Source organism: Labrus bergylta, chromosome 1 (genome assembly GCF_963930695.1).
Source record: "Labrus bergylta chromosome 1, fLabBer1.1, whole genome shotgun sequence".
Classification (NCBI taxonomy): Eukaryota; Metazoa; Chordata; class Actinopteri; order Labriformes; family Labridae; genus Labrus; species Labrus bergylta.
Window position 1 is genome coordinate 19,720,840 of NC_089195.1, and position 110,027 is coordinate 19,830,866.

The window sequence follows — 110,027 nt, forward strand, 5'->3', positions numbered from 1 at the left end:
AATCAGTCTTCCCATGCAGCAACATTTACACACACACACACACACACACTCGCTCAGGAGGTCACCAACTGCGATAAGTGTCATGTGCTGTGAAATAGAAAGTGTCTTTTAGCGAGAACAGTTGGTTCTCACACACTGGAGGTCAGCAGACAGTTAAATCAGATCTGTATGTTTAAGATTGAATGACAGCTGTAGATTTATTAGTCCATGGAGGCAAACAAAACCTGATCTTCTGCTTCATTTTGCCATCACCCTCCTGTCCTCTCACTTGATTCAGCATTCAGTTTTTAAATTAATCTCCATTTCTCTGCCAAATATGAGTTATTAAATCAGTCACAAAGAAAGTAGAGACGTCACAGATTTGCAGTTACCTTCACAGAATAAAGACTGGTCTTTAACCTGTTTCAATTTCACATCAGTTCAGCAGATTCACTTTCAGACGCGGACAGTGACAGCGTGACCGAGCTGAGGCTCCAAACAGACCACAGGCTCCTCTGCATTTGTCATGGCTCAGAGTCGGTTGGCACGATATTACAGAGCCTGGGGAGGAGGGTTTAAAGTTCTAAGTTCTTGAATGTATGTGTGTGACAGTCAATGTGTGTCAGAGGAGGTTAAGGCAGGCGGTGTGGATTTCAGGGACCAGGAAAGGCAGGGGTTACGGGTCAAACACCATGGGAGGGGAACCATTAGATTTGAAGAGCTGCAGGGAGAGAGGTGAAAGCAGTGACCAGCTGAGGTAAAAGTCAGCAGGGTCAAAGTTTATAGTTAAAGGTGATGAAAACAAGTTTAACCTCTTACACCCCTGATCAAAACCATGTTTGTTGTCATTGGAGATCACAGTTATGCAGTTAAAAATGCTGATTATTTTGCATGAGAAACACAACACCTCTCACCTTATTTTACACACTTAAAGACTGATTTAATCATTCAGTTTCCATTCTATTTTTCTTCCCTCTGCTGATAGTCATTACTCCTGCAAAACTCTAACCTGTAATCTCAATATTTCACAGTTTCAACAAAGGGAGGGAACAAGAGCATACATACATACATAAAGAGTATGAAGCAGCTGTATTGCATGCACAAAGATTGCACTGGTGTCTCACCAGTCAAATGATATACAAGTCATTACTCCCCACTTGCTTGCTCGCAGTGAATTTTCCTTAATTTTTTCTCTGCTGGACTATGTGTTTCTTTCCTTTGTTCTGAGTCCTGGGAAGAGTTATTATCATCAACACCAGACACATGTTTTATTTTCAGTCATTTGTTATTTTCCCCTCACCCTTTCCTCCCCTGTGTGTGTGTGTGTGTGTGTGTCTCTGTCTGTCTGTCTGTCTATCTGTTTTTTGGCTCAGACCCAAATGAAACAGCAGCTAATTTCCTCCCATCTTCATCACATTATTTGTCCTCTTCAGCTCTGTTTGTGTCTCTTACACTCACTGTTAAGATCACTTGCACACAGGGCCAAATCACCATGTGGCTGTATTTGATTTGTGAGATAGTGCAGAGTTGATGTGCTGTGGGAGCTGTTCTTAGATCGTGGGAGAGGTGATGTCAGGAACTGTAAAAGGTGATGAGACAAAATAAAATCATATTTGACTCTGTGGTGTCGTGTTCTGTATTACAGGAACATTAATCACTCGAACATTTACTGCTCCTCTGAATGAATTGTATCAGCCCTGCCTTGCGCCTTTTAAAGTTTTTACTACATTTATTACCCAAGAGTTCTAGTTTCATAAACCCATGAGTGATTACAAAAGCTTCTTTTATAAGAGCTTGCACTGTTCAGAAACTTGAGAGCCATATTCAGAGTTACTGCATGAATGCAAAGGATAAAATACAAAACATATTGCATAAGTAGCATGCAACTCCAAGGTACCTGAAAATCCACAAAAAGAGAGGAATTCATATTTGCTATAGGTGGAGATGAGGTACTTTATGTAGCTGACAATGACAATATTTGATTTTCAAAGTTCAAAAATGCCAATCAAGCAAACAAAACAATATGAAAACATTATTAGAAATGGTTCACCTACAATTTAGGCCTGCCCCCTGAAGAAGGTCAAGAAGGGACACAGGTGATCTTACTTTTGTTTTGTTTTTTTAATGCTGCATTGTTGTACTGAGAGCAACACAGGGACAACATCGAGCAGGTTGTAAACTTTGAAAACAAATTGAAAAATTGCATTCACTGTTGTTATTTTTTAAAATTTCTTTTTTGGAGCCAAATTGCATATGTAAATCTGGGGTATGAACAAAACATGATGTAGGTAATCCACAACATGTCCATAATGATAGAAGTTTGCATGTAAACATACTAAATGGTACTAGAAAGAGATGCTTCTTTTGTAAGGTTTCCTCGCCAATACTACTCTTGCATTTTTTCTTCTCACTTTGTTGAGTTTCTACAATTCTACTACAACTCTACAATTCATTTAGCAGAGGTGGGAACAAAGAAATCTCAGAAATTTCAGAATCTAGATAGTGGACAGACGACCTTAGATATAAGGCCACCTCAGGGGCAGGCGGGGACCAGGAACACTGAGGCAGACCTTGTGGTCAGACACAGAAGACTGTGGCTAATTCTGAGATTAGGACTGGGCCAACAGGTCAAAGACAAACATGGTCAAAATCAGGGAATAAGTCCAAGTGAGATTGCTAGAAAGTTTCACATATAGTGCAAATAACAATCAGGCAAGGAGTAAGTGAGCAGGAGAGGCTTATATGCTGCCTTGATTACTGATGAGTAGCAGCTGTGTACACTGGTGAGCTGAGTTAGTTTATGAGGTGTAAGTGGCTGGAAGTCGGCGTGGAGCAGAGGCAGGGTGAGTGGAAAAATACAGAGATAGGGAAGATGAGCAGAACTGTGGCACATACATGAAATATTTTTAACACATGTAGGTCACGTTCTTCTATCTCTCCCATCATGTGCCTGCCTCAATTTCTATTTGCCTCTCAAACAGACACTCACACGCACGCACAATGTAACACACCACATAACACACACAATGTACACAGCAGACTCATTAAGGTAACTTCTGTGAAATCTTGTGATCAGGGATTCCGCGCTTCAATTCCCCGCGGATCATACACTGTCTCCAACAGCTCTTTGGAGGCACCTTTGACACACACACACACACATACACACATAACACACACACACACAGACAGACACATGGGCAGATACACAAAGAAATACGCACACACATTGGGTGGTATGTGCAGTCGCGATATTATTTAATGGACTCACATGGTCCAAGTTAATCAGCTTTGCGTAAGTAGCTGCCAGGTCATCCATGAAGATTTTTCCTTGTTTTTTTATTAATCATATGATTTTGACACACTTTTTTTAAGGGTCTGGAAACTTTAGTGGCTCGGAGCATTTTGTTATCTCCATCATCATTATTAGCTTCATCATCGTTACAATGAGAAGCAGCAGCAGCAGCAAAACTATGATCTATAATTTAACACCATGTCCACTCATATCATTGACAGTTCTTTATGCCGGCCGAGCTACAATAATTACTTTAATATAGAAACAGTAAGATAAAACAAAGACCACACACACCATTAACATATTGACTGAGTAGTATCAGTCCTTCTATCTCAAACTAAAGGAATTATTTTTAATGAGAAGCACATGACTGTACAATCCTGGTTAAGATGACAAGGCCTCTTGTTGTAGCAGCCAAGTGCACGCACACACACACACACACACACACACACACCCACACACCCACACACATAAGCTACTGGAAATTGTCAAACATCCTGACTGCTAAAAGGGAAATGTCTCTTGTCTTTAGGTTTATTTGCTCAGGAGAAGAAACAGAAGGTCTCCGACGAATTATAAACATATTTCACTTTTAATAAGCCTCTGAATGCAGTAAAGAATGAAAACAGGCTATGATGTGAAGTACAAGCAGTGAACAAGGAGCTTCTGGTTGACCACACAGTTGGCTGTATCCCTCTTTTGTTCACTGTAAAAGAAGCTATGATGGCGCAGAATCAGAGAGAAAGTGAAGTTCAGAGGTGTGAGATAATGAATGTGCGGGGCAAAAGGGAGAGGATTCAGAGAATTTCTAATAATTATAATAACTGTATTCATAAAGCACTTCATAAAGCAAAAAATAAACAAGTTACACTTTGCTTTACAACTGAAACATAGGAAAAACAAATACACATGTCGATGAATAATCAAACTAATAATAGGCACATAAACTGGTAACTGAAATGAAAAAAGATAACTGTGCCTAATCAACGGACAAAAGCCCAGTAAAGAAATCCCCCATCTCAACCAGGAAAAGAGAAGAGGGGAAAACAGTAAGGAGATTATACTGAGACAAGGCATAGCTATGACGAGAACCTGGTTTAGGCTGGAGCTCAGCACTGCCAGGTTAGGCTGCAAGCTTTCAAACTTTTTATTCTAAACCTCACAGGTAGCCAATGAAGGGAAGAAAGGACAGGTGTAATGTGGTCACTTCTCTTGGTACGTGTTTGAAGCTTGGCAGTGGCATTTTGAATGAACTATACGCTTGCTAATGCCTGAATAAAGAGCCTTACAATACTGTCAACTCTGGCAGATGTAAATGCATGGATGACTTTTTGTCACAAGGAGAAATAGATGACCTGATTATGGTTACTTGTATTAGTTGTGCAAGCAGTACTGCATCACCTTGGTCACCTGGGCATGAAATATAGCTCTGAGTCAAACCCCTAGTTTTTGGGCCGCTTTGCAAACATTATGGGAGAGAGCACCCAGACTGGAGGAGAGATTATTATTGAAGCTTGTACTGGAGCAAGAGGGAGTAATAATAAGCACATCAGATTTGGAGTCGTTGAGCTGCAGAATACTTTTTGACATTAAACTCTGCTGAACAGGTATATGTGAAAGATTGGTGCCAGGTTTTAGCAGGACATGCAGTTAAGTGTCATCGGTGTAACAATGAAAGTCTTTGCCATGCCTACGCAGGATTTGTTTGGATTTGATTTAGAAATGAACTGAGGATGACAAGTGTAGGATGGATACAATTACAGAAAAATACTTCATCCAGATTGTCTCTATAAAAGACATGTGTTTGTTATTGTCTGCCCTGAGAAGAGAAAATTCACTGCCCTCTGTTAATGTTAAAATTCTGTTTTCTCTCTCTCAAACACACACCTAGTATTGTTTGTCTTTCACGATCTCTGCTGTGTTTTTCTATTATGGTGCAACATCCAAAGAGGTCATGTGCTACAGATTCCAACAGAAACATGTCTTTGAAGCCCTGAGGAGGCCAGAAGGTAATGAAGAAGATGTGAATTAAGGAACATCACTTGGAGAATATTGCGGTGGTTTTATCTGCAGGAGCTGTTTACAAAGTTCCTGAGGACCTTCCAGTCCATAGTTTCTGTCTACTTAGACGCCAAATTGAAAGTTACAGCAGTTAATGGGCAAACAATTGTTGTTTGGACCTGAAATAACCCACAAGTGATGTTAACCAGACTCTGGCTGTATTACTTGCCTGGCTAGGTTTACCATTTCCCCTCTCCAGAAATGAACTTAAAGCACAGACCTACCATTGCATAAATGTATATATTTATGTATGTATTATTGCATGTATAAATTTAACTATCTCTTGGAAAGAAATTGGGAAGTGTATTTTTCAAGAAGTGCAGCCATCCCTACATTGCACGTTAGAAGTGTTTAATTCCAAATGTTTGCAACTCATCAATTGCCAACTAGACTCTACCACAGTTTATAGCCATGCTAACAACTCTATGGTTGTTTCCTTAAGTAATGCACAATGTTACATTAAACTAAATGCTTGTGTCAATGTTACCTTCTTGATATCTAGCACGTAAAATGCACGGAAATCATCCTAAATATTATCATCATTAATATCATTAAGTGCATATAGGTGTTCATGAAAGAGCTTGGTCTTTATTTTTTATTTAAAAGTGCAAAGGGACTGCAGATTGAATGGAGTTTAGTAGTCTGTTCCACCACCATGGGGAGAAGAGTAGGTCTCTGTTGAAAAGGTTGGATCAGCGTAGTGGGCGGGAGGGAGTGTAGACCTGGATGAGAAAGTTTTGGTAAGAAGGAGCCGATTTTGTTGCTGTTTTGTAAGCGAGCAGAAGTGTTTTTCAATTGATGCGACTATAGTAACTGGGAGGCAGTGTAGGGATGAACAGCAGAGTGAGGTGTTGTTTTGGGTATAGGTTGAAGACCAGTCGCACTGCTGTGTTTTGGAACCTCTACAGGGGTATGATAGTACATGCAGGAAGACCTGTGATAACATAACTGAAACGTATCTCAGAAAGTAGGCTGCTTCTGATTCTTTTACCCCCCAGGGGGCTCTGAGGCTTTAAGAAATAATCTGATTATTTAGCAGCAAGATGGTTTTTTGACAAGTTTTTCCTGACATTAATGGTTTCAATGAGAATCCAACTACTGTTAATCCAAGCTAACTACAGCTGCCGACAAAGAGCCTTTGATTCATACTTAAAAGTAAGATTTTCAGTCAGGTTTCTTTTAATCACAGGCTCAAGAACAGATCAATGAAATGTTTCCTGGTGTCTTTCCAACCCAGTAAAGCTTTAATCAATTTCTTTTTGTTGACCGGAATCCCCTGAAACTGACGCCATACCCACAAAGCTCTGTGTCAGTCTGTGACCTGTGACATATGACAAACTCCCCCTGCTCCTTCAACTACTTTCCACGCCCTCACCAAGATGTGGTCTCTGAGCGATTCTTTGCTCTGGAGAGAACAAAGGAAGGAAACATCCTTGTTGTTTGGAAACCACACAGCTCCATGGTTCATGGTTTTTTCTGCAGGGATAACCACACTGAATCAGCATCTGATCCACTATTAATTTTAATGAGAAGATGAAAGAAATCCAAGAATGTGTAGGCTTTTCTTTTCTTCTTCTGTCTTGTGTGTGTGTGTGTGTGTGTGTGTGTGTGTGTGTGTGTGTGTGTGTGTGTGTGTGTGTGTGTGTGTGTGTGTGTGTGTGTGTGTGTGTGTGTGTGTGTGTGTGTGTGTGTGTGTGTGTGTGCGTGTGTTGGGGGGGGGGGGCTGGTTTTGCAGATCGATGAGTGATAGGAAACCCGGGGAAAAGTCCTGACTTGAGGCTTGGAAAACTGTGACATTGCACTTTGAACCCTTCACCTCATTGACAACAAATACAAAAAGAGGAGAGATGCAAGGAGGGAGGGAAAGCAAAGAAGGATGAATGGGAAGAGGTTTGAAAGCAGAATTCAAAGGGAAGGGGATTAAGCCAAGCTGAAAAAAGAACAGGGGATTTCTACAGATGAAAGAGAAGGAGATGGAGGAACAAGCTCATCTGTTCTTGTATGTTACAGTTGCACATATCAAACACACTCACATTCAGCCAAACTGAATCATCATAAAGCTCTCAACACAGAAGAAAAACCCAGTGAGCATTTTAGATTATCCTAAAAAGATGTTAAAAACAATACAGGCAGAAGTGACAAGACATTCAAAAGTGGTTCAAAAGTCAAAGCTTTCCCCCCAATCTTTAAAGATGATGTCTGACTCTTTAATACTCCATATTTCACAAGGATTTACATTACATTTTTCATCCTGTATAGTGTTCAAATAAATGCATGCAGTCATTTGACTGTAAACATTTATGACTGTGTGCATAAAAGTCAGTGTTTTAAATTCTGACAAAATATGGTCTCAATGTAAACAAGAATTGATATTAATATACTGTTGTGCTGGAAAATGTGTTATTTTGAAATGTCTTTTTATCTTTATCATTGCTGCAACACACTAGCATGCTTGAACGTGCAGCTCCTGCTTCTTCTTCTTCTTCTTCTTCTGCTTTGAGATTTAATGGAAGTTGGATTCCAAGTTGTTGCCTTACTGGCATCCTCAGGTGAGCACGACAATTACGCCATTAACGCAACATCCAAATATACATCAATTTTCAAAACTACGCCCATGTCTGGTAACCTTCTAGTTGGCGCCACACGGCCAATATAGGACCATATTACTTTCATATGAAACTATGAATGCACTAAAACAGGTCTTTGTGTGGACTACATTCTTCTCACTTCTTCAAAATGACTTTTGAGAAAATGCACTCTAATACATTTCATTCACCTTTCAACTTTAAGATGAACTTTTAGACAGTTGAAGATTTAGTGTAAAGAATTTAGTGTGAGACTGGATATCCCCCTATTTCCTCAAACATTTACAGGATTAAAGCCAATCAGCTTCTCACAAGACTATAAATAGAATCTTCTATCCACCACTATTGAAAAACCACAACATTCTCCAGACACACACACACACACACACACACACACACACATACAGCTCTAGCTCCCACTGTGGATACACTGGTATAGTTTGAGAGGAAATTAAAGCCATCATAGAGAGGGGAACTTGTGTGAGAGTGCATTGGCAGTTCAGCTGTTGTTCTCTTCACGGTCTCCAGGATAAAAGTAAAGAAGTTAAGAGGTTTTCATGACAAAGCCAGACAAAGAGGACATACAGGAGAGGGAATAATGAGAGGTCTGGTTTTTATCCTCTTCCACTGATTCTCTTAATATGTGTCTTTCTGTAAGACAACAGCACAATTGCTCTTTATGTCTTACAGACTACAAAATCTAACATGGTAATAAGAAACAAGAAACAAAGGGGATGTTTTTTAAGGCAAATTTTATAGTCTCCAAGAAGTCCCATTCCAGTTAATTTTTTTTTGATCTATTTTCAATTATTGTGTTTTATACTTTTGGGCCCACAGCTAAAATTGAATTAAAACTTATGACTTGAAGCAAACTTGCAGGTCATGTGTTGTCTTCCAAATACACACAGTAGAACTGCCATGACCTGCCTTAAGTACTGGGTTTAGGTCAGGGTTAGGTTGATCAGGTGGAATCCTGTGAAATCACCCATTTTTAATGCTGGGTGCTTATCAGCATGATGTTACAGTGTAACTCTATTATCCTAAACAGACTTCATGAAGTGTCTCTCTTAGTCATCGCAAAAGACCTAAACTAATTTATTGGTGGAACTGCTTTTGCATATTTTCTCAAATGTAACACAACACTGTCAGTGCTTGAGGGATCAGCACAGATTACACAGCACAGACAAACTTCACATTATGAGAAGGAAAACATTCCTCAGATGGTTGGCTTGGCACGTCTGTCTTTTCTGTTTGTGTAAGTGTGTGTGAGTGTGTGTCATTAGCTGGAAGCACTAAAAACAGCCCAATGTCACGGTCATCTTTAACATCTGTCCTCTTTGAAACTTACCCACCAGGCCTCCACACAGACAAACTCAAGTACGTTTCGTTCTAACCAGAAAACAATTCTGCTTTTGCAAAACAAAATTACACAAACACACACAAAGGGCAGACCAAGCAACATGAAAGAAAAAATGAATAGCCTATTAAGCAGATCATGCAACATACCGAGCACTAAATGGTTAATGTAGTATGAAAATGATGAATATATGCCTTTACAGTTACCAGTCTGTGAGATATTATGGTCAGAAATGTTCAACAGGACCCTCCATCACTGTCATGAAACACCAAAACAGTCCATGTGCAGCTCCCCCAAAGAGTAAGAAGGAGACTGCACAGCAAAGTTGTGTTTTCAGTTGGTTCAGCATAATGCAACCCTCAGGTATAAAGTAGGCTTTATGGTGGAATAGCACAGCGGTTGTGTCATGTCGCATGTACAGAGGCTAAAGTCCTCATCATAGCGGCTGTGGGTCTGAATCCGACCTCAGCCCTTTGACGCAAGTCATCCCCCAATATCTGTCCCAACATTGTTCTATATAGCTGGCCTATCCAATATTTGCAAAAATGGTCCAACAAATATTTTGGGGGAAAAAAAAACACATTTTGTTTTTGTCTTTTCATGAATTTGTCCCCAATACACTATTTGAGTGCAGACCTAATGCACATCCCACATCGTCAAAGCATTTAAAAACATCAGTTCCTTCTGACTTTAAAAGTGGTGGATAAAAAGCCTATACTCATAATTTCATTTTTTTTTTTTAAATATCTTCATTGCTGCTATTATTTTATGTCTGAATTCCTCTCGAAATATCTCTTCCACGCTTACTTTCATATGAATTCTGTTAATAGAAGTAGCCTATAAGTTAATGTTCTGCGGCTGCCATGTGGACGTTCATGCGGAGCCCTCACCGCCTCTGTTGGTTAATCCCGCCCACTGAGAGCGCTCAAGACTGCCATAGGATGAATAAAAAAAACGCCGCCCCGCCCACTGGTGGAGTTTCTAACTTCACACACAGTTAAAGTAGACAATCACTCAGTGGGGTCACCCACTCCCGTGCCTAAACCAAGAAGATGCTGTAGACTGAAGCAGACAGTTTCTTAGACTTTCTTAATGGTCCATGAAGGAAACTGTGAAGCCTCACAAACAGACACAATGTGGAAACCCGCGTGCACATTCAGCTCCGCAGTAGAACCACGCGCCGCGGCAGCCGCAGTCACCTGCCTGCTAGTAACCGGGATGCTGGTCTTCACCGTCGGACAGCCGGGCAGCGCTGACCCGGCGGAGCCTCCGGCAGCTGCAGAGGCGGCCGGCGGGAAAGTTTTTTCGGCGTATTTCAGGAAGTTGACCCGGGAGAGAAGAGCGACTACGGGCCCCTCGAGGAAAAGCGCTCCCCCCCTGCCGATGGAGCTCTTGTTCCCGGAGGACGTGTTCATAGCGGTGAAAAGCACCCTGAGATATCACCGGCAGAGGCTGGAGCTGCTGCTGGACACCTGGATCTCCAGAAATATGCAACAGGTGAGCTACTGCCTAAAGCCTACAGAAGATAGGACTACATGTCAAAGTAAACTAAAGTTTTTACAACAGAAAGGCCTGTTGTTGTTTTTTTATCTTACCAAATCTTAGAAATGTGATTATAGCCTAACTTTAAAAGTATAGCCTCCCAAAACATAACAGCTGAAACAGTTTAAACCCTGGAGAGTCATAAACTACAGCGAGCTTTTTATAAGATTATAAGACAGTATAGTTCCAATTCAATGTTGTGCTTTATTCGCTGTTTACGGGTCAAATTACTTTATGTTTAAAAAAAAAAAGGTCAAATTGTGATTTTGGATACATCTCAGTTCCAAAACTGGGGAATAAGTCAATCAAGTAGAACCTGCATTAACTTGTAACTCACTGTTGTAGTTGTTGTTGCTGCTGCTGTTGTGTTAACGTGGTGTGTTAGCTGATGACTGGTCACCTGAAGGAAAATGTGAACCAGTAAAACATGGACTGATACTTTTAAGATCACAGCTGTACTTCATCTGTCCTTGTGAATAGGCTACTTTCTATCTCAGTGTGTGTCCCTCATCTCCTGCTGCAATTTCAGTCAAGTCATAACTCCCCCCTGAAATGTTCTGGCCTCTTTGATCTCTCCAGCCAGTCAATTGTAAAACAGAGATTGAGGCCTTTTGTCATGCATGAGAGGGAGATCTGAGGGGCTAAAACAGGCCGACCTCACTGCTGCCCATGTGTTGACAGACCAGGGGGGGGGGACATGTAGACAGGAAGGGCAATACTATAATAGGAGTCAGATGGATAAATGAATTTCATTAGACAGCCTCTATGAGATGCAGATTTGTCTGTGGTCTGCAAAAACAAAACAATTGTTTAGTGGGGGAGATCTGACTGTGATTTTTGAAAAAACACCCCCCTACATCATAAATACTGGTAGATCTGAAATCTGAGAGGAGGAAATTACATTTGAAAGTAGTTTGCAATTTCAGAGTTGGAAAGTAAAAAAAAAAAAACACCAGTGCAATTTAAACGCTTTTCTTTTTCTAGTTCATCTTTCCACCACTGCTCCACGAGATAGGGAAGCAGCACTTACCACTCCCATGTTATTTCTGGTACATCTTCTATAAGTGCACTAAAATACCTCTCACAATATGATGGTATAATCAACCCATTAATTTAAGTAATAAAGGAGTCATTCTTAAGTCTGAGCACTTTCAACCCTGGTACTTCACAGCTTATATTACTGTGTAATATAAGCTGGTGATTATATTACACTTGGTGATTTACACAAGTGCTTTGTGAGTGTCTGACTTTTATGTCGAATAAAGTGTTGAACTTTTGTGTCTCTTACACCAGTAAACAACCTGAATACAGCTACGACCAATGATTATTTTCATTTTTTTCTTGATTAATTGCAAAATTGTGATATGGCCTATGACCAGTTCCTTGAGTTTAAAAAATGCTTCCCAGGGTCTTTATCTCTCTGAAGGTAACACTTTAAAGTTAATACTGACACATTTGAAAACCTGCCCCTGAAATCTTTGTGAGTAGCTTATTCACAAACATCAGGACATTTTCCCTGTCATCATGGCATTGCGTACGAGTAACAGAGTCTGCAGTTATGATGACAGTTTAATGCTATTATATCAATGTTACGTTGAATAGGACATAGTCACACTATCAACAAAAAAAAACCATAATGCCTAACTAAAAGAGCATGAAGCAGCTTTTAGAAGTGCAGGATGATCACACCAACCGCTGGGATATAAATGTTATCAAATCCCTCCCACTTAATTGTGGCAGTGAATATTTCCTACTGCGTTCACACATCGGTTCCCCAGATGCGGAAATTTTAGTCAGCAGCTGAGTAAAATTTGGATACAGTTTGGAAATTTGACTGTTTGTGTTTCCTCATGCAGCTCACCCTGAATATTTCAGGACATTTTCAGGAGTTGCAGATGTGAACAGGGCTTACCATTGTGTGAAAATTAGTTAAATATCACAGAAGATTAAAAAAAAAAAAAAAAATATGACCAATTGGAATACTTTTTTTTTCTGGTTCAAAGAAATTCTCGTTTGATTAACAATTAAGTTGCTTAAAAATGTTTGTTTTGACCTAATCAGAAAACCTGCACTCTCCTCCTGCCACTGATCATCTGTTCCAAGTTAAACGTTAGACACAGTCTCATAGATAAGTATTTCAGATCAAACAGTAGAACAGACAACATTTTGGGTCTGATTCACTGTGGTGAATGAGTCAAAGACAAATCTGTTGCTACAAAACACATGGGTCTGTGGCAAGCTGCACCCAGCCGCTTCAAAGCTCCTAATCGAACGCAGACGTGAGTGTGGAGATGACAGCGGTCGCTCTGATTCCCATTTAAACCTCTGAGAGTCGTTCATGTTTCATCTGCTGCAACACACAGACGCGCGCACACACAAACACACTGTTGACATGAAAATAGAGCTTATGTCTGGGAAATCAGCTGGTGTGTGTGTGTGTGACGCATTCTTGCATTGGCTCTCACGGTCAGGTGTGTGTAACTCTACCTGTTTCCCAGGCACACCTCTATCCTATAAGACTGCTGAGTAATGGAAACACAGCAACACACACACACACACACACACAAGTTCTCACAGTGTTACCTACACAAACACACATGCCCTGGGAACTCTTCAGATTTCTCATTGGAAGTTTAAAATGCACACACACATGCGCACTCACACACACTTTCTCCTGCCCTGATTGTTGTTGTTGCTGCTGTTTCCTGTGTCGTAAAGCGCAACTTCTGGCGGTCTACTGACCCATTACCCCCCCCCCCCACTCCTCGCAGCCACATTTTTTTCTTCACACACACACACCCTCCCCACCTTCCTCCCCTCCTCGTACAACACAGACAGACACCAAACCAAGAAGCTGACTTCTCTCTAGAGGCTCAAGAGGCAGTAGTGAAAAAACAGGCTGACAAAAAGTCACAGCTGTTTATCCCCCCCCCCCCTCTCTCTCTCTTGGAATACAAGACTTGTAGCCAAGATTTTTTTTGACCGAGTTTGTGCAGCTTGGCAATGAAGCTGCAAAGTGGAATCATCAGGGGAGTGTGTTCAGTGTAGTTGGAAAATATTGAAAAAAAAAAGTATTCTCTAGCTCCTCAGATTCATCATATTATAAATTAAACAATGTACATGAGGTTGCAGTGCAGACCTTTACATCTAAAGTGAGATTTACGAAGAGGGATAAATAAAATTGGTATATTTTTTTATCTAAACAGCACCAAATCATAACAAGGACAGGACACTTATAAAAGAGCAAGTCCAGAACACATTCTTAGTTATGTTATTTAAAGAGACACACACCCTTTTGCTGCAAACGCCACATTACAGAAGCACAACCAGACTTCTGGCATCTTTCCCACTGATCTACCCCCAGGCTGCACTGCAGCAAACCATTAAGTATTGATCAGAGGATTTGCATGTTCAGAGTTCTCATGCAGTCTCACACTATTCATTTTAAATACTTCAAGGACCCATGCAGCGTTGCTGAAATTAACTTGACTGATTTAATGCCTTAGTGAATGACTTGCTGCAATCTAAGAATACCGTCCATTAAACATGGACATAGGCCCAGTGATGTCACCCATTGGCTACTGAAGTGGTGTTTTGAAGCCCAACCATGGTGGTTGCCGTATTGTAAATGCTGTCTCAACATATCACCCCTTATCTATGGTAGATTAGCTTAATTAAATGTTCCACCCTACAATGTGTGCCAATAAAGACATGAGACATGAGATTTTCAGTTTTTTTGGGTGTATGTGATTCCCTGGGCTTTTGGAGCCAGCCTCAAGTGGACACTTGAGGAACTGCAATTTTCCCATTTCTGCATTGACTTTATTTTCAACACTGAAGGTTGTCTCTTAAAGAATACAGCTCCTTGTTATCCCAGCCAGGCTTTCTTTCTGATCAACCATTGATCAGCATCCAACTTGGACCAACTAAAATAATGACAACAAACTTGGCTCCTTCTTCCCCGAACTCCCTCATCCAGGTCTACAATCCCCCCCCCCCCCCAAGCTCTGCCAATGAAAGGCGTCTGATCAAACCTTCAGAACCAGGCCCCAAGTCTTCTCCTCAGTAGTCCCCCCAGTGGTGAAATGAATTACCAAAAATTCTTCTATTTTAGGACTATTTGTGCCAAGGAAAAACGTCCTTCACTGTTCTAACAATACAGATTTAGAAAGTCTTACATAAAAGCTGAGATGCAATAGTGTAACCTCATTGTCTTTGTTTCATTTCACATCTATTGTCCTGGAGCCAACACAATATTTACAGACAGTTCTTTGTGTGCACCCGGGGTGTGTGTTCACTTCCTGTGGAAATTTGAGGGGTCTACATGGCTTCCTGAGTGCGCAGTGACCCTCAACCCCTTCACTCATCACATAAACACACTTACACACGTGTGTGCACACACACACACACAGCTGCTCGGCTGCTGATGAACAAGATCAGAACTTTTGTCTTGGCTTCCATCCAATTTAGCGGCGTCACTTGCTAGCTTGTGTGGTGTTGTACGTAAGCATGTGTGTGAGAGACGGAACAGTGGGATCTTTCACCTGAGATCATAAACAATCGTCTACAATCAAAGATGGCGGAGCAATGAGTACTTCTGTGTGACAGTGTTTTTGTTTCCCTGCTGTTCACTACGGGCTGCTGGAATAACATGAACTGTGTTTGTGTTCTTTTCCATAGACGTACGTGTTCACTGATGGAGAGGACGAGAGGCTAAGGAAAAGGATGGGTGAGCAGCACACACACACGCACACACACACACACACACACACACACACACACACACACACACACACACACACACACACACACACACACACAAAACATAGTTTTAGCTGAATAGCTGCAGTGTTATCTGCATAGTGCAGGAACCAGGCTGCTGACTGGGCAATACTGTGTTTCCACGAGGTGCAGGAAGTCAGTCTAATCAGTGGGCCTTTCCTCATCTCAGTAATACAGTTGTTTAACTTTCAATGAGGTATTCTTCTTAAATATCCACATTACAGATTACAGAACTTGATCTGTAATGTGGATATTTAATAAGTTGTTATCAAGCAGTCAGGCTATAATAGGATCCAAATGTCTGACTTGCTTGTGAAACAAACATTTATTCAAATTTTCTTCATCGAATCCATACTGTTCTTTTTTTAATATTTCCAACCCCTCTGTTTGAGATATTGGTTATTGATTTTGTATTTTATTGATTACTAGGAGCTCACCTCATCAACACCAACTGTTCAGCTGCCCACAATCGTCAGGCCCTCTCCTGTAAAATGGCTCTGGAATATGATGCCTTTATCACCTCTGGCAAGAAGTAAGACATACTTGACACACGCAGTAACAAAGTCTTGTCCTAAACATACAGGTATTCTTTTACTAACTTTAAACAACCTCTGTTGCAGGTGGTTCTGTCACGTTGATGATGATAACTACGTGAACGTCGGCTCACTCCTGAAACTCTTGTCTCAGTACAGTCACATTCAGGACATTTACATTGGCCGGCCCAGCCTTGAGAGACCAATAGAGGCCATGGAGAGGCTCAGCCCCACTGAAATGGTAAGCTTTATTTGGTCATGTCTCCCAAAACTTCATTGTGAAACTACAGTTTCTGGAACTACTGTATTGGATCAATTTGTCGTCCCAATGGTTGCCTATATTTCCTTTAAAAATGTAAATATGTTATTTAAGGGATCATGTCCCTGCACGGTGACTTAATCCTGTGGTTAACCCCCTTTGGTAGTTAGTCCCTTGCTTCTGATGAAAGTGTCCAAAGAAAAATAAAGATGTTTATCTCCTGGGTTTGGCTAAACACAAAGTCAGATCTTCACTGGCCTCAAAGAGAGACACAATACATACAGCAAAACAAATGTTTACTGCAGCTTTATTAATAATAATGATAAGATGTTGTCTGTGTGTGTGCAGAAGCAGGTGCGTTTCTGGTTTGCCACAGGAGGAGCAGGCTTTTGTCTCAGTCAAGGCCTCGCGCTCAAGATGAAGCCCTGGGCCAGGTAAATATTCACCTCGATGAGCGATGAGATTGTTTGAGAGATATTGTAGACTCTCCTCTAATGTAACTCTTGTTTTTCTCTGTGTAGTGATGGTTCTTTCATGACAACAGCTGAGCACATTCACCTTCCAGATGACTGCACTGTAGGATACATTGTGGAAGCTCTGCTTGGTGTGAGCCTCATCCGCTCAGCGTTGTTCCACTCCCACCTGGAAAACCTCGGACTGGTTTCAGATGCTCACAGCCAGGTACACACACATTCACACACACTCACACAAACAGACTCCCTTATCTGCCAAATGTTTAAACAGCTTGTGTATTTGTTTGTTCACCCTTCTTTAGGTGACACTCAGCTACAGCACTGTAGAAAACAGCAAAAACACTGTGAACCTGAGAGGACCTTTGTCATTAAAAGAAGATCCTACAAGGTAAAAAATTAGTTTGGTGGAGCTTTGCTTATATGCATGTATGTAAAATAGACTGCATTAAACGGTTGAACACCTAACAACTAGCATCATTTCACGGTTAATGATACAGTTTGGGGGGGCCTCACAAAACAGCCAGACAATTTTCAATAGCCTTGGTTTTTTTCTGACCATAACACAAAAGAAAGCAAAAGATACTCACAGTAACTTAGAGTTTTTAGCTTAATAAATTAATTATTAAAAATTATCTTCTGTAAAGTGAGTGGTTTTTTTGTGACCGGTCCTGAATCAGGTGGTCTTGTATTTTCAAAAGACAGCCTGTAATGTGAATTAAGAGGCCATAACAGAACAGTGAGAGGAAATACCATAGATTGTAAATACCAATAGTCAAAGCCTGAATGATCTAACGACAGGCTGAGAGCTGAAGTTTTAAGCCTACAGAAAAAAATGCCCAGCTATAGATAACATGTTTCATTCATAAAATCAAAACGGATGTGTTATTAAGAAATATTCACCTCACGTACAGCGTGTGCCCAGGAGGACAACAACTAATCCGACCAATATTGTGTTTTGTACCATGCTGTGAACATGTTAAGTTCTGCTGTAAAAACAGGCTTTTTTTGAATATGGTGTGTATGTGACTTTTGGGGATCTGCAGGGTTTTGCACTTCTGCATTGGCTTCATTTTTCAACACAGTATATTGCTGCTTGGGGAAAGACATATAATCCAAAAAGGCAAACAAAACAAAACAAAGAAAAACCTGATCTTATCTCCAGGCTTCCTGATATAAAGCAGGTTTATTTTTTATTAGTCCCTCTTCCCTTCTTTCTTCTGTTTGGTGTTGTCCTCTGTTCAGTCATTGTGTTATTGTGCAAAGAATCTGGCTAATTGTCATTCTTGTGTACCTTGACACTGATGGCATTGTGCTACAGGGAGGGATGGAGGGTGAGATGAGATAATCATGAGATAAGCTTGTTGACATACTGGCATGTAGGGGTTAATTGAAAAATGTGGAGAAAAATAAAAATCATTGGTACAATCAATAGTACACACTGTGTGTTTTTTTTAATTGTCAGTTCCAGGAAAGGCTTGAGTTGTGCAAACGTGTACTACAATCCTCCTTTATGTAAGGGCTTCTCGTTGTGAATGTTTTACTACTACGACAAGTTTCCTGGCTTTGTTTATTGTGTGTTTGTTGATGTATGCACAAGACTATTTGTATTCATGATCTAATGTTTGAAATCCCCAGTGGGCAGCTTCCAGGCATTGTGACACTCATTTCCCTCTTTTTTTCAGGTTCAGGTCGCTCCATTGTCTGCTGTACCCAGACACTCCTTGGTGCCCAAGATCCCAGTGACTTTAACACCCATCAAGAGAGACACACAGACTGGTGGAGGACAATTATTAAGTGCCTTAACTCAATATTCTCTTATGCTGGGGGAATTCAATGCAGTTGCACTTTTAAAAAGAGAAGAGGAAAAACACAAGTGTGATTTTGATGGCTTTGTAGAATCCAGACTCCATATCTGAAGTTTTATGTTGTCAGTGTTCAGTATTATCCTTTCTCTGATATCATGATGACTGAGCACTTTGATGTTTTCTTTCTGCTGCATGAAATTTATCATGTGATACAAAAACATTTAGGGGAAAAATGTTTTTTTTTTTTTTTTTTTTAAAGAAATGTTGAGAACAAGCATCTCAACATTTATAGTATTAAGCTAGCGGTTAGTTTTGCTAACAGGAAACAGTTAGCTTGGAATTTGTCCAACGTAACATATATGTAAGTGTGTGTAAACTAACAATGCAAAACGTTTTAATACGTGACTTAAATCAGTGCTGGATAAAACAAGATAATCCAGACAAAACCAAGCTAGCTGTTCTCCTGTCGCCAGTCTTTTTGCTAAGCATTGGATCAAGCTTTGAAGCATCTATGTTTTGATAAGAAGGCAAATAATGGTATTTTCCAAAAATGAACAAACTGTCACCTCTGTGACAAAACATTCTTCCTTTATCAATTTAAATGGGTGGATTATGAATGTGTTATGCTGTTTGACATTTAAAGAGTTATACAGTAGCACTATAATAGACATAAACTAATAGGTTTATTAGAGAAATGACTCATGTTGGGTTGTCCTTAATCTTTCTGTGCTTTAAAAGCAGCTGTTACAACTGAACGCGAGACGTTGAGTTGCATTCTGTACCTAAATAAATAAATGTACAATAAAATGAAGAATCTGAAATGTTCATGATCTTTCCAGTATCTGGACTCTACGTAGATATCAAATTTGGAGTTAATAAAAACAGTTTTTTGGTCAAATACTTGATTGTGTTTCTGAGATTGTGTTCTTGTTACATTACATACATACTAAGAGACAGGGCTTTGACCTTTTGTCTTTGACCTTTTGTCTTTGACCTTGTTTATGAGCTACTGGGTTCCTGTCTGGAGACAGAACCACCACTGAACTTACAAATTCCAAAACACACGCACACGCACTAAAACAACAGCAGTCCTCTTATCTGATCAAGCCTAAAACACGGCCCAGTAAAGACAAAGGCAAAACACTAGCTAACAGCATGACTTTCTATGTGTGGGTACGACATGGCCTAATTTCAAGGACATTTTTCAGAATAAAGACCAGTCAATTGGGGTTGGTCCTATCCCATCAGAGAAAAAACATTTGTGGACTTTTTGGTGACAGTAGGGTAGGGTTTGAGGGTCACGGTTAGTTCATGTTAGTTAATGAAAATCTTTGTGGGCTAAAGTGACCTGAGTAATCAGTGTGTTAATGTGGGCTTGTTTTACTCTTTTATGCTGTGGGGACTCAACTTCCTTAACGGAACAGACTGAAGTCCCGATGTGTACATGTTTGTGTAATGGCCTCTCTCCCATTGTGCAAACCAAGTGTGACATCTGTTGGCTGCATGCAGTAGTGCACATACTAGCAACAAACAATGGGTGTATTTAATACAGTAATACAGTGAGAGTAAAATGACACATGTATCTAATACAAGCAATCGTCAAGATTAATCCAAAAACAAGTTCACTATATTATATTACTATATAGATTTTATGAGCTTTTGCCATTGATTTGAAAGCTGAAGATCAACAGGGAATATGAGGAGAAATAGTGGGAATTATGCACCAATTACTGACAGGACCGGGAGTTGAATCTGTGCCTCTGTAGATGGGGTGCCTGTTTCACTGTCTAAGACTTGCTAAACCAGTGCCCGAAGATGCTGATTTTAAGAAAATTTGGAGAGGGAACAACTCAAAATCTTATTCCAAGAAATGCTGGTTTCTCATCTAAAACATAAGTATTCTATATTAAAAAAAATGTTAAAATGTTATCTCAAGATACCTAACAAAAATAGTGGGTATAGATCATACTCTTCATTATATTATTTATACAAACTAAAAAAGCCTTTCAACAGACAGAAGCCTGTTGAACAGGCATCAGTCGAATCTGTGCTGCTTGGAAAGTGGGATAAAGAGATGCCGAAAGAAAAGACACATACAGTAGAGAATAACAGAGCAACAACAATAACAACTACTACAACAATGAATAAGATAGATTTATAGCTACAATGCCAGTGAGAACGTGTTGTATTAGTAGTAACAACAAAGTATTATAATAGATTGATAATTAACATCAGCAACTATAATGAGTATGCAGTTGAAGTTGAGCAGCTCTTAGATTCATATTAACATTTTAAATGATAATAGAATAAGGCTGATATTAATAGGTGTAGCAATTGGAGTTGGGCAGAACAAAAACAAGTAGAACCAGAGAAAATCATATTTTTCCGGTAGTCCTTTAACACTCTCCCGAGCTGTATGATCATTGCAGATTAAGAGTAATTGTAGCTTAATTGACACTTAGAGCACTGCACCCTGATTGTGAATTACAAGTTACATCAAGACAGAAACCTCTTGTCTTTCATCGGAAAAAAACACAGCTTTCCTCAGTATGTTAAAGTTGCTTTAATTCCTTTTTTTAAAACATTTATTCCAGAATGATATCATAACCACAGTTTTGACATGTACATCATTAATATCTTAGTTAATTCATCAGAAAATAAAAACAGCCATAAAAAACATTGTTTGTCTGACACATCTGGACCAAGGTGTATTGGAAGTCCTGTAATACCACATATACACGCAAAAACATGACTTACCCTTAAACTTGAGTGTTGCTGTAATTTAAGACACACTGCATCCGATGGGTTTCATCCCAGAATTCATTGCACAGGATTTAAAATACAACCTCTTAAGTCAGGTGTGCAGACGACACTGGAATAGTCTTATTAAAACATTGCAAGACAGAGTCATTCACCATTAATAAGAGAGGAAAAACGCTGCCCTTGCCTTTATTCTCCTACAAAACAGCTAGCTATTATTTTATCTTTAAAGTTTGATTTTTACAAGACAGAGAAAAATAAAAAAACATGTTGCGATATGAAGTGTTGTAAGAGTTTAAAAACATTATGAAAGGCCATTAATCAGTGACTAGTCCCACAGATCTTAACATTGTTTCCATCGACGTTGCAAAAAAAAACACTGTAAAGTTCTAGACCATAGGTAGCATTGTTACCATAACATGGACATTTTCTTTCTAGTATAATCACACAGGTAAGATTGTCTCGCTAATACGAGAAGTGGTCATTGATTATTAATAGTAACATATTAAAATGCTGTACAGGAATGGGTGGTTGACATGTGTTTGAGAGAATGTGCTAATTTCTACATTCCAGGTTTTTCTGAAACGATGCCTCTACATACTACATCACCCAGAATGCAAACAGATACCAGTGTGATGTCACAGTTGAGTAAGGGGCTTGTAGTTACTACCTCTCTAGAAGTGAATGTAAACAGGTAAAAAGTTGTAAAAGATGTATTTTGGATGAGATCATGTGTGTGTTTTTAACGAAGATGCCTGTACAGCAGGTGTGTTTGTGTGTGTGTGTGTGTGTATTTGTGTGTATTATAATATGCGTGTATGAGAGCATGCGTAACATCTGTGTTGTATTGACTCAGGCTAGATAGGCTGGCCCTTGCTTGCTGCCAGTCAGACACACTGACCACTGTACTTACACACAGTAACACTGAGATAGAGCAATAGCCAATCAGGCTGCAGTGATGTCACACACACACAGGTTCACGGATACAGTTTTTATACACTGTACAGAGAGCTTTATAGCGGGAGGAAAAAAAATCCACCGGCAGTGTCCCAGGCAGTGTGTTTTTACTTCTCCATCGTGCAGAGTCACCTTGAGGAGAAATTGTGCTTGTGGGTTAAAAAAATAAAAAAATAATAGAAACAAATGAAATAGTGGCTTCGGGTCAATCAGAGGCCACCATTTGAAAAAAAAAAAAAAAAACACAGGAAGTAAATAATAAAAACAAAACACTACAGTTTGTCACAGTTTCACATCCCGAATTCCAGCTTATGATAAAACGTAAAAAAAAAAAAACCTCCTCTTACTTGACTTTCCCTGTAACACTTTTATGTAACATTATATACCAGGGACATTAATTTTTTTCTACAGTTTTCTGCACAAATTTTCCATTAAGGATTGATTACGTCTTTTCCTTCATCTGATTACATCCCTGAATGAAAACAAAACATTAAGGTAACAAAAGAAAATCTGCTCTCCTCAGACCTGATCATCTCAATGGACCTCAACTGGCTTATTTAGCACCTTGCAAAATGTGTAGTCGCAATATTTCTAGTGAGTCTTATTCCACTTCTGTCCATCGTTTTCCTGTTTCAAGTGTCTTTTCCGGTTACAGTCTGAGGGAAACATTCCAAGTCAGTATTTTTTTCCCTTTTCTGAGACATTGGAGTAGGAGACGAGGACAGAATCAGGCATCTCACAGTTTTTTAGAGTTTTTTGGCACAGGTTGAGCCTTCTTATGCCCTTTATCTCTCACTTGGTTCCCACAGTCCACTTCAGGATTCCTGGCTCTTGTTGGAAATGTGTTTATCGACTCATGTACTGCATGTGCGCCTAAACAATTATGAAGAAACATGTGGGCAAACTTTTCAAGCTCACAATTCAAGTCTTAGTTCGACCACAAAGTTAGGCTATAGAGAATGTGTATGTGGTGGTAACTTTTTTATCTAAACATGGCTTTCTGATTCACTGGCTTGTTAATTATACAGATGTGTGGTCGCCTGTGTGTGTGTGTGTGTTTGTGTGTGTATAAGAGATACAGCAAAGGTTTCCATGATAAACACACAGCTCACCACATCACCAGTAATGATTCAACAGTCTACTTTTTATGATATCAGAGTAAAGAACATGTTTACTATTTACAGCTCTGTACAGTGTGTGTGTGTGTGTGTGTGTGTGTGTGTGTGTGTGTGTGTGTGTGTGTGTGTGTGTGTGATCTTGTTTGTGTCAGCGTGTGGTGGTCTGAATAGTACAGGGGATTGAGTGGTGGGAGTGACTATCTCCATTTGAGGGCAGTTTGCGGATCCCAGTGGACGAGATGAGCATTGAGGAGAAAAAGAAACTCGAGGCGGAGCCAAGGCGCTCTACCCGCAGTGCATTGTGGGTAGGATGAGGAGAAGAAATTGAATTTCTTCTGTCTTTTTTTTTCTTCTGATAAATGTGGTTGAGAAGTAGAGTTGGACCATCAAAGTGTAGTCCCTTGCTGAGGCGTTAGGTTGATGAGTCCTGTGTGGCATGTTGACAAACTGTGTGTTGCTTGATACTCTCATCTTTGTTGAGTTGGACCTTGTGTATTGGCTTCAAGAACTTGATTTAGGCAGTACTGGGATGAACTGGTGGGACCCTGGTCTCTAGTGGACTGAGGACTGTGGACGGGCAGTGGGGTGAGGTCGGCTGGCAGGGTCCAGTTGGTCGTTGGGTACAGAGCGTCGGTTCTGGTCTGGTCGGTTGGTTGCCAGGTACTTTGCCCTCATACTAGAGGTGTACTGAGGAGAGGAAGGACAGTGAGGAAATAAAAGGTAGGAGAGGGTATAGCGAATGAGTGAAGGAGGGGAAATATGATGGGGAAGAAGACAACGAGGGGGAGATATCAAAGTGGGAGACAATTAGAAGCAGGAAAAATAGTCAACACCATAAAACAAGCATTCTGTATCCAGAAGAATACACAGAGTAATGTTTAAACAGTCTTAATAATCATCGGATCAGAAAGTGAGATAGTGATAGAAATTATAAAAGAGAGCGATAGAGAAAGACATTGATAGAGAGATATAAGGAGATTGATATGTATGACATAGAGAGAGATATATGGAGACAAAGAGAGAGACATATAGAGATACACAGCGGTAGACTCAGCTGGAGAGGGATGGAGAGATAGAGAAAGAGAATTAAAGAAAGACAGATAGGCTAGAGATGAAAGGATGGATAGAGAGAGAGAGAGAGAGAGAGAGAGAGAGATGTGGTGTGAGGTGATGTGAGAAAACACGTACACACAGGTACAGCAGAAAAACTTTGACCAGTCATTTGGACAGCCGGGGGTTTGATTACAACAATCACTCAACAGCTGATTAGGTCTGGATGATGTTATTGTAAATTAGCAGATATGGTCCAAAGTCAGTGGTTTGTAGTTAGTGCTCTAGTTCTGATGTAGTAGGTTAGCCTGGTATGAGTTAGTGGTCGCTCGTGAGCAGCTAGCTAGTTACTGTTGGAGGTCTCTCTCTAGTCCACATCAGTGCAGACCCTGATGACGGCTGAGCACTGCAGCACAGGATGGAAGGCCAGGTCGACACTAACAATGATGAATTGTGGCCATTTTACAGTTCATCAGTGGAGGTGGGAAACATGTGCTCCTGTGACTGTTTAATGGTGAAGGGTGAAGGGGCAACAGAAACAGAGGAGACGTGACACCTTGACAAGAAAATGCAAACAGAGACACATTGTGGGAACAAGGGAGGGAGCAGGAACTTTAGAGGTTTGGGCTCAAGATTACTCAGGGACAGAAGATTTTTCAGCTGCAACCGCAAGGGACGGCCAGGTTACATGGAGCAAGAAATGTATCGCAAAAAGGTGTTAACATGTATTTATTATCATTCTAAATACATCTTTGGAGTTTACGGTATTTAAGTCCCAAATGCATGCAGTTGATACTGCATATAATATATCCACTTCTTCAGGCACAGTAGCACCTTCTCAAAGGTAGATTAATCAACCTGTTTGAGACAAATATAAAAACAAAAATGTGAAATACAGACACCTGCAAGACTGGCAAATGTATGTAAATTGGTATTGAAGAAAAGCTTCCAAGAGGTTTTGCAAATGACGCTTCTGAGCTGTTCCGTGGTTACATGTTCCCCTAAGCTCTACCCAACCAGACTTTTTACATCAGAAATAGAGGACAGCTTTGTGTCTACCATAGCCAAACAATCACACTTATTAGAAGAGGGGTGGCTCTCTTTTGAGGCAAATTCATATAATATGTACAACAGACTTCTTTTCAAGCTTCCAGTTATCCCAGGCTGCCAAAATGACCTTCATAAAGACGACCCGTGATCACAGTCTAGTATGAGCACAAAGTACACTTGCAGTGGTGTAGGGATAAGGGGACTACCTTCCAATATCCACACTAGCATGCTATAAAAGCAAAGGATATAAGATCCAAGCACATTTATCAACACCATGCTTCTTTCATTACATTTTGAGATAATAAAATGTCATCCCTGAGGGTTCTGCGTTTTGAATACCAGATGCATTGTGGGTATTGGAAGGTAGTGGAGGGAGAGTGTGTTCTAGAAAGTGTGCACTTACAGAGGGTGGAGGGGACTCCCTGCCAATCAGGGGGGTGTTCTCACACCGAGGGTTCTGAAAGTTTGCGTTCTGGCTCCTGCATTATAGAATAAGAGGTTACTGCATGTGGTCACCCTGCCACTGGTGCCCAGTTGTAGCTGCTGTAGTTGATCTGTGGTCTGGTTGTGATACGGTCTTAATGCCTCTCTGACAAATGACCTCAGTAATAATTAGAGATCAGAGACTAAAGCTCTGTGGTGCCTTATGGCCTGGGGTCAAACACCTCTGCCTCAGTCCAACATACTTAACATTCCTTCTTAACAATGAACAGAAAAGAAACATTTCCTCACACAATGGGACACAGAGTCAGTAAATAAGTAATACTATCAGTATAGGGATCCTCAGAAAACTGATATTGGACATTACATTTTAAACCTGCATATGAGTTAGTCAGCTGCCGAAAATATAACAAGATTTAAATTATATATTTTTTATTAAGCTACAAATGTCTTTGAAAGGAAAGTTTGAAAGTTAACCAAAGTAAGACGTAATTTCCTTTCATTTTGCCATTTTTAACAATGCGCCTGATCACAATCCCTGGGTTCATATCAATAATAGAGCGGCCTGAAAAAACGCAGGGAGTATTGCAAATTTACAGTATCAATGTAAAGAGATACAGTATGAAAAGTATACTGTAGCAGGTAGCTTCATGTAAACAGCAAACATTGCTCATTTTTCAGTAAAAACTCTGTTTCCGTTTAAAATACATTTGAAAAATTATATTTGTTTTAAAGTCTCCATAAAATCAAAAATACATGTTCCCAACGTATATATTATCTGTCAAATGCATCTCAATAAGGTAATATCTACAAAAAAAAAAAAGCTTCTAAAAAAAGCTATGCCAAAGTGAGGCTAACAATCCAATCAAAGTCGTCCCAACATTACGTCCCGCTTTTTATCTTGTGATTGGTTCTATCCTGTTTCAGTGGGAAATACGTCAAGACACGGCAATTTAACACTCTCTAAGTTCCATTTCATGGGGACTTCAAAGACCAGTTAGTGGGTTTCTATGTTTGATCCATGAACTTTATATGTCTAGTTTATATTACTGCCAAGAAATGTTCTACTGTTAGATATTTAGCTCATTTCCAAAGAGATTGAACATCTGATCATTTTGCTGCTAACAGCAGACTCTTGATAATTAGGTTCCATTAGCACAAATAGGACAATCATTTTCCTTGCTGAATAATGGCTTAACTTGGACTAAGAAGCTAAAATGACTTCAACTTCACTGTTAAGGAGTACCTTACCAAACTGACCAAATCTGACTACAGGGCCAAGGGAGGTAAATCTCTTTTAGACCTGTTGTACCCTTTAGACTATAGACAACGTACTGCCAAGAATGCAGGATTTGTTTATGCCCTTAAAAATAAAAAGTAAGTCCTTGAATTGTCCAAAAAGACAAAAAAAACAACAACTTAAAATGCCACAAGACTTTCAGAATAAAGGCAAGATGTATCTCCTTATTTCTTGCTGAAGAAGTGTATTTACTGGTATTTCTTCAGCAGCACTAGCACATAGTCTATAAGTAGTGCTCAAACAGAAGCAAGCAGTGGCAGACTACAGAGTTATATATGATTGTTTCTTTTGTTTGTACTCATGGCAAACAAGACTGTGGCAAACTGTAACACATAGCAAGCAGGGTGAACATTTGACCTTACGGTATGGCGAGTGCAAACCTAAATCATCTTTAATATGGTTTTGGTCTAGATTGTGGACTGAAACAGGCAGGCAAGCTGATACAGCAAGCAAGATTTTTATCAGCATCAAAGGGACAGCTAGTGAAGGGCTCTGGCTCACTTAGTGAAAATAATGTTGACTGTGTCACAAAGGACATGCAGACTCTAGCGGAATACAGTAAAAAAAAACAACAACTAACTATTCTAACTAACAGTATCACAGGCAGTGGACGTTGCTATACTGCTGATCTGGGTCAAAGGGGCAAGCAGCTACCAATAGCAAGCAGTGTATTGATCCTGCTAGCCTCTAGCTAGCAGGGGATGCTAACTCACATGTATTCAGTGACGGGGGCATTGCTGACAGTGTGGGCTGTAGCGGGCAGGCTAGCTTCACTACCGTAGCTGGAGCCACAGCTGTAGAGACTGGGCATGTGAACACGGTACAGGTTATCGTGCACACCGCCCCGTGAGGCACCCGACTCGTCCTCTCCGTCTTCCTCATCCGTCCTTCAATCGGTCAGGGTTAGGGCAGGGCACGAGAGGGCACGATGAAGGGGGAGGGGGAAAAGGTAGAGGGGAGTGAGATCCAAGAGAGACAAGAGAGTGTAAACAAGTGGCTGAAGAGCAGCTTAGGAGAGGGGAAGGTGCACTCGTACTATATGGAGTCCCCTGATTAAAAAGATTGTGTAAGGCCACACCTTCAGCCTCAAAGCAGCTAAACAGGAAGACAAGGACCATGGGCAGCGTTCATCTACGAAAAAAAACAGGTCCTTCTTTAATTCAGCAGAATCTCTGTTATGTCTACACAGCCTAGAGTGGACCCGTGAAGCTGTATTTAATTGTTGTGTACAGTTACATGTCAAACTGTATAAAGATAGTTTACTCTTGTATATCATCCTAAAGCTCTCCAGTAATGTATGAACATGCAATTATTTTCTTCATGCAGACAGCTTTTATTAACACACAGAATTTGCTCACGTTCGTCCATCTAAATGTCCTTTTCAAATAGTCCAAAGAGAATCAAAAGTCAAAGGTCCATTTTCTTCAAAGTACTTCATGCATTACTGAGCGCTCCATGAAACTCAAAGCAAAAAAATCAGAAAAGAAGGTAGATAACATGGCTTGTTTAAGAACCATTTTCAGGCATAAAATGGTTAAAAAATGTAAAAAAAAAAAAAAAAAAACGGCCAGCAACGTAAGAGAATGAGGCATCAAATAAGATATGTGCTGATTTGGAAGGTGAATCTCTGGCTACAGAAATGTTTTGGCTTTTCAAATGCTTTAATAAACCATAAAATACATTAAATGTGCATATGCAGTTCTTATTGAGTACTTTTAGACTACTTTTGTTTTTCTTTGTTGTTTTTTTTAAGTCTAATCCAGCTGTTCAGTTGCTAACAAAGTCCCAACAAGCTGGCCGTGGTTCTTAGAAGTAAAGAATTGGGCAGGGTGTATGAAGAACACTTTAACAGAGCCCCTATGTTTACAGAGACAAAAGACACAGAGAAGTTATTGTATTGACTGGCCACTAGATGGAGATGTTTCACTCAGGCAACCAAAGAGGAGCGTAGCTGTGCAGCCCATTAGACACAGTCAGACTTATAGCAACCGAACCCCCATGAACATTTACATTGGCTTAATCCAGGGACTTTATTTGTTTACCCATGCTTGGATATACATAAACATCAGTGGTCATGCACACACAACAAATCAGTGTACAAAACGTGTCATTATGGCACCTTTATGGCAGCCTGGTTTCGTAACTCAAATCTTTCCCCCAACGATTAATTAAAAAATAAAATAAAGGGTTGTTTGAACGGGCGCTTGAATAGACCATAGGGCCCTTTAACGTCCGATATTCACCATCATTCGCTGAAGCCCAAAGCATTTTCCAAATCAGGACAGGGAGAGAGGAGGAAGGGACGGAACAGAAGGAAGAAGTGGGGCACACAACAAAAAATAGAAAAAATGGGGTGATACAAAATCTAACACAACACTGGTTCTTCAAGTCCACAGCGGAGAATAGAAAATAAGAGATATGTACAAACATAGAGTCAGCCAGACTGGCAGTGCTGACGGAAAAACAATAAAAGAAACAAAAAAGTTGCTGAGAAAACCGGATGGATGCAAAGATAGGCAGGAAGACTATAGAAGGATACAAAGAGCTCAGGAGGCAAATACATTTAGAGAGTGACATGCATGGGCACAGAGGAGATTCTTGATTGGCTTTCCCGATGTTCTCGGGCCATAGGATGGATTAATTTAACCATCAAGGAAGTGGAATTAGCATCATGTTAGCTGTTAGTGTACAGATTAGCTAATCAGATAAGCGAATGTAACAGCTGTTAAGAGTCTTTCTTGTGTTTGCGAAGGAAGCTGTGTGTGTTTGTGTTTGTGTGTGTGTGTGTGTGTGTGTGTGTGTGTGTGTGTGTGTGTGTGTGTGTGTGTGTGTGCTACCTCTTGCCAGGCCAGGTGTGTGGCACGCTGCACACAATGGAGGAGAACATCAGAGCAGTGACAAAAGAGAAGAGAACCAGGTAGATGACACCTTCCACACCATCATAACAGAGCCCGGTCAGAGCCTGGACGTAGTCCTACACGTCAGGAAATAGCAGAGGAGTGAGTTGTGTAAGAAAGTGTTGGATTTTAGGTTTTTCTTTACCACAACACTCAAAGTGACTCACCATGTGTAGGCTGCGACAGTCCACCAAAGCGGTCAGCTGGTGAAGGCCGACCTCAGTGGAATTGAGCACAGACTGGATTTGCTCAAGACTCCCCTGGGAACACAACGCAACGCTTAAATATGCATGCTCAAATATAGACATCCACCTTCACACACACTTTATAAACACGTGTGTTTCTAACCGCCACTTTCATCTTTCTCTGAAGGATGCAGATCCACTCATCCGTGAAAATAAAGACCTAAAGATCATTGCACACAGGAACAGCACACAAACCTTGGTGTTGGCATAATCACGTGCTGCTGATCTCAGTAGCTCTGCCACATCATCCTGCATCTCTACCAATGCTTTGTGACTCCCTGACAGCCTCTACAGAACATACAGAGACACAAGTGAAACAAACAACACACACACACACACACACACACACACACACACACACACACACACACACACACACACACACACACATACACACACACACACACACCAACACAAGTCCAACTTCTGGTTTTCAATTTAAAGGGTGCTGGGTTAATCTGGTAAATCAGCTGAAACTGAGAAATTAATACAGAGAGCGGTACTTTACCTGCTGGAATGGGTTAATTTGGCCAGAGCTGCACCTCAGATAATACTGCAGGATATCTGAGAATGCACAAAAGAATACTTATCAATATAATGATAATAGATTTAATATAAGCGGATCATTCACTACATGTATAACTTTCTAAGATCATTACTGTTTATAGAGCGGTGTTAAAAAACAGATAATCATGTATGTGTGTTTTGATGTGTGAATGTGTGTAACAGAGGCAACATCTGCGTTCTACTGAGCGGAAACAACTGACAGACAGCAGGAGTCATTAGACAAGCGCAAAGAGGGAAGTGAAGGAGGCAGGAGAGGAACTGGAGCCGCAAGAGAAGTAAAGAGGGATATAAAAGGATGAAGAGAGAGAGAGAAAATCAGATAATGATCCTAAGTGAAAAGCAAAAATGTGCTCTGAATATTTCATTAATTAATTTATTTTTTACATCTGGGAATGACAAGGAGGAAGAGCAAGTGGGGTGGGGGGTGGGGGGGTGTAGTTGCAGGATTGCTGGTGCATTGCAGTCAGCAGAGACAGAGTAAGAGCTTTTGGAAACCAAAGTGTCAGTCTAACCCAATCCCCTTGGATACACACACACATTCATACACACACAAACACACACACACTGGTTTCTTAAAATAGAAGCAACATGTCAGGGTAAAGGCAACTGTCAGTGGGAAAAAGTTTATTAAAGATGCTTGTGCTTGTTTATAAACCCAAAGTTCCATATTACTTGCATTATATTTGTTGTTTTTAATACTCGTGCTTCTAAATTTTCTGCTTGCTCTTGCAAGATTGATGTTTCAAATGAAAAGTGTGTGAAAAATAAACGTTTTATTATTACTAATACTGAGATAATAATCACGTGTGTGTATGCAGGTAGAGTCTGCACTATTTTTATGCTTCAAAGTTCTTAAGGTCTTCTTCACCCCCATCCCCACCCAAAAAATGAAATGAAAATTAAAAAGGCAGCTAGCAGTTCACTTGTCGTTCTTTTCATCCTTTATACCTTGGTTGATGACAGCATTTTCCTTGGTAACCCTGGTGATGTAGGTATCCGGGGAAACACAGAAGTCGCTGGCTGACTGTAAGACGTAAGCACACATGACACATCAAGCTACAGCAACATTTGTGCTGCATACACTCACTCCCTTGCAGCAGTGGGAAAAAAAAAAAGATTACATCATTGCAGAGAGAGAGCCAGAGAGCCTGGCGATGTTGCCATGGTTATACTTACAGCAGCGACAGCCAGTTCCAGGCCCAGAGACCCCCAGCTGATTATCAGAGTCAAAACCCCAAGCAGACACACTCTGAAGGACAAAAAATACACAATTTTAAGTCCACATTCTGCTGAAAATCATGACGTGCAACATGCAGTTCAACAGAGTCCATAGAAGATATGACTCATCCAATAGGAGGATTTTTTAGGGTGTGATGTAGAGTACCTTACCCAATCAGAGTGCCTCTAGAGTTGCGTATCAGGCCGAACAGCACCAGAAGGCAAATAAGGACATCAAACAGCAGCAGGCTAAGATACCCCAACCACCTGTGAAAGGACGCATTTACCACTGTTTTTATACAAATAGAGAATATTTCATGATGGTTTTAATCACCCTGGAAACAAACACTCACCAGTAAGCCAACAACAAGCCTTGCCTTGTTGGGACAGTGCTAAAGAAACCTTTTACATGAAATACAAAGGATGCTTAAAATATACCAAACTCATAATCTCTTTGTAATCACTCATTTATGTTTTTTATTTTTCCAAAAATGGCAGGTAATAATGCAAAAAAGGAAGCTATCAGTTAATTTATTCAACATGATTTTTGTTTCAGTAGTTTTCATGCTTAGTTAAAACGTTATGTTGAGACAAACGTAGGTGATTATGTAAGGGACCATGTACCGTACAGTGAGTGGGATAATGTAGAGCCAGGGTACATGCCTGACCCTTTAAGGGATTACTTCAGCTATAATGACCTGCTCACTTTATATAAGCCTGTTTAATATATATAATGATTTAAAGGTGATCTTACTGCTTCTGCTAGAATATCTCGTTAGATTCTACTTTTATAGATTCTACTTTTCTTTACTTTGTCCAATGCAATAATAATACATTTGCAACCTTCTTAAAATGAGCCCACTTTGTTACAACACATTTAATTTGAAGGTGAAGTGAGACAAGGTCAACAGGAGCTCAAACATGACTGTGACTGTGAATTTTTATCCTTATTAATGTCTTTTATTCCAGCTTTTATGTATTTCATCCCTGGCTTTTCTGCGCTTTCAAAATAAAATTGTGTTCTATTTTAAATTGCACTAGTGCACAAGTACTTTAGATTGGTATGATTAGACTTAGTTCTTCAGAGTCTGTGGTCATAGCTGGGTCCATAGCGGATCTAAATTATTCATAGTAGCGGTATACTAAACAGAATTTGCAGAAAAAGAATGCCATGATTGACCCAATCAGAATTGAGCAGCCAACACCGCAATGTAATAAATGTTAAGTTGAAGCCACTAGTAGGTCCCAGATCATCATACTATACATATTATACAAGACCTTCTGTAGATGAATATGCAAGATACAGTAAAAAAATCAAATACATTTATGTAGAATAAAGTTACATTATTTTGTAAAGCTTCTTTGTTAAACTTGGCTTTCCTTGTTTAGACTTGAGAGCTGTTTCTGTTCTTTCTGTTGACATGTTAACTGTTCTCATAGCAATGTATAACGTTGAAGGCCATTTGAAACTGGATTCTATTTCTCCTACACTTATTTGGCCAATAAGGCTTATTTTAAATATCTAGTTGATCCGCTTTGTTTCAGATTCTGTATAGATACTCACCTGTAAAAATCAAAAGCCTCCGTCTTGCGAGCCAGGTCCTCCAGTGAGATGTCAGTATTGGACCAGAAGGGGATATCCCTCATCAGCTTCACCAGCTCGTCCAGCTGTCCCTGCAGCTTTTGGACTATAGAAACATAATCTGTCTGCTCCTGGAAGGCTGTTTCTAACTCGACCAGGTTCTCCTCCACTGTCTGGTTTAAGGCTAGGGCGCTGTCTGTCACCTGACATTCACAGGAGAGCAAAAAGTTAACAAACAATAAAAATGCCGTTTGACATATTTTCTTATTTTTTTCTTTAAGGCAAGTAACCCACCAGTTTCTCCACCCCAGATACTGTGCGGTTGGCATGACGGAGGGAGTACGCCAAACGATTGGCTCCATCACTTGACTCCCCGTTTCCATAGAATCCCACAGCAATACCAGCACTGGGTGGAAGAAAACATGAAGGGCCAAATGTTAACACATTGATTCACCCAACAATCAAATTACATCAAGTTAATTGAACATGGATGAATTTCCATGTTCAACAGAAAGAGAAAATAAAACAACTGAAGAAACTCTGGAACAGCCTGCCAGAGGAGACCAGACTTGCAGAGTCAGTCCCTCATTTTATTTCTCTACTCAATGTATTCTTTTATAAAAAAGCTTTTAGTCTGTGACTTTATATATCTTTCATATTTAATTCTATGTGTCTGAATGCTTTTATTAGTTCTTTCTTTTTATTGCCTGCTGTGGAGCACTTTAACTGTATTGAAAAGTTATTGAAAAAAGTTAAGTTATTTACGCAGTTACACTGTTAACCAGCAACAGGCAGCACTGAGCACTTTGTTCTTTGCATTGGTGTCACCATGGGGCCTCAGGCAAGCACAGGACAACCAGGAGTGATTCACACACACAAACACACACACACACACACACACACACACACACATTCACACACAGGCAGAGGCTACACAATAATTGGGTCACCAGACTGCACATAATATGATCCTTATGCAGCTCTGCTTCCACATTCACACACAACTCATGCCATAATATCTCAGGTTCATGGCCCCTTCACCCTTTTGTCAAAACAACAACTAATACCAAACTCTTCCAAATCTAACACAGCCACTCATTTGACAAAATCTCATCTGCACCCCTTACTTGGTTGCATCCCTCCCTCCCCCCCATCTATGCTTTTATTTTCTTACTCACTCTGTAAAGCTATAGTATCCCCCTCCTCCCTCTCTTTGTACTGTGTGTGTGTGTGTGTGTGTATGTGTGTGTGTGTGTGTGTGTGTGTGTGTGTGTGTGTGTGTGTGTGTGTGTGTGTGTGTGTGTGTGTGTGTGTGTGTATGACTGCACTCTTTGTATTGATGATGGCTCCGCCTGCACAGTAGACGCAGCAGACGGGTTTGTAGAGGGAAATTTATGGCCATTGTTAGGGCAATTCATTCTAGCCCATTAGATCTTGAGTACCCCTGTGTTACAGTGGATTTACACACACACAGTTCATTGTGTGGATGTGTGTGAGTGTGTCAGAGAGCTCTAAAGTGGACTTTATGTGCACATTTGTCTTGAAATAATAAATACAAAGAGGAACGACTTTGATAAGAGGAGCAGAATAAAGATGAACACACACACACACATGGAGGTTGCCCTTGGTAGATTCTGCTTTTATCTCTCCATTTTCCTGCCCATCCTTTCCTCTTAACATGTCCCTCCATCCTCCATGTCATCTCAGGGTTTCCAGTGAATCATCTCGCTCCTTTCCTGTTTACTCATCCTCTTACTCTCGCCCTCCACCCATTACTTCTCCCATACCTTTCTCCCTCCAATTCCCTTCATCACTATAATTTTCTCCATTTGTTTATTCCTGCTGGTTTAACACTTGCTGATACAATCATTATTTCGGTACACGCACAAAAGGCTATAAGGAGAAAGTTTAGAAGTCTAAAAATACTCTGACACAGGAAAACAAATATGAAATTGTTAAGCTTCGACTGCTGCTTCAATCCGTTTTCAGCGCTGGGCGACAGTGGCCTAGAGGTTAATCCGTGCACCCTATGTGTGAAGCAGGCGGCCCGGGTTTGAATCTGACCTGTGGCTCCTTTTTCACAAGTCATTAACCACTCTCTCTTTCCCTACTTTCCTATTCAATTATCTATTGTATTATTCAATGACTATCCATTCACTCCAGTGCCATCTATCTAATCAGGAGATAGAGCTGGTAGTCCACTAATCAGAACAATAGATCCCTGGCTTATCCAGTCTACATGTTGAATTTTCCACTGGCAAGAAACTGTATCTCAAAGTGTGTAAGAATGTGAATGAGAAATATAATAATGTAAATCCACATCTTTACAATCAGTGTATGAATAAGGTGAATGGTAGTGCAAAGGTTTTGGTCTGCTGAAACTCTTATAGAGCACTTCAGAATCACCCGGTTAAACCTTTCTGTACTCGTGACATGTCCTACCTGCACCCCCAGGGATCGTGAGTGTGGCAATTAAGGATTAAAAAAAAAAAGAACTAAATGTTAGCAGTTAATTTGAGTTGATCACTACCTGCAGCAGAACAAGTCCTTTTTGCAACAGCATCCGATTGCCTCATGTGAACTCACATCAAATTTAATCAAATCAATGTGTCACAAAGAGTTTAAATACATTTGTTCAAATCAGTTATTCGGGTCTTGATTGATATAGCCCCAATTATTTATATTAGGAAATTATTTTGAATTTTTATGTTTTGTTTTAATGTAAAATTGCACAGGTCTACTCTGAAAAGTATATGCATATGGTAAATGTCCTTTAACCTAAACAGACTAAACTCAATTAAAGGCTAAAGCTATAACAATGATTTGGTTGTTCTTGATAATTTACTTATGTATTAATGGAACATCAAACATTTTTGGTGAATTACATTTTGTATGGTCTATATTTGTATGGACTTCACAACCACATTCACAACCACAGCTTCTTCTATTCCTTACACTCTGCACCTGCACACAAATGGAGGATGTCCACATGTGGTCGGTGTTGTGCCAAAAATAAGAAATGACGTCATATCTGATTGTGAACAAAGAATCACACCAGCACGCCTGCACTCGCATTTACACAAACACAGGCACACAAACACACACACACACACATACACACCCTCAGATTCATATCAAATATTCAGTAAGAAATATTATAGCTAATCATAAAATATTAAAACCGTCAAAAACACTCTTCAGTTCTGAGTCACGCGCACACACACACAGCTCCCCCTGACTGTATAATTTATTTCTCGTCTCTGCATCAAATCTGCTTCTGTCTCCATGGCAACCTTTCTAGGCCAGGGAGAAGGACAGAGAGAAATGATAAATAACAGAGGGGAACTCACAAAGATGGAGAAAGGGGGAGAGGAGAAGAAAGCATGAAGAGATGGGAGGCAGAAACGTGTATTTTTTTGTATGTTAATGTGTTTGTGTTTGTGTTCCAAAGGGAGCAGAGTCCATGTTGCCTCGGTATCACTATCCTGCTGCTGGGTCATTTGGGTGAAAGAGCTCAGCTTGTACTGTAGCCCTCAGTCATGTTAACACAAACAGAAGCTGTCCTGCTTTAACCCAACTGAGTGAAGTGAATATAGATAGATTTAAAGTGTGAAGTGAAAACCTTGAGTCGGCAAAATGATGACATTGCCGTGAGAAAAGCAATAGAGAAAAGCCTTGTAGTTGTGTCCCTGTTTACTGAACCAAAAATATACACAACAACACTTACTTTTTCAGATTGTCAGGAGGATCATTTATTCCTGACATTTCTTCAAAGATTGCAGAATTAACTGGGCTTCAAATAAGGGATTTGCACTTTTTTTGGCACAATTTTGTTTTTCTTTTTAGTTTGAATTTTTGTCTGTTATAAATTACAATCAACCTATATCAGCTTATTGCTGATAATATGAAAGAGAGAAGGGCGACATGAAACAAAGGCAGTTAGGCTCAGAGTGAACACTAGAATAAGCAAAAGTAAGTATGATGACATCAGGGCTTTTTCCATCAGCCATTAAGGCATTTTTACCTCACTGTTGAAGTGTGACTCTGGAATTTGAAAGGCTAAGTTCAGATCCAACACAAAAAAAACGCACAAAAGTAATGGTATAGGTTGACAAGGAAGTCCTTCAAAATGACAGTTTTTGTCAGTGGTTTCAGGTTGCTTTGAGGAAGGTAGGTACTATCAGCAGCTATGTCCGATACAGACATCACTTGGCTTAGATGACTTTCTGGACCTGGTAAAGCTGCGAAAAACAATGACGCCAATAACAATACAGCTTAACGTTAAGTCGCAAATTGTTATGAATAATATCTGCAGGGATGTTCCCTCAGCTTCTCGCGCTGTCCATCTCTCTTTTTTCTTTAATTAGCTTCATCCACCACTGTCCTCTTCTGTCTCTTACCCTCAGCCTTTATATCAAACAGTATAGAGACAGGCTAACTGACTGCAGCCTGCTGCCAAACTTACGTAGAGCTATAAGCAGGTGACAGGGCAATCTGTGGAAATGGGAGAGACGCTATTCTTAACTTTGAGAGTACTATTTTAAGCTGGTTCATATATTCATATATCCATATTGTTACATAAATAAAGCGGTTGAACACCTTTATCGCACATTAATTTAGTGTATTGAGATGTTACTCTGGTGGGGATAACCTCTCACCTGCAGACGAGCGTGGCAATGATAACACACCAGGCGGTGCAGCAGCAGTCGGCACTGGGCTGCTGGGAGTGCGAATGGGAATGCGAAGAGTCTTCACTCTTGCGTCGCCGGCAGCAAAGCCAGAAAGAGTAGAAGAGGAGGAAGAGGAGGTCCAATCCCAGACACAGCACAGCCACAGCACCCAGCAGCAAAATGGACTGAGGACAAGAGGGATAGAGAAATACATAAACAAGTTAGTGGCAGCTAGACATGTATGCTTTCAATCTAATTTATCTTACACTTTCACTTTTGGCTTCATCATTCAGTAAACAAATATGAGAGAGGTGGCCTTATCCTAGGGAAGGGGACAATTTAGGAAGCAGGATAGATAAACAGGAAGTGAATTAGCTGATATGAGCAGAAACCAGATACACAGACAGACCACATGATGTGGTTTTTCCTGCGTAGACAGAAACTTACTGATACACAAACTGTGTTCTTCTCTCCAGCTATTTGAGGCCAGAGAATAGTAGCTGTTATATTGGTGTCTGATGGATACCATGAAAAACACATTTGCACACCATCAAACACGCACACCTCCATGGAGTGAGCGGAAGCAATGTATTTGGGGAGCAGTGTGCGTTAGAGACCCACCACACAGATCACACACCCTCTTAAAGCTTTGAAGTGTAAAAGAAGGGAAGGAGGGGTGGAGGCAGACAAATGGAGGGAGGAGGTGAGGATACATTTAGAACAAAAAAAGGGGCTGGAGAGACAAAAAAGGAAGAAAATGTAAAAGAAGATGAGTGGAGTGAACGCTGAAGTGGGGGAATGGAAGAGAAATGACAGAGATGAGGCGGGCTGTTTCAGCAAATGCCAAGAACAGATTAAATCTGTTTTAAGACGCACAGACACTGCAATGTTAGTTTTTCCTCCCCCCTGTGGAATTGTCTGGAAACGTCATTGTACTGCAGGACCCTGGAGAGACAAAGGCATGTTTCTGGATCACCAATATCTCCACCTGCTAGACTACTTACAATAGACAAAGGAATACTACAGTTCTTCTGCACAGGCAGAAACAGCACCAGTGGGATTCTGGGGACTCCTCCGTGGATGATAACAAAATTTGGCTCCACCTCTAGGATCATCACAGACTTCTTGGCTTCCCAGGCCTTCAAAGAGCTAGTCTTTTGTGCTGACCTAAATTTTTCCTTGCTGCCAGCCAGCATTTTCCTCACCCTGCAGCAATCTGTGCACCTCCACTGTAAATATGCATGTGAATTCTAAGCGTGCATGTGGGCCAAAACTGACATCATATTTAAAAATGCATTACATTTGATGGTTTTTGGTTTCTTAAAATATATCAGAATGTGCAGTAGGTCCTATTTTAGACCCCTCAGTCTCAGCTGGGGAATCAATGTTCTTCTATTGTCTAAGGTCAAGGGGTACAACCCTGAAGATATGAAGTGCAAGGATTTAAATTCACTTTGAATATTTATACTGCCCAGGTAGAAATGACACTCTTCAGTATGACAAAGCGACTTTTTCTCTGTGCTGGTAAAACTTAGGTTTAAACTTGCACAACAATCAGACCTAAATGACCACATTTCTGTGTTTCTTCCATTACCACAGTTTCACAGGAGGAAGCAGTTGGTAAATCAGTGCTGAGGGAGAGGAATTCAGTTGATTGCTTTTTCCCAGCTTTTCTCCAACAGGCTAAAGACGAAGAGCAGAAGCAAGAGGATCCTGAAGGGAGAGGAGGGGGAGATAAGCTCTGTAGATGGCCTGGCATTATTCTGTGTTATTATCTGTGGACTTACTGCTAGAGACGTCGTGCTATGGTTCAGGAGGACTGGGCCTTGCTAATGCATTGTTTGATCTTTTGTGCCCTAATTCTTTAAGCTTTGTTTTATGAAAGTGAAACCTCCCGCTATAGAAAGAAAGGTTTTCATGACACCCTCTCATCACATATGATGCTTTCATGCTATTAGAATGCAATTTGGATGACCCAGATTATACAGTGATATGCAGAGAGGTGAAATGATGAAGTGTATCTTTTTGATTATGAAGTAATCTTTTCCTTTAGATACCAAGCTTTTATTTATTATATTTAATATTCATCTCTGTACATGTATGTTTTTTATAACTGTTGGTTGAATACATTAAGCCAAATAACCTTTGACTTGTAGCATGAAGGCATTAAAAATATAACAATTATTTTTTATTCTAGCATTTTATGTTAAAAAAACCCATAACCTGATAATAATAACCAATAGTTACGTTAACTGTTGAAGTCGTATAAACCAGTTGTAGTCCATTACTTTAACAATTATTATGTATTGTGAATAAATGCTTATCATAATTTAGTAGAACGTTATGCCAATGGCAGCTAGTCACTTTGCAATTTACATCCATCAGTGTTTCACATTGGATGAGAGTGTAGCTGTGGACTGGATGAGAGATATTTGTTTATATTTAAAATATCTGAAGGAATAAGTTAAGCTTAAATCTAAAAAGTGCTACTAGTAGGCCTGTATTGAAGAGAGGAGGCTGCACCACAATCACTCACAGGAGGAAAAAACACTCGCAAAGAACGAACAAAGGCAAAAAAAAAAAAGTTACATCGGAGGGTAAAGCTAGAGAGATTGACCACTATTTGGATGCAGATAGTCTTGTTAACTAGGACTGAAGTATTTAGGTCATTAGATCACATTGACCTTGACTTTTGACCAACTATAAATCAGTTCATCCTCCAGTTCAAGTGAAAAAGCCCAATTTGAAGCAATTCCTTCAGAGCGTTCCTGACATATCATGTTCACAAGAATGGGACTGACCAACAGATGGAATCAAAAACATATTATTATATTATATACATGTTAATATACATAAAGTACTGGGAAGACTTTTTATTTTGCTTTACCCTGCATCTTTTTTAACTAAAACAAAGAAGAGGAGATTTGTTATTTTTACTGTACAAATGATTTTAACCATTGGTAGACACTAAAAACTATAGATATATACATATAAAACAAAAAGCAACTGATCCAGGACTGTCGATGGCCGCTAGATTAGCTGTTGGCTGTAGGCTGACAAACCATGAGTGCAGATTACGTGTGGATCAATTAGCTACTAATAAGCATGGTGAGTTTGGCTGTGGAGTTGTTTGTGTGTGTGTGCGTGTGTGTGTGTGTGTGTGTGTGTGTGTGTGTGTGTGTGTGTGTGTGTGTGTGTGTGTGTGTGTGTGTGTGTGTGTGTGTGTGTGTGTGTGTGTGTGTGTGTGTGTGCTTAGTAGTAAGTGAGTTTGTGTGTGCACATCTACACTACTGGAGATCAGCTTGCAGGCTTGGAGGAGGGGCTAAACGTTAAACACCCAGGCACAGTGATCTACTTTCAATCTGTCCATTTAAGTGTGTGTATGTGCGCGTCTGTGAATTCGTGTGCATGTGTTTGAGCTGACAGGATCAATCACTTCCACTTCAGCGGGTTGTCCTTGCACTCTCCCTGCTCGTGTGTTACTAGTCCGGCCTTGCCCACAATGATCTGAACTTATTTCCCGAGGTGCTGACTGACCTGAAGTTCATTCTACTGGTATTTATCTGTATCACAGGGTCAAAGAACAACCAAAACATAAATAACAAAAATGCCTTTTTAGACAAGGGATGGCATGTAGTCGTTTTGGACAACAGTAATTGCTCAACTGCTCAAAAGAAAAAGTTAAACTAAACAGCTAGAAAAACTTTGATCATTCTCAATCAGGCATTACTTTATCCAACTTGACAGGCTTTTATTTTACAGAATTTATTTCACAAAGAACACATATGATAGTGCCAGTTGAGAATCACTAATCTAAATGTTGCCCCTTTTTTTTTAAATGGAAAGGGTAAATAACTACCTTTTCTTTGTGTGAATGTGTGCAGTTATAAAACTTCGGGCCACCCCTGCAGAAGTCCGTGGCCTGGATCAGCCACCTGAGTCAAAAAAGTCTGGCTACCCCACTGATGCTCACCAACGTTAAAATCAAGTTTATCACAACACTACTTACTACTTTAAAGAGAAACTGTTTATCAATTACAAGTACATACAGCTGAAACAAATAACTGGCAACTTCTCACTTATCCCTGCTGACTAAGCATAAACCCTTTTGACTGAAGATATTATTCTATGAAGCTTTATGAAAAGAAAAGTCAGGAAACAAGTTACCACCATGGTGAACAGCACAAGAGTGCATCTTATCCACAAGAGAAGTTCAGATGATTGCACATCACATTCCAAAAAGCCAATTTTAACAGAATTAACATGTTTACAGCCTGGTACAGAAAAAGGATACAGGTCTGATTATTTATTGTCCTCACTGGCACACACTGTACGGAGGGTGACTTTTTTATAATGCATCCGTTTGATTTTACAAACGATACGTGTTAGTTAGGCGCGTAGCTGACCTGATTGACAGGTGGGCCTGATGTAACGGTTTGTCAGGAGGCCTTAAACTCGCCTCAGCTCCAGCTTTTAGCCAGTCATGAGGTTGTCTGAAAGTTAGGCTGAGACAGAATTTCCAGCAAGGCGGCTGCCGCCGATAAACCTTCAGAGCCCCCTGCTGTAACAGATGGGTGATGTCACTCTGGCTTCGTCCAATATTTACATTGTATGGAATTCACACAGTACTCACAGCGAGTGATGAGGAGAGGCTGTGCGGTATGAGGAAGCACCACCGTTCACTGTAATTCATAACTGTCGTCAAGCATCGTTTTACATGTGTCGCCTACTCAAATAGAAACACTTTTGGAATTTGGCCCAGTTTGCAGCAACAGAACTGTAGCAGGCTGTGACTTAAGTGAAGCTTCTGATTGTTACACACATAGCCACCAGCTAAGACCTGCATGATGCAGACGGGGTGTGAGTGAACGGACAAAAGATGAATCAGTTGTAACAAAAGTTAATGTACACAATGAAATATCAATGCTTTACATCCCCTTACAGTTTTAGTGTCAAATTCCACTAAACAATACAAATATACTATATATTTTAAAATACTGAAATGTCTTCTACAGCTGGTCTTCATGGCACTACTTAACTGCTGCCTTCTTTTCATTGTGACTATACACCATACAATCGGAATGTGTATTAATGGAAAAGTTGTTTTCTTTCAAAGCAAAATAAAGACATAGTTTTGGAAATAAAATAAAAAAGCTTTTTATTCTTAACCCCTTGCTGTTTCTGTACAATTTGCCTAAAACTCAAAAGAATGGAATAAATTAACACGGCAACAACCCAGGCCGTCAGAACTGAACCAAACTGAAAACCGTGACCAGAAAACCAAGGTTTTTATTTAACCAAGGGCTGACTGTATTGTTGCATTCCTAGTCATGGACAACGCCACAAACAGGGTTTTATCAAACCAGTAACTCCTTTTTGTGACTACTGGAGTACGCATTTAATCAGTTAGATCTCAACATCAAATGTGAAAATAACTCAAAATGCACATCCTTTGATCAGTAAGGCCCTTGATGAGATGTGGGCATACATTTTCACTTTAAAAAAAAGGACGAAAAATAAGATTTCTTTAATTAATCCCTTGAGGGGTGATTCATTTACATTCTGTTGTTGAGACATGCTACACACACATAGGCTCAAGTTCACACACACACATGCACACACACACACACACAAACACACAAACACACACACGCTCAAACAGCATCCTTTGGACATCTAGCTACTAATGCAAAGACGTCCAAGTGAGGGTTTGCACATGAAAGAAACTTTAAAGAAACTAAAACGTTTCAAAAGTAGCCTTTTTTTTCTTTTTGATCCTTTTCAAAATGCTTTGAGTTTATGTCTTCCATTGTGCAAACCATCCAAAATAGCAATTACAGACTTACTTTCCACAGCTCTGGATATATGTGTGTGTTATTATAGGTCACATGATTCCTCTGTAATGTTCTGCAGCTGTTTTAACTGTGGCTGGTCGCTGACTCTGCGATTCTGCCATAATACTAACACATGAATGCACACACACACACACACACACACACACACACACACACACACACACACACACACACACACACAGACAGACACACACACACACACACACAGACAGAAGCTATTCCATTGCCTTCAGACCCTCAGGATAAGAGCCCCTGTTTCAGCTCACTAGGAAAAAAACAACACAGTTTTCTTGAACAAAGCCATCGAGTCAGCATCCCCAATAAAGTCAGAGTCATCAGAGACCAGCTGCTCTCATGAATGAATGCTGAACAGTTTTTCCTCATTTGGTTTGTTGAAGAGAAAAGCTTCTTGCAGTGAGTGTACAAGTGAGTGACAGTGTGTGAGCAGAAAGTTTTGAGCAACTTCAGAGCTCCAGAGTTGAATACAAATGAACCTGTGCAAAACCACATCAGAAAGAAAAACACTACACAGAAGAAATGTCTCTCTATTGTGTGGGAGCGTGTGAGAGTGTTTGTGTGTGTGTGTGTGTGTGTGTGTGTTGCAGTGACGGACTTAGTGCACTGAAGGACACTGTTTAGGACCTTGTTTGTGTGTGCATATGTGTGTGTGTGTTTCTCAGCTGGATGAGTGGATGCATGAAAGCCTTTGAGACAGATATACTGAGCCAATCTAAAGACGGGCTCCAGTGAAAGAGTGAAAGAAAGAAAGAGAGCATTCTTTCACAACAGACTACAGGACCCCCCCCACACACACACACACACTCCTTCGAACTCTCTCTCTCTCTCTCTCTCTCTCTCTCTCTCGACCCCTCCCCCTTCTCTCACTCCTCCCTAGTTCGTTCCTCCCTCCCTGCCTCAATCCAATTCAACCTTCTTCTTCTTCTTGTTCTTCTCACACCCCCCCCACCCCCCCTCGTCTAGCCAGAATTAATGATTTCACCCTGAATAGAACCCCTATATTCACTCTCACACACAAACATCCCCTGAGGGAGATCTGTGACCTCACCTTAACAAACAACACTAAGTTCTAAATACGCACTGACACAGAAAGTGAATCTGCTGTATGTGGCATATATACATACAGCTTATAGCACAACTACTGCACAACCAGATAGTGTACAAACAAACATGTGATCATAGTGGTGAATGCTCAGTGACATAGAAACAGCCCCATCTGCTAAAACATGTCAGGATGTAATTAGTCCTAAATGGGGGTCCTTAAAATTCCAGTGGTCACACACATTGACACACACACATACAAAGGCCCTTAGTTAAACATTGAATAGCTCGCAGGAAGTGGCTATTTGGCAATTTAAAAGCACCTCCCATGGCTCATGGAGCCTTCTCTCTCTCCTCTCGCCTCCAATCAGTCCCTTTATATCTTTCTCACTCGTTGTCCTCCTCCTCCTCTCTCCCTGCTTCTCTCTCCGGTTCCCATCTCCCTCCCTTGTTCATGGCCGTGGGTGCCTTCCCACGCTCGGCTCTTGAACTCGCACGTCCTCCCTCCTCTCCCCATACATGTCGGCAGACTGCATTGACGGGTGAAAGCAGTGCATGAATGCGGGGTTCTAAACGATGTGTATTGGCTTCATGTGTGTTCATGAGGCTGTGTTTTTTTTCTGGTGCAGAGACCTGAAAGTCACCTTGTTTGAGGATTCAAATGAAATGCAGCAAAACTCGGCCAAAGCCCGTCTTTTAGATGGAGCTAGCTCTGCCGACTCAGCCAGTTTTTCATCAGACAAAGACTGCAATTTCTTTTTTGCTTTTCACTTGTTTTTTTTCTTAATTAGTATTCTTTTCAAATAATAATTTATCCAATGACACCAAAGTCATGAGTCTTACCTTTAAATAGGCTAAGATGGAGTTCTCACAATGATCATTAACAATGATAATCAAGTGAAAAATATTCATAATCACTGACTAAATCCAGAGAATGACTAGTGTATTACTAATCAAATCTTTTGACTGGCATTTTCTGTTCACTGAAAGTGCATTTGTTCCCCAACTTAGAGATTGTGACCTTTTCCCCACATGACACATTTCACATGTCCAGAGGACATATGCAGCAGTACATCCCAAGATTGATCCCCCCCACCCAGACTGTGTTTGTTTGAATTAAACAGAGTTCTGTAAATCTCTCTGTATCCTGTCTTTAAAATCCAAAGCCAACTTCAAAATTATATTATGTAGTTAAAAAGTTGTCTTTTAACTGGATTGCACTTTTGCAGACCGTCCAAGAGAGCTGAGTTGATACTTTGAGATTATGTGGTCACAATGCAGACCACTGATTGGTTGAACAGGACAGTCACTGGAATGGCAGTGCAATGAAAAAACAACCTCAATAACCAATCTGACCATTTTTTTGAAATTGGTTGAGCAGTCTGCACAACCAACTTTGAAGAAGTGAAATAGACATACTCAGCTCCGTTATACTGTTCATTGAGTTAATAACTTCATGTAAAGTTTCTGCCTTTGTTTGTGTCATGTTGGAGACACAATCATGGGTGAGACTTGGCATTTTCTCAGTGTTGCTCTGTAGCTGACCTAAGGAACTGAATCAAGTGAGTAAGTTCTATGTGCTTCGGAAAATAAAACAGTGTAAGTAAAAGCACCAGTTCCAAATGACTAGTGTCGAGTAGAGACAATAACTTGCTGTGTGGGAAAACTGCTTTTTTCTTATCTTGCTAAAAATGATTTCCTTAAGATTTATACATCAACCATTAGGGATCTCGACTTCTAGATTGCTAACCACATAACTAATCCACAAATTGACTGACGGTTTATTTTAACACTGTTCACCTGTTCACGATGATGGAGCAGGCAAGGGGTCAGTTACTTGATTCAAGGACATCTCTCTCTCTGTCTAACACATACACTAACACACACACACACACATAGTATTGATCGATGCAGAGAGGGAACCCACAACTCTGTGGTCCACTTGGCCACTCTGCTGTGAAATGACAGTGTGGGCAGGTGGCAGGAGGTTGGATATAAGGTGTCTCTAAACGCTGAAGAGGATGAAGAATGAAAAGATGAAGAGTGGGATGTAAATTATTCCCCTGTACTTGTCTTACCTTCTGATACTCAGAGTCTTCTGGTCTGAAATCACTGCTCACGACCTGGAATTCAATGTTGAAATGAGGCAACCGATGGAGCAGATTCACCCACCAAGGCGGGGAGTAGTTCACTACGGCCGCCATCCCGATCCAGCGACCTGCCGGCTGTCACTTCACTCCTTAACCAGTTTCCTGACACAGACACTGTAGGGAAATATACAACCGTTGTTTGTTAACAGGGCAAAGAAACTACTTCCTGGACAACAACACAACAGTAAGTTTGGATTCTGGATTTCATGAAGACTGACACTGAGTATAACAGCACTTGTTGTCAGAATCACACGTGCAGCAAAGTATCTGTCACATGTCACAGGATAGAAGTTTATATGAACATAACACAATATGGCTAGTTTTGGGTTTGAGGAAACGTTTTATGTTGTTGAAAAAAGACCAACTCAAGTTTCACAATATGAAATTTGAAAAATTGGATTTAATGATAAATCAATCATTATTGTTGAGATTTTCAACTTTGAGCACAGAACTGTGTTATAAAAGCAATATCACATCAAGGTCATGCTGTTGTACTGATTTCAGTCCGACTGTTGTGCATTTTTGCACATATTACAGCAACTGTCCTGTTAAAATATTACAATTTGCTGAAAAATGATCAAGTAAAATGATTTACCGTATTGTTTACTAAAGGTTTACTTACTACCCTGAGCCACATATCTGTTTTATAAATGCAATACCACGCTCAAAGTTGTGCTGCTGTTCTGAATATAAGCATGGATTTTCTGCTTTTTTGATTACAGCAACTGCAATGACTGGCAAGGTCAAAACATTTAGTATTGATGTCATTTCATTGTATGTTTTAAACCAGATGAGTTTCTGCAGTCATTGCTGTTGATACTGTTTGCAAACACAACTTGGACTGAAGGAATTACTGAGGTTTTCTGTGTTTAGTCAGAAACATGCCCTGAACAAACTACAATAATAACACATCAACATGCCAATGTGCCCTGCTTTGACATTTGTTAACAATTCACATAGGACATTGTTTTTAAAGATCGTGTAACCTACTAAACATTTTACTTACTAATTAGCCATTTTAATCCACTGGGTTTTGTTTTTTTGCCTTTCAGCAGTATGACATCCCCAAAATTATGTTGAAACTACAGGTCTGCAACAAGGAATTTGCTTTCCATTACAATTCATCGCGAATTGTTGAATTATCTTGTTCTGTGTGGCGTTAATGTGCTCGCCACTGACTCCAATAATAATGAAATGCCATGTAAATAGCCCATTTAGTTAGCAAATTTGAAAAAAAAATGAGATGAAGATACTGAATAAGAATGATGGTATGACAAAAGCATGGCTGACAGCGACCCCGCATCACCTCACTTAACGCCCATACCGCAAAACAGACTTCACGGGATAAGCGTATTGTTGGGGAGTGAAATGGCCGTACGCACGACTATTTGTATTTTACTGCCTTTACAGTACCAACACATGTAGGTCAACCAAGTCGAGCGTATCGTCGGGAATTTAGGTCTGAAGGTCCTATTTATTCTCACAAATTGAACACATAAACTGTACACATAACCAAGGTTACCATTAACCTGCTTTGTCAGTTAAAAACTACCGCAGTCTCACATAGTCGTCAAGGCAACAAGGAGGAGAAAAGGCGAGAACTCGCTTCAGGACTTCGTGTCTGTGGATATCAAAGCCTCCGTGTTAAGGTTGGTTATAGGAACAGTGTCGCAACCTACCTAGTGCGAAGCCGAATCGGATTCAGACCCTCGTCTAGTGTAGTCTTGGGAGTCCAGGCCGGCCGTATATTTTCACCTATTGTCTTTCGAGATCCGGTGGTGGATTTTAACCCCTCCGCCGTGCGCTGCTGCATCAACGTAACGAGCAGGCTGCAACGACCGACTCCCGACCGCATTGAAGATAACCGAATAGCGGTCACATCTCACCGAGTCTCCCCCGCTTGTTTTGGTTACCTTCTCCAAGTGAGCGACAATGCTAAGGCAGATTAGGCGTCACAGACTCAATGACCCCCAACCCAGTATATTTCTATCGCTTTTTTTTTTTGACGATGCCTTCGTTTTCTGTATTTTATACCATAACAGCTGGTGCTCCGAGGCGCTGTTCCCACGATGACCGTCGGTTCAGTGAACTCAGCGTCGCGGCTCTTCGGTTGGATGATATTGTTAGAGCGTGAAGCAAACACGGTGTTTAACAAGCCTTGGAGGACGGGGCTTTGCGGCAGCTCCAGCTCTGCAAGTGTGTGTGTGTGTGTGTGTGTGTCTCAGAGAAAGAGAGAGGGATTGTGTTGTTGAGGAAGAGAGCGCATTCTGCATAGAGGACGCCCCCTAGTGTTACAATGATGGAAGTGCATGTTGCAGTAGGCGGCAGCTTTACTGTCTTTTAAAAGCGATGATTGAACAAGCATTTCGACCTTTAGTTCGAGCCAATATATCATTTTAACATGGTTAAATTCCTGCAGTTCAAGTCCTACATAAAGAGTGGTTATATAGAATAGATCACTCTAAATAGACTCTGGAAAGTTTACCTTTGATTACACTCTATACTTCAACCCTTTTTAAAACATGTCATTATTTGGTTATTGATGTATAATAATAATAACAATACACTTTATTAATATAACAACTTTTTTTGTTACAAAGTGCTTCACAAATAATACATAAAATGAAAAGGTAAGTAGATTTGGTTCAGAAGGCAGCAACTTTTTTCCTAAATAACCACAGATATATTTATGACGTATAACAATTATTAAATATAAATCCATGGAAAAAGCCAAGCATAGCATATTATCGACAGAAGCTACTCACAACTTCAAAATCGGAATCATTACTTATAAAATAATTAGCAGTTAGTTGCACCTGGTAAAAACAGAGTTATTTGGGAAAATTGGTGTAACTTTGACAAAGCATTTGATTTCAAAAGCTTATGGTAATGTTTTGTATGTAAAAGTTTCATCTCGTAGTGCCCAAGGAAATCAGTCGGGTAAATGTTATTGGATTATTTCCAGCATTACATGCAGAAAAAACTATGACAGGAGAAGGTTTTTTTATTATCAAAAAGCATTTTATTATTGAATCCTCATGTATCAAGTAACACACATCATGTGGGAAACCTGCTCTCAGCCGTTCACTTTGTTTCCATGTGCCTGTTTACACAACATTGTCATTAGACATACTGTGTATCCTCCACTGAACTGACTGTGTGTTCTGTATTGCTGCAGACTGATCTATAATTTATTCACAGTTTGGCTCAAAAGTGCATCAGTTGAGAATCAGCCCTTGATCATACCTTAGAATCAGATATAGTTTACTAAGCATATATGATGGATTAGTGATATGTATGCTATGTATTACAAATCAACCATATCAAAATATCATTCATTAATTATTCCAAAGACTTAAATTTAGAGCAATTTGCAGTGACTGTTCATTTAGCAGAGTCAGATCAAGAGAAATATTACGGTTGTCTAAATATCCATGCAGAAGGCACTTTTTGTAAACAATAGAATGACGGGATTCACACGACTCATTGAAAAGGGTTATTTGGCTCAAATTATAATTCACAAAAATTAAGGCTTTAAATTAAAGGTAATTTCAAAATTATGAGCATGTGAGGAAATATCGAAGGCAAATCCGAGTAGTCTCTTAAATCAGATTTTTAAGACACTATCCACACTGCAAGTCATGAGATTGGAATTGTGTAATCAAAGTGAGGCGTTTAAGTGCCTCTTTACTTCAACTCTTGTCTGAAATGTGTTTAAAGACCCTGCAACCACCTTCCGTGAAAAAAATGGCAAAAGTGCAAAAAGACAAACAGCGAATATTGTGTGTGTTTAATGTTATCCTGACTACAATGGAAACATCCTAGCTGTCGTATGCAGGTTCAGTAAGAACCCAATTTATTATGAATCAGAACAAACTGACTCTCACACACACACAAACACACAACCTAGAAAGTCTATAAGTGCAGGACTTCTCTGCTCCTCATAGGCCGAGACGGAGACACGATGATGTCATCAGAGTCGTCAGAATCACCTGCAGCAGCTCCACCAGACTCAGTTGTGCTATGAAGTTCTGTTTGGACTGAAGGAGATAAACAAGTACACACAGGTACACAGGTTGAGCTTCATCATCTTCACATCATTATAAGCTACAGTTGGCAACCTTTTGTATTACAACTTTGTTTAAAATAACTAGTTTTGGTAATTGCACATCACTGATAAACTAAAGCAAAACTTTCTTTTAAATAAATGTGTGTCTGATCTGTATCTGCAAACCCCTGCCCCTTTGTACTTTTTTAAGAATATAGTCCGAATACAAAACAACCATTGTTAATTTGCACATCAAGTGAGTGACTTGTGTTGCCAGCCTTCTCTCTGTCCTCACTAGCTCTCTGTCCTCGCCTAACAACAGCTTCAGGCACACAGAGTTTCTACTTCAACTTCTTTTTTTCAGATGTATGTTGATTGACTGTTGGTGTTTCTCTGCATTGAGAGCAGACCGTCACAGTGACAGCAGTTTGCTTGTATGTGTGGTGGGCGGGGCTTAGCTTAGTTTTTCCATTGTAATGTTCCTTATGGCCACTTTTATATTTATCTTAAATTCAACCTTAATTTAACCAGGTTTGTCCCATTGACATCGAACATCTTCTTTACAATGAATACCTGGCTACAAGTAGCAGCAACACCCAGTTTCAACAGTAGTCAAGCATACACACACAGTAGATTTATAAACCATTAAAACTGATCATTTATAATCAAACAGATTGGACTCAGAAGATTTAACTTTCACAAATAACGATTTTGGAAGATTTGTTTTTTTTTTATCCCATATTATTTTTTCCTTCCACTAACAAACATCTTAGGATATGGATGAAATCGACCAGAGAGCTTGTGTTCTTTCAAAAGACAAATGACATGAAAAACTATTTGTCTACTCTTTCTCTTACCTGTTGAGGGTGTCTTCTTCGAGGAGTCAATCCAGGGGTCTTCTGCCTCACCCTGTTTTTCCTCACCTTTATTGAGCAATTCAACAACACACACAACAAAAAAATGTAGTCATTATTACTCAACAATTGAGACACATCCTCAAAATGATATGTCTTGATGATGATCCAACCTTTGCCAGATCATATTTCAAGCAATTGCACTGTGCAATGGAAAGGATTGAATATTTTAACCAAAATTGCAGCAAAACTTTATATTGTCTTGTAAAAAACCTTTGAAAAAAGATCAGAAATATCAGCTCAAAATTCGCCAGCCTGAAAAGACTTTGTGAAGCCCAGTACTTGAATGCAGAGCCAGTCTTGTCAGCATTCTTTTCGAAAATAATGCTGACATTGCTGATCCTCTCCATGCACCCATCTGCTGTCAGCTTGTTAGAAAGGCAGGAAGACAGAGGAGAATGTTATGGGGAAAGAGTCGGCGTCTAACGGGGTCATTTAGTCGAGGCAGACGTTCAGGATTAGAGCTCCTGAAAAGCAGAAACTTCAGATCTATTAGGGTCATGTGAGGTGGTGAGTGGCATTATTGTTCCACAGAGAGGCTGAGTGTCCTCATCAATCTCTGATACAACTTTGTCACAGCTCTGTCTGCTGCAGAGCACAAGGGCATCCAAGAATTTGATCAGTGTGCCTGCAAAATCCATCACCACTCATAAAGGCGTCAGGGGGGACACGATGAGTGATTTGGTCGTTGAAAGCAGGGCAATGCCAATGTGTTGTATAGCCAACAGACATCAAGCCTGAAGCTCCTTAGACTGGCAGACTAAGTCCCCTTACCAAGGCTTTCTAAGATCTGAAGTTTAAAGAAGTCCCACTGTCACGAGCTCTGTGTATCTGACAATTAATCAGGTTGTAGTTTAGCCCCATATTTGAATATTTAATAGAAAACTTGCTGAAGAATGTGTAAACTGTATTATCAAAAAAAAAACAGAGGTCGATACTATCTGGATTTCAGTGAATAATTTCCAGTGATAAACATGTAGGCCTTACTTGAGGAAGCATCAGAGTCGACGCTATGACGACAGTTTTTGACTTTGTATCAATGCTTTGTCTAATAGGATATATTCACAGTAAAACGCAAGAGCGGAGAAGAACATATTGGATAGCAGGAAAAACGGAACAATTTTTGTTACATGCACGAAGATTACACTTCTTACAAACAAGTCGTAGGATATAAACACAATCAACTGAATGCATTTTCCTAAATATTACCCGCTGCTTTCACTTCCTTCTTGTTGAAAATTTTATTTGGGGGCTGGAAGGAAAAATTAGCGATAAAGTAGCTGTAAAAACAGTTGTCCGATTTTGTTAGAACATTTTCAGGAGTTTTGTGCCTGTGTGAAAAGGGCCTTAGAGACGGATTCTCCACTGAGACATAGCATTTAAAAGAAGTGGATAAACATGAGGTCCATGTTTGCTTTGATCTGTTTTTGATCTGTTCTGTTTGTTCTCAGTAAAAACGCAACTAAATACACAAAAAAAAAACTATGTTACCCTCACCTGATCTGCTTGGTTTGTGTGCTGATCGAGCTCTTCTTGGTACCAGTATGGGCAAATCTCTGCTCGGCAGAGAAGGCACAGAGAACTCGGAGCTAAGGAACACACGCAAACACACACAGACAATTAGACAAGACATGGTGCATGAAGAACAAGATTGAACATTTTTCTGTGGAAACATGTCCGTGTCATCACCTCTCTTTTGCAAATTCACAGCGTGCTAGGTGTCCCCTGAATGCAGACTGTATCTTTGTTAAGGCAACTGCATCCAGCCCTCCTTCTGTGGAGGATGCGATGCTGTTTATTGCTTCTTCAGCCTAAGATGAGGCAATGAGCGAGAGAGATAAAAGGGTAAAAATATACATGAGACATAGCGGATGTTCAGAGACAGAAAAGCAAATGTGGAGTGTGTGTTTTTACAGTCTGTTACTCTTCAGTGTCTTATTGTAGACATTAGGCAATGAGGCTTGGATCTCATTTGTTTGAAAGTACACAGAAAGTGCTTGATGTCCTCACAGGTTCACATTTGTTGAAAATCTATCTTTAATTTTGTCATCCTGCTCTTTCATACAACATTTTTAAAAATAACTTGTAACCACATTTATGAATTTGTGGTTGTTATTTTTCCATTCAAATCAAATGTCTCGATGGACCTGACCGTTTTCATATTTTACTTCAAGAATAAACTAAAAAGAATAAACCAAGTAAACAGCCCAAAACAAATTCTTATATTGACCAAACATGTGAAAAAAAAACACCTGTGATATTGATGCACAATGATTAGCACAGCTGAACAGGATGATTCAGTAACAGGATTCTTGCTGATTTTAAATTAAACATCAAAGAGTGACTAAGTCAGTATGGAAGTGTTTGTGTGTGGGTGAAACCTTTTTCTTTCTGTCTTTTTGCAGGTCCTTGAGCTGTGACTCTCTGAAGAGGTGGCCTCTTAACGCTGACTGCAACATCACAATGTCCTTAAGATAGAAGCAGAGGGATGCGGATATATAAGGAGACATCTGGGTTTATGTAAACTTTTGTCTCACACATCAATAACTTCTTTACATAATCATGCTGTTACACACCCTTCTCCTGTGCTTCCTCCAGCTAGTCTGGATTACCAATGCTGCTTTCTCTCTCGCTCTCTTGTCCTCATCTGTTCTTGATGCTTCCTCTTCTCGCTTCTTCGTCTCGTCTTTACCTCCAGTGTCCCTCTCTTCTTCAGAAACCAGACCTGAAGCAGCAGGAGTGTCCTCGTTGTCCTTTTTGTCCTCTGGTGATGTGGCAGAAAGAGCCAAGAGCTCAGCCTGTGCAGCTTTACTTCTGTCCTCCAGAGTTTGGATCCTCGCCCACAACTGATCCAGCTCCTCTCTGTAAACCCAAACACAGATGTTAAAACATGAATACAGAACAAAAACAAAAGGGGAGTATCTTTTAACAAGCTGTGGCTTTCTAAATCTAGGGAAATTATTCAAAAAAAATTAAGTTGTTACTTTTGGGGAGGCTCGATGCAAGTGGGATCTGATTTGGGTTTAGGCTATTGCAATACACTTCATTATCACAATAGTAATAAGGCAGCATGCTTACATATTATTCACTGTATGTTTATTTCAGGAGGAATATCAGTTTCTTTGCATATATTCGGTAGAGTAGTTGGCTAGTTTGTTTCAGTCTAAAAATTGAAAACATGTCATTTTATTAGCTAGACATTAGTGTGTTGTGTAGGCAAAACTACGTTTGTATACAACTCCTCTTCATGGCTTCAGTAATTCTGATTCGGCCATCACCCACACTGCCACTTCTCTAACAGGTCTTTTTTCTTTCATCCCTGCCTGTTATACATAAATATCTCCCGTTGAATATTAATAATGTCAATGATGATGCCAACAGTGTTTACTGGGATATTTCTTTAAATATATAACTACAAAGAACCGTTATAGCTGTTTCACACATGCACTCCTGAAAATGTCACGACAGCCAGCCCCTGAAACCATCCTGAGTTGCTTATTCACAAATATCTGAAGTGTGTTTTCCCTGTCAGACTGGGGGGTGGAGTGGGGGGGGGTCTCAGGAGGATAGATGACATGATGTAAAATAGATGCAGATTTTGGGAACTTTCAGGAGTTATGTGCATGTGTGAAAACAGCTAAAGACAGAGGCATCAACTGGGCACACGTAGATTTCCTTTACATATTTTCAGATATAAATCAGTTGATGACAGAATGTGTCTTTATGATTCAAAAACAATAACTTATATATAGTTCTATATTAAACTCACAACCAGTAGATATTTTGGTGTTACACGCATATTTTGGTGTGTTGAAAAGTCAAATCAAGGATGCATCACAACTTAAACATACTTGTGCTGCTCGCTCTCTTTGTCCCGTTCTTTTGTCTGCTCAGCTTTCCATAGCTCGGTCTCTTTCTTCAGTTCTTCTCTTCCTGCCCTCAGTTGTTTTAACTCATCACTGAAAACAAACACACAACACAGATGCAGGCCTAAGAACAAAAATCACCCCCAAATTCAATGGCTTTGTGTCTACATCTCCTGTCCCACAGATCACAGATGTGCAGCTCCACTTGTAGTCCAGTAAACCATCTTTCTTTTATCTATTTAGTGTATATCATGAATTTAAATAATATACATAAGCATGGCATGAAAAAAAAAAGATAAATACGTATGTCATGTATAATACTGACTCACTCACTCATCACTTGACAGCTTCTCTTGAAGCTCCGCCTTCTCCTTCTCTAACTGGCTGACGGCCCCTCTCAGATCAGAAACCTCCTCCCATTCCTCAGTTATCATTCCCACGGAGACCACTGCCTCTGTTGCCATGGTAAACCCCAGAATCTCCGTGGGCGAGGCCTGCACCTCCTGATCCAATTGGCTAATGCTCTTTGGCGAATGGGCATGTCTTCTGCTGTCCTCCAGCCTCTGATTGGAGGAGAGAGGAAGTCAGTCTGTGATGAAGCTGCTGTCTGTGTTTAAAGATGACCCGACACACATGACCACACACGTTTAACAACAGTTACAGTTTCCAGCTCACCTTCTCCACTTCCAACAGCCGTCTCAACAGCCTCTGTTTACTCCACTCTCTGTAACCTAAGACACACACAGACACACACAGTTCTCATCAACATGACAGCACAGATTAGACACCACAATGAGTGTTTTTAATGCAGAGAAAATGCTAAATCACATGTGAGTTAGCTACCTTTGAATCGTTTTTTAAAGCTGTGTTTTTTCATTTTGTTTTTTACATTACTGAAGTTGCGCTGCTCATGAAATACACCTCATCCACTACCACTTGACATATTTCAGTATTTGTTAATGCAGCAAAAAAAAGATATGAGAAATAAAACCCTTAAATATTCAATAGTTTCTCCTAAATTCTTAAGATAGGATAATATGCTGTTGTATAAAGACATACACTTGTCAAGAAAGAAGAGGTATATACTATTTCTGTGGGTTGAGTGTAGGTGTATCTACTGGAAGATATTGTGTGCAAAATTCACAAGAACTCTTTAATGTATGTATAATTATCCCCAGTAAAAAAGCAAAGTCGTGCTTTTGTAGCATTAGCACATAGCAGATGAAGGAAACCAACAAAGCTGTAGCGGTTTAAGCAAAAGGCAACAAATACATTTCTTTGAATTTGTTGTGGTTTAGAGCAGTAGGAGAACAGTGTGATTGTGGTCATGTTGTGTGATTAAAGACCTTTGACGCCACCTGCAGGACTGTCCGTGTTGAGCTCCTCTCTCAGTGCCATGTTCTCCTGCTGCAGCTGCTTCAGGTCCTCAGACAGACGGTGAACCATGGAGCTTAAAGATTTCTGCTGCCTCTGTGAGCATTTACTCTCTACTCGGTTACTGTGGGCACAAAGACAGAACTTCAGGATTTTGTGAGGAAGAAGGAGAAATGAATGCACAGATGAGAATATTTATTTAAACATTTACCCCAAAACCTGAAATACTAAACTTACTATCCTCTAACGAATCATTTTATAACCTTGTGAAAAGTTAGGGAACTAATCGTGTGAACCAGCTTAGTGAATCATATTCTAAGGTTTATTCAGGTTCAGCAGTTACTCACCTTTTCTCTGCAGCTTCTAGAAGAATCCTCAGCCTTTTGATCTGAAAGACGAGACACACAACACATACACTTTACAAGTTGGATGAGAATTCCCTTTCTTACTGCTAAGATCACACTCTGTTTCCAAAGTTAGCGTGACAGTAACAGAGTTTATAACAGTAAGGAAACACAGTCAGAGATGTTAAGGAAAAAGTCCAAACATCCCTCCAAACTCTTGGAAGATTTTTTTTTTCTCATTCCAATTGGTTTTTGTTTCAGTTTTTTCACTCTGGGAAGTCTGTGTGCCCCAACAAAAACATTTCTGACTTTTGTTTCCAGAGGTGAAGATACTACCTCTTCAGAGTATGTTTCTACTGAGATCTTTAGCTCCTCCAGGTTGGTGGTCCTCAGCTCACTTTGCAGCTTACTGTAAAAAAAAAGAAAAAAAAAAGAGGCAAACAGCATGGACATAATGCTAATTAACACATAAAACAATAGGGGGTTTATACAAATATGTGAACTATCTTTTACCTCAGGGTATTTTCTTTCTCTCGACACTGCTGTTCCAGCCTCAGGATTCTCTGTTTTAGCCCATTCACAACCTTCATAGACAGAAAATAAAAAGTGACTTCAATCCTGCTGAAGGTTCAATCCGGAAAAAAAATAATACTTTAATCGAGCTTTATGCAACAACATTCTGGCCATACTCACCATACCGCTATCTTTTTTCTTATCCACAAAACTAAGAGAATACTGAGATCCCTAGAAAAAAGAAAGGGCATATTCTTAAAATGTGTTGAAAGTTTCGATAACATAAAAAATATGCAATGTGGTGATCATACTTTAGGAGGATCCAAAAGCTCTTCTATCTGTTTCTCTCTTTTTGCGTTATCTTCCTCTAAGCGGCGTAGTTTGGCTTTCATTTGCTGGTTGTCAAACTTCTGTGCATGCAGATTCTGCAGAAGGAAGCAGTGGCAAGTATTGACGCATCAAAGAAGTATAAAAGGAACACTTCTACTTATTTAGAATGCACAAGTAAATCCTGAGGTGATCATCTTTTATGAAATGCAACGCTTTGTCTGAAACATACAGTAGGTCTAAAAATCGTCTTTTTCATTGAACAGAAGAATAAAAGTCAGAAATTAAAAATGGTATACATTTGGTACTTTTCTCAAGGCCTTTGCAGCAGAGATGCACATGTCATTTTGATTTTTTTTTCTCAATAAACTGCATTCATGATGTAACTCATCTACCTTTTTGAGGTGAATAATCTCATCATACATGTCCTCCTTATCTCTGTAGTCACATGCATGCATGGAGAAGCCTGAAACATAGAAGGACACATGTGAAGATGGTACATTATCAAAAAAAGTCATCTACATACTCATCTTAAAGGGAGAAATTGTCAGATGGGATTGCTATCATACCCTAGTTATCCTCCAGGATGTTTTGTGATAGTGTCTCCCAATAAAGAAGCACTCTCTCTGCTCAGTTCAGCAGTTTTTTCTGTCTCTGCTCTACCACACTTAACTCAGTAAACCTACACACACATTTTCTTACCACTGGATCCAGAGTTCAGATGTTTGTGTTTCTTGGTGCTAAGAAGCTCAGGTGTGACTTCACACTCTGATCTCAGTTTCTGTGATGCATCTGAACAAAGACACAGACAGAGAGAGAGAGAGGTGATAATACAAGATAGTTAGAAAACAAAGTCAACACTTCATCTGACGCTTTAATTAAAAACTTTTAGGGATAACTTCCTCGATGTATTTTTTTCTAAAGTATCTAATAACAGAATGCATAATGCTGTTAAGTACAGAGGTAATGCATTTATGAGTTTTCTCAACTGCTCCATTGGTTGTTTGGTCTATTAAGTCACAAGACTATGAGACATGTCATTCAGTGTTTCCTGTGGGGCGCCAGTGCACTAGTGGTTAGTGCGTGCGCCCCATGTGAAGAGGCTGCAGTCCTCTAGGACATGAAGTCTGCATGTCATTCTCTACTCTCTATCTCTTCAATAAAGCCATAAAAAGCCAAAAAATAAACCTTTTTTAAAAAATGTTTTATTACCTAAAAACAAAGATGACTCTCTCAAATGTCTGGTTTTATATTTTACTTAAAAATATTCAGTGAACTGTCACAAAGGAGTGAAGAAAAGAAAATATTTCCATTTAGGAGGTTGTAATCACATTGTGTTGATTTCCCCGCTGTTATCGAAATGGTCAGCTTTTCATGTAAAAATTGACCACAAATCAAATAAGCAATGACTCTTCCTTCTTCATGACTTGTCAGAAACAGCAGGCAGCAGTTTTCATAAACTCTGTGGTGTTTGAATCAAAGAGGTGGGCTAAATAAACAGAACCCCCCCCCCCCCAGTATAAAGAAGTTAAACTGTATCACAAGCTCAATCCCCCTCTAAGTAATCATTAAACTAAATCAACATCTCAACAAAACTGGAACATTATCACCTTCCAAAAGGGAGAAATAGTAACAGGAATTCTGTGTTAGACTGAATACGTTTTAGCTACGTATACCAAACAAGAACCTGAGTGTTTTGCAAACATGATAGATATAACAATATTGTCTGCTGACTGTTTTTATGCCTCCAAATATCTATTCACCTAAATGTTTTGAACCAATTTTCTCCAAAAAATTTTAAGCTACATGGAATATTGTTCTAACAATTTCAGAGAAGCTTCTCTTTCTTAAGACGTCAGCATTGATCAGAACACCTACAAAATCAGTAAACTAGTTATATCAGAAGACAAATCTGAGTCTGTGATTTATCTCTCTCACTCTTTCCACCTGACCCTCTGCAGCCACTCCCCCCTCCCGAGCAAAGACTATGACTATGGAGCTTCAGCTGTGTTTGCACGTTTCCTGCTTACCATGGCCGTTGCTGAGGGACACGAGGCGAGCCGAGACGCCCTCCCCTGCAGTGTCCCCTGTGGCGTCCCCAAGGGAAGCCCGCGGCAGCTTCCAGGCCGCCACCGCCGCTTTTCTGGCGTTCACATTCAGACTCGAGAGGTATGGAGACCCTACAAATGTACATACTGTTTATAAACAATCATTGCACATGGACAGTGTCTGAAAAGGCTTAGAAGGTCTTACTTGGAGACGGCGGAGGCTTGCCAGTGGTTATCTTCCTCCTTGTTTTCTGATTGTAAACAAAGACAAGGGAGGTATTTTATCAAACTAACCCAGTGAGGCAAAACATATCTGTAAAGAAAAAAATGAAGTATAAAAAAGATCAACTTCATCAATGAATTTCTTTACCTTTTCAAATATATCAGCAGAGAACGAGAAGCTGTCATCAACCTGTGGACAAAGGAGCGTGTGTCAGTCAGAGAGAGATTGTGTGTAATGTTGGGAGGAAGAGAGAGAGGACATTCAACTGTAATATTTCAAGAAAATGCAAGTTTGTGACAAAGGTTTACACTGTATTAAATAACGTGAGATAATTTACCCTCATAAACCACTGGCTTCTCACCACAGTCATCGATCACTAATTACATCCAATTGGCTTTAAAGGGATATTTGCTCAAAGGGATAAAACTAATAACTGTTACACAAAATCTTTTTACATGTTTTTTCGTCTTGACTGGTTTTTGTGAGTCGGAATCTGAGACATTATTGTCTACTTATTGCTTTTATCTGTGTATGCATCGAACCCAGAGAAGTGGAGAATCCGACACAATACAGTATAAGAAAGGTAGAATATAATATGAGCCTAACTTATGCACATTTTTTTTTAGAGTGCAGTTTTTTTAATCCATGTGGAAAACATCCAGAGAGGATACCTATACCTATATACTCTACTACACCTCAAATGTATTCAAATGGGTAAACTAAAAATCAAACAAAAAGGACTTGTTTTGAACACATATTTAGTCTCAGAACTTTCAAGTAGACTTGTTTAATTTAAGTTTAAAACAGTTTTGAGTGTTCAGGACAACTAAACTATTGTTAGCTGCTGTTTAGGTTTAAATGCTCTATATAGCAACACATAGTGAAACATAAGAGTGCTAAATTAGAAAAGAAAGTCTAAACAAATCAAATATAAAGACTTAAAGACAGAAGTAGTCTTGACCTTACTGAAGCTAAAGACTCACCAGCACCTCACAGTCTTCATCTGTTTGTAACTCACTCGCCTCCTGAGATATCTTGGTGGTTGCACTGAACATAGCTGGTCAGCTAATGTAACATTAAGTTACAACGATTGACTTTGGCCGTGTCTGATCTCAACATGTTCTCCTAATCAGAAGGCGAACTTCAGGTAAACCCTATTGCTAGTAACGTAGAAGTAAAACATGGGAAAACAAAAACGACGTCCTCCAATTTCCGTCCCCGGCAGAGCGTAATGTCCACAACATAAACCCTTCATGCGTTTAACAACAATGCTGAACAAAGCCTCCTGGAATCCGTTGAACTGTTGTTGTGTTTTGAAGCAGAAGTACTGTTTTCACATCAGTGTTGCAGCTTGAGTCGTCTAGCAACCAGGCAGCTGTTAATGAGCTGTTAATCACGCAGGAAAAAGTCAGGAAACCACCGGAAACTGTCATGATGCCTTCAACATAAAAACATAAACCGGATAAAGGATAGGTAGAGTAAAGTGAGGTGTATAAAACTTTTAGTAGTAGTTTTATCAGCAATAACATTTGCCTTCGCGTGAAAATTAAAACATTCAAATATTAGTATTTCTTCAATTATCACACAGCGCGGTTTTTTTGTAAATCATTGACTTATTTTGAAATGTGAAGCCGGATGTAGATTTACTTTTTAGCACAGTTTAGCTCGACAAAGCTAATATCCAAGCCAAAAGGTTGAGTGTCAATAGTTTTCTATCAATTGGTTGAGAGCAGCTTAAAGGAGGGTTTTGAAGTGTTTTCCTCCAGTAGCATTAGAGTAGGAGACGAGGAAAGGGAACGTAAAGGAGACTTGTATAGGAATATTCCATGTTCAGCTCGAATATCGCAAATGTTGGGACCATGTTGCACATATTAAACATGAGAAGAATATAATTGTAAATGTACATTTACATATAAAAACAGCATAATAAATGGCTAACAAATGTTCACCAAGGACGAGGATATTAACAAGTAGAACAACCATATATATATATATATATATATATATATATAATCTTTTTTTTGAGTCTATAAATCATCTCGCCTATATCATGTAAAAAAATAAACCTTAGAAGTAAATGTAATATGAACTTTCTCCTTCTCTAATGTCAAGTGCTCTTCTCTTTTGCTTTGTTCGTCACTCTCTTCTACTTCCAGTCTCTGTAGGGAAGACCTTGTGTTTTGGTATCATATTCTCCTCCACACTGACACTGTTTATACAGGTGGTGGACCCTCAGAGCTGCACAGCCAGGAATACTTTCCTTCAGGGCAAACAGACCCAATGCAGATCTCACGTACAAAAACATACAGTTGTCCATTTTCTAATAAGAAGTGAAACAGTTTCAACATTTTCTGTGAGACTATGTAAGTCAACACCACTTTCTCTGTAGGCTTTGAAAAGAAGGATTTCATCACATATTTGTCATGCAAAAGTACAATGTATGAGTTCATAGGCCTTTTTAGACCTGGTTGTGTTGTATGTGTGATAAATAAAATCATCTTAGACAACAGTAGTGTTTCTACGGTTGTCAAATATTTGTGGACAATGTTCTTTCATAAGAAATGGATTGATTGTATTCAGAGGAAGCTAAGCAATGTATTTCTCTGGGTGATCTTGAAACACTCATGGCCATCTTCAGTCAGGGACAGTGTCTTTCTCAGGAGCGAAAGGTGATATGTGAGAAAGACTTCCTATCTGAGGCTGCACACACAATAAAATAACATTTCAAGTTTACATTCAAGGTTGATAACAACAATAAAATGTGTGTTCATACCGTATTACATGCAGATCCATGTCCTTTCTGTTTTAACCAGAATGCCCAGAAGGGGGCAATGTGAGCTGAGTGATATCAAACATCAGGCAGTCGAGGCTCAGGCCATACATTCTCGAAACTCTCCCACCTCACCTTTTCCTTCAGGGTCCTGGCCCCTGCCATCGTCTGCGTGATCTGATTCTAAAATCTCAGTCATTCTTCTGTACTTTTTATGCTATCTTGATCCGACTTGTCTCCTTTCCTTTAATTTCACTGGCAATTTATAGGTTACAAAATGTTTTGTATGATTTCATGTAGCTCTTCTTAAGACTGATACACACACTGACTAATGATGACCAATACAAAAATACATCTTAAAGTTTCAATCAACTTTATTCAATCAACATATTTCAAAATGGCAGGAAAAAAATATCTTTCATAAATTGTATAAAAATAAACTAGACACCTTGTTATTTCAATAGAGTAAACGAAAGACTACATTTAACTATATGATTTGATGCAAACCAAAAGTTAAGAAATAGGATGCACAAAAATCAATGACTTCTGTACACAGCTCTTCAGCCGTGTCTGCTCTAAAATGAACATATAGACGCTTTTCTTTTTCCCCTCCTACTTGATGAGGTGTGAACATTGCAGGAGAAGGACTGCAGATGACTATTATTTTCATTATGAGGTAACCAAATGTATGAGTCATTATCTATATCATGCTAAGACTTTAGAACAAAATGACTTTACCAACGATAGCTACACTTATTTGAAAGAAAATCAAACATCAGGAAACCCTGACCAGGAATGGTTTCTTTTACTTAATTTTTGGCTTCAAATTTGTATTTTCACTCACAACAATCACTCTGCACTCCCCACATAGCCGATGGGCATTGCATGACTGGTATTTGCATACAAAAATTACACAATGAGAAAAAATGTACACATGCAAACCTAAGCAAATTAGCTGTTGACCTCATGAATTTAGACTTTCACCCAGTGGTGTAACAGAGCACAAGCTTCTTAGATTAAGTTCAACTGGACAGTGAGTGTTAATTTTTCAAAGGATTTCTAAGCAAAACCAGTCTCTTTTTTGAAGGCGAGGCTTGTGGTCATTATTGGAAACAACAGTGTGACTGTTAGCAGCTCTTCATTGAAGATGATAACCTTTAATAGAGGCTGCCGTTTAAATAAATCTAATCATATTAACATAATCAGATTCCTACTTAAAGACTGCCGCAGGAGGAGAAACTAACTACAGGCTAAAATGCTTAATTGGATAAACTTTGGGGTTTTGTCATAATACCCTGATTTTAATTATTGCATTAGAAGAAAGGCTCAGTGCAGAATTGGTGTCTCTTTTCACTGTATAAATGAAGGCGAATGTGCAGGCAGGAGTAATAATAGAACTCAGAGGAGGAGGAAGAGGAGGAAGGAATAGGCTGACCAGACAAGTGGGAGGAAACAGGTGAAATCACAAGGAAGCCAACGAGGTCAGGAAACAAAGAGTAACAACAGAAACCCACACATTAGATTCTGCTGTGGATGATTCAGAAACAGTTTTGAATGACCTGTACTGCTACAGATCTACTGAAGTGGGGTATTTAATAGGGAGTTTAATGCAGTGTTTAGTTTGGTGATGTGTTTCCATAGTACATCACACACTGGAGATTATAGCTAAAGAGAGGAGAGAGGGGGGTGGGGAAGAGAACGTTATGACAGACATACCCTTTCACCCTACAGCATAAATACGTTACCATGACAAGACTTAACCTGGGGCGATTAAATGCACAGAGAGAGGAGAGAGAGAGAGAAAGAACAAAGAGGCCTGTTTGCTGCATCAGGCGGAGATTCAGTTTGGTTTCGTGTGTTTGTAATGTATCCCTTCTTATTCATCCCAAAAGTGACAGATTAAGGACTCAGACTCTAGACCCTTGTGGACTTGGCTTTTTGCATATCATGTACACAGATATACGAATATACATACTTTTCTTGTCAAATACTTGTCAGATACAGGGAATCTCGTCAATATAGCCAAAGTAAATTTTGGCAGTAAACCACTGATGCCTGCATTTTATATAGCTCTCAATTAGCAAAACTGTAGTTCTTTGTTATTTTCATAACTTTAGGAGGCTTAAAGTTTCCGGTATGCGTGATCAATGCATTGATGGTGATGCCCAACTACTGCATTTCAGGGAGTATACCGGAGGCTGATACAGGTACTTGTATCGGTATTGCCACAACTCTACATGTAAGGGAAAGAAAATGGCCTTTCTCAATCTCCCAAAAACACATATGATGTATATCTATCAATTACTCCAGACTAGGAAGAACATACAAATAACAGTGAAGAAACATCTTTTTGGCCTTGTATAGATTGTTGTTTTCTGTTGAACTGAAGCTCAATTTCATCATATCCAGCCCAGTAGACTGCTTACACACACAGCCCTGCAAACAAACAGTGTTCTGTCACTTGATGAAAGGCTCTAGCCATGTGGAATTGTGGCAGAACAGATCTCAATTAGAGGGATGGAAAGTAGGACAAAATTGCATGAGAGGGGTATGAGTTAACGGTTTGGATGACACTGTAGGTTATAGACTATACTACAATGTACATTTCTGTGTGTGTGTGTGTGTGTGTGTGTGTGTGTGTGTGTGTGTGTGTGTGTGTGTGTGGGTGAACAAGGGTGAGGTGCTTTGCCAAATTCTCCCTGCAGCTCCTCTGCATGCATGAGGGGCGTGTTCTGCTGTTATAAAACAAAACTCACAGTCCTGCAACTCCAAAGAGAGGCGGCCTGAATATACAGTAGGGGACATTCATCATCATCATCATCATCATCATCAGTCAGAGCATCTCTCTCTCTCTCTCTCTCTCTCTCTCTCTCTCTCTCTCCCTCTCTCTCCGTCCCTCCCTCAGACACCCCCACACTCAGTCAATCCACAGCTCTGTCAGTCTGTCCTTCCCTGTAAACACCTTCATCATCTCCTCTTCTTTCCTCTTCTTGCCACACAGCATTATGTCCGCAAACGGCGCAGACGGGGACTTGCTGCGGATCCCTCTGGGGCTCATCAACAGCGCGGGCAAGTATCTCACTGCGGAGACTTTCGGCTTCAAAATCAACGCCTCTGCCAGCAGCCTGAAGAAGAAGCAGACATGGACCCTGGAGCAGACCGGGGAGGACGGCAGCGCGGTTTTCCTGCTGACCCACCTGGGCCGCTACCTAGCCACAGACAAAGACGGGAACGTTACCGCGGACAGCGAGACGCGCGGTAAGGACTGCCGCTTCGTAATAACCGCGCACGAAGACGGGCGGTGGTCCCTGCAGTCCGAACCCCACGGCCGGTTCCTCGGCGGCAGTGAGGACCGGATCACGTGCTTCGCGCAAACCGCCTCACCTGCAGAAAAGTGGAGCGTGCACCTCGCCGTGCACCCCCAGGTGAATCTGTACAGCTTCGCGCGAAAACGCTTCGCCCACCTGAGCGCACAAGGGCAGGAGGTGTCAATAAACCGGGACGTGCCATGGGGAGTCGACTCGCTCGTGACTCTGGTCTACAGAGACGAGCGCTACCACCTCGAGACCTGCGATAACCGCTTCCTCCGCAATGATGGCAGCCTGTCCACTAAAACAGACAAGGATACTGGCTACATGCTGGAGTTCCGCTCTGGAAAAGTGGCATTCCGCGACTGCAGCGGCCGCTACCTGGCGCCTGCGGGCCCCACCGGTACTATGAAGTCTGGGAAGAGCACGCGAGTGGGGAAGGATGAACTGTTTGGCCTGGAGCGCAGCCACGCGCAGGTCGTGCTGACTGCAGGCAACGAGAGAAACGTGTCCACGCGGCAAGGTGAGGCTTTACAGACACTCAGAGCCAAAAAGTGTGAAAAAAAAAAAAAAAAATCACATTTTATCTTCATGTCACTGCTTAACTGGGCACACACACGCATGCAGCTGTTGCATGATATTCGTGCGCTAGAGCAGAATAGAGTTGGAGTTTCCCGTTACTTCATTTTACTAACGCCATGTGTTTTTCATTACCATGCTCTCTCCCCCCCCCTCCCCTCCCTTTGGCCACACTCTGCCTTGCTTAACATTTTTCTGCAGTAATTCTACCCCTGCATTATGGCTGCTGGTTCAGGGTCAGCTCCAGCCTACAGTCAGCTGTCATTCTCTGTCTCAGAATAGACAGAAAACTAAGGAGATGAGAGTTAAGGAGACAAAAGAGGCTGGAAAAAAAGAGGAGAGGCAGGAAAAACGAAAATGCTTTACAAAGAGGGAGATGTGACTCAAGAAAGTCCTGCTGAATGTGGATCTTTTGCTGCCGTGCACATGGGACTGATCATATAACCATGCAGTCGATATGCTTTAATGCAGGAGGAAATGGCTGTGTGTGTGTGTGTGTGTGTGTGTGTGTGTGTGTGTGTGTGTGTGTGTGTGTGTGTGTGTGTGTGTGTGTGTGTGTGTGTGTGTGTGTGTGTGTGTGTGTGTGTGTGTGTGTGTCTGTGGTGATGGATTGTGAAAGGAGGAGGATAATTTGTAGGTATGAGGTCAGTGTAGGGCAGTGACTCGTGACCTGGTCGTTCAATTAAGTTAGTGCCAGTGAAGGATTAAGAGACAGTGCTGGACATTCATTCAACATTATTATCAAAGGCCCAGCCCTTCTTTTCTGCTGAATCTGTAGCCAATAACTGTTACTGTTGCAGCAGGATCAGTGTGGGTGTGCAGCGTAGTGGTAAAAAAAATTGTTTTTTTTGTGTCAGCCTCCAAATGAAGCGAAAGATCTTTGTCACATAACTGCAATTAAACTGCAATTTAGGTCAAGATGGTAGAATTTCACAATTTTATTTATTAGCATTAAAGCATATTAGCAATTTTTGTGTCAACAGTGGGTCAAATGCCAACTTGTAATGGAAAAAGGTGCGGCATAGGCTAACTCTGAAACAGCATCAGGTTCTGCAGTTCCCCTCAGTTTCAAAGTGCTTAAGCATATTCCAGCTCATTTGTTTTGGTTTTAAGACCTGCAAATTTTAATTATTTGGTTCATTTGCACCATATTCATCAGTGGGTTCATCAGGCAACAATTTTTATTTAAGATTGATTAATCGTGATAAGAAAGAGGACATTTGGGGAGGAGAGAGTAGGGATGGCATGCATCAAATGGTTGCAAGTCAGGAGTTGAACCAGCAACAAGGACTTTATCTCTTAATGGTGCCTGCTCTACCAACTGAGCTAAACCACCACCCCAAGGCAACTATGCAAAAAGAGCAGTATGTATCTCTGAGACGTAGCGTTTAAAATTGGTACTGCAGTCCAAATTCAAAACACTGGAGAGAGCCGTTTTGCCTCAATGATATAGTAAGGTCATTTTATGATTTAATTCAGTAAATATCATACATATTGGTCGTTTAAGGACAAGTATCTGATGATCAGACTGTTTATCTAGAACTTAATGGAACAATAACTCAGCAACTATCCAGAGAATAGGATAGCAAAGAGCCAGCCGTTCCCTCCGGAGTTGATGGAGAAAGTAGAGCAACGAGCAGAGTATTTTGACTGATAACAGAAACTTGCTTGATCTTTTTTTTTTTTTGTCATTTTAGCCATCACACCCTTCCCTTTACTGTATGTAGTTCCTTTCTGGACTTAGATCATCCTCCAAACTGGTGTTGTAACACTGAGAGTCCTGCCCCTTTAAGAGTCTATCTGGGAAACTTGATGAATTAGAGGGTAGAGCAGTTTCAGACAAGGACAGAAACATACAGAGGCAAATGAAAACTGACGGCTGACTGCCCCACTTTTCCAGGCATGGACCTGTCAGCCAATCAGGACGAGGAAGGGGACCAGGAAGTCTTCCAGTTGGAGATGAGCCGTGAGGACAGGAAGTGTGCCTTCAGGACAGCTGCTGGAAAATACTGGACTCTGACAGCCAACAGTGGACTGCAGTGCACGGCCTCCAACAAGTAACCACACAGACACACTCACACAAATACTGCATCCAATTGAATACTGTATAACACAATTTAAACTTACGTTTAAACAGATCCATCCTTAACGGCCTGCTCATTGAGCTTGTTGATGTGTGTCACAGGTCTGGCAATAGTTTCTTTGAGCTGGAATGGCGTGATGGTCGTGTGTGTGTACGTGCAGCTAATGGCAAATATGTGGTCGCTAAGAAGAACGGGCAGCTAGCTGCTACTGTTGACAACACAGGTCAGTGATGTTTCAGTTTCTTCTGAACATGACTGAACTCATGAATAAGGAGCAGGCGTGTAACATATAGTAATAACAAGTTAAAAATATGTTTTCATGCGTATGTTTTGAGTGTATTGTAAAACTGTCCTTGTAAAGTGATATTAGAGATAAATCTGGATTTTTCTGTATTTCTTCTCACAAAGGATATCTTAAATCTTCCTCTCTCTTCAAGATGCTGGGAACGAAGGCCCAGACCCAGTTTGACACAGTCCATGATTTGCAGAACTTGTGCAAGATTGCGTATGCCAAGGGTTTACGCAGAAGCCTTTTGTGCATAAATGTTCACCGTGTCGTTTCATCATTTCTGATGTTGTGGGAATATTAAAGCAAAACATAACTTCAATCAGCCATCAAAATATTTCAAACAGTGTCCTGCGTTTTCAGGGGCACAATTCAAGGAAAAAAAGTCAAATGAGCTGGCCGAAGTTTGGTACATCTTAGAATAAAAACTGAAATCTGCCATGTAATTAACAATGGCTGGCACCTCGCTCTTAATGGAAATGAGCACGAACACTGATTGACTGATTGGTTTGATTTATGTTACACTCATAACACATCTATGTATACTCAAGAGACTTAATCCAATTTTTTCGCCCTGCACCTCACTTAGTGCCCACATTGTGCACCTTGCAACTAACAAAATGCAGTCCGACAAGTCCAAATCACTTTGCGCCATGCACTTTTGAGAGCTCACTTCACGCCATCAAAGTAGGGCCCCAAGTGTGCCTGGTCACAAGATTGCGTCTAAACATAACCTTTCTCTTCAGGGGATGCTGAACAGTTCCTGATGAAGCTGATCAACCGTCCCCTCATCGTCCTTCGTGGAGAGCATGGTTTCATCGGGACTCGTAAGGCTGGAATAGCAACCCTGGACTCCAACCGTGCATCTTATGATGTATTCCAGCTGGAGTTCCACAATGGAGCTTATTCCCTCAAAGGTAGGCAATAATGTGAAAAATATGACTTAACAGTTCTGTGGTGGTGTTCATGCATGTTTTAGTGACTTACTACAAGTCACAGAGTTTACATGACAGCAGCCCAATATAGCTGGTTAAGTTTGATAAGTTTGACAGCAGAATCAATAAAAAAAAGTCTTAAATAAACTATGAAGTAGGTATCGTATTTATTTATAGTTACGTTTCTGGCCACGTGGCAAGCACTCAGTTTAAGCTTTTTTTTGGTCTCCACCAACTCCAGTAAGAAATAGTAAATTCTTTAGCAGAAAACCCTCTACAGTAAGCAGCTAGAAAGGCAACTTTCTGCTGGTGCTGGAAATGTTGCGTCTAAAATGCCCATCGGCAGAGATAATGCTAATATTAGCTTAACTTGTTTCAAGGTGCCCTGCTTGATAATGGGTTCAGATTCCTTGTGTACTGAGCCAAAGAACAATCATAGTAATCTTCATACATTCTTGTTAATACACAGTTATAATTACATTATATACGAAAGTTATAATAATAGGTATATATTTGTATAGCATGTGTAGCAGAAGGCTACTTGTGATAGGCCATTACTGAAGTCTAGGTATTGGTATTGGAAAACAAATAGGTATCCAATCATATTTAAATAATTTCAGGTTTACATTATCCTCTTCAAATAGGGCTATAGTTCTCTCCTGTCTTTGTTCTTAGCCTTAAGAATAGTGCTCACCAAAGGCCTGTTAAACTCTACATTGCAGTAGAAAAAAATAAAAGTAAACTGAAATGTGCGGAATAAATAATAAAACACTACATGGATAGGAGGAAAAGATACTAGATGGATACAAATATTTTTGAAATCTGAAACTGTTATCATTTCAACCAGCATATGTACCTGACCAATGAGCCAGTATGACCTCTTACCTTTGTATGTGTTTAATATTTACAGAAACTGTATAACTATAAAGTCTTTGCATATTTTGCATAGGGAGAGAGACAGAGACAGAGACAGAGAGAGAGAGAGAGAGAGAGAGAGAGAGAGAGAGAGAGAGAGTGTTAAGTGTGTGCTGTTTGTCCAGACTCCATGGGGAAGTACTGGTGTGTTGGAGACGACACGGCAGTGGTGTGCGGCAGCTCCACACCCGTCCAGTTCCTGTTTGAGTTCTGTGACCTCAACAAGATGGCCATACGTGCTCTCGGGGGGAAGTACCTTAAAGGAGACCACGCTGGAGGGCTAAAGGCGAGCGCCGACTCCCTGGACAACGCCACCCTCTGGGAATATTAAAAAAAGCACAGTCAGACTTCTCAACTGTCCGACACAATGCTTCAAACTATTCATAGATACTTTAGGTAGCTGTTTTTATTTGCATATGTGCGTGTGTGTAATTGTGAACTTGTCTGGATGGATGTGTGGTGGATATTGACGCTGATTAACTGGAAGTCATGGCACCAAAGCACTACAGGTGTTTCTTATTTTCTCGATGATCTCTTCTTACTGGAAATTTGTATGTATGTTGTTGCTTGATGAACGAATCAAAGTGTGGCTCCACATTTAAAAGTTTCACTTCCAGTCAAATTTACACAAACTGTACCTGATATATATCAGGATGATTATCGTTATTGGTTGTGCCTATCTATATGTGGAATGATATAACTCACAACGTACAATATCTAACTTTCTCCTGCTAATTGCTGACTCTATTGTGCTGCATTCATATTTTGCTTTCAGACTATAACACATTATTAGATACATCAGATAATAGGGTGTTGTTTCTGCTGTAAATAAAGCTTTCTGTTCTGGTAAACACACAATGATGGACACTTTAAGTGCATGATTGTGTGAGACTGCAAAAAAAAGGGATGTGATTGGCAGATCTATTGTGCTTTGCCTGTATACCTCGAACTGCACATTGTTTCCTTTCCCTTTCTGAGATGTGCAGGCAGACACATATGTATTTAGACTGAGACATCTACACAATAGTTAGAATTCAAAGGAAATGTATATTCCATTAAGTTTTTCAATAATACTTTAAAAGGAAATAAATGAAAGAAGGTGTCAAGTTAAAGGAACTCTCTTTGTTAAAATGATCCTTTTTGATCAAAGGAGTGAAGGGGGCAGGGCTGCTTGTATGTACTACATACTCAAATGCATATGAATATACAAATACGCAGGCGTATACAAAATTCGCACTGTGACTTAGAATCTGCACAATGATGTAATGTCCAACTGCTAGCGACGAAAAGCACATTTTTGGAGTGTAAAATGTCTGCCTTAGTTTGGGTGCTGCTAGATGTGTAAACATTTGGAGAGAGTCAGTCATTTCTCCGGCTGTTACTGTGTCTGTGCCTTCCATAAAGTGTTCAGTCTTCTTCTTTTTTCAAGGTCCTACCATTGATAACAAACCGCAATAAAGTTTTCCCTCCAAACAGTGGACATTCTCATGGATTTTTTTCTCAGTTTGTTCATCCAGAGGCCTGAATCACCATGCATATTAGCGTGCTGATACTAGCATTAAAGTACAGTGTTTCAGAGCTGCTGTGTGACTGCAAATTAAGGATGGGACAAAATATCCAGCAATGTCAAGCATAAATTGTGTGATTATTGCATCTCTGCCAATTGCCCTTCTCTACTTCATGACTCCTGAGTTGCATATACATTCAGTTGCATATACATGAGAATAGAGCCCGACCGATTAATCGTATCGGCTAATTTTATCATAGATATGCGCCAATATTACTAGATTTATTCACCAGTCAAATAGCATTTCATGTGAGTATCATTGTATTACACTAGCAGTTCTCTTTCACTAGCAGTGTGCTTTATGGATTGCAACAAGTATCATCACTATCAGAGTGTCAAAATTGAACACATGATCTCAGAAATCTATCGACCGATTTATCTGTAACAGATTCTTATTCTCTCCCTAATATGGATATCAGTATCGGATTGATGCAAACTCTTATAATCTTTTTCTCTTTGTGTTTGTAACAGCCCAGAAAACGGTGACTTGATGGATAAATTGAATGCCAAAGAGCTTACATATGGTATTGGGTGTCATTTTCCTCATCTTTGGTGGTGGCTTCATAGCTTTAAAGGGTTTATCAAACACAGACACCATCTTGTTCTGGTAAGAAAATCTTTGTCATGACTCTTTGCAAACACTGGTGTGTGTGTGTGTGTGTGGGAGAAGGAATAAAAGCGCTGCATCATGTTCCCTTGGGATTTCTCCGAGCCAAAATTGTACGAAAGGAAGGAAGACGAGGGTGGAGATAGGTAACCTGCTCCACTTTCTCTGTCCCTCTGCAGAGGAAACTCAGCTCTCCTTCTTTTTATAAAAAGCACACACACACCACCATTCTTATCTGTGATAAATGTACCATCTTTGTTTAAAAAGACAGAGACAGGAACAAGCCAAAACACCTTCTTCATTCTGCACAATAGGATTTCAGCTTGTTGCCATGGTAACGGGTAATGGCAGGGACAGGGCTGGAGAAGCATGAATGTTCAAATTTGCAACAGACACACGGATGACTGATTTTATTAAACCGTAATCATAAAATTTAACATCTGCAGATGCAGTTTCTCAGGCATTCAGACACTTACTGACTGGAAAATGACTCTCAATGTAAAGCTCATGATAAGTGCAGACATGACACTGACTAAATTAATTGCAGGGCTTTGATGTCAAAACTTAAAGGTCACATTATACTCCTTTTCAACAAGTTTAAAAAAACGTCTCAGAGCTCCCCAAAACATGTCTGTGAAGTTTCTTGTTAAAAATTGTCTGTCTGTCTAGCTTTAAATGCAAGTGAGCTGTGTTCAACCCCGCCTTCCAGGAAGGGGATGTGCCTCGGGCTTTCTTGCACCATGCCAAATTGTTTACAGTGAAAAGGCGGATTGAGAGGGCAGAACAAACATCTGAGGGAGTATCACCCACCTGGGGGAGGGGTTAATGCCCTTTGTGATGTCACAAAGGGAAAATCTCCAAACAGCCAGTTTGAGCCCACATTTTCTGAAAAGTGGAGCTGGTAAAAGATGGAGAGGATTGACTTTTCTCATAATTGGGGGATTTGTAGACGGGCAAGGGACACGTGTTAGTGTTAGAAAACAATAGTGAAGTGTATTTTGTAAAATATGTGACCTTTAGTGCCAGAAGAAGCGAAAAATGTTGCCTGGAGGGAGTAAAAAAAAGTATGCAGGCAAAGAAAGAGCAAAATCAATAACTGAGAAAACTCATCCCAGAATTTCTGCATGAGAGAGGAAAGTCCTGAGTCAGTCAAGGTTACGAGTCTCTGAGCTACAACAGACAGAGGAACTCGTCTCAGTGATGCGCAGTCTAATCACAGAAAAAGAAAGTAATATCATTAGCCTCATAACATAATTGCCTAAGTCATATTTTGGCCAAATTGTGATATCTGCGTAACTCTCCTAACACTGATGATTCACCATGCATTATTGGCTAAGTCCTCAGCCTATCAGAATGCTTTTTACACTCCAAAATCACTATCTGCCCAAGTCATCTCTTTGACTTAGGCATTTTTGACGCTACATACAAAGATAGCGGCTCCCTTGAAAAACAGGGCTCAGCTGACCACAAGTGAAGCATGAGCTCATCTCTTTGATTCATCTGGTAAGCTAGTTCATATTTCTTCAACTTTCTATACAGTAAATCTACTTTCACTCAATCTTAGGAATTATGAACTGCAGATGTGTGAATTCCAGTCACATTACTTGGAATGTGTTTTTCCTTCTTTTCTGAAAAGCTTAAAATATGAGTTAGGCAATTATACTATGAGGCTAATAATATGTGAAAATCCTTCAAATGTATGTTTGCAACAATGTAGGTGTCGGTAGCTCTTCACAAATAAAAACCCACACACTGTCGTGCCTCACACTGCACGGCTGACAAGTTGCAATTGGGCTGAAATCTGGTTCACTACAAAATTAGTCGTACGACTCAAAAATTGTGTTTAAATCAGCTTGAAATAGCACAGCGTATTCCAGGCTTTATTCATTGCTTTAGTAAACTTTTTCTTTAAAAGTATATTGCCTGTATTGCTGGACAAATCAGCTTTGATGCAACACGATGTTCCTGTTGTTAATGATGATGAGCACTAAACATAAAACACAAATCAGACTAATGGGGAAGCTGTTTTCTAATCATAAACCAAAGATTTAGAACTGCCAATTAGGCATATGTTTTAAATGACTGATCAACTGATCAACATTGTCAGATCCCATTCCCACCCTATCGGGACATTTAATCAATCATGATGAAGAGTCAGTGCTCATCATTAAGGCTAATTCTCCCATCATTCTTAGTGAATGAATTTCCTCAGAATAAAAGTGGTTCAATCTGTGTGATAACTTTTCAATCAGACAGCTCTTAATAAAAAAATGATGAACAAGTTGGGCTGGATCATTTTCTAAATGTGCAGTTTCATTGGTTATGTGGGCTGTTTTTGTGTTTCTGTTGTGTTAAAGGGATACTTCACCCGTTGAAACATGACTCTGTATTGACATTGGGCTCCGGCGGCCAGCTGCCAAGTAATATTCTCCTAAAGAGCCCGCTGCTGCCATCTAGTGGTGTTTCACAGCAATTAATACACTGTATGGTCAGAAGTGTATGGATACCAGATTGTTTTGATGGATTGCAATTAAAAGCTCTCTTCTTTTTCAACACAACAAATCCAGTTCTATAGATTAAATATTTCTTCTGTTTGGTTTGGAAGACATGCACAGAGCCCTTATCTCAACCTTCACCTCAGACATTTGGGAGGAACTTGAACGTTGACTGTGAGCCAAACTTCATCTACAGAAATATTTCGCCAAACTCAGCTAAGTTATGTACCTTTAAGGCAGGGTTGGTAATTTTATCCAAATACACTTTTTAAGATTTTGGTTGAAACTGTCCTTATAGGTTCTTCTGACAGAAATAAATAATTCATGTGCCACTAAAAAGGAACTAAGGAAACCTGTCATAGCAGTTGTAAGCCTGTAAAAACTTCAACCCATGTTTGCCACGAGGTACCAATCTGATGAACCAATCATGCCTCCCTGTCTCCATGCTGGTTCTCTACCTCTTGTGTGCACTAGCTCACACTCAAAGCGCATCACCAATGACAGAGTTTATACTGTGAGTTGGTCGTTGGCCATTGTGGGTCGTAAAATAATTACTTTTTTTTCATGTATAATGTTACAGTTTAAAGTTTACTTAGTGCTAAATGAGACACAGGGCGACGTAGTTTCTGCACAATGCAAGTGATGAGCTGAAGTCAACTTCTGGAGCAACGGAGCTCGTGAATGTAAGTGAGGGGCGTCTTTTTGAGGGAGCACAGAGGGGAGGGGTTGGGTGTAGACGGTGAAAACGGAGCATTGAGGCAATGCTGCTTTCAAAATATTGATAGGTTTCAGAAAATTACCAACCGTGCCATTAATGAGAGCAATTCTGTGTACATTTCTGTTGAGTAAACAGCCAGAAACCAAAATAGTGGAGGCATACAAGTGCCCATAGTTTAAAAACGCGACATCTACTAATCACACATAGGTGACACATGAAGGTTTTCACACTGTGTTTGCGTGCCCCACTCTTTTACCCTTGTTTCCTATGGCTTTTTATTAACCCTGTCCCCCCCCCAAAAAAACTCAAGACACTGTAAAATGTAAATAAAAACACAACATGATCAAAAGTTGATACTGAAAAGGTCATTGTTTTTGGAAAATTATATATCCATTTGAAATGTCAATATTTTACAAATCATCACATTTGTTTTTAGGAAGCCAGTAGAGAAAAGGATGCATGACAAACGGCTGCCTTGCAAAATTCAAAAAGAAAATTTCCAAAAATAATCTTTCCCCCAAAATGGCATATACAGCAAAAAAGTGTCATATTAAAGGTTTCCCGACAGTAAGCTATTCAATAAACGTGCAGTTGAAATCATTTGCTAAGATAAGCTTTTAGGTAGTTTTCCAGTTTTGTTTTGTTCTGGACTGGTCTTATTTACTCTTATTAAACAGGAACAACAGGCCTTCTTCAAGGGTAGAGATAAGAGGTAGAACAAACTAATTCCACCCAAACACACCCACTCACACACAGGTATATAATCGCAGTGTCTCTTTGCATACTGATAGGCTAGCCACATCCAGCCAAACAGTGTGACACAAGACATGTTTTGTTCTGTATCTTGGAACAATTGACTGACCATAACACGATAACAACAGATCACAGTAACATGACCGACTGGAGAAACAAACTTGGATGTTCTGTTTTAATGCTGTTAAACAATTCCAACTTGTATTTCATAAGCCTTCTCTTTCTACCCATCTGTTTGTCTTTACACCACCAATAAGTACTTCCCACGAAATGTTTATGGTGGCAATCAGGCTGTAGAAATATTATATAGCAGACAATACTTGAATGTGTTTCCAGTCTTTTCGATAAGAGGAATTGTGCAGACGTGCATACAGTGTTCGATATGTGTGTATGTGTATTAAAATCTTTGTGGAAGATCAGTGAAGATAAACCGTCCATGACTCACAGGCGGGGTAAACATCACTCACGTGTCTGTATCTGTGTGCATGAATGACCAGCTCTTTAAGCCTACAAGACCTGAGCCAATGAGTTCACATCACAACAATGGACCAAGAGCTAAACCAATCAGGGAAATGAGCCAAAATTAAAAGTATGGTCACAAGACATAATGTATGAGTTTAAACCAGTGACACACAATGACGCCTTAAGGTTCAGAGATAATGTGCCACATCCTAAATTCTCTAGGACAATTGACCAATACTTCTTTACGTTTCTGAGTTAAGGTATTTTTTAAATTTCTGTTTATGCATTATGCACTCTGCAGCCGTGTGCAAATGTTTTTATGCATTTATTCAGAAAGGACACAGGATAGTGTCTGAAACAGGAGAGAGGGAAAGTTGGGGGTGGTATGCAGCAAAAGAAGCCAAAGGTCTGATTTGAACTAGAGCCGTCCGCTTCGAGGACTACAGCCTCTTTACATGGGGTACGCATAATAATGAAAGTGGGTGTCGCCTGCCACCCACTTTCATTATGTTCATGCTTGAGCTGTAGAAACAGCGTGGATGGAACTAAAAGAAAATACATCATAGTTTATGGCTCAAAACTATACCCATTAGAAATGAGCCAAAAATGTATTTACAATAAGTGTTTTTACAACAGAAAATGTGTTTTACTTGGATTCCACATTCAAATGCAGTTTAATTTTTCACAGATTTTGATTCGGCCATTACATTACAATTGATTAAAACCCATGATATTGTTCAGACATCATTTTTGTATCATATGACTGTTTTTGTTGTCTGTATTGGCCTTATTGGCCATTTTACTTTTGTAAAAGAAAAATTTAATATAACTCAAATGTTACCTTAGTTATTAATGTATGCATCTCATAGATGAACTACCTCAATATAAATGCAGTAGTTAGAGTTGCACTATTGTTAGACCAATCATTAAAAAGCTGTTTACAATATTTAATCAGTTATAAATGATGCAATTATTTAATTTTATTATCTGATGAGAACTGACATTTTAAGGCTGAAGTTTTTATGTAGATAATTGTTTCATAATTCTGAATTTGAACTACTTGTACTTATAAATAATCTGTTATCCTCTACAGGGACAGGCTGTATTTATTGTAACAGGTTAGTGACCATGAATGACCTCAAGTAACGCTGCTCTATCTCATTTCAGTGCATTGATAAATGAAATGGGTGGAGAAATGTAGTCATGTTTCCTTGTGCTTTCCAAGCCTCTAAGAAGCCTGTATGTGGTTGAAGTGACTCATGTTTGCTGTAAACACGAACATGTGCCTTTGTGTCCAGTGGGAGTCCCTCTGATTGTTGACATACAGTAAAACAGAATTCATTGATGTTTCCATGCTGCCAAATGTCAGAGTGATGTGTTGTATTGTTGTGAATCCTTCCTCACCTGGTGCAGGAGGGAGTGACTAACAGAAGGAGGGTAATCTGATTGGCTGAGAACAGCGGCGGTCAGCCTATAAGTGCATATAAATGCTTAAAGATGAGATCTGAGCATCATCGGTGGAAGCAGGATTCAGTTAACAGCCAGTAGTCGAATACTCTTGGACTGGACACCCGCGAGCTCAACAGGTCACATAAGCATGTCTCCATCAGGGCGACCAAACACGGTCCGGCTGGTGTTCCTCGGGGCAGCTGGAGTCGGCAAGAGCGCGCTCATCCGCCGCTTCCTCCACGATCGCTTCGAGCACAAGTACACGCGCACAGTGGAGGAGCTTCACGTGCTTGAGTGTGACATGACCGGGTCTGGGAAGATGCGTCTGGAGATCCTGGACACAACCGGGAGCTACTCGTTCCCGGCCATGCGCGAGCTATGCATCCGGCACAGTGACGCGTTCGCCCTCGTGTACGCCGTGGACGACCCCGGGTCCCTCGACGAGGTGAAACGGCTCCGTCGCGAGATTCTGGAGCTGCGGGTCGGCAAGAAGGCGCCCATCACTGTGGTTGGCTGCAAGTCGGATCTGAGCGAGGCGGAGGGTCGTGTGCTCCGGACGGCCGATGTCATGGCCACAGTGGAGGGTGAGTGGGATGCAGACTTCGTGGAGGCGTCCGCGCGCACAGGTGGAAACACGGTGGGAGTGTTTAGCTCGTTGTTGCAACAGATGCAGGTGCCACGCCGACTGAGCCCAGCGGTGTGGAGGCGCAGAGACACGGAGCCCAAAGCGGCAGTGAAGAGGAGACCTCCACTGAAGAAGAACCACAGCTGTGTCCTGTCATAGAACATTTTATGTGATGAAAATGAACTCTGCAGCTGGACTGCTGATCTCCACGTTTTGCTGGTCATCACTGATGGAGATTTGGAAGGAAGGTCCTTCAATAGGCCTATATGAAATTATAAGTATATAGGTGATTAATGCCTGATTTAGGCTATGGCCTAAAGGATTCATGTTCAAGCTTCACGTTTTATGTCGGCTAATTTATTTTGTGATTTTATTTGTCTTTCCTTGGATTTTTTAATTCACTGCACCTCAATGTCAATATAGTCTGTCACCTACAACTGACATTTTCATTGAAGACTAGGCTTGTATTCAAGAGATACAACAACAACAACAACAACAACAACAACAAATCCAAAAAGTGAAATGTCTGCTTTTACAATTGCAATAAGTTTAGGCTTACGATACAAATATCGTCAAGTAGGCTTGGCCAAACGCAAAACGTTCTTAACCACGTCAGTGTGACAAACAGATTTTTTAAGTGGAGGCTACTAAACAGCTGAAAAAGTAAAAGTTCTTGTCAACAGCTTTAGGCTATAACGCCATCTCCGACATGCCTCCTATGTTACTATTTTTTATTATTCACAAGTCATGATCGTCTTTACATTTACACAGAACAATGAACAGACATGAATCAAAAGCATCATCACCACAAAAAAAAAAAACTCCTTAGGATTAACAAAAACCTTCAGCTGTGAACAAGAAGTCTGTGTCACTGTCTTGAGCTGGAACATTTGATAAACAGATTCATCTCACACATTACAATAAACGGTGATAGACTCCTGCCAGCAGCTTCCCTTAAGCTTAAGATAACTTTGCACATAGGCCCAGCACACAACAAAGGTTGTTTGCTTTAAGTACGAAACTTTAATTTACGGTTTTAATGCAGCTCGTTCAGACATCTTAATTATTATTATTATTATCTATAATAATTAGGCTATTATTATCTTATTCATTTTATTGCTTTTAACCTTTTTATCTTTCTCTTCTTTAAATGTATCCCCCTCTGTATTAATTTTACTGCTCTTAGTCTTTTTAAATTCCTACTCCTATTATCGTTTTACTCTTCAGCTCTCTGTTGCTTTATTCATTTAACCAATCTCCTGTTTATCCCTTCTTTTTATCTTCATTCTGTGTTTACAGCCTGTGATGTGTCCCACTCTCCCTCAATTTTAATTTTGTTCTCCCCTGGTTGATTTTAAACTAATTTTCCTTCATTGTATTGAACTGCCTCTCCATACCTGCCTGTTGAATCTATATTATTCCTGTTATTTTCTGCATTTTTACAACTTTGCCCTCTCTGTTTGGCCCCTCTGTTGATCTCTGTTCTAAACATTTGTTTTTAAAGGTGCTAAATAAAGCTATTATTATTATCTTCTTCATCGTTCTCATTATTCTCCATGGTTGGCTTCTCTGTGCTTGAAAAAGCAGTGTGGGATCATTGCTGTACCGACACAACACAACCAGGCCTTGCACACAACAATTTTCAAACCCACCAATCAAACAGCACCAGCAAAGCTGAAGGGTCAACATCTGAAACGTCACTAAGTGAAATAAAAATAATCTTTTTGGGGGCTTAAGATCCTACAAGCTTTCCCTTATAGGGCAGGCCTATCTGTTGTAAAGGATCGTTACCAACATTCAACTTTGATATTTTTTCTATTTACAAGACATTAAAGAATTAGTTTGTTTTCTTGAAGTGGGCTTGTATAAGATAAGTGTATTAGCCAATAGGCATAATAAAATGACCTGCATGTCTTCATATTTAGGACACACAAATTCCCACCAACACAAAAATCCACATGTTTAGTTGGCATTCTGTGTCAGTATATAAATCCAAACAGCCTTTTCTAATTATTTTTCCTTCCTTATTATATTGTTATTGATGGAGGTCAGCTGCCATTGTTAGCTTCAGTTGGTGCATAGGGAACATTCAAATCAGTCATTGCTTCGAAAAATAGATGTTTTGTATGCTTTGTATATAGAGGCAAATCATGCAGTTTAGGGTGGTAAACAAACATAAACACACACACACACACACACACACACACACACACACACACACACACACACATACACACAAGCAAATAAACAAAAATTCTGAAGTGGAACAGAGACAACAAACCCACAGTCCTCATGGTCAATTCATCCATCCTCTCCTCATCCACTTATTCCCCCTCTTGTCTTTCTCCACTTGCCATCATGTTAGGTCTGAAATACAGTGCAGTTGAGTGCTTACTGAGCACACAATATCTGAGGAGGCCCGTTAGATGAGGCCCTGGACTTATAATATCTTTTTAGTATGATAAATGAATATGCAACTGTTTTGATTTTATTTCGGCAAACAATCAAAATAACTCACTTTTTTGTTGCAAAAACCTGTGCTGTCTTTTGCCAAAGCAATGGCCAGGACATTCTAAAAGATCCTTAATCTCAAAGATGTTTTTTTCTGAATATATTACATTAAAGAAAAATGTACGTAACCATATGGAATATAAATTGGTTCAATGCAGGTTTCAGAAGCAGGTTGGCCTTTTAGCACCTTATTTGTACATGTACTGTATGTATTGTATTTAACAATGATCATGAACATTTTCAATGAGAAGCAGTTGCAGTGGGTATTCACGAGGGTCATAATGATATTTGGAGTGGAGGATTGGAAAAATGTTATACCAATAACTTAATGACGGAAGCGTCATCGTTTTCCCTTCACTGTTTAATTTGGAGAATACCTCCCTTTTCTAACAGGAAAACAAACCAACATGTTTGTTTCTTATTCATCTTTGGGCATTGCAAAATAGCTTAAGTTATAAATGCTGGAGTGCAGTTTACTTGTTTCAATGTCCCTATACAGATAAACATGAAATAAATGATAAAATTACAAAAATATTCACTGTATTTGACAAGCCAGAGTTGTTGAAATAAGTTGACGTAATGCATTTCACCTTTTTAGGCTAAAAATGCTCCTTTCTAAGTAAAAGGGTTGCATTCAAAAGTTGAATTGAGTTCAAATAGAGCGCTAACAACACTTACTTAAAGAAACACAAGTTATCATACTGAGCCTGCAGGATATAGGATATCATTTCTATAGGCTGTGTGTTTGGAGTTTGGATTCTACTTGAGTAATAAGATGCAAGCAGCAGCTCAAATGTTGTCTGGTTGCAGTTCAGCTCATTTCACAACTTCATTTCTATTGATCAACATTTTAATAAAGTCATAGCTGTGTCATGTGAAATCTGTAGCCTACATGAAAAGCATTTCAGAATTAGTAAACAAACAAAAGCAGAATAACAGTAAGGAACAGTGGTGGAAAAACACACAGAGTCATGCATTATTTAGAGACCTGTTAATCAACCACATTTCAAGATAGCTTAATCTAACTTTATGTAGCCTGTAGTTAAGTAGCCTACATTTTATATTAGATGTACTGTGTATTGTACGTGTAACGTGGGATTTTAGTGGGATTTACAAGGAACATAAACATGTTGCTCTCTGACTTTTATCTAGGATCAAAGATGTTCCTTATTTAACCAAGAAATCCACAACATGTTGTGCTTAACAGCTGTCATTACCAACACCTCTCACCCAATGCAGACTCTCAGATGTGAACTTTGCTTTTTTACTTCCTTCCATTTGCCATGCACCTTAACTGCCTCTGCTTTATCTGGTCTCATACACCACATCACTTTATTCTATCCTTTCTATTTCAGTATTCATACAGTTCTGGTTACTTTATTCCTGATGTTTCTTATCCATCATTGCACTACAGACACTTTATTTATCTCATTTTTACCTTTACAGTTGTATTGTATATATTAGTTCTGTTGTGCCATTATTCACCATGCACCTTATTAACTTATCATTTAGTATTTGCCTACTTGCACATAGCTCTGTATATATATATTTATTTCTCATTTACTGCACATAGTTATGGTTACATCTGTTAGTCCGATCACTGTCCACTTATATCTACTCTTTTATATTTTATATTTTGTATTTTTAAGTTAAGTCTAAGCTTTAAGTTGTAATTAAATTGACACTTTATATTTAGTTTAAAATGTTTCGTACTTGCACTGTTGTTAATTTACTGCTCTGTGTGCCTTTGAATTGCCCCCCGGGGACAAATACAGTTTTTTTTTAATTGAATTGAATTGAATTGAATTTAAATACCATTCCGACTACATTTCCCATCAGTATTGTGTTTCCGGAAAGGAACAGCATCAGAAACCGAAATTCAGCCAATCACACCGCAGGATATTCCGTTCTCGCTCAGCGATTGGCCTCTTTTTGCACTGGGCTTCCCACGATGCTTTGCGGCACCGCCTTGGATTTCAAATCGAGCGGACCAATCACAGCTCGCCGGAACAAACGAGGCAGCATTTTAAACTTGTCGTGAAGACTGTTGTCAAAAAGGCAGGAGACGCTGCAAACACCGGAGGACCTTTTCGGCGACCAGTTTCATGTCTGCCCCAGGTTTTTATTCGTCTTGAGATTAGCATTATCTGTATTTTAAATGTTAGTGTAAAGGTTTGAAAAGTCGTTCACGTTAGTTTTGATTTGAATTATCCAGTTTACGCGAAGAAGCGAGGGCTGAACTAACGTCGGTTACAATAGTTTGACTCGTTAAGATAATATCCAAACATCGAGTTTTTTAAAAGCTTATTTTAAAGGCGAACATTACTTTAACCCCAAAATGAGCGCAGGTGTTGCAAAACCGGCGAATCCGTCGTCACACGTCGACCCGAAGTCGGTTCCTCTGAAAGAAATCCCAGATGTGCTGGTCGACCCTCGCAACATGAGGAGATACGCGAGGGGGAGATTCCTCGGTAAAGGTGGTTTCGCCAAATGCTACGAGATCACAGATTTGGAGACGAAGCAGGTTTTCGCCGGTAAAGTCGTGCCCAAGTCCCTGATCCTGAAGCAGCACCAGAGGGAGAAGATGACCTCGGAAATCGCCATACACAAGAGTCTCGACCACGCCAACGTCGTCGGCTTTCAGGGGTTCTTCGAAGACGACGACTTTGTCTTTGTCGTCCTGGAAATCTGCAGGAGGAGGGTGAGTGTGTTATTAAAGAAACATTGTTCCTCTCAGTGAACCCACATTACAGGGACAACGATTATCACGACGGCCTCTCCCCTTGTCCTAGTGGAGGCAACTTACATTGCAAGAAAAAGCAATTTCTAAATAGAGTTGCTTGAAATAATCTAAATGTAATTATATTTCGTTTTTTTATATATATTTCAATCCTTAATATCCCCTCACTTTTTCTTGCTACTATGACCCCATACCAAATATTACCTTAACTCCAGGCCACCCCGCCTTACAAACTATTTGCAAAATGACACCCCATTTGAAATGGCATTGTCCCTTTTCAACCCCCTAAAGTTAGAAATCTGAGTCACTGTCTCGATTTGTGGTGTTTGCCGCCTCTTGTCTTATTTCTAGTTTCTCTTTTCAGTCCTTGTTGGAGCTGCACAAGCGTCGTAAGGCTGTGACTGAGCCCGAGGCCCGCTACTACATGTCGCAGCTGCTTAAAGGTGTCCAGTACTTGCACAACAACAGAGTCATCCACAGAGACCTGAAACTGGGCAACATCTTCCTCAATGATGACATGGAGGTCAAGATAGGTAAGTTGCTGTCTTACACTACAAATGATTTCATTTAACTCTGAGCATTTCTTGTCACATTGCAGACAGGGATTATAAATACTTTCATTAAAGTCTTGCATAAACAAACGTTATGGCCCAATGATAAAATAAAGGACACACCTCACAGCTGACATAAGTCGTACTTCCTGGATGATGGATTATCCACTGGTTAGTGGGGATGTTTCTCACGAGGACTCAACACGTGCACACAACCTGACACCTTTTCCAACCTCGATGTGCGTAAACTCATGTCCTCCTTTCTCCTCCAGGTGACTTCGGTTTGGCCACTAAGATCGAGTTTGATGGCGAGAGGAAGAAGACCTTGTGTGGAACGCCCAACTACATTGCACCTGAAGTGCTTTGTAAGAAAGGCCACAGCTACGAGGTGGACATCTGGTCACTTGGATGCATTCTGTATGTTTGACACAAGCATGGAAAGACACTTGGATATTTTTTTTGCTGAATAATCAAAAGCAGCACTATTCCATTGAGACAAACCTCTATTTTATGTGTTCTCTCAGGTACACTTTGTTGGTGGGTAAGCCCCCATTCGAGACCTCCTGCCTGAAGGAGACTTACAGCCGCATCAAGAAAAACAACTACACCATCCCCTGGGTAAGCTCTGCAGCTGTGCGACACATCATTCCTCTAATGATAGTACTTGTTAAAGTTTCTTTTTTAATTCTCTTATCTTGTCATTTAAAACCCCTCACAGCACATCAACCCAGCCGCATCCTCCCTAATCAAGCGGATGCTGCATGCTGATCCTGCCCTGAGGCCAACTGTCGCCGAGCTGCAGACAGATGAGTTCTTCACATCGGGTTACATCCCCTTACGTCTGCCCACTACCTGCCTCACCGTGCCCCCACGCTTCTCCATCGCACCCTCCACAGCTATGGAGCTCAACCAGAGACGCCCATTGACTGCTATCAATAACAAAGGTAATGAGCTCAGCTAGAGATGAAAGAAACTTACTCATCCTGAAATGATTTTAAAATCATGCTGTAATATTTCAGTTACAGGATATAGGTAGACAATGAATTGTATCCAAATATCTTGGTGTGAACAAAGTGTAAAGATTTGTTTTGTTTTTTTCTTTCCAGGAGGGACAGAGAAGGTGGATATGAAAGACGATCCAATGCAAAGGTGAGATATTTGTTAAATGTTTGAGACTAAAGATTAGAATATTTCAAGCTGTCTGTGTCTTTGCCTTCACTGCATGTTGTGCAAGTTAGACAAAGCAAATGGGACTTCATCTTAAATTGTTTGGGCCAAGCACAGTGCTCTTAAACAGTTTGTTTTGCTAAGTACTGTTTTATTTTATTTTTTTCTAGGGAGCCTGAACAGTCAGAAAACCACCTGAAAGATATGCTGCAGCAGCTCAACAGCATCATTGCTGCCAAACCGTCAGAGAAGGCCGTCATCTGCCAAGGTGAGTGCAGACTCTTCAGTGAAGCTGATAAATCCTATCTGTTTTAATGTCCTCTCTTAAAGGTTTGGATCATTTTAGTGCTTGTGTCAACCATAGCCTGTGTAAAACATGGGTGGTAGTCTCAGTGATGTCTGCCTTTTTTTTTATTGAAGCATTGTTCTGAAGCCCAACGTTTGTGGTTGACTATACTGGAAATGCTGACTCCACCAAACTTTCAGTTGACACTAGCCTCCTAGCAAACGGCTACAACAAGCTCGCCTGTCAATCATATCAGTCATCCCCCAAAATGGATGAGTCATACGGAAGAATCATGTCCCCTTACAGTGTGTGCCAATAAAGACATGAGCTATTCAGACCCAAAGAGTTTATCTGTACCAGGATGTAAACTAAACATGTTTCTGCTGTGGATACTAAAGGAACTGCGTTTTTTCAACACTGAATGTTTCCCTTTGTTTCAACATTGCCATAAAAGATTTTGTGCTTTTGTATTTCTAGGGGAGGCCGAGGATCCTGCATGTATTCCCATCTTCTGGATCAGCAAATGGGTGGACTACTCGGACAAATATGGATTAGGTAAACATTAAACTGATTCCAATTCCAGCTCGACTTCTACTAGTAGTAAGATTGAACAACGGCTAGTAAATTTGAATCAGCATGGCCTTAAGTCTTTTGGTTTTGAAGTTGTATCAATGGACAGTATATCAGTTAACTGTACAGTTCAAGCTGCAAAGGCTTGCCTAACTGTGATAACAATGTTAAGTAAATACTTTACATAAGTAAAGGTTCAGATAACTTTAACAGCTACTTAGACTTTTTTTTTTTCAAACACTTCCCTTTCCAAAAAGATGACATTTGTTACAAGGTCAAGTCGTTCGTTTGATGTTGCAGTTGAAATCAATCAGCCAATAGTCTTGATTCCTCCGTGGTATCATTAATGATCGCTGCATTTCACTTATGTGACCTAGTCAACATGTATGCATTCATCATTATGTTATTGAAGCCAGTGCTTTTCCTTCAATAACGTCAAAATCCCTTTCATGAACAAAGTATGAGTAACAGACTGATTTGTAGTAATGACACAGACTGTCCACTAGAGAGAGCCAAGAAGAAAACATTCAATTGAGTAGGTCTAACACAAGATTGACTTAAATGTTTTTTGTTTTTTTAGGCTACCAGCTGTGTGACAACAGTGTTGGTGTGCTGTTCAACGACTACACCCGGCTGATCATGTACACTGATGGAGACAGTCTGCAGTACATTGACAAAACAGCTGCTGAATCCTACCTCAGCGTTCGCTCGTTTCCTGCCACACTCAACAAGAAGGTATTGTCAAATGAAGTCCATCATAGGTTAAATGTTAGGGGTGTGAATCTCTCCTTTGATCATATTTGAATCCCTAATAATAGGCTACAATCAGATTGGCTAACCATACATTAAAGTATATCAGCACTAATGGAGAAATACAAATTGTTTGGCGATTTCAGTCATGGGCTAATCCTTGTATGACCCCTCGCTAGCTATCTAGCTTGCCATCTCCCGCTAATGTTATTCTCTTGGAAAGGTAAAAGGTCAATGTGATAGTGTCGCAAGATTGAAGGACTCCCAGGACTCTGTGTACCGGGACATTAACACGTTAACAAAGTTACAGATCAGCAATGTTTTGTCTTTACACCTCTATGAAATCTTTATATTTTTGTCCATATCATCGTGTTCATACTTATGTCCCTTTCTTTGTCCCCTACAGATAACTTTGCTGAAATATTTCCGTAACTACATGAGCGAGCACCTGCTGAAGGCTGGTGCAAACATTGCGCGGCGGGAAGGCGATGAGCTGGCGCGGCTTCCTTACCTCTCCTTGTGGTTCAGAACCAAGAGCGCCATCGTGCTGCACCTCACCAATGGCACCGTTCAGATCAACTTCTTCCAGGTAAGACACTCACCGCCTCTTCTCCCCGCTTAAAGTTCTGCTGGAGTAGGTCCTTAAACAGGAAAAAGTTATATGTTCACTTAAGTCAGCAGGATTTTAAGGTGAGATGCCTGAAATACGGTCTGTACAAGAGTACATCAGTAACTACCTTATTCATGTCTTCTGCACTCTATTAGCTGTGAAATTGAATGTATTACTCACTCATCATGACCTCTTAACACGTCCTGTATCCATTTCTATTTTATTTAAAAATTCTCCACTATTTCAGGACCACACCAAGCTGATCCTGTGCCCTCTGATGGGCGCTGTGACCTACATCGACGAGAAGCGAGAATTCCGCACCTACAAGCTTTCTCTGCTCGAGGAGTTCGGCTGCACTAAAGAGCTGGCGAGCCGCATTCGCTACGCCAAGCTGATGGTGGAGAAACTGCTGGACAGCAAACCTTCCCCGGCCGCCGCACAATAGACCACGTCTTAAACCCCCACTTTCAATATTTACTTGCCACTTCTCTCTGTCAGGCTCTGAGAACGGAAAGATCCTGACATTTTCTGGGTTTCATGATTTTTATTCGGCCCTGACCGTGTACATTGAAAATGAATCACTTGTATATTGTGGAGTTTTTGCCTGTCATCCACTTATTTTTATCGTTCTTCCTGCTGTCGGTCAAATCTCTTTAATTTTTCTGATGAAGCTTGACCAACATGTTCACGTTGAAACAATCCTTGACGACTAACTCTCCAGCCACAAAGCAGACGAGCATACCCCATCACTTTAAACGAGTATTGAAGGAAGCGTTGAAGGCTTTTGGTGTTCAGAATCATCATCTTAAAGTTCCACCATGATTCTCTTTGCTTGTTTGTTTTCATTTACTCAGCAGTTGTGTATTTGAAGCTGAGTGAACAGATGTGTGTGTGTGTGTGTGTGTGTGTGTGTTGGGCATTGAAAACTCCGCCTGGCTGTGTGGATGGGGAAAACAAGCTTCTCTGGTCGCTTCTCTAGTTTGTCTGTTTTATCTGTGTTGTCTGTAGAGAGATGGACCATGTTAATACGTCTACATCATGTACAGTATTTTTCCTCCTGTAGCCACTTTTTTTTTTTTTTTTTTACACTTTTTAAGTCTATTTTAGATGTCTTGTCTTTTTCAACATGTACAGACCTGTAAATACTGCTGAATATGCGTACATGTTGTAAAGATGGTTAAATTTTATCCAAGTCTAAATAAAGATTCTCTTGAACAAACGTAACTTGTTGTGGTTTGATAAATTATTTCTATTGGCTGCTTGTTAGACATTGTGTTTGTTGATGTAAGAAAGACAGTTTGGCCTTACGATCTAAACTTACTGGTACCGGTATTTATCTTGTTATTTCTGGGAGAACAAAGCATGTTGCCGTTATTTATGTCATTGTCTAAAGATTTTAAAAAAAGTATTTTCTCCAGATAATTGGCGGTTGGGAAAATAAAGTAGGCTAGTCATTGTCATAGGTCAGACTCGATTTTCTAGCCAATAGCCATCATTCATCTTGAAACATCTTTCTTTGGTTTTTCCCTCATACCCTCCACATGTTTATCTGTACAACTCTCTGAACATGTCAGGAATGTTACTTTTGCATCATAAACTGAATTTTAAAGAATTGTGTTTTGCGTTTTTCTTGAAGTCAGGAGGCTAAATCATGATCTATGAGCGCCCCCTTGTGGATAAGGAGGCTGGGTGAATAACAGTTTTAATGACCAATTTTGGGAATATGATACACTCAATTTCAAGGGTTCACTTAACAGTAAGCGCACAATTTCAACCAAAATGTCCATATCTACAGATTTTAGGTCTTCCGATAGGCAGTTTGAAGGAGCTTTGTTATTCTTCTTTATAATCCATTAGGTTTGATAAATTCACCCCCCCATCCCACAGCATTTAGAAAGGTGAATTAAAATGGCTAAACACAATACTCTACACCATTGTAGGTATAAACGCATTAGTTCTTGCATAGTTGTAAGAAACTCTTGTACTTCTTCAGCCACTCCACAAGTGGAGGTAGGTGCTCCCAGAGAAGGACTTTAGACATTCAAAATGTGATTCAGTGGATTTAACATAAATCTGTTCAATTTTATTTTCATTAATTTGTTTTATTTGGTTTCTTTTAAGCCGTAGCCTACAATGTAGAGAAATACTTATTTTTGCACTTACAAAGAACCAAAAGGTGCAGGAGGAACAAAAACATATAAACCTTCCTTTTTTACAAGGAAAAAAGTAAATAAACGTGTAGAAATAATATTTTTATTTTAGTTATGTACTGTGGCCAAAACAAGTTTACGGTGCAAAGGACTCAAATCTTCTGTTTTGATGTTAAAAAAATTGTCATAACTGACTCGTGCTGAAGTTCTTTCTTTGGATCCTGTCTGAGAGAAGGGGCCCACTGAATTACATTTCTATTTAAGTTCTTATTTAATTTATTAACATTTTAATAAATAAGATACATATTGTTAATTTAAAATATATCATGTGTATTTTTATATCCAAAAAATACAAAATATTTCTCTGCCTTCTTTAATATAAAAACATTTTGTCTAAAGTGCACCAAAACAATATAAAAGTAAAGTACACAGAAAACAACAACAATAACAGAATACAGAAACTTTTAATGTCAGTAATAAAAACACATTGTGGCAAGCCTTTCTTTTCTTTAAATATGAAATATAACATTTAAACACTGTCGGAAACAGTCAAACAGCAGCAGTAATAAAACACAACAGTAGTTTTCAGAATGAAGTCACAGTAAAAAGACACCATGAGGTAGAAGAACTCTTACAACTGAATTGTTTACAGTATATCAATAAACTGTGGCCTTCAAGTTACAGAGTCTCTCCTGTACTTGCTGGGATAAAATTCTTTATTGAATCCACAGATCCGCTTTGCTTTTCACTTAGGTGCAAAGTATTTTAAAAGGTGTGTCTAAACTGAAGCATTGCTAAAATCTTCATGTCAACATTCATCTGTTTTATTAAGAGAGTTGTTTCATGTTAGGGTGAGAGAGAAGTGTCTGACTGCTGTAGTAGCAGTGTAAACTAACGTCTCCGTTGTGATGTCCAGTCACCAGAGTACCTTCTCCGCCCCATCGAGCCAGCTGCCAGCCTTCACTCTCAGGAGACCACACCATCCTGGAGCCGCCCGGGTGAAGGAGCTCCCACACACACACGCAGCCACTCTGACTCAGGCCCACCACGCTGGAGCTGCTAACGTCAGCCTCACACAGCCTGCAAAATACAAACACAGAAAGGCGTTAGTAATAAGTTAAGAGACATACAAACACACCCCTGTCTTCGTCTCTCACCTGCCGGACCACGCTTTGGGCGGATACAGCCGAGTGGCAACCACAGATTTCCCAGTCAGAGGGTTCACGGCGACCAGGGAGAATAGGACGCTCTTCCTCCTCGCTACTTCCTCTTCTGAGAAGATTTGATCTTCTTCTTCGGTCTGTCTTTCTGCTTCCTCCAGGGAGGTCAGAAACTGATGCTGCAGCAGGACAAATAACACTCCCTGCGCGCCAACAAACACACAAGCACACAGGGGACAAATCACAGTGGGCGGGGGGTTGTTATGATTTTAAAAGACAACAGGTCGTGTGGCCTCGTATGCAAAGCAAGTAAACTTACACAGTAGGAGTATCCTCTGAGACAAGCTGTGTGTGATAAACCATCAGTCAGGGTTATTCTCCTGAGCAGCTGTCCTGTCTTCAAATTCCTGTGACACACAAACACAAAAATTAAACAAAACATGTAGTGCCGTAAAGAACAGTGTTTCAGGTTAGAGTCTGGAGGAGCTGGACTCAGCTCTACAAATGGAGTTATAGTAACATGCTGTTGTACAGGATGTTGCTATTTGTTTTCAACTTGTGTTGTGAGTGCTGCATGGGTGCTGACAAATGTCTTCAAAAATAGTTGAAAAGAATGTGTCCCTCTGGTGCTCGTCAGTTTGGGGATCCAACTTAGAAGCTATAGAAGAGGTCTGAGGCACTTTCATATTCATAGAAACATTTTGTTTCAGCCATACTGGCCTTCATCAGGACAGGTGTTTATAAAGTTATTTCTATGATTTTTAATGATGGATTCGTCCAGGGTTATGGTCATTTTTATTTTCTTGGATAACAGTACTGTACTTCTTAAAAACCTATCTAAAATAGTAAAAACACTTTTCCATCGATCCATTATTCTTCTGCTTATCCGGCTCTCGTTGGCAGTAGGCTAAACAAGTCAACATCTCTCTCCCCAACAACATCTTCCAGATTCTCTTGGAGGGTTCTGAGGTATTGTCAGGCCAGATGGGATATATTATCCATACAGCAAGCTCTGGGTGTACCTTGGGGTCTCCTCTGGGTACCACATACGCAAAAACCCTTCAAAGGGACCTTATAAGGTCAAACCACCTCAACTGGCTCCTTTTGATACAAAAGACTAGCGGCTCTATTACAAGTTCTGTTATCCAGAGCTCCTCACTCTACTTTACAGACTGAGTCTGGCCACCCTTCACATGGCATTTGTGTCACAGGAAAAAAAACACATTTTTTTTTTTTTTTTTAAATTATTTATTTTTGGGGGTCTTTTTGTGCCTTTAATGTAGAGATAGGACAATGTATAGAGTCAAAAATCAGGGAGAGAGAGCGAGAGTGGGGAATGATTATACAAACTCCTTCACAATGCTTTGGTCCACATCAACTAAACGTTAGAATAATATACCTCTTGTAGGAACAAAAATCTCGATGCAATCTAATGAATTAATTTTTTTTTTTTTTTACAAAGACAGCAAGTACATAATAAAACCATTCAAATTGCTTACCAGATGAGGAGACTTCCACCTTCATCTGTGCCAATCAGAGCATCTAAGAGTCCGTTTACTGGAGCGATGGCCCCAACACAAACACCAGGAGACACCAGCAGCTGAGAGCTCCATGTGCTGAGAGACAGAGGAGACACTGGGTATATGTTCCATGAGACAATAACCGAGAGAGAATACATAAAGCACTCACTAACCTGCCACTGTCTAACAGTGTAAACACCTGCAGGGTGGAGCCACACGCCGAGTGAGAGGAGGTAACCACTCTGGATCTGGAAACACACACAACAGCCTGGACCAGCCCCGCACAGAGCAACACCTGAGAGAGGCTGGAGCATGAGAGCATCCTGTGCACGAGGACAACACACACAGTGACGTTTGATTTCTGAAACCGTTTATTTAGAGATTCTTTGAAAACATATTTGGAACTACACAAATTGTTTTATTATTCCTCATAATGTTACCTAGAAGTAGAAAAGAAATACATGTCAGAAAGTCAGACAGGGTGTTTGTGGTATTCACCTCACTTCTTTTATCTCTAACTGTCCCAGAGTCACACACATCAGCCCAGCAGCATCAGGGACGGAAAACACATTGATCACTGGCTGTAAACAAACACACCGTTATATTCATAAAGGGGAAACATGTACATTCAAACAGACTGAAGCGTGCAATTTAAGATAGTATCACTTTTGAACATGGATATAGTAAATGTTGAATTTTTCAAAACAGGGCTTTTTGAAAATATGTAAAAGAATCTCAATTCTTTTTCCACTCTGAATTCTATTTATGATTTGAATTGATTCCTGCTGCTAACACATTCTGCTTTGGTCTCAGTTTAAAATGAATGAATTAGTTATGCTGTTGCATTTCTCCTGTCTGCACATTTAAAATGTACCTACGTTTCAGGAGCCTTTTTTGGAATTGATTGTTCACTTTTATTAATCTTAGCTCACAGACTTTTGACATTTAAACTGTGTCGGAGAGGTACTTTAAGGTTACTTTGAACTATGGGAGCATAGGAGAGCTGTGGGCTGTTTGTGTTGAAATTATACAAATTACAGTAAACATTTATTTTCTTTAAAAATCCCTGTTCTAAAACCATATCCACTATTTTGCTCAGATCTACTTTCTATCATTAGTTTTGTCTTTATGCTTGTCTTTTCTTTCCATGAAAGTCGAAAAGCAGCAGGACATGATGTGAAAAGGACGCTGCAGCCTGTATGTTTACAAGATACCCAAGATGACAGGTGAAGCAACATCTGGCGCTATGATGACAGTTTTTACTTCAATGCTACGTGTAATTGGATTTTAATCGCCTAATGAGCAGAGGCAAAGATACTGGTGAGCAGAAAAGAGTATGAAGCTGCTCCATCACATGCACAACTATGGCACCAGTCGCTCACTGGTTGCGTGATATAATCCTCATCACCACCTCTGCTCAGCGCAGTACATTTCTCCTGACTTTTAATCTGGTGAGTTCACACATCAGCTCACCCCTATCTTTAACACTGGTAGTGATGTTAAAAAAGTGTTCTGTTTTTCCCAACTAATTGCCTCAAACGGCGAGGATACTTAATGTGCAATTAAATAAGTCAGATTTTAATTTTTTTTAAAGCTGGAACCAATGAATTTGTGATATTTGTCCAGACATACATCTGTAAATGCATCCCCCACACTCACCTCATTGAAGGCCCAGGTGTGTGTTAGGCTCCAGTCAGAGGCTGCAGTCTGACTCCACAGACAAACAGCCCACTTTCCTGCTGCTGCTACACAAAAACCACTTGAGGGTCCGGGCAGACAGCACACATCCACCAGGCAGCCTCCTGCTGGGGCCTTAAACACACACATTCAATTCACTCAAATACACACAATTATCTCCAGCAAATTACGAGGCCAAGCATTGAATCCTTATTCGACTACAATTCAAATGTTTTACCTTCAGGGTGTGTACACATCTTAAAGTGTTGCCCTCTGCTGTGTCCTCTATCCTCATGCCAGCCTGCACACCTAAGCCATGATGGTGGATGCTGGAGACAGACGGGCAGGTAGCAGGTTCCACCCTCTCTGACATCCCCGATGAAACCTGGATTTTAGGGGCAGGGGAGTTTGGGGGCTGGCTGGGAGGGACACAAGTCGGGGACAGACGGGGAGAGAGAACAGGAGGGGAGAGGGCCTGAGTGGATGGGCTGTGACTGGGAGGCAGTGTGAGGACTGGGGCAGATGCAGACGAAGACAGAGGGAGGGCAGCAGGGGCGGGGTAAGGGGTGGGTCCTAAGGATGGAAATGATGGGCTGGTAGCGAGGAGAGAAGAGTGCAAGTGTGGGGTTATGAATCGGCCCGGTGCTGATGCAAGAAGAGGACTGAATAGGAGCTGGGCTTGGACATTGAGGACTCTGGGAGGACTTGTGGGGCATTCAGGGGACTCGTTGAAATCTCTGGCAGGAGATCTTACATTGAGACGCTGCACAGGAGACTCACTACATGCAGTCAAGTTTGCAGAAGGCTCTGCTGAGGTTTTTCGCCGAGGGGAATCAAAGAAAATAGTTTTGACGACGTTTTCCTCTTCTGTTTTTGTTTGGTGATGTGTGGGTAAGGTGGGTGACCTCTCATCCCTCAAAAGCTGAGCTACACCAGGACAATCTGTTTGTTCATCTAACAAGAGGACAGACGACTCATTGGTTTGAAGTTCATAAGAATGCACAAGGACATCATCTTTAACAGTTCCTGTAACACTCTCTGCAAAGTGAGTCTTTAGATCAGATTCTTTCTCTTCATATTGGGCAGCAGAATCAGCAGCACACTCTTGAACCACTGACGCAGACTCTGTTGAGCAGGTGTGTGTCAGACTCTCTGGTTGGAGGATTTCAGTTTTCTGCTTTTTGGGGTTTTCTTGATCGGATGACTCGTCGATTAAAGGTTGTTGCATCGACACGTTTTGGAGATCTCTGGACTGCGTGGCAACTTGTTCTGCTCGAGTGGTAGGTGTTGAGTTTTTAATTACAGGTGTGAGGCTAAGCACCATTGGAAGAGGCATCACCAGGCTGCGGGGAGCATCACAGTGCCGTGTGCTACTGCGTGTGTTGTAAGACGGTGATGTAAAATGTTCAATTCCCGATTCCACTGCGACTCGGCGAAGCTTGTGCAGCTTCAGGGAGGCAAACTGGTCATCGGGGAGATGGAAGTCTTGATGAATGTCAAAGTTGATCAGGTTGTTGACCAGTGGGCCGGAGGACAGAGAGGGGAGAGGAAGCAGAGATGTTTGGGACGGTGAAGAGGACGGCAGGAGGAGAGATTGCCTGTTTTCTGAGCCTGAAGGACACAAAGACAATTTAATGAAAATACTTTCAGAGCTTCCTTTCACTTGTTTACCTTTTTAATAATGTAATGTCTACCTGTCTCTCTAACAGGCTTTTATACACTCTGCCAGCCATTAACCACAGCTTGTGGGAACTATGGTGTGCTGTAATTGTATTTGAAATGTTGTTTAAAAAAATAAAAAAGGACATTTGGATATGTCATCTTGGACTCCCAGAAACTACGCACTATGCACTTTTTCATAGACAAAACAATAAATCAATAACTTCAAGAAAGTGGTTGTCAGATTCTAATATCAAACACAAATCATTAACTGCAGTCCTAACAGATGATGTTTTCTTTGAATGACAGGGCTATGTTTAGTTTTAGGCAAGAACAGTATCGATAAAGTTTAAGTTCAAAGCGAATACAATAATAACACGAATTGAACAACAATGTTTTCTCAAGCACAGAGCTGTGGTCACAGACAGAAAACACTGAGTAGATTAATGAGTAGAAATATGTGTTTTTAGTCTCTTCAACTGAACAGTAATCTAAATTTGACGTCAGCCCTAACTGAAATTAGTATAATAACATATTACTGTATCCAAAAGGTCAATTCTTTTACATTATAGCCAGAACAGCTTTTCTTTCCCTTTCTCTGTCATTGACACACACTAACACATCCGCAAAACAAATCTTACTTCCATTCAGCCGTGTGGTTCTGTTAGTCCTGCCACTGCTCTTCACAAAGATAGGGTAGACCTTGTCATGATCTTCAGAGGGAGCGCTTGACTGAGCTCCATTCCCTCCAAATGGCAGCGGTGCGGCTGTGCTGTGGACTTGGGCAGGCTCAGGTGGGTCTGTCACTGAAACTGCTTCTCCTTGTGTGAGGAGGGGCTGTGATCCAACAGCTGGACCATGGAGAGTTGGGGATGCAGAGACCAGGGAGCTTGTAAGCTGAAGATCCTTTGGAATTTGCCGAGGATCTAGATAATTGGTATCTAAATTAAAAGAGCTCCGTGGGGTCTGAGGTCTCCCTCTCCCTCTCCCTCTTCTTCTCCGCCTCCCTCTTGCTGGACGAACAGCGGTGACCTTAGGAGAAAATAATGTATCTGCTGAGACCACTTGATCTGAAATCTCACTGGAACTCTGACTGATCAGCTCAGTAGGTGTTCCAACAGCAGGTGATTCTATACGGGGACCTACAGCTGGAGATGCCGTTGTTGGTGAGGAAAAACTTGTCTGAGACAGTTTATCTGACCCGTCACGGTTGTGCGTGCGCTTGTTCAGTCCTCTTCCATTGCCCCGGCTCCTGCGAGGTCGCCCGATTCCCAGCTGGGTGTGTATGACAGCCTGCATGTCCGGCTGGCTGTGTGAAGAAGTCATACGTCTTGTGGTTCTGACGTAGTACTCTGCTGGGAAAAGCAGTCCCTCCACTAAGGTGCAGGAGTCAAGGATACCTACACCCTTTACATTCTGCTGTGCTCCAACCCTCTCACAGGTTTCTTTGACTTCCAGGCTGTTATGATGACTTCTTACACTTTCTGTTTTCACTGCTGCGTTTTGTTCAGTATCTTTTTCACTGCTGTCTTCACACAGCGCCCCATCCCTATTGCTTCTACCGTTTTCCCCTTCTGTCTCCTTCCCTTTTCCATTCTTTGTCTCATTTTGTTTCCTCCCGTCAGGGTACAAAGCAGGGTCCCGACATGTGAGCAGCAAAAAGGTTGATTCTATTCCCCCTTCTGATTCTTTCTCCCTGTGTTCTTGTCCCTCCATGTTTCCAGCTTCAGTTTGTCCACATGTGTTCCAGTGTGGCAGCAGCAGAGAGGGGGAGTCAGATCTTGCACTAGAAATCAGCTCTTCACTGTCATACACAACCTCTGCTCCTTCTGTTGTGACTCTCTCTTCACCTCGTATTGTTCTAGGACTCTCCATCTTTTCACTCTGCTCCAGTCCCTCCTCAGTGTCGTTTGTGCTCCTTCCAGCCTCAGCAGCACTCCTCCTTTCCCAGCGAAGCCTGCTGCTACGCGACCTGAGGCGCAGCGCAGGACTGGGCCTATGACCTCTAGCGGAGTCATTACTGGAATCCGGTGTTTGCGGGCAAGCATCATCAGAGGGAAGCAGGAACCTGATCACCTGACTCCTCCTGGGGTTCTCAGTATCTGTGGTACCTAGTAAATAACGGAGAAACTCGAGAATACTGATATGCACTGCTGTTACAAACAAAACATGTTCTGCTCCTCAGAGTAATGACCATTTAATCCACTCAGTTACATGACTCTATCACTGTACACATTTCCATAGAAAGGCTTTAGTCTGAATAAAACCTGCATGTCTTGCTTTTCTTAATTGGCATATTTAAAATAAGGATGCAGCGGTGTATCAATTGAACATTAGTATCTGCTGTTATAGATCCTGTTGAGAGACATCGGCCCATCATTTTAAAGCTGGCAAGTTAATATACTGTACCTAAATGATATTGCAGAAGAAGTCTTATGTTGGACAAACTCTGATTTTTTTTTTTCCATGTTTTTCAAAAGAAAATGTCAGCAGAGTGGGAGTCTTACACCATCTCTGAGAAAGATCAGTGACATGCAGTTTGTGAGACATGTTCATGTGACATTTCATGAGGGACTGGGATTGGTGTCCCTGTCCCAGTCAGACACACACACACACACACACACACACACACACACACACACACACACACACACACACACACACACACACACACACACACACACACACACACACACACACACACACACACACACACACACACACACACACACACACACACACACACAGCGCTGGAGTTCAAAAGCTGGAGTTTAAAAGGATAGATTTACCTCCATTGGATTGCTGGCACTGAGGTACACCTGAGGCTGTCCCATTACTAACGTTCAGAGACAATGAAGTTGGGTTAAGACAGGGGTTTGACGTCACCTCTGGATCCCTCTTGTCCTGCTGGTTCTGCTGTTCAATCCTACTCCTCACATGTCTCCGTACCACTTCTGAACGCTCAGCACGCTACGGGCAGATCAACACGTGTGGGTGAGAGACCAGTCATTTCTTCACTGGGCCGATAGACGCTAAGTAAAAAGGTCTGATGTCTAACCTGTAGTCGCTGGGCTGTCCTCAGATATTCCCTTTGTAACAGTGCCAACTTCCTGCGAAGCTGAACGGGTAAAAATGAAAAGCAGCAGTCAGGGTAACTGTGGCACTTTACAGAGCACAAATACGCAGAGAAATACGCTTTACCTTCTCCTTGTCATCACAGTGCAGTGTTGTCTTCAGCTGCTCCTCACAGTGCTGAACATCTCCCACATTGATCTCCATCCTGCTCTCTGGGCCTTAAAACACACAAACATCATGCACTTCAAATGTCAAACAAATCCAAAATGATGAGCAAAACGTCAAGTGGATTGTCATTAGACCTAAACTCACAACTCGTAATTTACCTAAAGGGGGTTTATTATCTTACAAACTACATCCTCTAGTCTAGACCCCTCGATAAGTAGGGTACTGCCCCCCCCCCCCAGGACAGACTTCCTGTTTACAACCAAAGAAACAAAGCAACAGTGACACGAATATGTTACACTAATACAGACGTGACATATGACATTTGTTGGTGCATGTGTAGCATTATACGAGTATAATAGTTATTAAAAAGTTGGCATTACAGAGCTGGAAAGCTAATGTTGCAGCTCAGTCTTAGTGAAAGTTATCTCCGGACAGAAAGCAAACCGAAAGGTCAAGAGTCACCGACGCACGACAATAGCTTTGTACTAATTCATTAGTTGTGTTGAAATAACAGCTGTTTCATCAATGTTATTCATATTTTAGGTTAGACTTACATTGGCACTGGTAATGAATGAGCTCCACGAAACGTTTTTTTTTTTTTTTGATGATCGATCGTGCGGCTATCGATTTAGTTTCAATTTCCCGCGGTTCCAAAAAAAAAAAGAAAAAAGAGACTTGAGTAGTTGAGCTCCGATGACTCGATCAGACGAATGGAAACGGTATGAAAGAAATCTGAGCTGAGAAACTCAAACAACTGTGTTCAAGTTTTTATTTTTTTTTACAAAATCCTACTCAATACTAAATTCTTCTTGGTTTCTAATGCTAAAAATGTAGTAGAATTGTTATTTTGGTAGATTATGTTTTCTTCTCGACCATTAAAAACATAAAACCTACCAGATAGCTTTTTTCTACCCCCCTAAAGGAGGAGAGGATATTTACATTAACTCCCATCTAACAAACTGAAAGGGACTATCAATAAATTACTCTACTGTCTTCATTATATGATGTTTGCACTGCAATTTTACACATTTTTTAAAAACATATTTATCATGAATAATTAGTCTTTTTTTTAAAAAAAACCTTTCATGTAACTAGACCTAATGCCCATAAGTCAATATTATTATTTATTGATAATATTGATGTCAATACTTGCTGCTAAACATGAGCCAAACATCATTATGACACATTTTTGTTCCTTTCTATTTTGTATTATTTATTGTAAATGTTTAATTATTTTCAGTTCCTATGTCATGTGACACAATGCCCTTTTATCAATCTAAGATAATAATACTCACTACAAGAAATGAGACACAACACATAATAAAAATAGAAAAATGTTAAATATTTCATATTAAAGGAGCTATATTTAAATCTGACACCTAGAGCTAAAAACTGGTACTGTAGTCCAAATTAAAAACATTGGACAGCACCCCCCTCCCTAGAGTTGATGTGTATGTAGGTTGCCATGTTGCAGACACAGATGCTTCAGTGTTTAACCAGCTCTGCATCAGGCTTTAAACTTTTCTGAACCTTTCTAACCTCTCCATTTTTAAAAAGAATCTCCAATATAAAAAAAAAACATGATAAAATGATTTGTGTCTCATTTCTTGTAGTGAGTGTAAATATCCAAGATTGACATGAGGACACAAAGACATGAAAGGTAAGTCAGCACGAAGATACTGCAACTCAGTTTTGCACCTACGAAAACGAAGCTGCATAAAATGTAACTTATTGATGGCACTGGCAGTCTCTGTTAGTTAAGGCAAAACGACTGGAGTTGAGGTAACCGGAGATTGAGTGAGAAAACGTTTCTTGCTCTGGCAACAATGTCTGTCATCATCCAACTTTAAACCAAATTCACAACGTTCTGAAAGTATAATACTAGTGTTACAGTATTAGGAAGTGTAGAGAGTGTTTGTCAAGAACCACCTACACAAGATGTTTATCATCACTGAAAGTTTCTAGCGGTGAATTGTTATACCAGTAGATAACGTTAATAGTTTAATAGCATATAATCCAGTTTTCTTTATTTTCTTACATGCTTAAGTGTTTCCCCTTATGAAATAAATGCACACATGGTATCTCTAACAGCCAGCATCAGTACTTTGAGCAAAATTATCAAACAAAATGTGATAGGGTTTCATTATTGTTACCTTCAGCTCCAGAATATTTAAGTGATTTTATTGCAAACCAATTATAAATTCCATGAGTCCTATAGGTGCAGAGATACTTTTGCTGAAGGGTGTAAGCACCCATACGACATCTGGAAATATGAAATGACCAAAATTACGTACATACAGGAAAATACATAGGCTAAAGTCAACAAGGTGTTGGGCTATCTTTATTAATAATTTACAATTTAAAACAATATGAAATATGAAGTTCTGTGTAAATAATACTTTCTAAAAATAATAAAGTCAGGTTACAATCATGGGTTACAATATCTCATAGATGCAAATGCTATTTATTTGGCACTCGGCAGGCTAACAGAGCTAACAAATCTGTGGTATTTTGTTTGGTCAAAGTTGAAATGCATTTTAATCACTGAAGTTGAAATACCTTTTCATCACTATGCAGAACCTGAATGCAGCAGGAAATATGGCAGGTCATAAAAAATGTACATATGTTTGTTCGTATTTCTTCTGTCCCCTCACAACCAGAGCTGAGGTAGTATGTGGCCTGTATTGTCGCCCACATACTCAGCTTGTGTGTGTCGTTCACATTTGCATCCACAATATAAATATCTAGTTTGGGGAAACTGTTCTGCTCCTCAGACACCCACAGGTGAGATACTTCATTGCACTCATGCTGACGTGCATTAGAGTGCCCATGTTGAAGAGCATGTGGTAGAAGGCATGGACTGATAGGCCTCCGGTTTCATCAGCGTATTTCAATGCTACGATGGGCGTGTATAAGGGGTTGGTCAGATTACGGAAACGTGGGCTGCTTGCTTCAATCACTTTTTTGGTGCACTGAAGGATGGACAAAAAACAAGATTTCCATTAGACTTGAGGACTGACAGATAAACCAACAGCTATGCTTAATCACAAGCTACTTTTGTGAACTCACTCTGGCGATGTCATCGGGTGTTTGTCCCAGAGTCTCAAAGATGTCAACAGAAGAGGGAAGATAGACATTTTTGAAGTAATGGACTGTATCAGGATCAGCGCCGGGGTATTCTTTCTGCTTCACATCCTGAATCATCTTTGCCTCAAATTCTGTGTGCACCGGGCCCGGCTCGATCATTGATAGCCTGTGGAGAGAGATGGGCAACCAAGGAGGAACATAGGAGGACTTTAACCCAACAGAAGAGAGCATGTTAGATAGATCTTAGAGAAACTGGCTAACACCCGTCCATCAGTCATTGATTAATACCATGACAGAAAGTTAATCGACAAATAAATTAAATCATTGATTTCACGAGAGGTTTAAGCTGCACGTTCTGATATGCAAGTCTGTTTACATGCTGACTCTAAATAAGTGTGAGCAACGTGCTGAATGTTGTTGTCAGTCTCCACAGAATATGTCAGTTCTGTTAATGGTTTGTAAGTAATGATGAAAATACAAAAGGAAGTACTTACGTGACCTTAAACTTCAAGAGCTGCACAGCCAAACTCTCACAGAAGCCTTCCATAGCAAACTTGGAAGCCGCATACACGTCATTAAACACAACACCTGTATGAACAGAGTACATGTTGTAATTTCACTTTAAAAAAGCATGAAAAGTGTTATAAATCATTTTTGTAGTCAGAGTCGTTCGTCTAGCCTTTTGTTAAAGACATACAGCAGTGCTTCTATTCCATAAGTCTTTCTTCAATTATCCACCTCCTCTTACATTCGTCCATCATCAACCCATACACTGGAGATAACACACCTGTAATCTCTCCTTTTACCATTCAACGCCCCACCTGCTCACCTTCCCTTTACTGTCACACCTCTGTCTACTAACCTTGCAGTCCCATCACACTGCTGACCACGATGATGTGTCCTCCTTTCCTCTTCTTCATATCAGGCATAACTTCCTTTATCATGCGGATAACACCGAAGAAATTGGTCTCGAACACTTTCTTCATCTCCTCGATGGGGATGCTCTCCAATGGGCCCACCAGGCCGATACCCGCGTTATTGACTATTCAGGAAAGAAGATAGAAACAAAGCAGACAGAGAAGAAAATCTGTAATTACAATCTCTTGTAGGAAAGAGTTGCATACCACGGTAAAACACTATGAAGGTAAACTTTACTCACTGAGGACATCCACGTGTCGATCTTTGATACCGTTGATGCACTGTTTGACAGACTCGTCGTTGCAGACGTCCAGCACAGCAAGAGAAAGAGTTTTCCCATATGCATCCCCGGCAGCTTCCACCAGCTTATCTTTACGTTTCAGATCACGCATTGTTGCTATGACTGAAGAGTTGGGGGAAAGGAAAACCAGAATTAAGCAGTGTATAGACGTTGTTAAAAAAAATCACTATCTTCCTGAATTTTGATTTTCTTCGGAAATATCCAGGGTGTTCTATCCTCTCAAGCCTTTAACAACAAAGACAAACCTTCTGTAGTTTTCAGCCATCTAAATTGATGTGTACTATTCATTCTAGAAAGCTGAAGGTCCATAAACGTCTCCATGAGATCATGTCTAACTATCTTGCTCATAATATTTTTTCTTGCACCTGTAGTTTAATCCCCATTTTTCCATTTTATTAGTTTGGACAATTTCAAAGTACATTGTTATGACCCTGAACCATTTACACAGTCAGGTTGTTGGTGTATCTATGATTTGGATTCTGGGTTTATAGTTTATTGAACATTAATCAATAACTACTATGTTTTGCTAATAAAAAATGTCTAGACTTACGCTTTTAAATTATAGAGATTCATTGATTGCTTTGAGTCATTATTGTTAGTAGTCTGTGGTTAAGATGTTAAGCTAGCCAATCATTTTAGTCCAGACTGAAACTTTGAATGACTCAAGGAATAGTGATTTAGGAATTGACATTGGTGATTTATGTTTTAGCTTTTCGTGCCTTTATTCAAGAGATAGGACAGTGTATAGAGTCGGAAACCAGGGAGAGAGAAAGTGGGGAACTACGGAAAGGAGCCATAGGTCGGATCCGAACGCGGGCCACCCGCTTGGAGGACTACAGCCTCCATACATGGGGCCCGCGCACTAACCACAGCGCCACCAGCTCCTCTGGCATGCCATTTTCAACATGACCTCATGTCCCCCGACAGCATGTAAAGTGAAAACTTTACATTAGGCATCATCATCAAGTCACAAATGTGTTCAGTACTTGGACTTTCAGCCTCTTCTGTACTTTCAATTTATTTTTGCTAATTACAAAATGTTTATATGCTAACAGAAATATGCAGGCAAACTCACTCTACCAGCTAAATATATTTCAGTAATGTCATTGTTAGCATGTTAGCATGCCGATGAAGCCACGTAGATCACCGGATTGCTGTGCAGAAATTCAGCCTCACAGAGCCTCCTGCACGATGTAGCCACAAACTTTGTTAACTCTGTATGGTTACAAAAAACCGCAAAGGATAAAATAAATAATTGCTATAAAGTGGTGTTAATGTTTCAATCCCACAAAGATCTCTGCAATCCCATTTTTACCTGTGTGTAGGCGTTAGTCTTTCCATTATTGCCGCGTGTCAATCTTCCTTTGTATAATAATGCCCCTTTTATTTCCATTGGCACTTTCCAAATATGACTTTGTGAATGGATTTAACACTCCCTAAGTGTGTCTCCAACACCACAGGCCTTCAGGCTGCTGCTGTAAAGAGGATTGTGATGAGGCAGCATGCCCAGCGAAATGAGATTACAAAAAAACATTGTTACTTCACATGAGTCACACTGAGTTCACTGGATCAGTGTGCATGTAGACCACACAAGGTACACACATCATGCTGTTTGTAGTAGAATCCAGTCTTTGGATGTGTGTATAGTGGCAAAAAGGACTTGAACAGCACAAGCTGATCCTTTGTATTTTACTACAGCATCAGTGCATGTTCTCTGTGTACACTGTATGTACAGATATTTTTTAAGATAAGTTGTCCTGTCTTTGTGTGCATGTCCTGTCATAGGAGGTTGCGGAAAGAAAGGAGCAACGGTCATGAAGACCAGGGAGGAAGACGCAACAGAAATATGGCATGACAGTTGAGAACAGATACTAAGGTACACACACATAATAGGAAAGCTAGTGCTACAAATAGCCGTTAATGTTAAGGAGCTTTAATGTGGACCTTCTGTGCTCATAAATACTCCTGTTACAGTAACATATTAGCATTATCGTATCGCTCATGTCACCTGCCTCCTCTGGGAATAGCCCTCACCCGCATGTTGTCCACAAAACACATCAGTCAGCTGAGCTATTATTAGCCTAAGCAAGGCTGAAGTAAGGCTTTATGGTCTGGTGTTATGTGTTCCTTGAGTGACAAAAGGTTAAGTTGGGATCAGAGACACGGCGTTTATGGCCCACCGAGTGAGAAGCTTTTCCTTCATTAAAAATCAAGTAAGCCTCTGTCTCGCTGGTTTACCATTACATTTAATTCAGCATTAATATACATTTACAGTTAAACAATTAGCTTGAGTTTTGTTTGACTTTATGAATTTCTGCCAATTTTAAAATTATTAATTCATGGCAGAAGGCAGAAGTTGCCCTGTCACAATACTAAGAGAGTTTAAACATCCTTTTTTAAATTCAAAATCATTATTTTGCTAAATGATTGTAATGCTAAAATGTGTCATTTTGTAAAAGACTGTACTTTTTACACCAGCATTCATAGGCACAATCATATCATGAGTTTATAAGGTTGTTTAAATGTGCAGTAACTCTTGAATGGTTAGCTGTGATTCAAAATATCAGGTATAATGATCTTAAACATTAAATACTCGTATGGTCTTTCTAGTGGATCACCAACAATTGGGCAAAAAATATTTGAAAGGGAAAATAAAGTCAAATAAAAAGACATTAAAATTGGATGCATACACTTTTGTCAAGGCACAGAGCCTTGATTAGGTAGTAAGTACTGTTGTTTGACAGTGATGTGGCCTTTGAGGTCCATAAATAAATTTGTGTTGCACCTGCATCCAACACCTCTCTGTATGGTGAGGAAATACTCAAGGCTATGGAGTTTTCTCTTTCAGTCATTATGTTAAAATGTGACCCTTATTTAGACTCAGACTGTAATATGACATAAATGTCCTTTATGTTTAAACCTCTGCAAAAAGTATCTCAGGCAAAATCTGATGAAAACCACTCCTCTGGTGTGTAATCACAAACTCACAGACGGCTGCTTTAATCTGCATTACATGTGGACTATGTTATACTCTTATGTAGACTCAGTCACAATGTAAGCAGCTTCTGTGAACTCTGCAGAAGAAGAAGAAACGTGATGGTGACTGAGGGATTGTGAGGGTGGGCAGAGTGACAAATGATGATTTTAATTATAGATTAATATGCATATTATGTTTATTAATATGAATTAGTTAGCCTATTTATTTAGACTTTTTTAAAAAAAGAGCTCATCTCAATTTACAAGAGCCATTATTCATGTATTCAAATCGCTTCTTGGGCCAGTTCAAACCCCAAAGACTCTTTATCTACTACCACAACAGCATAAACCTACATGTTACAGAGCTCGAACAATCAAAACATTTTTTTTTAATTTTGCTTTTAAAATGCTTAAATTATAAATTAATCTTCAATATATAAGAAAGAATTTTACAGATCGGTGAATGTACTTGTTTATTGACTAATCCAAAATGTAAGTCGTAGTAGTTTACTCTCTCTTTCTTTCATGTAACCCCACACACCTTGCACACCTACCGTGATAGCGCTTCTTCTCATCCTTGGCCAGCATCACGGCCATCCTCAGACCGATCCCGGAGGAGCAGCCGGTGATCAGAACAACTTTCTGTCCGGGACTCGCCATGGCTCCTCTCCACCGCCGCCTCTCTGTTTTGTTTAGTAAACTGTGAGACACCAGCAGAGAAGCAGCTCTGTTGGATGAGAGTTGATTTAAAGAGAGAACCGCACTAAGAGGATAAAAGAAAGAGAGAGAGAGAGAGAGAGAGAGAGAGAGAGAGAGAGAGAGAGAGAGTCACATGGGCGCATATCCCCGAGAGATTATCTATTACACGCTTTGGTAGCTCGGTCAACCCCATAAGCAGCTTCGCATCGCCCGTGCTTCTTTGTAGTATTAAACGGGACACATCCTCTAATCTTAACTTTTTTTTTTCCACAATAACAATATACTCAAAGTGCGGATAAAACTAATAAAATCAAAAGGAAGTCGCTTGTCGGTCAGTGCTCGCTCGGTAAAGAGATTTGGCGCCTCCCAGTGGTCAGAATTCATATTCCCCAAATGTGTCCACCGGCACTCAATGAATTCTGTAACTCTGGCTACATTTTACATGTTGGTTCCTGATAATGTTTTTTTTTTTGCAAAATCTTAAATCCACATGATGACTTTACAGAAATGTGTCATAATAGTTATGATTATGGACAACAAAATAGGTTCAACCGTATATCACAAACATAAGCACAACACTTTTCACCTCAATTTGGATTCCAGAGGCCTTCATAGTAAATTATATTGGATGTGTGTATATTTCTTCTGTTTGTCT

General features: G+C 40.3%; 8 protein-coding genes across 11 annotated transcripts; 4 read left to right on the plus strand and 4 right to left on the minus strand.

Moving 5' to 3' along the window:
- Window positions 1-10,275: 10,275 nt before the first annotated feature.
- Window positions 10,276-19,493, plus strand: LOC109991416 (beta-1,3-N-acetylglucosaminyltransferase lunatic fringe). Its single transcript, XM_020643690.3, has 8 exons — window positions 10,276-10,771; window positions 15,497-15,545; window positions 16,028-16,130; window positions 16,219-16,372; window positions 16,739-16,824; window positions 16,912-17,071; window positions 17,166-17,251; window positions 18,546-19,493. The coding sequence occupies exons 1-8, from the start codon at window positions 10,367-10,369 to the stop codon at window positions 18,604-18,606; spliced, it is 1,104 nt and encodes a 367-aa protein (XP_020499346.2). The 5' UTR covers window positions 10,276-10,366; the 3' UTR covers window positions 18,607-19,493.
- A 1,723-nt stretch (window positions 19,494-21,216) lies between these two features.
- Window positions 21,217-49,802, minus strand: ttyh3b (tweety family member 3b). Of its 2 annotated transcripts, none has more exons than XM_020643377.3 (15): window positions 49,622-49,802; window positions 47,516-47,701; window positions 38,512-38,708; window positions 34,148-34,259; window positions 33,836-34,056; window positions 32,443-32,538; window positions 32,230-32,302; window positions 32,002-32,077; window positions 30,995-31,050; window positions 30,682-30,774; window positions 30,409-30,501; window positions 30,182-30,318; window positions 28,058-28,231; window positions 26,007-26,082; window positions 21,217-24,190 (listed from the first exon to the last, which is right to left on the minus strand). In XM_020643377.3, the coding sequence occupies exons 2-15, from the start codon at window positions 47,639-47,641 to the stop codon at window positions 24,056-24,058; spliced, it is 1,665 nt and encodes a 554-aa protein (XP_020499033.1). In that variant the 5' UTR covers window positions 47,642-47,701; window positions 49,622-49,802; the 3' UTR covers window positions 21,217-24,055. The 2 variants fall into 2 exon arrangements, with proteins under 2 accessions (XP_020499033.1, XP_020499034.1); XM_020643378.3 differs by lacking the exon at window positions 49,622-49,802 and adding an exon at window positions 49,267-49,608.
- A 784-nt stretch (window positions 49,803-50,586) lies between these two features.
- iqce (IQ motif containing E) lies at window positions 50,587-62,667 on the minus strand. 2 transcript variants are annotated; one of them, XM_065955922.1, is made up of 21 exons: window positions 62,228-62,667; window positions 61,392-61,433; window positions 61,227-61,272; window positions 61,004-61,153; window positions 59,676-59,765; window positions 59,369-59,439; window positions 58,958-59,071; window positions 58,827-58,877; window positions 58,647-58,717; window positions 58,470-58,542; window positions 58,137-58,177; window positions 57,774-57,913; window positions 57,091-57,146; window positions 56,749-56,978; window positions 56,401-56,508; window positions 55,126-55,411; window positions 54,931-55,017; window positions 54,239-54,360; window positions 54,047-54,138; window positions 52,493-52,558; window positions 50,587-51,627 (listed from the first exon to the last, which is right to left on the minus strand). In XM_065955922.1, the coding sequence occupies exons 1-21, from the start codon at window positions 62,297-62,299 to the stop codon at window positions 51,503-51,505; spliced, it is 2,133 nt and encodes a 710-aa protein (XP_065811994.1). In that variant the 5' UTR covers window positions 62,300-62,667; the 3' UTR covers window positions 50,587-51,502. The 2 variants fall into 2 exon arrangements, with proteins under 2 accessions (XP_065811994.1, XP_020498701.2); XM_020643045.3 differs by having other exon boundaries at window positions 57,762-57,913; window positions 62,228-62,660.
- Window positions 62,668-66,888: 4,221 nt separating this feature from the next.
- Window positions 66,889-73,599, plus strand: LOC109991459 (fascin). The gene is made up of 5 exons (XM_020643759.3): window positions 66,889-67,845; window positions 69,802-69,958; window positions 70,087-70,208; window positions 71,018-71,188; window positions 72,247-73,599. The coding sequence occupies exons 1-5, from the start codon at window positions 67,020-67,022 to the stop codon at window positions 72,450-72,452; spliced, it is 1,482 nt and encodes a 493-aa protein (XP_020499415.1). The 5' UTR covers window positions 66,889-67,019; the 3' UTR covers window positions 72,453-73,599.
- A 6,512-nt stretch (window positions 73,600-80,111) lies between these two features.
- rasd3 (RASD family member 3) lies at window positions 80,112-82,333 on the plus strand. Its single transcript, XM_020643948.3, has one exon. The coding sequence runs from the start codon at window positions 80,321-80,323 to the stop codon at window positions 80,954-80,956; it is 636 nt and encodes a 211-aa protein (XP_020499604.1). The 5' UTR covers window positions 80,112-80,320; the 3' UTR covers window positions 80,957-82,333.
- Window positions 82,334-85,327: 2,994 nt separating this feature from the next.
- Window positions 85,328-91,206, plus strand: plk1 (polo-like kinase 1 (Drosophila)). The gene is made up of 11 exons (XM_020643235.3): window positions 85,328-86,009; window positions 86,413-86,581; window positions 86,872-87,016; window positions 87,124-87,217; window positions 87,318-87,543; window positions 87,706-87,748; window positions 87,937-88,034; window positions 88,530-88,607; window positions 89,203-89,357; window positions 89,779-89,961; window positions 90,230-91,206. Exons 1-11 carry the CDS (start codon window positions 85,647-85,649, stop codon window positions 90,425-90,427), a joined length of 1,752 nt encoding a protein of 583 aa, XP_020498891.1. The 5' UTR covers window positions 85,328-85,646; the 3' UTR covers window positions 90,428-91,206.
- Window positions 91,207-92,577: 1,371 nt separating this feature from the next.
- palb2 (partner and localizer of BRCA2) lies at window positions 92,578-102,039 on the minus strand. Of its 2 annotated transcripts, XM_020643313.3 has the most exons (13): window positions 101,946-102,034; window positions 101,350-101,441; window positions 101,207-101,266; window positions 100,938-101,118; window positions 98,790-100,259; window positions 96,728-98,100; window positions 96,472-96,624; window positions 95,311-95,393; window positions 94,986-95,135; window positions 94,792-94,908; window positions 93,612-93,699; window positions 93,290-93,495; window positions 92,578-93,212 (listed from the first exon to the last, which is right to left on the minus strand). In XM_020643313.3, exons 2-13 carry the CDS (start codon window positions 101,425-101,427, stop codon window positions 92,960-92,962), a joined length of 4,212 nt encoding a protein of 1,403 aa, XP_020498969.3. In that variant the 5' UTR covers window positions 101,428-101,441; window positions 101,946-102,034; the 3' UTR covers window positions 92,578-92,959. The 2 variants fall into 2 exon arrangements, 1 of the variants encoding a protein (XP_020498969.3); XR_010666540.1 differs by lacking the exon at window positions 92,578-93,212 and having other exon boundaries at window positions 93,445-93,495; window positions 95,316-95,393; window positions 101,946-102,039.
- A 1,666-nt stretch (window positions 102,040-103,705) lies between these two features.
- On the minus strand, window positions 103,706-109,426 carry LOC109991606 (retinol dehydrogenase 8). Its single transcript, XM_020643939.3, has 6 exons — window positions 109,228-109,426; window positions 105,638-105,799; window positions 105,341-105,520; window positions 104,973-105,066; window positions 104,461-104,644; window positions 103,706-104,363 (listed from the first exon to the last, which is right to left on the minus strand). The coding sequence occupies exons 1-6, from the start codon at window positions 109,331-109,333 to the stop codon at window positions 104,136-104,138; spliced, it is 954 nt and encodes a 317-aa protein (XP_020499595.1). The 5' UTR covers window positions 109,334-109,426; the 3' UTR covers window positions 103,706-104,135.
- Between the last annotated feature and the right edge of the window lie 601 nt (window positions 109,427-110,027).

Bases quoted from the DNA above. Each gene is read 5' to 3' on its own strand.
- LOC109991606 (XM_020643939.3), bottom strand. From the start codon at position 109,333: ATGGCGAGTCCCGGACAGAAAGTTGTTCTGATCACCGGCTGCTCCTCC. The intron at 105,067-105,340 runs GTTAGTAGACAG...CTGTTCATACAG, and splicing joins CAGTGTGATGGGACTGCAAG to GTGTTGTGTTTAATGACGTG. The intron at 104,364-104,460 runs GTGAGTTCACAA...TCCATCCTTCAG, and splicing joins CACCCGATGACATCGCCAGA to TGCACCAAAAAAGTGATTGA.
- iqce (XM_020643045.3), bottom strand. From the start codon at position 62,299: ATGTTCAGTGCAACCACCAAGATATCTCAGGAGGCGAGTGAGTTACAA. The intron at 55,018-55,125 runs GTGTGTAACAGC...TTCTATCTTAAG, and splicing joins GGAGGAAGCACAGGAGAAGG to GACATTGTGATGTTGCAGTC. The intron at 54,139-54,238 runs GTGATGACACGG...TGTGTTCCTTAG, and splicing joins TGTGAATTTGCAAAAGAGAG to CTCCGAGTTCTCTGTGCCTT.
- LOC109991459 (XM_020643759.3), top strand. From the start codon at position 67,020: ATGTCCGCAAACGGCGCAGACGGGGACTTGCTGCGGATCCCTCTGGGG. The intron at 69,959-70,086 runs GTAACCACACAG...TGTGTGTCACAG, and splicing joins CAGTGCACGGCCTCCAACAA to GTCTGGCAATAGTTTCTTTG. The intron at 71,189-72,246 runs GTAGGCAATAAT...CTGTTTGTCCAG, and splicing joins TGGAGCTTATTCCCTCAAAG to ACTCCATGGGGAAGTACTGG.
- LOC109991416 (XM_020643690.3), top strand. From the start codon at position 10,367: ATGGTCCATGAAGGAAACTGTGAAGCCTCACAAACAGACACAATGTGG. The intron at 15,546-16,027 runs GTGAGCAGCACA...ATTGATTACTAG, and splicing joins GAGGCTAAGGAAAAGGATGG to GAGCTCACCTCATCAACACC. The intron at 17,072-17,165 runs GTACACACACAT...ACCCTTCTTTAG, and splicing joins TTTCAGATGCTCACAGCCAG to GTGACACTCAGCTACAGCAC.
- palb2 (XM_020643313.3), bottom strand. From the start codon at position 101,427: ATGGAGATCAATGTGGGAGATGTTCAGCACTGTGAGGAGCAGCTGAAG. The intron at 100,260-100,937 runs GTAAATCTATCC...GTTATTTACTAG, and splicing joins GTGCCAGCAATCCAATGGAG to GTACCACAGATACTGAGAAC. The intron at 93,213-93,289 runs GTGAGAGACGAA...TGTATTTTGCAG, and splicing joins CCCAAAGCGTGGTCCGGCAG to GCTGTGTGAGGCTGACGTTA.
- plk1 (XM_020643235.3), top strand. From the start codon at position 85,647: ATGAGCGCAGGTGTTGCAAAACCGGCGAATCCGTCGTCACACGTCGAC. The intron at 86,582-86,871 runs GTAAGTTGCTGT...TTTCTCCTCCAG, and splicing joins TGACATGGAGGTCAAGATAG to GTGACTTCGGTTTGGCCACT. The intron at 87,218-87,317 runs GTAAGCTCTGCA...AACCCCTCACAG, and splicing joins ACAACTACACCATCCCCTGG to CACATCAACCCAGCCGCATC.
- ttyh3b (XM_020643377.3), bottom strand. From the start codon at position 47,641: ATGGCGGCCGTAGTGAACTACTCCCCGCCTTGGTGGGTGAATCTGCTC. The intron at 32,539-33,835 runs GTGAGTATCTAT...GTCCTTTCACAG, and splicing joins GAGGCTTTTGATTTTTACAG to GTGGTTGGGGTATCTTAGCC. The intron at 31,051-32,001 runs GTATAAAGGATG...GTGCATTCTCAG, and splicing joins AAATGCTGTCATCAACCAAG to ATATCCTGCAGTATTATCTG.
- rasd3 (XM_020643948.3), top strand. From the start codon at position 80,321: ATGTCTCCATCAGGGCGACCAAACACGGTCCGGCTGGTGTTCCTCGGG.